A 117,667-nucleotide genomic window follows, 5' to 3' on the forward strand; every position below is an offset into this window, starting at 1 on the left:
TCTGCAGCATCCATCTGTGACATGGATGGTTAGAGAGTGGGTTAGAGAGGGAGGGGGAGGGAGAGGGGCGTCTGGAAGTACAGCCAGAATGACTCATAGGTCAGATTTGCGTGAGTGAGTGAGTGGATGAGAAAGGGTATGTGTGTGTGTGTGTACCTGTGTGTGTGTGTGAACTCACGTCTCTGCGTTTGCACATTATGCAAAGTTGTGCCTCAGTGTTAATTTGTTTCTGAGGGAGAACAGAAAGCATTCAGGTCCCTCCACCCTCCGATCTGTGTTGTCCGTCTGGACAACCATCAACGTGATATTTCTCTTTGATAGAACATCTACTTTGTCCAGCACGTGTACTTTCAGTGTTTTCAGTGTCCGTCTCCATTCACATCAGTCATACTCTTATCACCAATTTACACACAGAGCGAATTAGTATTCACAGTATTGCTCGGGGATGTTTGAATGGGACACGTAGCTATTTAGAGGAGACATTATGAAACAGTCTCTGCTATTACTAACTGCCCTGATTACCCTGAATTACTGCCTGTACTCTGTAGTTTACAAGAGTCCAATAGCAAGGTTTAGGACAGGCGCAAAGATCAAAATAGATTATTGGCTTTGGTGCTTCATGTGCTCCGGTGGGTAATACCAAATTACTCTCTGTTCCCAGTTTTCACATTTTTTTTCTTTTAAAGGTACTGTGTGAAGTAATTTACATTGATTGATTGATTGATTGATTCTTTTTATTTTCGTGTCATGCACAAAAAGTGCCCAGCCTCCATGGGTTTTTAAGACACCAAAATACAGTTTACATGTATCAATTGCTTTGTGTTGCCAATTCCAACTTGTAACTTGTAATGTTAAAAAATGAGACCTTCCCTGATGCTCTCACTTGCCTATAAGGAGCTGTGTGTTTTTTCCTGAGACCAGCATAGTTTTTGATTTGTTTCCAATGGGAATGCTGCATATTTAGATTCTGCTACAAACAGCCACAGTGTGGCAAGGTGCTGAGTGTCTATTCTGCACTGAGCACTGAGCTTTTTGCTCTCTGGTCACTAGCAGCTGAAAATCGTTCAACTTTTGAGTAAAGCACTGCCCTTGACATTGTCACTTTTTTTAGTGAACGAGGTGTGGGACAAACAGGCCACCATAAACTATGTCCTGCGTGTACCCCTTGAACTGGGCTCCATCTAACTTCAGCTCTTGAACTAGTTAAATGATGATATTCATCGAGATGTTTGCTCGTCCACAAAATCTCATGGCCTATGGTTCCATCCCCTCTCTCTTCAGTCTTCTCCTCATCCAGAGCATGGACCAGAGAAAGTAGGCTACTCTACCTTGTGCCAACACTTTTATATTCACTTTTTGGTGATAACACAAACTATCTGGGAAATTAGGTACTTGCGATACATAAATTAACTGTTACTTCCATAGATATTTGGTATCATAACAACCAAAGCATCTCAACTGAAATAATGCTGTGGCTCTAAACCTCTCATGGACTCGTAGCTGAGTTTTTTCAATCACGTCACTAGTTAGTGAATAAAGTGGAGCGTTTAACAGCCAAAGAGACAGATACCAAATGCTAATGCGATTTTCCAATTGGATTTTGGATTTGTGCAGAAAATAAGCTCTGTGGTGAACAAAAGTATATGATACTTACACATTTTGTTCAGCAAAGTAATCTTCACAAATCTTACAACTCTTTTGTAATATTTGAAGTATATGCAATCACCAAAAGTAAAAAGAGAATTCTAGGCTATGAATGAGCTACACCATGGTTGTGTGACTCAGCGTCACCACCATAAAGTGACTAGTGTTCAGCATGATGATGCTATTTGTCCCCAACAACCTGTTTTCTGTAGTCTGTTGGACAGGTCGCTAAAACCCCAAAATGTCAACGTCATAGAAAAGTCAGAGGAACTTTTTGTAGTAAATTTTATTGCAGTCTATCCAGCAGTTCTTTTGGACTAAAGCGGCAGACCAGCCAAAATCAACCAGACGACACTGCTACACAGTGTCTGATTGCTCCAGAGAATTAAGCGATAATTGCCTGAAATGTCTGAGCTCTAATGTATGTCACGACTGGTTGACTGGCTTGTCAGTAAGCTGGGTGTATTTGCAGCTTGACAGACCACACAGGGTTTGCACACATGCAGTAAACACATTCATCCTGAACCAGGCTGCTAATCTGAGAGAGCTGCACAAAAATAGCCACTTGAGACTCTCTTTCAATACGAGAGATCAATATATCCAGATCAATTAACGCAAAGTCTAGATTAAAGTTGGCCAACACAGAGCAAACTATTAAAAGATATAAACAGGCTTTGATTTGAAACTGACACATACTAAGGCAATACGTCATGCTGTTTTATAACCTTGCCATAGTCTGCTAAACCGTCTTCTCTCTTAATGTTTCTCTAATCTCTCTCCTCAGGATATTTGGACCAGTCAGGAAATCATTTAGCTAACAAACCTCTCTTGGCGAACCAACAAATTAGTTCTTTTTTGGTCGTCAGAATCTCTATACACATCCGTTTCCTCTCTCTCGTCTCACATCAGACGGCTGCAGGGCCAGAACACTTGAAATACTCAGCTGATATCTCTCTTCATTAGCTGCTTCATCTTTTCATTTCATGTCTCCCTTACTGCAGACGAAACTGCTGCCAGAGCTCACATACATTTTGGTGGAAGGAATTCATTGTGGAGAGTGTCAAAACAACTGGATTACACACTGAGGTGTGTTGACAGAGGTTCATTGTGAATTCAATTAGCTCCCTGGGCACTAGCGAATGAGAACTGAGACCCTGTACTTTTCGTGTCATGTCATGTTGATGCCCACGCAAAGAGTTCGATTACCAAGAGAGAAAAATGACTGCAATTATCCTGAGTCACTGGAGACAGGGACTGTGAGGGGGAAAAGAGGAGGGTGTGTGTGTGTGTGTGTGTGTGTGTGAGAGAGAGAGTGCATTTTCTATACAAACAAGATCTATCTAACATATGTTTTTACTGTTACTGTGCACAGTCATGATAAACTCAGTTAAAAAGCTACCAGAACACACACACACACACACACACACACACACACACACCTGCTGATCTCATGTATCATCTCTAAGCTCTCTTTTGCCCTCCAATAACAATGAATTCCTCTTTGCTCAGGTGCACAGCTGGTATCCATGGAGACCAAAGATGGTGCTTCCTTGGATGAATACCCGCCCGAGGAGTGGCTAACATGTAGTGTCATTAGATCGGCTGTGAGACTCATGGGAGGCACAGGACAAACACACACACACACACACACGCGCACACACACACACACACACACACACACACACACACACACACACACACACACACACACACACACACCAATTACATTCAGGACTACATGTCTTCACAGTCCTAAAAGTGGCTGCATCAACGTGTTTCATAGGAGAAAACACAGTTGTTTTTCAGTGCTAAAAAACGTTTATGTCCATGATTTATAATTTTACATAAAATCTGACTTACATGTTCTTGCAGTCTCAGGTGCCAGTAACATATATTATCAAACAATCAGGATCAAAACAGGGCATTATATACTGTAAAGCAAAAATAAACAAAACATCAACCCTTTCTGTGCTGACATCGTGGTTATGTCACGATCTTAGCTGGAGGCAAAAACAAATCACCTCAGAGAGTTTGACAATCTTACTGTGTTGTTGGTGACAGAATCAAGTAGTAATGGCTCAAAATTGAGGTTACCAGCTGCCACTGCCAGTCAAAAACTTGAATAAATAAAAACAAAGGCAACTGTGGTGAAACATAAGACAGAAGCAAGGAGATGTGTGCGAGCTACGACAAAATAAACAAAATGAATTAACAAAATGTCAAGAAAGGAAATATTCTCACATATTTTCCCTATTAAACAGAAAAACAACTGATAACCCTCTGAATTTAAGTTTCTCGAGCTCAAATTGCCTCATTAATTCCATGAAACACACTTCACTTACTGTAAACTCAACAGACAGAAACAAAATATAATTCCCCAAAACCGTCTTGGTTAGTCTTTCCACTGTTCACCAACTCTGATTTTGTCAAAATAAATCATTTCACAGAGTTGGATGTGAAAACAGTCGGGCTCTACAGACTGTTTTCTTCTTCTTCTCTGGCTCAGGGTGTGTACTGTGCTGCTGAGTGTGTCATGGAGCAACACCTGTCACTTGACAGACCATTAAATCAGCAAAAGAACAAATCACACCCCCCAAAAAACACACCCAGCAATGGACTCAACCAGTTGCTGATAGCCAATATATTTGTCCAATCGCTCAGTCGTGTGGCTATTGTAGAGAAATTGTACATCCATTGTGTGAGTGTGTATGGGTTGGCCAGTCTGATCTGGTTAATGTGAACTTTTCCCAGTAACACTTGTGGTCCTGGAGAGCTTATACTTTCTTCAGCTGTTGTTACAAAAACAAGCCAACAAAACCGTTAGCTAACATGTGGGAACTGTTTTGCCTCCTTCTAATCTCCAGACACACAAAAAAAGAGTCATAATGTTTACCAATACAGAAGGAGGCTATATATGGTTATCGTAATCGTTATTTTAGTCCTTTCAACACAAATGACAGTTATTAAAAGTATTAAGTTATAAGAATGTTTCATAGGCTACATTTAGAAACTGTTGCAGGATATCATAGTTCTTCTGTGCCCTGTGATTCATAAGATGGCTCTCAGGGCCGTTTTATTGCTTTCACAATACATCCTATCATGCTGACACTTCACTCACATTGTATAGCAGTTCTGCAACATATATTGTCAAGCAGAAGCCTTGACACTTGGCTTTATCAAAAGCAAATGTAAACATCACTGAGGATAGAACCATTTCATAAAAAGTGGCTATTTATGTGGGGATCCATTTCCATTATGTGTATTTGGTTGTCAGGTATGAGTGAGGTGGTGGTAAATGATACAGTAGCACACTTCTAAAAGTTAGAGTGAAACTCAAACTATTCAGTGATTGAGGAGGTGAAGTAGGGCTGCCTGTTCTCATTAAAGGTGGAGAAATACTAAAGTCAGCTGGGGATAAAGTTGGCTGGTTGAAACTGAACATTTAGTTACTACTTAAAACGTTCAGGGAATAAAGCTGGAAGACTTGTTTTGTTGACAGAGGTCACTGTAGTCAGTAAACTCCTCGGGGGCATGGTGGTGAAGGTGGGTTAGATTGTCTTCAAATGCTGAAAATTGTGAGACTACTGCAGTCAACACGTCCATTTGATGTTTGGATTTTTGGTAACAATAGCATGGGATTTTGAGGGTACTCTTTTTTAGATTGGAAAGGCTTATAAGTGCATTTTTGAGGTATACTTGAAAGGTGCAACAGTTGTATGTATGTCCCTGCTACAATCCATTTCTTACCTGTACACTCACAGTATTAAAGTGATTCTCCATCCCAAAGCTTTTGGGGCACCAGACACTTCCATATCATACTTCAAAGGTGGGTTGAAAGGATCATTTCACCCATCAGATTTATTTTTCTGGTGGTATCTAACCATGCTGAAAGTGCCTCTTCTCAGACTTCTTCCACCACCCAAATACAATGAAGGTGAATGGAATCTGATTTGAAGTGCTCACCATAGAAAATGAAATCTGAACAACTAAAAAGTAACATTTCTTTGAAAAACGAAGCTCCTGTTTAATCTGGATAATACCTTCACCTCTGAGGGATCAAATCTTTTCAATGGTTTCAACCATTTCTTCTGAATAAAGTAGCTCCAAAGAGTGTGTCCAGAGAGAGGTAGCTGTGTAAGACGAAAAGAAAGATTTACACTTTAAATGACATAAATGACTGCTTATGTATGCTCACATCTAAGGGGAAAATTTAAGCGTGCATCACATGAATGGACAGTGGAGAAGTGGATTATGCAGCTGTCACCACTGGAGTCCATTTCAACCGCTGTCTAAAGTCTAAACCGACTACAGTCAGCAGTAGATGGCTTGATCGTTTGAAAGAGTCCCTTTATTCTGTATAGTTTTTATACAAAATTGAACATATAGTGCACTATAAAACATACACAGTAAAAACAATTAAAGGCGGGACAGACAGACAGATGGATGAAATGAGTCCTCAAAAATCTGAGTTGGAGCTGTTTCCTATTTCCATCCTAATCTTACCAAAAGGGTTCAGGATTACAAAAATTCTAACACAATATGTTTTATTTGTAAATGAAGAAGTGCACTTGAAGGGTAATGTACAAAGAAGAAAAATCTTTTTGGAGCTCAAACTCAGTCAAAACAACAAACACAAAATTCTAACTATCTATTTAGCATTGATAAATGTTAATAACAATGACGAACCTTGTGTTTTTTTTCAGCATCCGTGACAATAAAAACAAATAAAAATTAATAAAAACTGAGAGGGTTCATTGAGACGTATATATATGATGTCTGCGTTGGGGACTGCTATGATTGATGGAAATCACAGGAAGCTATGATTGATCAAATCTGCAGAAGAGTTGAGGTGACTGGACAAAATTGCAAGGTTGCACAGAATTCACTGAGATTGGTTGAATTCACATTAACTTTTGTGATTATAATATCACAGCTTCCCGGAGGGACTGATTTATGGCCTTTGTTATTTCTCTCCAAGTCTATTGCTTCTTTCTATTTGTTTGTTATTACGTTGGACTGCTTGGCCGTCAGTGTTTTCTTGTGCTCACTGTCTGTGAAATGAACTTTTCCTTTTTTCTTTTTTCCTCCAAAGCATTGCCACAAATTAGAAATCATTAGCTACAAATTAGTAAGACAGTGAAATTGTTAACAATGTGTCCTAGTACTGCACACTACGAGGCAGTAGCCATAGTTGCTGTCACATGCATTCGCATGGAGGCACACTGCTAAGACTGGGCATAGTATAGACTAGGCTAAAGCTAAGTTGGTTGGGGGTTACCCCTTTATTGATATCGATAACTGAAGATGTGACAGGACAATTGATTTCAATTTCAGCACTGATGTATAACAGTTTTGGAAAGCATAGACAAATGATGTGGTCCTGCTGTTGGTGGTGTCAGACCAGAAAATGTTTCTATATTTTGTTCTGTCGACATGGACAAACAATATATTTTGTTCTTTAACTTGGAGGACTTGTTGCCCAGGGAGCAGATTCCCCAAGTGGAGGAATTGTGACTTCTTGCTGACTGCACAGGATAAAGTAATGTAGGAGTTAGATGGGAAAACTGTAGAGAATAAAAGAAGTAAGTACAAAATAAAGCCATTAAGTAGGGTCTTCATTCTGGCCTGCAAAGACTGTAAAGTAGAGACTGAAAGGACAATATCGCAGACATGAGAGGCCAATAAGGGATTTTTCTGCAGGTAAGGCCACTCTTACTATTTACTGTAGTGTCATATCTCTAGTAAAGAAGCAACAAATGGTGAAGCACCTACTGCAATGTCACCACAACTTCCAGAAAAAGTTCCACCGACATTAACATGACCCCCACATACGTTGTCACCAGTGTTCCCTAGTGGCCGCTTAAGAAGAATGAGAGGTCAGCTGTCAGTCGTCATATAAAACAGAACAGTCAAAAAATATAATTACAGCCTCGCAGTTGTATTAGGTATTAAGGTTATCACTATACATGCGTGTTTCCAGAGAATAATTTAGTGAGAAACATGCTGTCTTCACTTAGAGACGAGATGTATTTAGTGAGGTTACTGTAACCTGACCACCAAAATTGAATCAGTGCATGCATAAGTCTAAGTGGATGCTCAGATCAAGTTTGAAGAAATTCCCTCCAAGCAATCCTGAGACATCGCTTTCAAGAGAACAGGATGAACATGAGGTCGCAGTGACACTGACCCTTTGCCTTTGGCCTCCAAAATCTAGTAAGTTCATCTTTCTGTCAGAGGAGTTATTTGCGCAAATTTTGAACAAATTCCCTCAGGGTGTTCTTAAGATATTGTGTTGACAAGAATGGGATGACAGCTGTCGCAGGTGTGGAGCCATAACATTTTTTTTCCCAGGTTTTTTAAAAAATTCTGAATCTCAGAGAATCTTCAGAATACAGTCCTGAATGTGCACAAAAACAGTGATTAGTCCAGTAATATACAAGATTAACTCAAGACATGTTGCAGGTTTGTTGACACACACGATCATGCACACACTCACACACATACACACACACACATCCAGAGGCAATTGCATCATCAGCTGGTGGGGATAATAATAACAACAGCCATGCAGTGCTGCTCAAATGTGCCATTTCAGAGGGCAATTACATGTTCCGTTATTGTAGATTGGAGGACACATTGCTCTTTCTCTGACTCTCTTTTTTTTTTCTCTTTAGTTTAATTAATCTCCACTCTGGAGGAAGGAAGATATGAAGTAAAACTGTGTTTCCATGCAAATTATCGTTTTGTCACATCTGCCTCTAATGATTATTGCTCTGTTTAGTCCCTTTGTCTATAAATACCCTGTGTGGGTGAGTCATCATTTGCTACTCACATTGTACACTGCACCTCTTCCTCTCTCCGTCCTTGCAGAACAGGCACACTCGACGGATCAAAGTAAGGCTGGTAACAAAAAGTTTAATTAAACAAACCCATGTAACAAAGGTTTGATAAGTGTCCATGCTTTCAGGCTCCTTCTCTAATCTCTCCAACCTCCGCTCTCCTCTCAGACAGAGAGTTGTCATGCAGGTTGTTTGTGTTTGCCTCCAAAGCAGGCAGCACTGAGAATAACAGTGCTGCTGGGGCTGATCAATTTCCTGTCCAGACAGATGAGGGCAGCCATTTAGAGAATCTGCTGGAGATCTGTCCAGCAGCATGGATATTGTTGACTGATATAGCAGCCTAAACTGCTGCATGTCTACAAGGGTTCAGCTCACCAATACTAATATGCTTATATCATATTATTATAATACTTTATTAATCCACAATGGTGAAATTTGCAGTAGCTAGGTGACAATTTTGCAGGTGGTTTCTTCAGCTTTCACCTTTCATGTTACAGTGAAAAAACAGTGACGAAGAAGAAGAGGAGGAGGAAGAAGAAAATATAAATTGAAGTAATGAGGCATAATTGGGGGTTTTGTGAATCAACATTTAAACAACTGCAAACACGTCCTTTGTTGTCTTTTCTTCTCCACAGAGGAGGAGCCAGCTGATGTATTTCTGGTTTGATTTAATCTTAGTCGACAGTTCAGCTGAATCCTGCTGTGTGTGGCAGCAGTTCAATAAAAGAGCTGACTTGTACTCTTTCTTCTTAATGTCCAACGTCTCAAGAATTGTACAGCCTTTTCTTCCTCTTGCTGACTCTCTCCACCTTCCTCTGCTTTGTTCGCTCACCCTCATACCTCTGCACTGTCCTTGTTCATTAGTATAAATAACTACTCTGCAGACCCATAAACAGTTTGCCTCCACTCAGCCACCGTACATGCTGTTGTTATGCAGTTAGTCCCCAAACAGCCAGTTGCAGCTCACTGTTGACGGCTGCTACCTGCCTGGTGCTAATTAGGCAGATGATAATGTTACATGATCTCAGTGTTAATGAGAAACAGTTCAGAATACAGACTGGGTTCGGCCTACTGTATCAAATTCATGTTATCCATCAAAGGATGTGATGCTGTGTTTTAGGTTGATGACACATTTGACTAAAAATCAGTTTGAACAGTGTGTACCTAACTAACTTCTTGCATTAAATTTAATATTATAGTCTATAGAAAATATACCAATTGTATATTAATTAGTGCACGTACATATATTTCTTGTATCAAGAGATGACACGTTTCAACTACTCCTTGAGTTGTCAAGGAAAACATAAAAATTGTTACAGTTGACCCCAACCTCCCCTACATTTAACAAAGCACTTCGGTCTCCTCATGTCAGTTCTATTAGTTCAACCACACAGAAAGTTCCCTGTGAAAAACTGATTACATGAACCACTTGATATTTTAATAACTCTTTAAAATCTAATAAAACTCCTTTTTCTTAACTGGGTTGTGTAACACAACTTTAGCTAATACAATACTAATTGCCCATGAAGTAATAATTGTTAAATTATGTGCATTGCTCAGTATGTTGTCACTTTAAGAAGCTTTATTAGATTCTGAACCCATGTAAAATGTAATTTTAGCTTAGAATTATTTAGTCCATATGGCAGTTACTACACAACAGTTGTACTCCAGACTTAAATAGAAATGAGGTGTGATTTAGAAACAGACTGACAGAGCTGTGACAGAGCCTTGCAGAAATATCAGAGGCATTTAATCACTGCACAGGGGAAACATTTACCGATAGTATCAGCCATCAGCATGTCTGGTACATGGTGTGCACCATAGTGAAGTACTCATAAATGTGACTCTCGATGTCATTAAACACACCGCACATTCAGTCACACAAAGTGCAGACAAGAAGAAGGATTAACCGATTTTCTTCACATCAGTTGTGTTTATTGGTGACAGTAACAGAGTGCAGCTTTCATGCAGATAATGATTGAGGCTCTTGCATTAGCGTATGGTTGCCATGGTAACAAGCATACAGGGGGACATCTTTGAATGTGAAATTAACCAGTGTGGTTCAATTTGCCATTCATTAGACAGGTGTGTTTCAACAGGCAGAAAGAAGCGCTGGCGTCTTCTGCAGTTTGCTTTGTTTGCCATTAAAGAGAAAGACTGCAGCGTGCAGCTACATGTCCAGGGAGAAATAAATGGAGATTTTGCCTCTCTGCACTTTGACAGTAAACTATGATAGTGCTCATTAGTTGTGATCCATGCTAAACTGGCAGTAACGAACAACACCTCCCACTGACTTAATGAAGCTTCAAACGCAGCGCTAACAAAGCTGTGACCAAGTATTGTCAGACTCGGGTAAGACTCGGCTTCACGCCACACGTGTGACCATGTCCACACCCTCCAGTGTTTCACATTAGTCAGACTCTTTTATAAAATGGACAGCTCATGCAATGGGTGATGTGATATTTTGAGAGAGACCTGTCTGGTACTAGGCTGTCACAATATTCGATTTGCACTATATGATGATTCACTAAAAGACTTCATGATAAAGCCATTATCACAATATCTATAGAAAATTGCTGTGAGTTAAATTAATCTGTAACTTTGTTAATTGTGCATTTTGTCTCTTTTTCTTTTAGCAAATAAATTAAACTCAAAAGAGTAGCAAGGTTGAGAGAGAGTAACAGGACAACGTAAAGTCAAGTTTATTTATAAAGCACATTTAAAAACAGCCGAGGTTGACTAAAGTGCTGTGCAATAGAATAAGAGAAATATAAGAAATACAACATGGTAAAAACAGCATGAGCAGCAGAGATGACATAAAAATACAAACACAAATAGAAAGCAAACAAAGGCATACAAAAAGTACAATTACACTAAAAGGATAGTGAAAAGGCAACCAGATGAGCTGATAAACAAACAAAACAGGATTTAATAGCATATTGTATATTTAAAACTACAATGAGGAATTTTTAACTGGTTATAAAACCATCTCAATTTAATACTGATGCCTCTACATGATGTGTTTTATGTTCATCACTGACTGGATGACAGAGTTTCAAATAAAACGCCAAATATCAGCCTGGACTCACAGACAACACATGGAACATTTTGGTCTAAATCTGCAGAATCTGACTGATTTTCCATTGAACGAATTTAAATCAACATGAGAATGAAATGTGCCACTTTTCCTTCTGTAGGTCCGTTTATCTTGGCGAATAATTATCTCTTTCATTTATTCAGTATTGGAGGCTCTCTTCTTCCTTCCAGCGGTGGTGATCTCTCCACACCAGCGCCACAGATGCAAATTAGCCTTTGGCTTATGTTTCCATGGTAACACTCATTAGGTAAAAGGTTGACTCTTGACTGCTGTTTGTGTACAGGAAAGCAAGGCTATCCACACTCAGATAGCAACACATTTCATTAGCGGACAGGCAAACATTTGAGCCCATTTGCTTTCTTTTCTGTTTGTGTTGACAGGTGTGAGAGTGCAGTTTTGGATAAGGGACTGTGGATGAAAACTGACAGAATTAGTTAAGTATTAAGTACAATTAAGTTAAGTAGTTTATCCAAAGAAGACGTGGCCAGCAAACAGATCAGTAACAGCTGAACTTCTGTCTCTGAAGGAAAAGGCGAACACGTCTCATTTTGAGCCAAAATCTTATTAATTCAGTCAAGGTTAAGTGTCAGCAGACAGTGACTCCTGCAGGCGGCTGTGGCTGTTTGATAAAGTTATTATGATCTGTTCAGGATAATGACACATTAAACAAACATGATATAATGAGAAGCTTGCTAAGATTAGACTCTAATGGTCTCTGAGATAAAGATCAAAAGGTTGGAGTGGAAACGAGAACTCAGAGAAAGTTTTGCCTCTAATAATAAGCTTATCAGCAGAGCCTTGTATCTCTGAGTACGTTTGCATCACTGAAGCACTTTTGCTTGTGAAGGCCACGTTATTACTTACTGCCAAAGAGGGCTGGAGCTACAGTAAATAGGTAAATAGGCAAATAGTATACAGTAAAGGATTAAGGTGACATACTGATATGTCCAACAGCAGGAGACTGATAGAGCTCAGATAAGGAGTGTTAGCTCATGTGGGTGAGAAAGGAAGGACAGTTAAAAATACAAAACCATTTTCGAACATGAAAAAAATGCAGCTGTTGATCAGATTTCCAAAAAACAAAATGCTGAGAGAATTCAAATCAGGCTGTTTAAAGGAGAAACATATAAAGTTGGAATCACAGACGATATTTTAAATAGGTTGAATCCCTATTTAATACGATCTGTGGTTGAAGCGAGAGTTTTTTTATTCCTGCACCCTCCTCCCTGGACTCAAAACCCAGGCAGGTTTCCTGCAGGCTGCAGGGACACAGAACCTACAGAACTGCAAGATGAGGGCAACATTATATTTGGACAATCACAAGCAAGTATGAGTCCTCCACTGTGAGCTGATCAGCTGTAAATAACTGTCAGTTGTCTATTGATGCAAAGTGAAGCCTGTTATCCTGAAAACAAAAGCCCACTGCTCTGAAAATACACACTCTGGAGTTTAAGTTCAGTGGCTGCTTGTCTCACTGCCTGACTTACTCTATTAACATACTGCTCAATTAACTGTAATAAACATCTGCTCTGTCTAACACATTATTAATTATTTCTTACAACTCATAGACAGAAACTTTCTTGTTTAACTTTAACTGTAATTAACATGGAGCAGGCTGACAAAAACAGTTGTTCCAGCCTCAGCATGTTTCTTTAATCTCTGATGACATATCAAGGCCCTTAAATAGGGATATAAGGCATATTATCCTTCATTTAGCTGTGCTCAAACATAATTAGCGCATCATTAAGCTGTCTTGAGTCTTTCAGGCTGACTGTAGTTTGACTAAGTGAGGTTACTTCTTACATTTTGAAGATTTCCAGATCGTTCCTTAATAATGTCTGTCAGCCCTGGTAAGAGCCTGGGTGATGCAGTCCTGGTACATCGCTGTAATTGCTTTGATGTCATATTATGCTTTTCTCAATCTGCATGACCCAGAAAAGGTCTGCTAATTTATCACGGCCGATGCAGGCTTGCATATCTGCTGAAACCCTTTTGGCTTTCATCACGTGGACTGATTCCTGTAACCCGTTTCATACTAGTTAAAGGTTTGTGGAGAACAATATGGTACAATGGGTTTTTCTAAGTTGATATTTATACCAATTGTTTTTTAACCATACCTGAAAATATTTTAAAGCAATAAACCTACATTTCATGAAATACCTAAGTATGAAATAAATTAAGCTTTAAGTACATTAATTACACTGCAGGCTCATGTACACCCCATACAAAAATAAAAAAAAGTTTCAAGCGATAAATTCTTTATAGAGTGCCAGTCAGAGTCAAAAGTTACCTCAAAGAAGAAGAAGTCAAAAGCTTCTGACAACAACAAATGATGCTCAAAGATGTTGTAATAATGCACCTGTTAAGAAGGACGCAAAAGCAGAGGCAGCGTTGTAGATGGTGGTGGTCATTGCAACACATGCGCAGATACTAATTTTTACTTCATCCTTATCTGTATGCATATCTAATGTTTAGCATGAATGAGTCTTAAGACTCAACCTCAAAAGGATTGAGTTTCAGGAGACAAAAGACAAACTGTCTGTATTAACTGTTTTTGTTGCCTCTAGGGGGCAGTGAAACAAGTAGTAAACACAACATTGACATATTATCACCTTATAAACTTTGTTTTGGTTAATATGTTAGAAAACAGTTGCCCATTCAGACTACATAGAGCAGCATTATGGAGTTGTGTTATTCTTACAGCTCTGTTTTGGTCTTCACCAACTTCCAGGGAGTATAACAGGTCTTTAGCTTGGTGGTGTTTCACCAACTGCTCAGGCTAAATTCTACCTCCATCCTTACCTTTTGTAGGAGCTGGATTTGCGAGATCCATTTCCGTTTGTGTCCACACCAAAAGTGGTGCAATCAGCATCCTAAGAGGGACTACTGGGAGCCACAGCCATGGCGACTCATCTCAAACAAACAATGGCGATTCCTGAAGAGATTAGCATGAATACTGTGATAGCATCGGTTATATTAGAACTGGAGAGAATTTCTCCATTAAAAGAAGGCCAAAGGACAGCACTGAAGGCTTTTCTCGATGGACAAGATGTTTTCCCTCTTCTCCCAGCCGGCTTTGGAATTTGATTTACCAACTGGCTTCGCTGGTTAATCTGATTGGTTGAAGTTAGTCTGTGTTAGATATGCTAGACAGATGGTTCATCCAATCACCTGTCAAGTGTTTTTTTTTTTTTTTTTTGAAAGCATGTGCCTTTTTCCAAACAGTTTGTATGGATGACTTCCTAAATGATTCTATATAACAAACAATCTGGTGTGACTGGTTACTTCCACACTGCATCATGAAAAAATACTTTTAGCTTTATGATTCATTATTTAAGTAAATTAACCTTTTAAAAATGAAGCTAAGGTTCCACCTCTCACTGGCCAATAGGATTTCCCTCCACATTACATGCACATTAGTCATTTGACCCATTGTTCATGTAAACATATAGATTAGTGCAGCTTCAAACTTGACCAGTGTTGTGCCAATACATAAAATTACAGGCATTCAGTGTCTCTCCCAAACGGTTAGCAATGGTAATGTGCAAAGCTAATATGACTCATACTAAATAGACTTTTATGGAGTATGATTCAAAGAAATTCCCACTGACAACCAGTGCAACACATTACAAACTCTCACTTCTGACATCTTAACTTCATGAAAATAAGTTTAATGAGGAGACCAAAGGGAGGGAGGAGGGAGGGGGTAAGATTGGAAACAGGGAGAGAGACGATGGGTTCGAAGTGACTCATTTCCAGACTCATTAATGGTGTGTATGTGCGAAGCCTGGGGCAGGACACAGGCCCCACCATCGAGTCCCACAGGGGGACACTAATGACAAACATCCTGCTTCACGGTGCAGGAGACACTCCATGCATCACATCTGCTTTTTATTCTCACCCTGCTTTCTCTTACTCATTCTTTCTCCTGAGAAAATCTCCCCTGCTTTCTGTCCCACTATCTCTCATACATTCACACACACAGCTGCTGTTGCACCATAAAAGAGGACAAGGCAGCTTGCACATATTTTTCCTGCTCGTCGCTAGAGACACAGCGGTGCACCCCCCCTCAACTTCCTTGTTGATAATAAATGAAAGGTTCTCTGTGTGGTCGTGTATGTTTGTTGTGCATGAATTATTCAGTGGGGTGTTTATGTTTTGTAGGAAGTAAGACTGCAAACGCTTCAACAAGTCTGTATCTGTGTCAAGCCGTCCAGAAGCTTGGAAAACAGAGACTAAGAGATACAGAAATGCTTCTGTCTCCTTTAGTTATTCTTTTTGCGTCATTTATCACGTAGTTGAGCTTACTGTGGGCGCCGAAAATATTATTCAGATTTTTTATATTGGTGGCACGTATATTTTCTTATCTAGGAACCTAAGGGTATTCAGTGCTTATAAAGGTATTCACCCACCTTTGGAAGTTTTCGTTTTTTATGAATTGAAGATTTAAAGTGACTGTTTTATACTGATCAACAGAAAAAATACCCCTTCCAGAATGAATTTATGAATATGGTAGCAATGGAACACAATAGCCATAAGTATGTTTTCATTAGTGTATAATCTCCAGAAAATGAGAATTGTTGTGCTTTTGTTACCCTAGAAAGAGATGTTTATATCTGCAGAGGGTGCGGGTCCATTGATGCCATCATGTTGCACCGCCACGTTTCCACAGGATAAACCAAATACTGAGTCTGAAGAAGGTCTTTTGAGTTTCACAGCCACCTTAGGTTGTCCTACATGTTTGAAAGGGATGAGTGTCCTGTCTGGGCAAAGGCTGTTCTCACACAGGCTCTGGTGAAGACTGAGCAGGCTTGTTTAAATAACATTGTAGAGATCTGTTTTCACTTTGACAAAGGGTATATTTCTGTTAACAGGAAAACATTAAAGTACTCTTCATGTGTGTACTAATATTCTAATTGGCAAATTATCCAAACTTGTCGTGATGTTCTGAGTATCTCTGACAGAGGGTAGGTTAAATAAGGATGACATCTCTCAAAGTAAAAATTACATTAACAACCAATATTATGTGACAGTGGAGCTGATTTCCTGCCAGCTGTTGTGCCTAATGATGATCAGGGTCCTTTCAGTTCATAAATTGGATTCTACAGAGAACCCTTCTATCTAGAACCCACCCTGTGCATTCTCTGAGAATCCCTCTATATTCCAAGGGTGTTATCTGGAACCCTCCAAGGGTGTTCTACCTTTCATATCATTGTACAAGGAACCCTTGATGAAAGAGTTCTTCAATTGTTGTTGAAATCCGTTCTTCCAAAAAGGGTTCTTTGGATGAAAGGGATTCTTACTTAGTCTTATAAAGAACCCTTGATGAACCCTTTATTCAAAAAATTGTCCTTTAGAAGAAAACGGTTCTTGGTAGAACCTTAGCCCTTTAGGAAAACCCTTCTGGGACTAATTATTTCTAAGAACATAACCTTACCGGAACCCTAACCAAGTCATCACACTAAAATGTAATGATTTTTGTAAAGGGGACTTGCATTGCGTCCCTAAAAGGTGAGTCTCCACAATGTGACAGTGGGAATAGATTTCTGTCCCCACAACATATGCAATACACACACACACACACACACACACACACACACACACACACACACACACACACACACACACGCATAATCCAGGCTCCTGCCTTTTGGGCGGTTAGGGGCAATTACACTGTCAATACATATACGTCATAAAATCTATGCGTGTATTCCCTCTGGCCGTCATTGTTGCTTATGCTGGTGTGGTGAGCTGTCATTGCTGTGAGTTGTGGGACTTAGAGCCTGCGGTGCTGCTGATAGCGTGTGTTTGTGTGTGAATGTGCGTGTGTGAGAAAGGGGCAGGGTTTGAGTGATGCAGCAGTGAGAAAATACAAAAGCGCGTCGCCTTAGGAGAACAGAAAACTTAAAGCCACTTCCTGGTGTCTTCCCCTGATTTTATCCCTTCAGACAAGGAAACTCCATTGAAAGAGGAGAGCAAAGCCTCAGTGACTGTCTTAGACATCATTCAGTATGTTATAATCCAGTCTGAAGGGTCTTTAAATGGACTCTGTGATCTCTTAGGTGGTCTTTTTGCACAATCATAACCACCACACCAAATAAATAATACTGATAAATGAAATATATACTATGTTCTTTCTTCGGGCTCATTAATTGCCACCAAAGATTTGAGCATTGTCAGTCTAAAACACAGGAACGGAAGTGTGATAATTGGGACACAGTCTGCTGTTTAACTGAGGTTTAACTGAGGACATGAGCTACACAAGATGAGTTGTGGTGCTTTCTTGGGACTGATTCAGTTATTATCTGCCCTATTCTGCATTATTCTAATGATCTAATGTAGGCTATCTCTAAAAATAACATGATAAGAATAGAGTCACCCTTTCCTTTGCTTCATCTTTCTTTCATCTTCCTTATTTGTTAAATGATAAGACGGCACTACAAGAGTGCCCTCCACTGGTGAAACATCATAGTACAACAAAAAGAAAAGAAAAGAAGGCTTTCATCAATTCATAAGCATTTATTTTTTCTTACACAAACACTACAAAGACTCAGTCTTAAATTAAGCCTCATTACGTGAAAAATACAAACAATATGTACAGTGCATTGCTTTCATCAAGTAAACCTACATCACTGACTGTGTGTGAACAGTGTTGATCACGAAGCTACAACAAACACATTTTAGACAATCTTTCAAGTGGGTTCCAGGTAACGTTTCAATACTCGAGGCCGTGTTGGCAAGAGCACGTCAAGTTCAGTCCAAACAGCCAAAAAGCCAGTCTCTCACACACCCAGCCCCCTGCAGGGTGAGTCATCACTCCAAACCGGTGGGTTGGTTCTCGATGAGGCGTTGGGAGGGGGCTCCAGCAGGGAGGGGTCACCAACACATGATATAATTAAATAACAGTATAACAGTAAATAGTTTTGTATTGCTGCTGGGTGCCAGTTTCATTTTAATATAATGTTTTATTCTTTTTTACAGCTTCATCACTTGCGTGTGCTTTTTAGCTATATTTGCATATTTATATTCATCTATATGTATTTATCAATGATTCCAGCATGTAGCTTTATATAGCTTTAGCCTTGTTATTAACAGTGATTTTGTTTGTTCTTTTATGTGCATATTGACCAGGGTGGGGAGCTGCTGCATACAACTACCCTTGCAGAAACAAATACAACTGACCCTTCCCACTTTGCTCTCAGTTCTAATACCAGTTGAGCAGTTTGGTTCCTCGGCCATCTTTCTCCTTTCCTGTCTGTTGTACTTAGATATGCTGTAAGCCAGATTCCTCTATGCTGAAAATAAAACCAAATTTAGAAAATGGCTACAGTAAGCGACGTTGCTGGGGGACCTATAAAAGTGACATGTATTCACATCTTAAGTTATCTAATGTTAGCAAAACAATAGCTAAATAGCTAGCTAATCTTTATCAGTCATTAGCTAGCTAGTTGGCTAGTGTGAAAAAGTTAGCTATTTTAAAATGTCACCCTGTACGTCTTTTACAGGAAAATGAGAAAGCTGAATGACGAACCAAGCTTGGTCAACTGTTATTGGAGCACAGAGCAAAAAGGGGGCGGGGCTTAGGGAGGTTCAGTTGTATAGAACTGAACTGAATAATTACATGCCAACATATAATATATACACAATACGTTTCACTCTCTCCACCATTATCTTGTCTTTTTAAGATATATCTTAAGTATTTAAACAAAAATAATGTGTGAAGTGTGTGTGGCTTCATGTTACTGCTGCATATGCTAAGGTGTGGCACTGAGTCAAAGTGTGTTCTTACTGTTCTAAACATGGAGGACAGAGATCATGCAAGCATGTTTGAAATCAGTTAAAACACATCAAACACTGTTCTGGACAAATGATCCCTCTAAATCAGAGATTCTCAACCTTTTTGAGCCACAACCCCTCAGAGGGTGGTGTTCAAGAACCCCACCTCTGCCACCCTCTGTCTGCCCAAGACTGTTCTGGAGTCACTACATTCTGAGTAATTTGTTAAGTTTACAACTGTGTTCTCAGGAGATGCTGGTGTATATTTATAATGTGCCTTTGTTGTGCTGGCTTATAGTTTTAACCATTAGTGAGGTATTTCTTGAGGCCAGCTGTATTTTGTGTGGTTTTGAGTGCTTGTCCCTTATGTTGAATGTCTTTGAGGGGGTGACATCATGAAGAGCTGCTTTCTGGTTCTCTTTCCATGCTGTTGTCCACAATCTTATTTTCTTCACCACAACCATCTAGCGACCCCCAGAAGTTATCTCGCGACCCCTGTGGGGGTCCTGACCCCCAGGTTGAGAGCCATTGCTCTAAACGGTCAGATATAGTCTTGTTTGACCTTTTCCAGCCCTTTTATGTTTATCATATCATGAATGATTTAATTTTTATGGCAAATAAATGATTTAAGTGACTCTTTTTGGGAGCCCAGCACACAGTGTATCTAAGTACAGGGTTCATGAAATGAAAGAGTTGACCGAGGCACGCAGCTACGACTGTCATTGGAGCGCAGAGTGAAAAGGGGCGGGGCTTAGGAAGGGTCAATTATTGCTGCTGATGGTTGGACTGTTCGGGCCTCTGTGAGGTCTCTAACAGGTGATGTTTCTCCTCTTTGTGGCTGTCAAACACACAGTTTTTCTGGGCGGAGCTCAGCCTGAGTCATCCCCGCTGTTCTCGGATCCTCCTTTCGTGTTCTCCTCCGGCTCCTCCGCCGTGCCGCTGTCCGACTCCTCCTCTATGGCGAAGCGCACGTCCGCGGAGGAGCACAGGGAGCTGATGCTGCTCTGCTCCGTGCACAGGGCGCACGCCAGCGGAGACGGGACCGCGCCCTCGCACTGGAGGTGTCCAAAGTGGTTGCCGTGGTTACCGCAGAAAGGCAGAGACACCTGCACGGAGCGCAGGCCTGTCACGGCTGGGGGAAAGGTGAGGCTGTGCTTTTTTGGCAGCGCGCCCCACTCCCTCTGCTCCTCCTCGTGCACCAGGCGCGTGAAGATGTTGACCCTTCTCTTCTCCCTCCTCTTGGAGCGGAAGTAGCCCAGCATTATACCACAGAGGAAGACTCCGTAGAAAGACATGACGATTAATATGTACAGGTACGCATTCCCGTCACTTTTGTCCGCCTGGGAGTGCGCGGTGCTCTGTGTGTGCAGGGAGAGGCGTTTGGGTGACGCTGTGGAGTTTTCCAGGTGCTCCATTATTTCAGTGAAGCCAACGCAGAGGACTTTGAAAGTGGACTGCAAAAGATTAAGGAGTAAATCTATAAATATGAGGACATTTTTCACCTTCACACACACTTTACGCACAAGTATAAACTGCCAAAGACTGGAGTTTTTCTGTTCAATACCACTTGTAGCGTCATTATCCACACACGTATGACGTTAAGGTAGGACTGCACAATTAATCGAAAAATTATTAAGATCGCAATATGGCCCAAATGCAATATCCAAATCGCAGAAGCTGAAATATAAAATAAATAATAATGATACCATTTAAGTTATATTTAAGTTCTGTAGTGCTGCAGAGATGCCCTGGTCTACGAATCTTGAGATGCAGATATACAGAGCTCAACGGATGTTAAATCATGATTTTAATGTTTTCTTTCACTGAAAATTAAAATTGTGACGCACAAATGATCATTCCCACTAATCGTGAATCATATTGCAATGCAACATCTGTCTAAGTAACTACAATTTCTTTCTTTTACCATATTGTGCAGTCCTACGTTAAGGACAAAAAATGTTTTCAACCTTTTCACTTGTAACTGAAATTTCTATGGTCTACCTAAGGCAAGGATAATGCAAAAAACAACAACAACAACAACAACAACAACAAAACAGTAGTAATCAGTGCTTTACTTTGCTATGAGATTGTTCAAATGACTTTCAGAGCATATAATGTGTGGTTCATTGCATTCTTTAAATTAAACTTTTAAGTACATTCCTAAGTTTCCATCAGTACACAAATAAACAGCTTCTCAGAAAAATATATTCTTGATTTTATTTTGAAGTTTTATACTTGTTGTTAACTTTAATGACATTTCTATACTTTTTGTGTTGAAGAAAACATTTTCCAGATGTTTAAAAAAGTTACCAAAAGTCTACACAAGTGATTCAGTTTATATGAAACTAAACAAACAATCAATAAACAATGACAAAGTCATAAATTGTCTACTCACCAAACTGAAGAGCTAAGTCTCAACTTTGTTGCTTGTATCTTCTTGCAGCTTTTCTGGAGTTTGGCAGCACTACTAGAAGGATGAAGTTATTTATATAGAGACCCTGGAGTGTCATCATGAGTCACGTGATGAAGACTGATTGTAAGATGAGTCCTTTGTCTATGGAAGCCCTGAAGGGCCATTATGAAAAAAGAAAAAAATGAGTATCTTTTAACATTATCTGTGCCTCCACAGGGATCTCATGAAACCATCCAATGCTCTTGAGTATTTCAAACTTACTAACTTTCTGAAAAATGACTTCATCTTCTCTAGAGTCCAACAGAAAGAGGCCTTGAGGGAATGTGATGGAAAAATACATTTAAGGAGGAACTCCAGCTGTTTAGAAACTGGTGATGAAAAGTGAATAAATCATAGAATCACTAAATCATACTGGACCAGTCTCTCTATTTTCCATCAAGCCTCTCTACTATCCTAGGACACAAACAATAAATACATCTTCTCTCCTCATCTCATCACACAGGATTTTTCCATTTCCTTGCAAATGAAGTTGAAGTCTATGAATAAAATAAGGCAAAACATTCAAGAATGCCACAGTGGAAATGACAGACTCCAATCAAAAACTAATTATTTCTTCCAAAAAATTCACCACAGCACATCGCCAGTGTATGAATAATAGAGAGAGAGTCAGCGGAGACACACCATGAATCCATGAGAGAAATTGTATTTATACTGACAGTTATTCAGATGATTTAAAATAATTCTGAAGGGACATTTTTTAAAATCTCCAGTGGAATTCCTGTCTAAGAAGTACTCAGATCTTTTCATGAGTAAAAGTAACAACATGACAATGTAAAAATATTTAACTACAACTGAAAGTACAAAATTAACAAAATGTACTTAAAGTATCCAATTCCCCTGTAACTGATATACAATTATACATTATATTATGATATTGTTTATAAACAGTCACATTCATACATCAGTATAAATACTGATGTATGAATGTTTTAAAGCAGCAGTATTTGCTCATGGTCAAGAGAGATTAATCCCTTTAAAACAGTTAACCTGTGAAGTCCAGTGGTTCCTAACCCCTGGGCCCCAATAGATTCTACCAATAGATCCCCCTAAATCTTACACACTGGACATTTAATAGGATGGGCAAGAAATACAACCCCAATTCCAAATAGTTGGGATGTTGTGTGAAACATAAATAAAAACATATTACAATGATTTGCAAAAAGTTCTCAACCTACAGTATATACAGTACAAAAAACCTGCCAAACTGTCCAGGGTCTCTGTTGGCTAATTTTGCGTTTCATAATGCATCACACGTTTTCAAAGCAAGACACGCCTGGACTGCTGTCAGGACAATTTACTACCCAAACTATCTCACTATGAGACCACAAACACTGCAGAATGTGTCTTGGCATCATCTTGGTGAAATAAACAGGGGCGTCTCTGAGAAAGATGTCAGCTGGATGGCAACATATGTTGCTCCAAAATCTGTATGTAACTTTTATCATTAATGGGGCCTTCACATATGTGACAGTTAACCAGTTAATCTTTGCTTTTGTTGTAAAATATTGGATCATTTTACCTCTTTGGGCCTCAAACATTTAAGTGACACAATCTGAGAAGTTTAGACAGAGTCATTTTTGGTGACCAAAACATTTATAGTTTAGGCCCATTACATGCTTCTCATCCCTGGTCTTTAACAATGTATTTTATGTGTTTTATAAGCTTATATATTTTTTCAATGTGAAATGGAATCTAAAAAAATCAAAAGTAACTTCAATTGTCAAATAAATGTAGTACTAAAGAACTAATGTACAATGTAGTATAAAAAGGAAATACTCAAGTAAAATAAGTTTTTAGAATAGCACTACAGTAAATAATTGTTGAAACGGTGTAGTAAGTCTCATCAAAAAAGACACTCCTGCAGCTGCGTAGTGCATGCAAGACCAACTTGGTTTTCTGTCGTCCACGTAGGCATCATAAAGCTCATTTAGAAGTCAAAGTTGAAACAGAGACCAAAGCTCATAAGAGCCTTTAAGTATCATATTCACAGTGAGTGGACAACTCTCAAACAGTGCATTCATCATTTCAAGTCAAAAGACTTGAGTTAGATTAAACTGAATAAAGAAAACTTTTACATTTATGTTAATGATAAAATATTTCTTGATTCCACTAAACTTTGTATGTTTTTTTTCTTTTTTTTTTTTTCTTACAGTGCAGTGATTTCTGGGTCATCTTATGGGTGGCGCCTCCTTTCCATTTTCAAAAACGTGATCTCTGAATGACTGATTTAATTTGATAGTCTGACTCAACTCCTCCCTTCTCACCAGACAGTCAGGGATCAGGATCAGTCTGACAACACTAGGAATTTACGCCTCAGTATTGTAATAAATGGTGAGCATTAATGGTTGAATTGGATTAGCTTCCAGTCACTCGTGACTATTATTGAATTAGTGAAGGCTGATTTCACTCAGTTGCTTTGTTTCAGGTATAAATACATCATCATCTGTCTGTCTTTTGGTCACATAGGCATTGATTTCACACCCAATGAGGCTGATCTGCTGAATACAAAAGAATTATGGTGCGTAATACTTTCAATTGAATTAATGAGATGTGCTGATTAGACAATAAACTACTCCTGCATGTAGACCAAACACAATCTTTATTTGCTTCATTTGAGTAATTTTCCAAAGGCAAATTATGTTACAACGCAGGCTCTTGATACAGAGAGGGAAAAGAGCTCCAAAACTGCTTGAGGATAATACAGCTTAATTTAAAATCGAGGCTACACATGTGCCTTCTCTGCTGATATATGCAGACTTCAGGAGAAACATCAAAAAGTAAAAAAAAGTCAGTTGTGGATTAGAAAGGTGTGACTCACTACAAAAGGCAACAAGTGTCACATGATGAGGGATGCTGGAGCCATGTTTGTGTCATATGTGGACAATGACAAGGCTTTAAGCTGGTAATTAGCCATAGCTACTTCTCAAAGTGTGCTAATTTTTCAACCAGTACAACCTCACTAACTGAAAAGGTTTTATTTATGACCCATCTGTAATCAACTGCCTTATTTGGACAGAAATTATACATTTTCATATTGCACTATTATCTATCAAACATGATAATGACTACACAGTCATTACATCCGTAACACAAGCAAGTAAATGTGCATTTTTGTGCACAACATGGTCTGTACAACACATAAAAAAGTATACTCTATCACTGTAGGAAAATACAATAGACTAAACAACAGTGCATCTCTATTTCTTTTGTTTTGAAATAAGACTATTAGGTGCAGTTTTATATGGATAATTATTAGGGCCAGGCATAAGAAAATTTAATCAGAGGAGGAAGTTGGTGGTTGTTTGTTTTAAATATCAGTAATAATAATATAAGAAAATAAGTTTATTTTTCACATTTTGACCTCATTTTCAAAATAAGAAAAAAACTTCTTCTCACCTTTTCGTCTCATGCCCGGTCTTAATAATCTTCCAGAATTTTGGCTTTGATGTTTATAATGTAAAAATTGTTGGACCAGATTTGACCATTTTTACCAACCTGCTTTCATTTGCCCTCAAATAACTTTGTGCTTTTGGTATCAAGATGTGCAGACGGGAGGGACGCCCCACGACTGTGGGCGTCAAAGTCCGACTGTGGGTGGGAGACAAAATAAACCTCAGACAGAACTCAAAACATGTGAACAAGAAACAAGAAACAAAAGTGTTAACCATCTCCTGACCTGCAGGGAGAAGGAATTTAAAAGGAGAGAGACTAAGTTGAAAATGAATTAAAGGAAAACATTTAGAGACATACATGAGTAATTTAGTGTCTCATGGGTGAACACAAAACAATAAACCTGTTAACCCAACCTGAGCTTCTGCTCTGGCACTCAGAAAGAGTTCAACAGACCACATCAGCTAACACAACATCTGTCTCATAACTCACATCTGGAACGATAAAGATCACCGCACAGAGGGTGAAAAGAAGAAAAGGGAAATCTTTTGTGTTTGCCTCAACACTTTGACTTTTAAGCATTTTTTTTTAGCCCATCTTTAGTTACAAACTCAAGTAAAATACCTCCTCTCTTATGTTCATGGGGACGGATAAGGGGGAGCAGTGAGAGGCTACTGGGGGTTTTCAGAGTCAAGTGTTGGTCTGTGCTTTGAGAATGACCAATGCGGTGCCGGTCCTTGTTATTTCCCACCGTACATTCTCTCAATGTCATCCTGGTAATGCGTTTTCAGCTCCTTGCGTTTGAGCTTGAATGCGTCAGTCACCAAGCCAGTCTCAGGAGTCCACGGGTCCGGGCTCAGACGGATCTTGCGAGGGATCTCAAAGCGCTCCAGCTGGGCTACAACAGAAGAAGACAAGACATTAACTTGTAACTCAGCATGGTAAAACCTGTACCGACTTGTGTCTGGAGCTCTGAGCTCTTCTCACCTGTCAGAGTGGCCTCAGTGATGATCTTGAGGACCAGCTCCTCCATGGCCTTGTTGTTGCACAGCTCTTCCCATGCACCTCGGATACCGTGCTGCTCAGCCAGAGCCAGCAACTGCTTCTGATTGGGCACCACAAAGCCAATCACGTATGTTTCATCACTGCAGAGCGGGAGGAGAGGAGATGACAAGAGGGATGTCAAAGTGTAAGAAAAACAGAGAGTAGTTATGAAGTGACACTGGTCTTTGTGTGTATTCTGGCAACTGCACGAACCATCAGTTCTTTGTCAAGTGAGATATTTCCCCATAAAAGGAAATGGAAACAATGCATGCCTGTGCAGCATGTGAACAAATTGCCAGATATCTTTGAAACAGTGTCTATGACACACAACTGTGTAAGCATTTCAGGCTGCAGAAATATGTTCAGATTCTAAATTAGGGTAAAGGTGTAAAGTGCTTTTTATGGTATCATATGGGGCAGGAGGCACTGCCACCCTCAAAATCAATATTCCCACAAGTCCCACATTACCCTGACAGCCACAGGCATTAAAGGGATAGTTCAGATTATTTTAAGTGGGGTTGTAGGAGGTACTTGTCTATAGTTAGTGTATTACTACCTACAATAGATGGCAGTCTGCACACCCCCAGTTTGAAGATGAGCAGAGTAGCAGCATGGAAGCTAAACAGTGTAGTGATGTGGGTCAGTAACAATAAGTAATTTAACCACTTCGAAAAGGTCCATGTAAAAAAATTATACATATATATATATATATATATATATATATATATATATATATATATGTATAGAGAGAGAGAGACCAGTATAATTTTAAAGGTAAACAATATTTGTAATATTTTCACTGCTTTACTTTGCTGTCTGACAGCCCTTTTGGAGAGGAGCCCATTGGTATATATTATTACTCTCTCCAAACCAAACTCAATATGCAAAATAAGTCATTTTACAACTGCCTCAAACTGTTAGTTTGTTTGTGTTAGTGTTTCACTTTCATGTTTTAAGAGGTATAGTTTGGATTCACCAAATTTTCTGACCATGTCCAGATTGCTTAGCTCTCATGCCGATACTCCTCTCTGCTTCTTCAAAGTCGGGGTGTGCCAAAGGGTATCTACGTATCTGGGTAATACACTGACTACCGATAAGTATAGAGCCTCACCCTCAATGATCCAAACTATCACTTCATTTTTGTAATCAACAATATTGATGAGTGCAGTTTTAACAACTGTAACTGCATTTCTATAACTGTATTTGTATAGATCAGAATCGAATCAGTAACAAGCACACACACACCTGTTGGCATAGGCACAGATGTTGTCGATCAGAGGGCAGTTCTTCAACATGGCCTCCACCTTTCCCAGGGAGACGTACTCTCCTGCCTGCAGCTTCACCAAGTCTTTCTTACGATCTGGAAACAAAGCAGAGAAGCTTGTTTGTAACCTCTGTGTTTCCAAAGTGCACATCTATAGACTCCTTTTCTGCTGGTGAACATTGTGACATTTTTTGTGGGTGTTAGCTAACTCCAGCTGGCAGATTTTGTTGCCCGGCTGAGCTGTACACACTCATTCAATGGATGGACCAACTTTCTACAATTTCAGGTTGGATGATTGGACAAATACATCTATCAGTGATTGGCTGAATTCATCAGTGGTTGTTTTTTTGAAGCAATTTGTGTCATTTTATTTTGCTAATCCAATAGTCTGAATGAGTGACAGTAAAAACAGATGAGTGAGAGTAAAACCAGACTATTTTCTCATCTAATGCAATGGATTAAGAATTTGTTTCAACCAGACAAGAGCTGATTGTTGTAACAGGAAAAACTGTCCAAGAGGGTTTTGGTGAGTTTTATTTTGTTTGAATGAAGTGTGTTTTGCTGACTTAAGAAGGCAAAAGCTCATCTTAGTTTGCTGAAAGAGACTTTTCAGAAGGTGGTCTGATGTATTTTTCTGTTTAATAAAAAAATTAAAAATAGATGTGAGAATATATCTTTTCTTGACATTTTGTAAGTTCGTTTTGTTTATTTTGTCACGGCTTGCACTCATCTTCATGCTGTCATCTTATCGTGTTTAACCATAGTTGTCTTCAGGTTGCAATAAAATTTAATTGAGCCATTAGTACTTCTGATGTTGCACCCAAAACCCAGCAGCTTGGTAATGTTGCCTACTACTCTAGGGTGACTCGTGTTCACCTCCAGTTTTTTATTTGTTTTGCTTCTAGCAACACCACAACCTAATCATGACGTCCACAATAAAATGGTCTTTAAGTGTGTATAGGTTTGTATCTCTAAAGAAGAAGGGAAGAAGCTGGGGGAAGGACCCGTTTTCCACTGACATGTGTATATCTGACCAGTGTCATCTAGATAACAGAGAAAATTCAAGGTTTCTGGCTGGCTCAAGTAAACAGGACTGTGGAGTAATTCTGGGAAGTGAAATACAATCTGATTTGTTAAAAGGTCTCCTGCCAGACTGATGGATGGAAGCGGAGCAGAGAGGTTGTCTGGAAAAAATCCAGGAATCTGGGGCACAGTGTTGATCATTTGTGCTTTTGATGTAGCGGCATTAGGACAGATTACCCCAAAAGGCAATCTGCACCTATAAAACCAGCTACACTTGCAGCCACATCTCCCTTCAACGACTCATCCCTCCATCCACCTTTCCTCACCAATTATCTTAAGGCACCCGTCTTCGTGAAACTCTCCAATGTCTCCTGTGCAGAACCATCTCTGGCCGTTCTCATCTACAAAGAAATCTTCCTGGTTTTTCGCCTCGTTCTTGTAGTATCCCATGGTTACGTTGGGCCCGCCGACCAGAATCTCTCCTCTTGGATGTGGGCTGTCAGTGCTACGGTAACCACCTGAAAGCAAAGTTTAAATTCAGCGGATTGCAAATGACACTGGCAATAAAACAAACATTCAATCCTCCCAATTCTGCCACATGCTAATTTTGCATTGATAAAAATGTGACAGCATGTTTACTTTAAATTCTATTTCTGCCCTGTGAGCCAAGTGAGCAATAAACTCAACTTGATAAGTATCAAGATTCAACAGAGAGTAATAAAAATGAGTTATGAATTCTTATGTAAAAGGTTTTGCAGGAAGAGAAAGAAAAGAACTATGCTTTCCTTACAAGGTTATGGACCAGCTACAATGATCTCTCCTGAAAGGCTGATAGTCTCACTGGCCTGAGAACTGATTAATGGTGGATGGATTGATTTACTCAGATAAGTGTTCTTGTGTCTGCATGTGCACGTATAAAAGCCAAGAACGGCTGTGCTTGCAATTAATTTTTTTGTAATCCTATATCTCGAGATCATGAGTTAATTATTTTGTTTTCTTGAGATCACAAAGCTTGGTTTCTTGTGATAAGGTGTTAATCACTTCATCTCCTCGAGATTCCCGTTATCATGCAAAACTTAGCTTTGTTATGTTGAGAAAATGCAATAATGAATCCACTATCATGAGCACAATTAGCTTTGTTACATCGAGATAATGAAATAATTAATGCGATATCACAAAAAAGCGAGTTTTGGTATGTTGAGATAATTAAATAATCAACTTGTGATCTTGAGATAAGGTAAGTTTTAAAAAATTGAATGTACGGCCGTTCTAATGACTCAAGCAACAAGGACTGATGTGTGTATGTGTGTCCCTGTGAAGCCACGTGACATTGTGTATCATTTTATCATGGATTGTGTGTGTGTGTGTGTGTGTGTGTGTGTGTGTGTGTGTGTGTGAGCATGTAATTCCTCTCCCAGTCTCACTCACCCTCCACCCAGTCTTTGAGCTTGATCTCACAGCAAACCAGCGGTCCTCCCACTCTCCCAGTGCTGTAATCCCACACTGGAACAGACAACACACACACACACACACACACACACACACACACACACACACACACACACACACACACACACGCACACACGCACGCACGCACGCACGCACGCACGCACGCACACACACAATGATCAGAAAGCATGCTAGCATCAAGGAACGACATTTATTACCATAGCAACACGACCTCACTTGTTCCCTCTCCATGGAAACCCCATCCCAAAGGAGTGTCCACAAAACAGTGTTTTCCTGACTCAAATGACCACAGAGGAGAGTGACGGGCAGTGGGCCGTTCCGTTGGTTTAGTCTGCCTGGGAAAGACTGGGAGTATTACCATTATTTCACACGTGCTGGCAATTTGAGCCAAGGGATAAGCTACCAAGTTCAAAACAGATTACTGGGACAGTCATCACCACCACAGATATGAGTGGCATGATTTTACGCACATTATAAAGAAATTAGAAAATGATTTCCCGGTTTATGGGAAGCTGCAAGAAATGTCTGCATTCTTTCAAGGAGACGATCACATGTACTTATTTTACAAACCAACATGAGCACATCCTTTAATTTAACAGATTCACAACAGGGTAAAAACTTTATGCTAACCGGGCACTCAGTGTAAGCTGAGTCATTGCTAATGTTGATTTTTCCACCCCACTGCCATCCTTTTCAAAACAAATTACCTACTCCCCTCTCTGTTTACTACAACCCCCACACAATATATCTACTCATTACTTTCCTCTCATCCATTTTCCCATCCCTGCTGCAAAATTCTCTTTCCCTCTTCATGTCCTCCCACTGCTTTCATTTCTGATTGTAGGTTCTGGAAACATTTTCTAAGTTACTTCCCACACTTGCATAATAATGTGGAACTTTTCCAGTTAATGAATCTTCATTTAAAGCAAGTCACTATTTTAATTTTAGTCTAGTTAAAAGCAGTTGTTATTGTTGATTTATTGCTGTCCTTTGTACTGAGTTATTACAGATAAAAGTCTACAGCCATGATAGAGTCTCTGCGACAAGAGCTAAATAAGCCACATTAAGTTTATTTTGGTTTTCCATTATGAAAAATATCTGGCTACTTTTGAGAGTCCAAGAAAGTTGAATCAATACTAAAAGGTAACTTGAAAACACTGCAGACTACTGAATGGTCATGGAAGACAATACATCCCACACAAACCTGACATTTTTGGAAAAAACAGGTTACCATCAACAGTGGCCACAATTTTTTCACTCACAGGAAGCTTGAAAGTCAGGCCATGGTCGATCATTGTGTGTGCATAGTGAGTGACCATCCAATATTTGTTGAGACATTTCACTAAAAACCACAAATATGAATCTCACGGTTGGAGCTAGACAAAACGTTGGGATCATCAGTGGCATTGGGTTCAAAATTTCATGGCAATCCACCAAGAGGTTGTTGAGAAATCTCAGCCTGGACAAAAGCGGTGGGCCAAATGACAAACTGATACTGATGTCTATGTATGCAGCCAAGCTGCTAGTGTGACTAAAAAGGTTATTCTAACACTGATTTTATCAGGTGGAACAGTGGAAATCAGCACTATGTGGTTTTCTTCATGGTTTGTTCAGACAAGTTGAGGCACAGTAACAAAGTTAAGTTTAAGTTTAAGTTTGTAACTGACCAGTTAAAGAGCAGCTTAACACAAATTCCACTGTTTTGAATTCTAAAATGATAACTCCAATCACTTTACACATGGTGCCAGTCTAAATTGCATTTTTTTTCTCTGTTTTCCACATAAAATCCAGTAATTCTGGCCTGTCAAAAAAAACATCTCAGAAAAATGAGTAATGCTGCCTTACGGTCCACTGAGAGCTATGAGCCAACATCATGTTCTCCCTGCTATGAGGACAAATAAAAAGTACTTGGCCATTTCTTCTCCCTTTGTGGTTTGTTGGATGCTCATACATTTTTTTTTTTTTCAATTTCCTTTTCTCTAACCGTACATTACCATGTAACAATCGTTACTACTTACACTCGCTAATGGTTCCAGCACCACAGGTCTCTGTCAGGCCGTATCCCTGACCCACCGGACAGCAGAAGCACACATTCATGAAACGCTGCGTCGCGGCGGACAGCGGCGCTCCACCTGATAACAACACTCGTGTCCGACCTCCCAGCAGAGAGCGAACTTTCTTGAACACCAGCCTGGATGGATAAACAGAGCACAGAGATATATTAACAGTGAAGAATAACATGCTCTTCTCCTGACTGAAGAAATTCTTTATAACCCTTATTAAAATGCCACTGTAATAACTAATGTACACACTTGTCACATAGAGGTGTGCTGTATCCTTTGGCGAGCTGCTCCAGCTTGTAGTTGTATGCCAGGATGAAGAGTGTTCGCTGGACACAGTTCATCTCCTCCACCTTGTTCATCACGTTCTTATAGATACGATCCATGATCTCCTGGAAAAAGGAAGGGGTGCAGAGGAGGAGGTGGGACAGAGAGAAAGAAAGAGAAGTGAGACTAAGTGAATAAGAGAAAACTGGAAAAAAGCAGAGGCAATATGTAAGACTGATGAAGGGAAAGACAAAAAGTAGGAGATAAGATAAAGAAGAGAGAGGACGAGGGACAAATCAGATATTGGAAATGCAGAGAAAGACACAGCCACACAGCCAGACATTATGGCGAGATAAGATAAATGCTTGTCAGTAAATCCTACGTCTGTACTTATCTGTCTGGTGAAAAGATATGAGTTTTGAGAGACAGGAAATGCAACAAAACTCCAAATATGGGGCCCAGCCAGAGCTCTGATACTTTAGAGTGGAGATTCTGCCATGGAACAGATCAAACCTAAGTACTGGATTTAAAGTACAGAGGCACAGTTCACATGATGAGGTCAAAACCAAAAGGCAGATATCTTCTGTTAGCATATTCTTCTTTTTATTGGGATAGTAAAAAAAAAAAAAAAAGCTCAAGGAAGCTGAAGTTTGATCTGTAGTCCCAGCTCGGTCGTACATGGCCCAATCTCAGTGCACAAGATGATTTAAGAGGGCTAGAGAGCTCATAAAGAACAGAACTAGTAAAGAACAGAACAGAACTTTCTCTAAATACAAGTCCATGTAACAAGTCCAAAGGAATAAATTAGTTCAATCTGGAACACATGTGTTTTTAAGTTTGGTTGCATAATAGCGAGGCTCCCTAATGGATTGCTGACAACAAGTGACCTACAAACAAGAGGGTAACCAAAGGAATACACAAGAGTGAATCAGACTAAATGAAAAACAGAAGAGAACTGCAGTAAACTTCTCCCACCTGCAGAAGATAGTGAAGCCTGTGCATGCCAGCAGATCTGAACAGACTGTTCACTCACTCTCTTTGGCCTAATTAGGTGTAGTAAATTGCCATGGTGGAATGTGTGAATGTAGAATTTAGCTTAACTATCCATACGGGAGAAAGTAGCCTGGGAACCAGACGAAGCTCATGTTTCATTTGCTCTGGCAGTTATGACTGGCCACTCTCCTGTGGACACTGATTTCCTCCAGGCCTGAATCTCGTTGGGTTGTCACTCAGTGCTACATCACAAGTTTCACTGTTCTGATTGGTCGTAGGTCTATCTAGTCAGTGTCCCAGTAAAAGAGACAATGAACCAGCATTCACAATAGAAGGACTTCCCTTAAGTGGAAAGCAACAATCATTAATACACCTGAGACTTTTCTGGTATGACATGTCAAAATGTCCACTCTGCAAATAGTTCATTGGTTGATAATGCCCCTGTAAATCGAAAATAAACTGAGGAATTCCAGATGAATTCACATGCCAGACAACATTACAAACAACGTCAAAGAAAAAGAGACTTCAAGTAAAATTCTGTGAAATTGGAAATTGGAAAATGAATACATTAAATTGCACGCAGTGGAAAAATGAAAGCTGCATAAATCAAGAATGTTCTGTAGGCTTGCTGCTGTAGTAGGTGTTACCAGTGTTACACCATATTTAAGCAACACCAATTACATTACTTGGCCACAGTTTAAGGATGTTATCAATACTTTGTTGGACAATAGACGCTTCAGTTATAATCTGAAAGAGTCTGCTTTGCACAGCAACAGCAAGGTCACAGGAACCAGATTTCTTCCAGCAGTCTGAAATCCCTTGGAAGGGCAATTATACAGAGTCCCAGTGTCAGCAAACAGTTGTGGGGTGCACACAGACGTAAAAGTGAGTATTCTGTTGTTCAATACATTAACAACACATTGTTAAACCTCAGGCTAACCTAGTCTTGACACAGAGCTAACATTACAACTGCCATGGACTTAATTACCACTTTTCCATTTGCATGTGCTGCCTTAGCTTAACTCAGTTTGACTCCACGTCAGCCCCCACATGGCAAGGATTTGCATCTTCATTACAACAGCACTACCTGCTTTAAGGTGTGTCTTTTAACTGAAGACAAGCTTAGCTCGAGTCAAGCAGCTGTAAAACTTTGGTGGATAAACACTTCATTTTCTACAAATTCTTTACAATAAAAGTTGCCCATTATTTTGTTATCATTATTTCATTATGAAGCAGAACTGGCGAGACATCACCACAGCCTGCTTGGAGGCAGGTTGGGCTTGCTTTGGTCCCACTCCAGAGTAGGTTCATCTTCATCCACACAGATTGACGTGCTAAAAGTGGTAACAGAAAAGCAAAACAGCACGGCATGGTTTGACTCTGTGCAGCATTAAGTCCCAGTGGAAGAGCCCCAGATGTCAGCTTTACTTTACAACCTGTCTGTGGATATCAGCTACAGTTGTTGGAGTCAGTGTGGGGGGTGTTTGATAGGCCTGGCAACTCAAAACTTAAGCTCTAAAGTTAGAGATACTGGGCCTCCTTGCACATATCTTTTCTTAAAAAGTGTCCAGTGTGATCAATAACACCGGTGTTATCACAATTTTAACTAGTGGGAAAGTTTCCGCACTGTGCCACTCTATGCTGGGAACAGCAACAGCAAAGGAATTTTTGTTATTCGTATCTTGGCTGCAACACTGCTGTATGCCTAACTTGGATACACTTGGTTACATACAGGCTTGTTTTCTGAGTCTCCTACTGCCTAATAGACCAAAGTGGAGAGAACTGAAACCCACAGATCAAGAACACTTCATCATCCAAGTCAGCAGAGTGTCTTCAAAAGTTGGATTCATAGTTAAATGGAGGAAAGGTCACAAACAACAAAAAAAAAAACAACAACAAAAAAACTGCGGGTCCCTGTGTGTGTGTACGTGTGTGTGTGTGAAGCTAAAGCAGTGAGAGAGGAAGTCGACACAGGACTCATGCAGCAGCCCGTTGTCATATCACAGCAAACAAGTTGTATGTGTGTGTGAGTGTGTGTTAGTGTGTGTGTCGTGGGGATAACCACATGGGGCTTTCTCACGTTCTGTTTACAGCTGTGAATGGTTCCAGACACTGGGGCCCTCTGCCCTTTACACTACGACCACTGGGAGATGGGGGTGGGGGTGAGCTCATGGTGTGAGAGAGAGAGGGAGAGAATACAGCGGCAGCGGCATATTGTCTTGAACCATCAGGCGTACAGTCTAGCCAACAAGAGCAATTAAGTTGTAATCTGTTGTCAGGGGTTTAGTCATTTCAAATTTCTTCATAATTAAAGTTTAGTCATATCTACGTATATTTTATTGATCAATATACAATATATCAGGTTACTCATCTTTGGGTTTTAGAAAGAATAAATATCATTATCTTTTAGTAAGAAGTGTGCTTGGCATTATGGAATGGGTGGCAACAAAGACAAAGATTTTGCCATCCTGGGAAAAAACGTTTTGTGAACCTCGATCAACTTCCTCTAAAAGAAATATATAGGGTCAGCTCCAGCAGGGGGAGATTCCACTGCCTGCAAAATGCTTATGAGAAAATGACCCTACTTCTCACTTGATTTATAACCTCAATTATGAGCTTCCTAATGAGTTCATGATCTCAATCTTTAGTTTCAAGTCTTCTTAAAATCAGCATGAAGTTCATTTTGCAAATGATGGTCCCATTTTGAATTCTCCACTATGTTCACCAGCTAGTTGCTAACTTTGTCTTTCTGCCATTTGTTGCTCGGAGGGAAGCAGGGAGTGGGATTTAGAGCTACATGCTGCTGTTGAAAATGCAGTTGATGAGAGTAGTGTGACTGAACCAAATGTTGCAGACCATAAAATCAAAACAATGTGCTAAAATACACTAAAATGTACCAAACAACAGAAGGTAACGGCAGAGCTGAATTATAATTCTCTGTGGCTTTGTTACAAAGAGCACCTCTTCCACATACATGGACTAATTTGCTGTATTATTCATATAACAATAGTAATTAAAGGTCCTTTAATCCACATATTTTTAATATTTTCACATTGATGGTGACCCTATTACATGAAACTGTTGGTTAACATTCTGAGAGCAAACTTTTCAGCTTATACCACATGCCCTATGTTTCAGTTTCCCCACATGGCAAACTCCTTCTAAGACTGTTGAAGCACTTTGGGCAGAACACCCGCTCTGCTCTTTCACTGACAAAATAAATACAGCCATGTTGGGTTTTAACTAAAGCCCATCCTGGCGTCATCACCGCTGAAATGGATTAATCACTCGAATATACTTCAAAGACAGGCACGACTAGCTGACCTCAAATATGCCATTTTAGCCCCTGGGCGTCTAACATTGTTTAGTGATGAAGAACAGCAGTGGCCAGTGGCAGGAGGCAGAGAGAATTTACGTCACAGTCAGTCTAGAGATAGATCTAGTAGATCCAGGCCTGCTGGACTCTGTCACTGCTACTCCACAGCTGGACTATGAACAAAGACAGAGTGAAATCTGACCTGCTGCCTGAAAAGACCAAACAGCATTGAAACATCATTGAAATATACTGTAAAGGTTAAGGCTTCTCAAACACTACACTGTATAATGCATAGTGTTGTGTTGAGTGTCTTGACGTACTGGGACAGCTGCCATCAGAGTGGGCTGCAGGACGCTGGTGTCTCCCTTGCTTCCCTTCTTGATCTTGGTTGACTTGGGTGGGAAAAACAAGAAATATGACAATGGTGAACGCGCATGTCAGATTCGAAGCTTTTCATTCGAACAAAGACTTGGAAACTATCTTCAACATATTTTTTTCTTTGCATTAAGTGCATTAAAAAGAATGCATTAATGCCTCCGTAGGGGAAAACTCATCATGATGACATACATGCTTAAGTGTTCATAACTAACCATTCCTAAGTCCCACCCCTTTTTGCTCTGTGGTCCAATAGGACTTGAGCAAGCTTGGTACATAGCAGAGCCTCAAAGTCAAATTTCATGTCCTGTTTCCTGTACTTAAGTGCTAGGGTTGTCTATGTTCAAAGGAAAAACAACATTTAAGTTGGTTAAAAGCGACATATAGTATATAGTCACATCTTTAGCTAATGTTAGCAAAACACTAGCTAACCAGCTAGCTAATGATTATATAGATTATCTAGCTAGTTAGCTTGTGTTTATATAAAGTTAGATATGACATGTAACTAGCAAATGTAGCTGATGATTGATGTCAATTAGCTGGCTAGTTAGCTAGAGTTTTGCTACAGAGCAAAACACTACCTAACTATCTAGCTAATGATTGATTTAGATCAGCTAGCTAGTTAGCTTTTTTTTCATTAGCTAACACAAGATGTGACCATATGTGGCTTTTACAAGTACAGTTCCAAAAGGGTTGGGACTTGGGAAGGTTAATTGTCTTAACACAAAAGGAACCACAGGACGTTTGACTCGAAATAAGTTACAATGATATGGTTGGAGTCCACTCTGTCCTTTACAGTTATCCAAAATCAAGTCATCATTGTGGTTGGTACACAAAATGAACTTCATAATGAGCCGCTGCTTTGCATCATGGATGTATGTCCTGGGCAATATAACGGTGCATTCCCTTATTGGATTACACAGAATACAAGTTCACAATGCAATGCAAAAACAGTTTCAGTTTTCCTGTACCTGGTCGGCTAGAGTCTGAGGTGAGGAGTAGCCGATCCTACAGCCGTGAGAAACACATACGAGCTCTGCACTGAGCTCCAGTACATGAGCGAGGGGCAGGTAGCCAATGTAGGTGTCCTCCTCACTGTAAACACAAGGATACTCTTATAAACAGTTCTGAAAGTAATCAGTGCCTGCTCATTCAAGCATCTGCTCTAGTTGAGTTCAAAAAGCTGAATAAATGTAATTTATCCATGTAGTATAATCAGTTTAATACAAACTATCATGAAATATCAATCATATGATGGTAATCTGTAGAAGACAAAGGATTAAAGCTTATCTGTGTAAAACACAGGCCATTTTTTCCTTTGCTTAGACCCTAAAAATGATCTACTGGCCACATATTTATCTAAGCACAAGCACTTCTTGAACCTCCAAATTCTGGGGAATCACATGTCAGTGGATGTGTATGCAATTCATGGCACGCACGAGGAGGAGGAGGTTTACACAGTCACATTACTTAATACACAAAGGAAAGCCATCAATTTTACAAGAAGACTGATAAAGATCGTAACATCCGTGAGGCCTTCGACCTCCATCTTTCTCACCATAACTCCCAGCCTTCCAGGTTTTCCCTCCACTCATAATGAACTCCCTCCCTTCTGCATTTCCTCTCACCCCCGTCTCATTCCCCAGAGAGAAGGGTCGGTTTTTGTTTTAATGTAAACACTTGTTATATGATGGTAATAGCTGACTGACTCATATTTGTGCACGTGTTCAGTTGACTCGAAAGCCTTGACCAAAAACTTAGCCCGAAAAAGCATTTGGCATTTTTCCTAAAACACAGAGCTACCACAACCAGTGAAACAGCAGATAAGATGAAGTATATGTCCTCACTGGGCTGCTATAATGTAATTTAACTACTTTTGTCTGCTTCAGATACAGCGAGCTGAGTGGACTTTTCTTTAGGTACACACAAACAGTCATGGTAAAAAAAAAGACAATAATATATAATTCAACTCAAGACAACAGTAATATAAAAAGTACAAAGATATGACTTTTTTCCCTGAACTGAGTCCTGAAAACATCACTTCCTCCCAGAAAGGCAGGTCATCTCCCACGAAGAAAATTCTAACAGTCAGTCAAATGGCTTGAATTTAAATCAAAGGAATAGTTCAAGACTTTGAGACAGATGCTTATTTGTTGTATCACCAAGAGAAAGATGAGAAAATTGATATCACTCTCCTGTCTGTATGCTAAATATGAAGCTGCAGCCAGCAGCTGGTTAGCTTAGCTTAGCATAACGACTAGAAACAGGGTAAAACAGCTGGCCTCGCTCTGCCCACGGATAACAAAATCCACCCATCGGATCACCTGAAGCTTATTTAATAATATGTTACATGTCATTTGTTCAATCCGCACAGAAACTGAAGTGTTAAAATGATAAGCTGTGGACTTGGAGCAGTGACTTTCCTTCATTAGATAGTGTTGTATAGCCAGACCACAGCACTCAGTGCTGGAGAAAGTTCTGGCTCCACACATGATCAGTCTGCTATAGGGGAAAAATGCTCTAGCTGGTTTGTAATTAAAAAAAAAAACAAAAAACAGTCATACTAGCCTATACCAAGGATGCAGCGAAATAGTGCGAAACAGAGTCGGGGGAAACATTTGCTTGTGAGGAGGTGAACCCTGGCATTAAAGTTTGGCTAAATGTTTGCAAAAAAGGGTAACAGCTTCCAGCTTGTTTATGTTGTAGTAGGGATCTTAATGATTAAACATTAAGTGATTAATTAAAAATTGAACCACTCAAAAATATAAAAAACGAAAATGTATGCAATGTGTGCCATCCCTCTGGAGCTCTTTTTATTACTGTGTTCTTTTGAATTGTTTCATTAAATAATATTTCACATAACTAATCTGCTGCTAGAATTATTTAAATAAAACGTAAACTGAATAAAGATGCTTGTTTTGTATTTTCTAAATTATTAATGACTAACTGATTATTGATTGTTAACAAGTATCAGTTAAAGAAAACACACAAAATTTGCAACCCTAATTCATACCATTAATGAGCAGGTGCTAACTTGCTATTTTCAACAGGCAGGATGCCAGCTCAGAGGTTGTGGTCATTTCCCGTAGAGATGGAGACATTGAAAATGCAGATAGAAGATATGATGGTGAAACAGGTGGCCAGTGGCAGGTTATGCCCATAGTCTACCCAGAGTCAGACGAGTTGTCTGTCATGATTAAAAAACTCAAGTAGCTTTAGAGCTAAGTGAACTTTAGTAGTAACTTTTCTGATACTATTCCTTGATGAAAATAAACACATTTCCTGCTAAACCTAAAATATGCTGCATGCATACAGTCTGACTATACATGTATGATGATATGAGTTTGAGTTTGTGTTGTGTTGCGTTGCTTACCACAGGTTAGGTATCCGCTCAGCCATTCCTGTGATGCCAGCGATGATGTTGCTATGGGAGATCATGACACCCTTTGGTATCCCTGTGGATCCGCTGGTGTACATGATGACTGCGATGTCTGAAGGCAGCGGCTGCTTGCGCTCACGTGCCGCTGTAATGTGAACAGAGAAAGCACAAACACGCGTGTTAAGCTGACCACGACAGGACTGATTTACAGTAATGGCTTGTAACATGACACTGTGTTTTGTGTATGTTGTATTTATACATTAACTGACCACACACACATTGACACAGATAAATTGTAACAGCTAAGCAGAAAAATGCCTCTGTGTTTACATATTTTCCACACAGACACATTCTTGGAATAGGAGTAATAGCCTCTGTCTGATCCATTTGTTGCATGTGTGCAGGGTATACTGATTTGATAAAAAGACATGCAGTGGATGTCAAAGGACAAGGAAATATTTAAAAGTGTCTGTAATTCAATTTAGTCTGTGTAAAAGTTGAAACACATGGATGGAAAATAGTCAGCTGTCATATTAAACAAAAACAGAACTAAGATGTCCAAGCGCAGCAGGCCCCAAAACTCAAACAGAGGATGAAGGGAGGCATCAAGGAGAGGAAGGGAGAGTAAAGTACGTTACAGACCTCCCATCTTCCTCTTTCCTCTCACTGGGATACAAGAAATGTAGGAGTGTGTGCTCTGAGACTGGTGTCATGTGAAGTTAACAGTGCTGCCTGTAAACACGACCCTCCCTTATATCCCAGTGCTCCATCCTCCCTTTCTAAACTTACTTCCTTTCCTTCTTTATCTGCACAAGACACCACCAGCTTCTCTCGCTGTGGGTCAGTCAGTTCAAGGGGCCACATTGAAAGGTGAAGAATGGGCGAAGATATTTCCTCATCCATCCAGCGCACTAACTGAATAAGCATCGTATCGACCTTAATCTGACACAGATGTGAGCACTTCCTCATTCACATGACCTAATGGGACTGATACCAATCCGCCCCCGTCCTCTGACCCCGAGAAAAACCCTACCATGACCATCCCATTTAGAGTGGGACTATCTGCTACTAACTTCTGAGAGTTTCAAACTTCTGATAAAACAGATGCACAGTATGAAACACATGGATGAAGCATTGGGTCGGATAAGTCAAGGTTTCAGAGGGCCAATATTTTTGATTTCATGTAGAAGCATCTGTTGAAGGTGCTCTTTTGGTTTAGCTAGTTGGGACTCACATTGGTCATTAAATGGTTTTCCAATGTGCATGTCAAGAAAAAAATCAAACATGGAATGATCTGCTCAATTAAATTAATTATGGATCAACTGATTAAGTGTATGTGAAAGGGGAAACTTGAAATGACAAAATAATAATCACCTCTGTTGATTCCTTAAACGCTAAGAACTTTTTAGTTTATTTTAACTCATTGTTTTGGTTTTAATTCCCAAACTTTAATTGTTTTGGTTCAGTCCCACATGAATCTACTTATTTCTTATATCTAAATGTGTTAAGTTTAAATTATCTTCTTAGAATTTTTAAGTTCAATGACCAGTTTCAACAACAACACGTCAGTCTCAGTCTCAGTTTTTCCCTTGTTAGCTACTGATGTTACCTCGGATGTAGTGACACACAATGGATCGTTTTTTGAAAGGAAAAAGTTACTGTGGTGAGAAAATATGACTCTAAATTCATTAAATTTAGATTCAAAACGGTATTTTCCCCCCTCTTTTTTCCTGTTATGATTTTTTTAATTTCTTTTTTTTTTAACTAATATTTTTGGTCAGACAGACAGCTCTATATATCTGTACTTATATACAAGCTTACCATTCTCAGGCCTGGCTCCCAGCTTCTGAACGGCAGCCATGTTGTGGACACTGATGCCACGTGGATAGCCGGGCCATGAGGTCGGTGTGTTGTCCACTATAATGATGTGCTGTAGTCGTGGAACTTCAATTAGGATTGCCTGACACAGACACAGAAACAGACACACACAAAAGCACAAATATGACAAGCGTACACGTGTTGTGTATACATTAGCACATGATGAAAACCAGGTTTCTTCTTAGACAAATAACATGCACATCATCTTCATCAATATTTGGGCTGAGAGGGGATGTGTGAGAGTGAGCAGAGGAACTGTGTTTATGCCACCTCGATAAAAGGCGAGATAAATTGCCAGTGCACCACTAGTCTTTGTCCATAAAGTTCCTTCACATCCAGCACGTGCCAGTCTCCTTGTTTTTATGTCTCTATGGTGACACACTCCACTTTTCAGATTCTCTCTGTTGTATAACCATGGCCAGGAGGTTATGGATTGTTTAAGTATTATTGTTTGACTTGTTTACACAAAAGACATTTCTGTGTCAGGAATCACTGACAGACTTTGGAACAGTGATATAAACCATCGTAAACTTAACTTAGTTAAGTTTGTCAAGCTTTGAAGACTGAGATGAAGACAAATGTCCCCTGAAACATAACCTTTTGTTTACATCTGTGATTTATATTAAACTGGACTTTTTGAAATGAACAGAAATCTTCTATTTCAATCTTCCTTCAAGCTAAATTTGAAAAATTTCCCATTGAAGGCTCTGTGGAGAGGACATCTCTTAAACTTCTCTCTCCACAGGTTCATTTTCATTACATTATTAGGCTTTTTGGGACACGAACCTGTTGCTGGTGTTGGTCTGTACAGCCTGCTGAGAAACGTGATATTGGGCTACACAAATATAACTGCCATTCATCATTGCTTGATACCATTGGTCTTATTTGTCTCTTACCACAAAACTACTGAATTACTGAATTAACCCTGCGCCATTGCACATAAGCCAAAATTTTGCAACCAGATGTCTCTTAATATCATGTTTTCAGTATACATTTGTGTGTTGACATGTATTCTAACCTTGAGTCTGGTCTCCAGGAGCTCTCTGCTAGTGATGATGTGGCTGACCTGAGTCTCATTCAAAGCGTGAGCAATGGCTGGACCTCCCAGTGTGGAGTAAAGGGTGACCACTGCAACACACAACCATAAAAACACTATTATTAAAAATCACTGTACAAGTATATTTACATACCAGTCAGGTAACACAGTTCATGATTTCTAGACATGATGTAATGGGCCTGGATAACTATCATGTAGAGAAAGTACACATTTATAAATTAACTCAAAGAATGACTGACCAAGTTGAAAACACTTTCTGATATAGCCTTGGTCCCTTTGGTAGTGGATGAGTATAATGACACTGATTTACACACAGTAAAACAAACCAACCAATGAGGCAGTGAGAGACCAGAAACTCCCATATTCAACAAGGCAAAATTGCTATTTTTGCTAAAGGAGTCAAGTAGCTTTGAGGAGAGTGATATTTGCCTTTTATAATGGTGGCTTCCAACTGGAAAAGGCTGTCTTACAGCATGATAAAGTGGTGATAAAATATTATAAATATGGTGTACTCTTAAACTGAAACTTTCAGGTGGATGAACACATTTTGCTGCTGAGCCTGTCCACAGCAGTACATTGCTTAGCTTCCATGTGGTGACTCCTCTGCTTCTGGTTGACCAGTGTCAGCCAGTATTTTATACAGGTTATACACTGACTATGGATAAGTATCCCATACAACCCTACTCCAAATAATATAAACTGTCCCTTTAAAAACTGTATTTTTACAGTAAACCAACATTGACTAACAGACACTGGTCCTTTTCCAACAAAATATTTTCCTGGGAAACCACTAGTTACTGGTTATAAGTCACATTTCTTGGAATAAACAGACAACTTACTGTTTTTTTCCTTGATCTGCCTCACTGCTCACATGACTCCACATTGGCATGCCCTTTACCAAAATGCTGCAGTTTTATCTCTGCCAAATTCAATGGAAGCGTCACTAAACTACGTCTAAAGATTTGAAAGCTTGGAGATACAGCTGAAAAAGTGATCGGGTGAGAATGAAATTGTAGAAAAAACGTAACACAGTTTAATTCTGAAGCCTCTCTCAGCCATATGAGAATCTGTTTTTCTTGAGACTGTTTCACTGAGTTTATCTGTTGACTGTATTTATGGTATGTTTTTGAAGCTGTACTTTGTGGTAGAAACTTTTTGTACTAGACTGCACTATAATGAACAGGGGTTGCTTTTTTCATTTACTCACATTGGTGCAGTAGATGATTCATGGATAAACACATCAACAGAAATAGACGACTAAATATCTTAATATCTACACTAAATGATCTATTCAGACATGTCCGAGTGTGATGCGGGTGTATGGTCATTATATAGACAGTGAAGCACATGTTAAGATGGACAATGTACGTGCACTCTGTCATCACCGCTCAGTCCTTCTGATGTGGCCCCTCCTGCTCTGACGACATCATCAGCCACCTCAAGAGGCCTCAGCACAGCCTCAGAGCCAATGGGACACAAGCTCTCAGTGCCTGATAAGCTCTTTTGGGGATATAAACACTATTGGTATGTGAGAGTGTGTGTGTTATGACTAAGTGCATGTCTGATCGAGCGCTGGTATGTGTGCTCGCATACAAGCATCCGCATGGGAGCATCAGAACTTGGAGCTATGAGGATTGGAGTTTGACGAGCCAGTGTGTTCCACTTGTGATGTGGTGGATATGATACAGTTTGATTACACAGCACTGTGTTTCGTTGAGAAGACCTTAGCTCACTTAAAGGGACAATTCACCCCAAAGTCAAAAGTACACATTTTCCCCCCTGCCTGTAGCGCTTTTTATCCATCTAGATTGTTTTGGTGTGAGTTGCTGGATGTTGGAGATGTAGAGATGTCTGCCTTCTCTCAGATATAAGGGAACTAGATGGAAATTGATAACTCATGATTATCCACAGACCTTGTTGTGAGCAGTTTCGTGTGGGAACTATTTGCTTTCTACCGATCTACAACCCTCTCACTGTGCAGAAGGAAGCGTGCGTCTGTGCATGGACGAGAGGTCACAGCTCAGCCGAGGAGGACGGCATTAATGCTACATCCCACACTGCCACGAGCACGAGCCTCTCACCCAGGAGTAGATGCTTCCTTCAGTACAAAGAAAATAGCTCACAGCTTTCTGCCTTCTGGCTCACAGCTGAGCCAAACTGGAGTAGTGAACGTTTATATTGCATTATTACATGGCTTTATTAAATGCTTGCTTCTGAATGGCCTATTGCAGTACTCTGTGGTCTGTTATTTCTTTATAGCAGCAACTTAATATTGCAATAAATGTGGTATTGTGGACTTTTTAATTGTGGTATTATCTTACCTTGAATGTTTGTGGCATTTTTAGTCTTTTTCACAAAAAATAAATAATTCAAATAACTCTGGCTTCAGGTCAGCCCTTGCTTCAAAAAAAAATTGACAGAGGAAGAGAAAAGGGGTGAGAGTGAAAGTGAAGGTGAGAGAGGTGACAGAAGGAAACAACAGAGAGAGAGAGAGAGGCAGAAAAAGACAGAGGAATACAGTCTCTAACCCCGCGTCCCTACACTGACACACGCACAGGGGTTTATGGGACAGGGCTTAGTGACATCACATTCCTGCGTCATGGAGCTCCAATACTTCCTGCTCTGCTACTGTGTGTGTTTGAGGAAGTGTGGATGAGGGCCATGACACCTCCAGCCGTGAGATCTAAACACTCGAGTGGGCCCCAGCCTGACACACACGCACACACACACACACACAATCACACACAACTCACTACAAGTTATTTTAATGCAGAAAATTTAACAAACGTCCAGGATTCACTCGGTAGCAGCAGACAGAATTTGAGAGATATTCAGCCTTATTTCAGACTTCCTCAACTCCATAGAGTAACATGCAAACTTGTGTGGGGAATATATATTAAGCGACAACTAACCACTGTGAAAAAATCTGAAAATAATATTTTATTTCTTTGGTTTGATGCTTTGTTCTCGATAATGGCACTCACTCTCCCGATTCACTCTCTTTGTCTTCTTGTTCATTGATCCGGGGAGCAGGAGCCAAATTTGAATGGCGCATAGACAAAAAAAAATCCTCCATTTTCCACCTTTAAGACATAAAAAGCAGTTATGAGGTGTTTACATGACAGCATTATGTAGAGAATGTATGTTGCATAACTGCTGCTTGTTACATCTGGTTTATTTAACTCACACATATGACAAGTGCAGAGAACTCAAATGATGAGCACACTGGCCTTTTAGCAAAGAGCCAATATACAGTAAATAATAAAAACTACAATGCGCACACACACACACACACACACACACACACACACACACACACACCAAGTGTTTGAGTTCAGTGGGGGCCTTTGGCTGACTCCTTGATGCCTCTGTCAACATCAGATGTTCATGTAGACTCTCTCACCCCTCTTCTGACGCCATCACCCCTCACTTCTCTCCCTCTCTTTCCTCCCCTCTGCCTCTTCCTCCATCGCTCTTTCCAACCTTTAACTCCTCTCCACCCCCTCCCGCACTATGTGTTATCCACTGCCCCAGGCTTTTTGGTGTCCCGCTGTTTGTGTTCGCAAGAGACAAAGATGCTTCTTAAAAAGACGCTCCACTGGCATGTACTTGCAGTGTGTTTTCAAAGTGTGACAGTTTAATGGACCATAAAGCAAAGCATGCAGAGAAACGAAGGGTCCTTCAAGGACAATGAAAAAGATTTAATGAACTTAAGTTACTGCTGTGGATGCTCATAGTAAAGAAAGTAGTCTTTGGTACAGAACATATGAAAGAGTAAATCAGTGGCACTTTAAAGAAATCATACAGGGATTTAATGGAGCAGGGGGAAAGTTTCTGATTGGTGTTTATTTATTCAAGTTAATTAAAAACACTTCAGGTTATAAATATGAGTTCTTCTAAGCTGAAGTCTTCTGACTTGAAATGATGAGTAGAATGTATTTAGATGTAAAGATTCCAATCAACTCACTAAATTTATTTAATAAAGAAACATGATCAGCATCTTAGCAGACTCCCCAGCATGCACTGTTTGAGAGTTAAAACTCTCCTGAGACCCAAATATACGTTGAAAACTTACTGTTCGTCTCTTACACACCTTAATATAAGTCATGGTTGCAAACTATGATGGTTAGTATTGAATCAGTAATTAATATTTAATAAATTATGATAAATGTTAAATGTTATAAATGTTTGTCAGTGCAACTAAAGAGTTGTTGGTTCAACTTAATGTCTGAAGTTTATTTAACATGTTTTCTCAAGTACAAATTAATTTATATCAAGTTCATCTGACTATTTGTTTTGAATCATTACAAAAAAAAAAATCAACTTCTGGTTTACAGTACTAACTTATCCTTCAATGTTAACATCATGAACATAGGCACTTTTACTTGATGTGAAAAAAGTATTTTATTCAGATGAACATGTTGCAGATCTTATTTTATCTATTTGAAATACTTAAGGTGTTTTTAATGCCACAATTCTTAGAATGTTCCTTGTGAAAATCAGCCTTGTGCTTATGTTACATAATTAATCTGGATCTGTTCCTGTAGAAACCACAGACTTTTTTGGGCTGGCAGGTTTGTTACACGAGAAAAATGACAGCTACTGTAAGGATCATTTTCTAGTGGAAAAGAAGACTTTTTGTTAGACAACCAGTGTATTTATAAGTGGTGACGGTGTGCATGTTTAAAGTAAAAATGCACTGTTGTCAGTATTTGAGTGTGTTTCCATTGCAAGAAAATGAAAAGGATGGAGTAAAAAACGAGTGAAGGACAATAATTGGGCCACTTATATAACAGCAAAGCAGAGGGGACAATTTGACCTTCTTCTGTCTCAGCTGGGCCCAGGCTGTCCACTAACATGTGCACACACACACACACACACACACACACACACACACACACACACACACACACACACACACACACACACATTCGCACACACACACATTCGCACAAACAGAAATGGCTAAAATGAGCCTGATTCACACACATTTGGAGGATGCTTAGTGGAAAAGATCAAACTGAACAGAACAGTGAACGGTGAGAGTCACAGTACAGTACAAACCTCCACAGTGTTTTGTCAGTGGCGGAAAAAAAGTCTGGCTGCACATATCATCATTCTGCTATGGGGGAAAAAAGTATCTGCTTTCTTTAAACCAATCACAGTCGTCTAAGCCCAGGATGCAGTGTTTGTTTGGAACTTGCTCTGGTGGAACATTTGCACGTGGGGATTCAAGTCCTGACATTAAAATGCTAAATCCCCCACAAAAGAAAAGCTAACAGCTGCTAGCATGTTTATGTTTGAACCGTTAGTGACCCAGGTTAAGGTAACTTGCCATTTTCAGCATATGGGTTGACAGAGATTTTGAAAACAGTAACATGCAGACAGTGGAAGGGGAGAAGATTACTGCCTGAAATGTCCAGCCAATGTCAAGTATATAAAGTATATGTATAATAACTGTGGTAAAGTATAGTTTTATTTCTTTGCCGTTGAAATTAATAATCATGGAAAAAAATGCCCATTACAGGAATAGAGTAAGAATATAATGATACCATACTTAAAGTATTACAGGTGTTTCTATGTTCGCTTAAGCAGGTGTGCCAACAAGGTTTAGTGTTTTCAAGACTCTAACTCTTTTTAAGAAAGTGGCAAATGTGTGAAACTAAATATAGATGGTGGGAAAGAAAATGTTCTTGGGGCACCCTGACAGTTCAGATGGTACAGTAGAGCATGCACCCCATGCTGTGAGACTGAGTCCTCTGCAGTAGTGCTGGGTTCAATTCCAGCCTGTGGCACTTTGTTACATGTTGTCCGTCCACTCTCTGTCCCCCTTCCTGTACTATCTTCAGCTGTCCTATCCAATAAAGGCATAAAAGGCCCCAGAAAATGTAAAAAGGAAAGGAAATGGCCTTACAAGTATAAAACTAGAGCTGCAACTATTAGTTGAATAAGTGATTGTCAGAAAACCATTTACTATTTTGCTAATCTACATTTTAAAGTAATAAATGCTTCAACTAAATATATGTATATGTATATGTGTCATAAACAGATGAAAACAAGAACAACAGAGCAGGGGAGTATGACAAACCAGCAGAGATATAACAGACCAAGACAGTATGTAAGACACTGATGCTTCTAACTGGCATGTACCCAAGTATGATCCACTTTTACTGCAGTCTTTGCAATAAAGATTAGGAACTTAACAGTATGTAGGATTTAGTGGCATGTAACAGATCTTGCATATTACAAAAGACTTCCTCTGACTCTCCCGTTCCAAGCGTGTAGAAGAAGCTATACTTTCCAAGATGGTGCCCAAGACAGCTGCCTCGTGAGTTTGTGTATAGAGAAGAGGATTTATAATCTGACTGATATCTCTTTTAGGAGTTGCAATCGGCTTGATAACTTGAGAGTCTTGTGTTTATGATACACCAATACCCTGTATGTGCAGACTCCTAGATGACAGCAGATTTTAGACATCAAATTTGTGATATGAGATCTTAAGTAACAAAAATTTTGGGGGGGTCAATTTGAGATTTAGTACATTTTTTTTATTATTATTTTAATGACAATTATAACCTGTGATAATGCCGTAAAGTAAAAAAAAAAAACTATAAACTATGGTGACCACAAAATGTATAAGGCCATGTCTTCCAAATTCTGCCAATGGATTCCAGTAAATCTTACACTCTGGTGGATCTGTAAGCCCATTTGACGATGCGTTACCATCATTTGTCCACCCGCCTCTATGTATTCCTGTGTGTCCATACTCACAGACATGTTGGACTTACACTGGAAGTTGTACATGAAGCAGGCCTGTGCAGCAATGATCCACTCTGCTCGTGTCTCACAGAAGATGGCGATGTTGTTTTTTGGCCGCTGATCCAGTGATGCCAAACCACTGCCTAGTTGTGACGCTGCTGTGAGGACTTCCTCATAGGACAGCCAGTAGTACTCACCCAGAACAACCTGCAGGGGGAGAGAGGGGAGTGAAAAATATAGTGACACGTTGTTAGTGATGACACAGGAAAAAAGACAGGATGAAGGTTAAGAGTGTGCAATGTTCCAAATCATCATAATTAAAATCCCAGTTCCCACTGCTCATGATTTGAGGATTCCTCCTTTTATTGTGTCTTTGTGGACACATTTTACCACAGGAACACAGTACTGAGAGTTGTATCCCACAGTCACATGTTGGGCCTGTTTCATATTAAGGAGTCACGGAAAGTGAGCAACGGTTCACCATTTCCAAACAGAACTACTTCCTCTTTTGCTGTCATTCTCATAGTTGTCATCATCGACAGGAGCAGAAGATAAACAGACTTCTGGACAGACTCCTCAACACTCAAACGCTGATGAGTAAATACAGGAGCTTCCTGCATGTGTTCGTGAGGTTATACTGGCTCCTATTGGTAAGTAAATGGTAGTGCAAACAGAAAGGAACATATTACTCTATCTATGACTATACAGTACTGTTTTCTATTTCTTGGAAACAAAAGATAAACAGCTAAACATGTTCTCTTGCAGCAATAAATGTTTCAACAGTGGGGTTTAAATGGATTAGAAGGATCAAGATGTTGGGATTAGTGGGGTATTTCAGAGGTGTTGCTGCACGTCAAAGTTTGCTCATTCCTGACTGTGCATGTGCTGTGCATACGTCTGCAAAGTTTTTTAAAGCAAAAGCTTCTTTTATCTTACCCCTGATAAATACCCCCATATAATAATAAAATAAACCTAAAATTAATAGACTAAACTAAAACTAAACATTTTTAAACAATAAAAACTGAGCTAAAACGAGCAAACTGACTAATTAAAAATAAATGGAACTGAAAACAAACATTTAAAACAAAATAAAAATGAAAACTAATGAAAAACACAGAAATGTAATAACTATGTTTTCTGACAGCAAATCTAAAATATCCAAGAGCAAAAAACTGTTGCACACTTGTAGGTCGACAGGTGTGAAGGAGAAGACCATGGATCCACAATAAAAAGCAATAACAACAATGTTATTAAATCTTTGACTGAAAGTGTCCTTTATAGTTTTGATTCTTGAAAACCACAAACATATTCTGACTTGTTTTCACTTAATATATAATTCCATATTTCAAAGTTTAATGTCCTTGGTAATAAGCTACAAAGTAAAAAAAAAAAAAAAAAAAAATAGAGAAAAAACATTGAATGAGAAGATGTGTCCAAACTTTTAATTGGTACCCTGTATGTTGTCTTAAATGTGCCTATATAAAACTTTTTTAACAGAACATAATGCAGATGAGTATTTGTTAGCTTTACAGACATCATTTTATGCATATTTGATCCTTTTTCTGAATACAGGTTTATATATTTTGCTGTATTTGTATTTTTTCTTTAATTCATTTATAGTTATTTACAATTGTTAAAAATACCAGTGATAGTTTACTGTTTCAGTGCCCTGAATATTTTTGGACAATTAAGTTTATTGTTAACCACTTCAAAAGAATCATTGCAAAAGTGTGTTTATACTATAGAGAATAGTGACTGATATATCAATATCAGAATTTTTTTACTTCCTAATATTGGTATTGGCATCGTCCCAAAAAGTCCAGTCTCTGTTCTGCCAAAGTTACATGTCAATGGTGCAACCAAACAGCATCCTTAATAGCCGGATGAAGACTGTCATGTTGAAATGTTGGTAAAATATTGTTTTTGTGGCTTGTGGAGTGTGCGACAATCTCCTCCCACAACCTGCCAGGGCATATTCATTATGTGCTTTCATGGTGATTTTCATTTAATGTATTTAAGTGAAACTAATGAACATTTCATTCAGGAATTTTCTTATTGTTATTAATAAAGTGTCTATTCACATACAAATCACAATTGTTTTATTGCCCAGGCCTAGTTTCTAGACAGGATTTCACTTCAAATAAACTCTGGGTATACTTTTTAACAAATACCAATCCCTCTCGCTCCTCTTAACATTTGTAAGGTCAATGGAATTTAGGCCTGTTAGAGGAACAACAAGCTGTCAGCTGAAATTTAAACACTGAAAAAGCTACAAGAGGTTTGTCTAGACAGAGGGCGAGAAAAATGTCACAGAGAAACCTTTGACTATTGTGATATTGCAATTCTAAGAAGAGTTTGCAGCCTTGCACTCTACTTAAAATGAGGAATGCTGACTATTTATACAATCCCATGCTGGTTTGAAGGAAGGATAAAAACATTACAAGATTTGCCATAATGCAATAGATTCTTAGATGTTATATATTGCATTACAGATCCCCAAGCAGATACACATTAAAGGATAAGTCTAGGAATGTTCTATATTCTTCTTATTATCAGAAATCCCATGAAAGAAAAATATTAAAAATGAATTGATTGTAGTAACAAGTCTGTTAAGCCAAAGTCTGATCCAAAGCCTCATTATTCTGTGCCATAGAGCTCTATTGTTGTCCAAACTATTTAAAACACATCAACAAGCCACACTGTTGCACTGGGTGACATATTTCTTAATTGCAACATGGACACTGAGTCAATCCCGTATACCCCATCCTATACCTGTAAATACTCACGAGCGCAGTAAATCTGTGGCTTAAATTAGTCCCCGACTAATCCACTTTTTACTCTGGTTTGAGTTCATCCTGCTAAAAACTACAGTGCCAAACTGTTTAGGAATTATTAAGCATTTTAAAAAAATAAACCATAGCTAAAAAAGCTGTGAAAATGTATGTCTTGAGTAGGAACAGATGGACTTGGGGATGAGAGCCACAGCTGATACAGTTTCTAACCATATGGTAGGGCCTTATATGGTGGTAATTTAATATAATCTATGCTGTATTCACTGCATTTCGAGATAGTTTGGGGGAGAATTAAACCCATAATGAGAATAATCATTCTCATACTGGACATTCTAATTAGCAGAAAAGCAAGTGAATGGAAAAATAATTAAATTAAAGCGTTCCTTACTGCTGGGGATTTCTTATACTTACTCAAGGGTCCAACATGACAGAAACACTGCCATAATCCAGTTGAACCAAAATGTCTGTTTCCTTTCTTTTTCTCATCTAAGCCCATCCTGCTCCCCCATACAATTTCTAACCTTCAACCTAACCTTGAGTCCATCACGAGTTGTTCGTATGAAATTTTGTTTTATCTTGTAAGTCAAAGTGCTTTTCTTTGTTAATAAAATACAGCTGGCCAGCCATGACTTAGACGTGTGTAAAAAAATTAGCATGAACACTCTTTGACAGTGACTGTTTGAGTTATTTATGCACAACTGCAAAACAAAAAAGACACAGCTGTTAACAGCTGTTAGCAGTCCTTTTGTAAAATAAAATAAAAATAATAGAAAACCCATGTAACATTACAGTACATACTGTCTGGTACAATATTGAGACCAGTGTTGGGCAGTAACGCTTTACTCTTTACTTATTACTGTAATATTACTGCGATATTGTAATATGTGATATATTGTAACTCTCTGCTAATAAGTATCTGTTCTAAAATGTCAATGGCATTTCTTTAAAGGCCCTTTTCACCTCCTGTACTCTGTGCTGCATGCTCGCTGCTTCCATACCACACTTTCTGCATCTCTCTTTACCTTTTTGAACACCTTTCCATTGCTCTGTCGCTCGTCCTCCTCACTGATCACCTCCCTCGTACCCAGACAGTCTCTGTGTGGGAACCTTGTGGCTGCGTACTCAAACATCTTATCCAGGGTGTCCACTCCAGGGTGCAGCGATGTCACCAACCTCTTGATGGCGCTCACTGCCCGGTAGGGTCCCTCGGGATGTCCCAGCACCGAGCGGGCCTTCGCTCTCTTGGCCCGCTCCTCCTCTGAGCCGTAAAAGCCCCCATCAGGTGCGGAGACCCAGCTGAGGATGTAGGAGGGCAGGAAGGTGATGAAGGTGTAGATCCATACCATGAGGTGGAAGAGGAGCAGCAGCATGGGGTTCAGGTCCTCCTTCAGCTTCATCTTGGTGAAGCTGTGAAGATGCTGGAGAGCAGTGAGGGGAAAATGTGGAGGTAGATGACTTGGAGAAAAAGGTGCTACCCCTGCTGCTGCAGTCAGTCACTCTCCTCCTCTGTCACTTTCTTTTTTTTAGAGGGTTTCACTTGTGCTGCCAGAAAATAAAATGCCCACGGGTCCACTTCAGACTGCCTGGAAAATAAACAACATTAACCTAGGATTAAAGCAACTACTGACATTCAACTCCTTTTTGGTAAAACTAGTTTAAATATATTATTATGTCTACGTGACCCTTTCCAGTGCCAGGGTTTTGGAAAATCAACTTATTCAGAAACCGAAACAAAACCATGAGTCACGTGTAATCTAGCGCTCACAAAATACAGAAGAGAAATTCTGTTAGTAGCAAACCACAGTGTAAAAAACAGACCAGTTCTGTGTTTCAAATGTCGTTCTCCTTGCTGCAGCCTCTATATCCAGTGAACTCACTAAGAACACAGCATGAATGCAGCACAAGCGACTACGGGGTCATACACCATTATTGTCAAAGAGATTAAGACAAAAAGTGAAAGGAAAAGAAAGGAAGAGCCAGGAAAAGATGAGGCAAGACAAACAGAGAGGTTTGAAAAGAGAAGAAAACTGAACAGTGAAAAAATCAAACGGGAAAAGACCTTTCGGATCAGACGTAAATGACAGAGTGTGAGAGGTCTGTACACTCCATTTGCTTCTGAAGAACCATATCTGGAAGAAAGGTTTTGTCAGGATTAAAATTCTTGAAATTCTTGAAGAACTCTTTTGGATTCTTTGTCCCTGAAAATACAAGAATAGAACCCCATGGGTGGCCTCAGAAGGGTTCTCAGAAGAACCACACAAATGGGTTCTAGATGAAACCCTTGGAATATAAAAGGGTTCTTGGTAGAACCCCTAGGTGGGATTTTGTTAGCAACTATAGACGATGGACAGATTCTGGATAGAACCACCAGAGAAGGTTCTGGCCTGGGTGGAACAATTACACCAAAGAAGGATTCTCCTTTAGCCTCTCATAAGGGGGTTTCTAGGTAAAACCCTCACAGATAGTTATAGGTTGAAAGGATTCAGAGTGGAACCTTTAAGGAGGGTTTTACCAGAAACTAAAAAGGGTTATTGTATGGGAAAAGGCTGGAGAGCACTTTATGGTTCTAGTTAGCCCTTTAATTTCTATGTGTGTAAGGGGTCTCTGAATGTGTGTGTGTGTGTGTGTGTGTGTGTGTGTGTGTTACAGGGGAGCTGAGAGAGGAACACATAAGTAAACAAAAAGAACAAGCAGAAGCACAAGTTGTGTGTGTACTGCCGATCAGTAAATAATCCACTAGCCAGGCTGTACCCATTAAACTTGATGATGTAACATTTAGAGAGAGTGGAGTGTTTTTTGCTCAGAAGGGCTGCGACACACATCTGCATAACTGGGTTTGGGTCCTTGAATATATTTTCCAAGATTCATCCAGGCGCACCTCCTTCTTAAAGGCGATGAGAGCTGACTTCCTGATTGGTCTATTGCACGTTTGGACAAAAACACACCCATGAATTAATCAAGGCACTTGTGCACAGCTGATAGGAGTATTCCGCTGTGCACTGTGGGCACAAGGGGTGGGACAGGGCAGGATACTACTGGACAGGACAGCAAAGGTGGATTTGGACACACCTTGAATAAATTAAATCCATTGTGCCTTGCACTTTGAACTTGTGCTTTAGATCAGCATGAGATAAGGCCAAGAAATTCCAATGAACAAGCCATAGGTGATGGCAGAGTTTGGGAGCTGTCCAGAGTGATGAACAAAGATCAGTCTCATCACCATTTCCTGTTAGCACCAGTTCACTGTCCTTGAAAGGGATACTTTGGATTTTTGAAGTGATGTTGTATGAGTTACTTACTGACAACCAGTGTATTAGCTACAGTAGATGTCAGTTGACATGCCCCAAGTTTAGGGGGAAAATAATACTCCACCAGTTATTTCCTGAGTTAAAACTTTTTATAAGCTGAGCTCTCATTACCAGTGATGTGACTGGTTGAGAGAATATTTAATAATCACTCACATATTTGAAAACTTTTCATGCTCTTTGTTCACAATATCAATAATCTGGTACCAGCTGCACTTTCTTGCTCTCACAATTGCAGCAGTGCCCACATACAACCCACAGTGCTGTCTGCTTCTCATCACTCATCTAATTTGCTGTATCCATTGTCATTTATAGCCTTGTTATATCGACCTTTAAACAAAAATTTAATGCCCTCATTGCTGAGCTAAATTTTTTCCTGGTGGTATTGAAAGCTGTATCAAATAACAATTGTCTTTACAAAAAAATATGTCCCCTATCAAAATGGTATGAACATGCATGCACACACAAAGACTCTGAAGGCTACAGACAGTCTATTCTAGCAGCAGTAATTCATTATTCATATGTGGTACATGCTCATCTTGCTCCCCTGAAGCACCATCATTTTTCCCCTCCCAAAACTGACACGCATTGACTGTACCTGTTTGTCTCCCAAATACACTCATCCCTCAAGTGTCCCTTTGAGACTCATAAATAAATCAAAGATTTTACCAACAGTGCTCTCCCAGACTACCATCTGTTCCCAGTGGGGATTCTCCACAGTGCTGTTGTTCTGCTTGGTGTCTTGTTACCCGGCCTGGATGCCTTGCTTCATCACAGGACGCTACAGCTTACCAAAACTGCACCCTGGTGGAACAGATGCTTAACCCCCATCACCTGCTATCATCCTCTGCTTGCTTGTTGCTTGCGCTGTCTCTTGCAATTCTTTTTTTTTTTTTTTTTTTTTTTTTTGCAGCAAGTCAAGGTCGATGAAATAGAGGCCACAGAAGAGCAGTATGGTAAACTTGGATAAACAAACTGTCAGACGAGGAAAAGAAGTAACAGTGCACAGTGCAGCTGGCAGACTTCAACTTCTTCCACTGCTGTTCTGTGTAGATGATGAACAGAAGTTTTAGGACTGCCATAAAAATACTGGGCTGTAAGAGCAGATTTAAATCCACCCACCGTCTTAATTTCCATAAAAACACACCTGACATACTTTAAGCAACAGAGTAGGGCTTGACAGTTTTGGCAAACATATGAATGGAAATTAGTTTGACTGATATTGCAATGATATTGTTATGATTTGCCATATTAGAGGGAATGATCATATTTACATCATTCTTCTCATTTCCAATTAAAAACATTTAAATGATTATGGTGTGACTTTTGCTGGGATTTATATCAAACAAAGTCTGTAGAATACGATGTGTAAGCCAGGGCATCTCTGCAGCATGACAATATTTAATTTAAAATGGTATTTAAACACACGTCAACTTTAAAAAATATTGCAGCTCCTCTGAATTAAAAACAGTCATGTTGTGATTTTGATAAAAGTTTGATTAATTGTTCAGCCATACCACAGAGTGAAAACGCTTCTTAATTAACGTCTCTGTTTTATCAACTCATTCATTATTTAAGCCAGAAATTTGACCCAAACGTGGCTCTGTTGTGTCACAGAGCCATATTTCAGGTCCACCCAAAAAAACTCTGAGCTCAGAAATTGTAACCAAGTGTTTAACGGTCTAACTCCACGATTCAGTGCTACATAGTTCTTAGTCTTTTCATGGTCTTCAGCTACTGTCTTCTAACATGTAGAATGTGTTTAGAAGAAAAACTCATTCATACAAATTAGACTCTGTCCCACTTTTCCAACTATTCATACTCCTTCAGCTGCATCTTCATACAAATTCAAGCCAACAGTTCAGTTTAGCATCAGCTTTCAGGTTTTCAACAAACCCTAAAATACATTTTTCATATATTATTGATCTTCTTCAAAGTTTTAAGCCAGCAATGCAGTTCAGCATTAGCTTGTCAACATCGAGCACTGGTAATTTCCTCAGAAATAGCCTTCACTAGTTTTCTTATGTCAGCTGCCAAAGCTTTGCATTTTTCTTTAGACTCTATATGCTTATCATTTCAGGATATTTCTGCAGATGTATTCAGTAAACAGAATTTGGACCAACAGTATTGAGTAATAATTAGTATAAACTGTAAGTCAGTTACAGCAACGGCTCTTTTGCACCTCTCCAGTGGCTCCCTGTGGCTTTGACAAAAGGTTACGTGGGAATAATGTTTGTTTGGGAGTAATGTTTTTACATTTTAATTTTAATTTATCATTGCTGTAGGCCTAAAGTAACTCTTCCATTCTACAACTGTGAAAATGTGTAGCCTGGTCAAAATCAAAGCAGCAGAGGCCGAAATAGCCTGATTTGTTTTCTCTCTAGTGTGCTGTGGTTAACAGAGACCTATATTGCAACTTCATAACGTCTTTTGTTAGACACTCCCTTATTGGCACACTCACTCTTCCTGTGAAACTCCACTCGCAGTTTATAACACAAGCACTCAGTTTCAAATGTGAAGCATCAAAATCAATCCAAGATTTTTCCATTCTCTAGAAAAATCCCTTCAGAGTCACAGAGGACATTATAAAAGTGTTCTCACAGTGATTCTTTGTTAACCAATCAACTAATCATTTTACCACTGCACAATGATTACATGACATAACAGCGGGGAGTGCTACCGTGTGCAGTGCCAGGTACCACTAGTGAGATTGCACATAAGGTGATGCAGTCAGAGAGGGGAAGAGGCTGTACCATGTGGGCATTGCAAGGGATGTCAGCTAAACTTTGCATTAAAGGCATTAACGCAAACAACCTGATTAACAAGCCAAACTCCTCTCTGTCTCTGTAAAAGGTCAAGACCTTAATTTGCCCTTTAGCAATATACAAACAAGCTTGAGTCTAATCTCTTACCTTTAATAGCGAGAATCTGTTGCAATATGTAGAATAGTAGTGGCTCAATGGGTGGCTTTATGCAACAAGCAGGCGCTTTGCAGGCAGCCTCCACTCACTGGATTAATTGAGTAATATTGTGACATGGTCTGCGTAGCGGTGGGGTGAGCAGGCATGTGTGTGTGTCTGTGTGAGTATGAGGGAATCATTGCTTCCTGAAGAGATTGTGTGAATGGGCTCTTTTGTGCCCCGACGTCATCGTGCTTTCACCCACTCAGCTAAGCAGGCAGGCTGAAGTCTTGCAGAAAGTTCAACATGGCCATTGTGGTGGTGAGACGAAGACGCACAAACACACGACTCAGACCCCAAGGGTCAGACTGCGCGTGTGTGTGTGTGTGAAAGAGAAAGAGTTGATGTATGTGGTGTGTTTTTGCATGTGCGTGGGAATGTGGAGGTGTATTTGAAATAGTGACATAATCAAAAGCTTGCAAAATGACAGAAGAGTTTTAAGTGTGATTTCATTGAGAGTGAAAGCACAAAACACAACTGGTTGGTTGGATTATATGGATCAGAGTGCAGGTTTTCTCTGCTTTTGTGTGCACATGGTGACATTTACTCCTGGCAAACATGCCAGTCACTGATGAAATAGTATGAAACTTTTATATGATGTTAATGACCAAAATTATCACAGTCAGTATTATCAATATTATCGTATTATTAAAATGTAGAGCTGGGTATCAGCTTCAGTACTTTTATGGCAACAATTTAATTGCTTCAATACTATCTGAAAAATGCTCTATTATTTGATACCAAATTTCAGTACATTAGAGGTAAATCTCCAAGTTGTGGTTTAATTCTTTTATGTTGTAAAATTGCATTGAATGGAAAAATGCAAAGGTGCTGAAAAACAAAACTAAAGATTTGAAACAGACAATTTAAATTTAAGTTTTTAAGTTATTTAAGTTACCATACTGTGACAAATAGTTTTTTATTGTTATTTTATGAAACTGTATATGACTTTGTATGAAACTGTGTAAAAACTAAAGATTTGTACTGTAATGTGTAGCCTAATTTTCATTTTGTCAAAAGGAGTTTTATACAAATTGGTATTGAAAAAAGCATGGTTCAGGAACCAGCACTGAATTCAAGGTATCATTACTGGTACAGGTATCTAAAATGTTCAACTATATCCTGCCCTATTAAAATGTGCTGAACATGTTTGAAGATAACTGATATACACACTGAAATTATTTCACCTAGTTTTAAATTGAAAAAATCAATTTGTTCTTAAAGACTTAATAAATAAATGAATAAAAATCTGAAATGGCATCATGTCCTTTGTGATATCAATGCTGTCATTAACGCAAAACAAACCCAGATTGCATGCTGCATCTGAGAGACTGTTGCAGGCTTTGGTGAGTTTTTAAATGCACAGATTTAATGATGCAATAATTAAAATTTGAAATGGTAATACTAATTGTTCAGAATTTTACTCCACTTTAATACGAAACTAGTATCACCTGTATCATCTCTACTAGTCACCAGCCTATTGCTTTGTCTACAGTGTAAGCTCTCTTAAAACCATAATAATGCAGATATGTATCCTCCTAACTTGCACTTCTGAGAAACGTGGCTTCCAGCGAGATAGAGTGTGCGTCTGTGTGTTTTCTAATCACATCGGACCACCCCTGCAAAACAATCACATCTCTGTCTGTAGGTGCAGAAGCATTCTGAGGGACCTACATCATTTGATAACTGTTACCACAGGCCAGTCCATTTCAGCTGTGTAAATATAGATTTTACAAGTAGAAACCCACTTGATGTTGTAAAAGTTAAGAGTGAGGATTGCTATGAGGTGACGAAGATTTTCACTTTCAGCCTCTGATTAAAACAAATGCTGTTATAAAATATGTCCTAGTCTGCATGTCTGTTTTTCATAACTATATAATTGTGTCTACCAAAAGAAACATAAAAAGCATGTGGATATTTATAATAAAAAAAAGTTCACTTCCATTAAAAAAAATGCCCATTACAACTAGAATCTGAGCCAGTGCTGCCTTATTAAATTAAAGCTTGATAGTGACAATAAATAACTTAAGCTGGAAATACACTTGCTTTTAACTACACGAACGCAAACGCATGGTTAAACAGCAAGTATATCTCCAGCCTTACAGAATATGTGGGATTTAAACGTCAGTGTAATTAGTGGTCTGAGCAATGAGCCAGACATTCAAACTGCAACATCCAAGCGCACTACCAAGTGTCAGGCACACCACAATGGCAGGTAACTTCCGGTTTACAGTTTCAAAATAAAAGGTTTCAACCACATTTTGGACTGCTGCAAATGCAATTTAACCAGTATTTATGGCAAAACTATATTGGCAATGTGAAGTAATTAGCAAATTTCTTCAAAAATACATTAAGCATGGGCGTACATAAGGTAGTGCACACAAAATTATAATTTTAAGCACAATGTCATTTCAACAGCACATATATATTCATACTCATAGCTGTCAGGTGAGAGTAAAAATAGTATGAATTACTTCTCTTACTCATCTTAGTCTCATTTTGAAGGACAGCTCCTATTTACACTTCGGCTGATAACATTTAGCAAGCAAGTAATTATTTAAAGCATGAATTAATAGTTTCGTGTTTTAATTTTTTGAAGAATAATATTTGTTTCTTTCAGAAATGTATGGGAGTCCATTTCCACCAATATGATGAAAAAGTTATCCTGCAAGTCATTCTAATAAGAAACAGAAATAATAGTAGCCTATCCTAAAAATAATGACTTATCTCAAAATAATGAGTTACTCTCAACAGTCAGTTAATCTTTAGAAAAAATAATGAGTATACTAAGTCATTATTTTGATAACGTTTTTTATTATAAATTATATTAATACAATTTCTCGTTATTTAGAGATATTAACTCTTTATTCCTGAGATGCTAGCTCGTTATATTGTGATACCAAGTCATTAGTTGCATTATGTTGAGAAAGTTTCTCATTATTTTGAGAAATAAAGTCATTTGTAGCGGAAATACACTTCCATTGAAATGTCTCTGTCTGTCTTGGGCGACTTGACGCGGCTGCACCATCCCGCACATCTGGGTGCAAACGCGCATCACAAAACGGCACCTAAACGCCAAAGAAACTCACCTGTGAATGTCAGTTTGTCCGGGCTGCAGCAGCGGAGAGCCGACTGTCAACCTGACTGAGTGTCTGAGATGATTTCATCCACCGGCTCCAGTCTAAATGTTCATATTGCACTGTGCAATCCGAGCCCGGAAGTGAGACACGCGTCGTGTTGTTGTGGAGGATGGATGGAGGGTTGGGAGGGGGAGGAGGGGGGAGGCATTCCCTGTCTTATGATTGGACTTGTCGAGGTGGCGCGTGCTAGGGGCCGGGCCAGATGGAAAGAGGGCTCGAGGTGACTGCATGGGTTACTGGGTGTCAAAAGTCCTCACACACACACAACTGCACACTGCACACTGCAGGTCCAGAGTCATTTCCATTATGTTTTAAGTTAAATGACTGTACTGTAGTCCAAATAGCAAGTGGGTGACAGACAATCTGTTAAATCCTATCCTAGAAATCCTATACAACCTATGGTGGAAGTGAGTTGTCTCCTCCCGCTGACTCCTCCCCACATGCAGGGTGCAAAGTGAAACACTGCAGGAGCACAGGATGAGCAACGTTGATTAGTGTTGTGATAAAAAAAAAAAAAATACAACATGCTGTTTATTACTGTAAAAACAATTACAGTACCGTGGTATTGTGATTAGATTTACAGTAATCATACTGTGAAATGCATTTACAGCAACTTACCAGCTAATTGCTGCCAGTAAGTTACTGAAACTTTTACAGCCACACACCATGATGCATTATGATAACTGGGGGTTTAAAGCAAAGGGAATACAGTTTATCTGATGTAAAAAAAATGTATGTTCTGAATTGTCTTCTGTTATATCTGTCATGCATGATGAATATTGACTTTTCTGTCAAAAACTGTTAGTTTTTATGTTAACTGCTGTATTGTTCCAGCCCTAAGAAAATATGGAGCTGTGAAATGGTGCCACTGGCAGTGTGATGACTCATTCTGTCTGCAGTGACATGCAGAGGCAGTGTGTTATATCATGGAAACATAAAAATGGTATTTTCACCAGCAGACTTTTTACTAGGGAAAATGAAATGGTGAGGCTTGCTGCCCACTGTCTCCACTTTCTCATCAGGATTTTAATAATAATGCCTCACACAAAGGGTTCTGCAGTTTGTACCAACCCTTTTTTGTTCTGTGCAGAACTTATTTAAAGGTTTCACTTGAAATCCTTTTAGAGAGTCATACCTAGAACCCAACATAAAGAGTTAAAATTAGAACCATCTCTGAAAGGTTTCACCCAGAGCAATCCCCCCCCCCCCCTTTTTTTTTTTTTTTTTTTTCTTACCATCATGGACCTGGACCAATTTCAGGTCCAAGAACCTAACTTTGAACAATTCTTCACATTTCCACCAAAAATGAACCGGATTGGAACCTGAAAATTTGGTTCCAAGTGCAGCCAAACATTGTAGTTTATAGCAGTTGGGAACAAAAGTGGACATTTCATATTCAACAGATTGTTGTACATTGTGCAAAGCCCTCTGTTGATGACCACCTTGATTACAATGGTTCCACTCAAAACTGGTGGCTCACTAGATAGCACCAAGGTTCCAGGGATTTTCAATGGAACTGGTTCAAGAACCAGAGCTTGTTTGGTGGAAAAGGGACCTGATAGATCTTTTCCACCAAAGTATAACTGACCCGTTGTGGTCCAAGCACCTAATTTTGAAGCTTTATGAGCATTTTCACTAAAAATGAATTAGTTTGGAACCTGAAAGTTGGTGCCCAGCTGGAACTGAAACATAGCAGGTTTTCCTCAGAAACCAAAGGGGTCATCTCATATTCTAGGATGTTGTGCATTGTGCAATGCCCTCTGTTGATGAGCATCCTTGATTACAAAGGTTCTACTCAAAAGTGGTGGAAACATGGGCTGGTTCATGAAATAGTGCCAAAGTGGACCTGGTTTGAGAACCAGAGCTAATTGAAAACCTTTCTGCCTTCTAAAGGTGCTATAAAGAACCCATCCAGGAGGCTCTACCAAGAACCTTTATATTCCAAGGGTTTTATTTGGAGCTCATCTCTGTCAAGAAACATTATTTTCATTACAGTCTATCTCCTCAGAGCATTAGGGGAAATACTGCTAATAATATGCTAATATACTAAAAATGTTCCTTTACCATTTACCAAAAAAACGTGATAGTCCTGACATCTCTGTCATTTCTGTCATCTGTTCTCATCTTTGATTGTTGCCATTCATGACGGCTTCTTATTTTGAATAACTCCTTTGAAATTGTCTACATCATTATTTCAAGCACATTATTAGCACATTATATGCCCATCTCAGAGGTCTGTCCACTGACCATGGTCGCTAACACAGCTCACAGGTTACTACCACTAGGAGGTGTCCCACTCCGCGTGCCACAGCGAGGTTGTTGGACTGAACTGGTTTTCATACAGGCATCGCTTTAGACAGCTACGGCCGGCTGAGGGGTCCTTTTGAACTGGGCTGAGGAGGATTAGCAGCAAACATGCCGACTGTCGGAGTGAAAAGGGATCTTCTCTTTAAAGCTTTGGGAAGAACATACAGTAAGTCATATTTACTACACATTTAAGTAATGGGTAAATTATCTGCTTGATTATGAAACGTCTTTTTGGTTGTAAAAGACAGAAGAAGGCAGAGTAATGCTTGAACCCATTAGCCTGATGGTTAGCAACGAAGCAGCTGCTCACGAACGGCAAACTTTACCTCGTTATCTGGCTTTTCCAAAACTATGATGAATGAGGAAAAATAATATTTTAAATGAAATTTCTGCCAAGTACAAACCGTATTATCGGCTTATTTCTGCTGTTGTTTATTGCCATAAAAACTGCTCTGAGTTAGTGAACTGACATCTCTGTATTGGATGTCAACGTGATTGCATCATTTCCCTTAACTCCTGTCATTTAAATCTGAGCAGTCTGCTGCTCAGGAGCAGCAATGTGAAGATACTATCCAATGGGTACTCAATAGTATGTAAAGGTATTTTTAATAATGACTGTTTGCCTCTTGTTTTAGCTGATGAGGAATTTGACGAGCTGTGCTTTGAATTTGGCCTGGAGCTGGATGAAATTGTGAGTAAACTACCTTAAAGGAGATCAAACCACAGTGTGTTCAGTGTGCCGTTTTTCCTGATGACAATAGACCTTTGATATTGTGTACACTTGACTTCGGGTTCTCCGGCTTCCTCCCACAGTCCAAAGACATGCATGCTAGGTTAATAGGTTACTCTAAATTGCCCGTAGGTGTGAATGTGAGTGTGAGTGTGAGTGGTTGTGTGTCTCTATGTGTCAGCCCTGCGATGAACTGGCGACTTGTCCAGGGTGAACCCCGCCTCTCGCCCAATGTCAGCTGGGATAGGCTCCAGCAGCCCGCGACCCTTACGGAATAAGCGGTTACAGAAAATGAATGAATGAATAAATGCATGCTATTCATCAGATTTATCATTTAATATGTACATTTTTAAGTCATCATTTTTATTTTCTGAGTTTTTGGTATTGTTAAATTCCTAATTGTACACAATGTCATGACAGTTGACAAGTCAAAATGTCCAATGTAAGAAAGGTCTGCTTATTCATTTGTGTCTAAAACATCCACTGAACTATGACATGTAATGGTGAATTTAGCTCTGACCCCATTACAGACCTCAGAAAAGGAGCTAATCAGCAAAGAGCAGGGTGACACCAAGGCATCAGGAGCATCTGATGTCATTCTGTACAAGATCGATGTACCTGCCAACCGCTATGACCTGCTGTGTCTGGAAGGGCTGGTCCGTGGACTGCAGGTCTTTAAGAACAAGTAAGTGACCCGATGGTGTAATTCAGTAAGTTTCCAAAGTAAGGAATCTGGATATGTATAGGAGTAAAATGTAAGACTGTGATTTGATGGCATCAAAACATTTTTGTGAATGAAAGCATGCTTAAAGTAAGGTGCTTCCCCATTGTGGGTGTAGGCATACAGAACTGCTTTACTGCTGGTACAGAGATTCTGTTTGTGTTGCAGGTTGGAGGCACCTCGCTACAGACGTGTTAGCCCGACCAGCGGGGAGCCTCAGAAGCTGATTATTACGAAGGAGGTGGGTGGTAACATTTATCATTTTTAATGGCAAACAAATAGTGTGTTTCTTTAAGCTATCAGTAGCTTGGCTTACTAAATTGAATAAATATGTTTATTCCCATGGAAACCACATAGTTCCTTACAAATACTCTTGTTCTGTGTAGACGGCAGCAGTGCGACCCTTTGCTGTGGCAGCAGTGTTGAGGAATATCACCTTCACACAGGAGCGCTATGACAGCTTCATCGAGCTTCAGGAGAAACTCCACCAAAACATCTGCAGGTCAGACCAGCTGTTACACTAAGAACCTACCTTCTGTCACCTTCTGCTGAGTGATTTCATGCAAAAGTAACTGCGGGAAATGTGTTTACTATCACTTGTGTAATGCCTTGGCTTTACCTGTTTATTTAGTCTTCGTAGTAACCTTGTTGTGTACACCTTCCTTGTACAACCTGTACAAGGTGCAATTTGAAGTTGTCTCCTCCACTTAGACAAAAAACATTCTTCAAACAGGCAACACACAGATGCAACCACGCCCTTTTGATGTTTTTTGGCCACATGTTTTGTGAAGTAGTTTTACTGGAACTTGACTGACAAGGTAGTTGAAAATCCCAGCAGTACGGCAGTTTCTGAGGTGGTGCAGCCACTGCATCTGGCACTTGTGTTACAGAGCAGGTCTACCTAATTAGTCTCGTCAGCAGTATGGACTTTGAGATATATCGATTCTGAATATTTGAAATGCTTTCAATAATCAGTTACACTTGGAGGAGATCTGATGGATCCATATTAGTGACTGACAAAGCTGGAGCTTGTCTGCAGCTAATCTCACATACTAATGGACCAGTCAGCCTAAAAATGTATGTGCACCTTTATGAGTGTATGCTCAAGGTTTTTGGAAAACCTTGAAAAACCTTGAAAAACCTATATATAACCTACACTGACTGCTGACTCCACACCTCTCCTAAGCGGCCGGTAGGGGCTGCAAGTCATCTACAACTGCTAGGCTAAAATAAGGCTTACCTACTAGCAGTGTTGGGAGTAATGAGTTACAGGTAATTAAAATACAAAGTAATTGTAATCTATTATAGTTACTGAGAAGTTATAGTTACCAATTAAAATGTTGGTGATTTCAAAGGGTTTACAAAGAGAGAGATCTGCACTCTACTGAGTGCACTCTCCTAGTTTTTCAAAGCCTGATTAACAGGAATAAACAGATTCTAAAAGAATTAGGTTTAGGTTATAGTTTTGTTAAATCTATGTTTTCATAAAAATCTAAAATATTATACCCTCAATGTTGTGTCAGTTTTCCCCTTGGTATCAAAAATGGTACCAAATATCAATTAATCAGGGCTGATCAGTTGTTTGTTTTGTAAAATGCCAGAAAATAGGAAAAAATGTTCATCACAACTTTCATGTGACAAAATTACTCAATGAGCTGTTGGAAAAAAAAAATCATTTTAATGTTATTGAGTGGTTAACTGTGTTTTGTGTGCAGGAAGAGGAGCCTGGTGGCCATTGGGACCCATGACCTGGACACCATCTCTGGTCCCTTCACATTCACAGCTAAGCCTCCTGAAGACATCTGCTTCAGACCCCTCAACCAGACCAAAGAGTACACCGCCACCCAGCTCATGAGCCTCTACAAAGTGAGCAGCTGATTGGCTGGATGTTAGTCAGGAGAGCAGACTGTCTGTCTGTGCAGTGCTAACCTGATGGTGTTCTTTTGACCCGTACAGACAGACAGCCACCTGAGGCATTACCTGCACATTATTGAAGACAAACCTGTGTACCCCGTCATCTACGACAGCAATGGTATTGTCCTATCCATGCCTCCCATCATCAATGGTGAGTGTGTCCTCCTTCTTCATGTGTCTGCGTGTGTGTGACCAACAGGGCTGAAGCTACTGTCTGCAGCTAATCCCACATACTACTGAACCCATCAGCCCAATAGCTTTTGTGTACATTTATGACTGTATACTGAATTCACAGTTGCCCGTGTCGTGGCTCCAAATTGACATCTATAGACAAGTTTTGTTTCATCTTAGGTCTAAGATCAGCAAATGGGAAATACAGACCTCATTACAAAGTCAAATGTAACAAGCTTCATTCTGAATTGATTTTCATGAAATTTGGTTTGTTATAAATGTGGGAAACTGAACATGATACTAATTGCATGTTGGAATTAAATTTAAATTTACCTGGTGTGCTCTAACCAGCTCAGTGTTCACATTAACCTTCTGAATAGCCATGACTTCCACTGGGACATGCAGGCTCTGACTGGTGAATATGCAGCATCAAGTGTAAATTATCTAGAATTTCAGCTCTTGTGAGTTTATCCAGAGATGTAGATTTCTGTATCTATATTACTGAAAGGTTGCCTAGTTGTTTGTAGTTATCTAAATACATGACAAAATGTTGAAAATAAATGTTTAAAATGAGAAGTTTGAACTTATCATCCCACTTATTGTTACCTTATTTGGTTACAATACCATTTCACTGTTCAATGCATTTCAAAGAAGACTGAGACTATACTATCCAAAAACTCTTCATTTAAGTTTTTGTCACACTTCCAGATAAGAAAACATACCCTACACTATACTATACTTCTAAAAAAAAAACTTAACACATCTCCACTGGTTGCAGTGGTGGTGTTGTAATAGGTCCTGTAGTAGTAGTGAAATATCAGAGAACTGACATGCAGCACACAAAATTACTCACTCTCTGGCTTTTTTAAACCACTTTTTTAAGGAAACATTCATAAATCATACCCTTAACTTGTAGAACAAAAATGAAAAATTTACTTTACTCAAGATAATAGAATAGTTTCTGTCTTATGATAATATTTCTTTTTTCCCAGGGGACCATTCAAAAATCACTTTAAAGACAAAGAACGTCTTCATTGAGTGCACGGCCACAGACCTGACCAAGGTACAACTGACAGGAGGGAGACAGAGAAATCTCATTATATGTTGTTCAGTTAATGTTATCAGGGAAAAAAGGATGTAAACTTGACCTTGTTCTCTCCAGGCAAAGATCGTATTGGACATGATGGTGACCATGTTCAGCGAGTATTGCTCACAGCCTTTCACGTAAGTCAAATTACCTGTCCCAAATACTATATTTTCATCTCTTAGAGGACAGACAGTAACTGGGATTTCAGTCTGCTCTGCTCTCCGTAGTTTGAAAACTTTATGCTTTTTCACTTCTAGCCATGCCCTAATAATGTTAATAATAATACATTATACTTATATGGTGCTTTTCAGGACACTCAAAGATGCTTTACAAAAAAAAGCGTCTGTTTTCCATCAGCTGTCAGATGCATCGGCTGGATCTCATTTAAAGCCTTTTTACTTCATCTTCCAGATTAAAAGATTTGCTTATTTGCTTAGAAACTTCCTGTTTTCTTTATCTTGCCAAACACAGCCCTGCTTTGACATGGCTGATTATGGTGTGACCACAACCATCTCCTGGGGTATTATCTGCCATGAGTGTCTATATATCCAAGTGTTTTGAGGGTTTTTTTCCTTTTCAAACAGCATGAAATATTGCCAACGGTAAATAATTATTACTTGTCAAACACTAAACTATTCTTCTAGCTCTTTGATTTCATTTATGGAGGTTGTGTGTCACGTGCTATGTTTGATATACTGATTCAGTTTCTTCATATTAAGTGGTAGAAGTATTCCTAATTGTAATTATAAGATAATATTGAACTTAATTAATTCCAAAGGAAATTCTTATGCCAGAAGTTGCTCAAGAATTTCAGTAACAGAAGAATAAAAACATTGGTAATAAATATCAAAATAAAGATTAAATGCAAAAAAATAGTGCCTTATGGAATAAAAATACACGTAGTAAACTAAAATAAAGTAAAAAATGAGCTAAAATAGACAAAGATAAAATAATATTGAAAAAAGTGACCAGGGTGTAAGACTATTACAGTGAGGCTGATATGTTTTTCTGTCTCTTGCTCTTTCAGAGTAGAGGAGGCTGAGGTGGTGTGCCCAGATGGCAAGACCTGCATGTACCCAGTACTGTATTCACCTCAATCCAATTATTCTGTGTTCCTTGTTTTTTGTAAATGTGACATGAGCTTCTTCTACTGACTCGTAATTCTCGGCTGTTGTTTCCTGGTTGGTACATTAGGAGCTGGCTTACAGGAAGGAGAAGTTGTCCAGCGAGTTTATCAACCGAAAAGTTGGCATCAAGTAAGTCATTTGGACCATGTCTGTGTATTGAAGCAACATTATGTAAGAATTAGTGTTTTTTGTGATTTTGCAACCCCAGTCTCAGAGTACAGGTCACTTATACAGCACTGTCATAAATGTGGACAGCTGTAAACTTGCATTTGTTATGTTTAAATGACTTAAGATCAAAAACACAGTGTTGCTAACGCAGCCAGACTTCGAGCAAGTTGGACAACACAAGGCAAAGAATGCCAGCTAATATTACTTTGAAATACAGCGTGGTGTTTGTCTGCCTGTTTGTGGCCTCTTGCTCACTCATTTTATAATTTTCTCTTTGTTCTCTTCACGTCTGTCGTGATTTTTATTGACGCTGTTGACGCATATAACACGGTTATATTGTCTACTTGCCCAGCAGCTGTTAGATATGTTGTTCACACCTAACAGGAAACTCAAATAGGTGAATGCCACAGATTGTTTTAAAAGATTTCCATATACTTGACAATAAATATGTTTGTATTTGGGTCTTGCATGAGGCCCATTGTTAAATTGTACCTAATTAACTTCTAATGTCATTGATTTTGCACTTGTTACACGGTCATACTTTTTTTCCTCTTCTCCTTTTCCACTTTATTTAAATTTTCTTTGTTGCAGATTTAGTTTATGTAATTTGGCAGTCTCCAAGTAAATCTTGACTTCTAAACAAAAGTCAGACAACACAGTGGCTGATTTGTCTTGTAGCCAGCTGCTTGGTGTCGGAGGTATCCTCAGAAACCACATTGTTTGTTTTGTTTTCTTCTCACAGTGAGTCAACTGAGAAAATCGCCCAGCTGCTGACGAGGATGTGCCTGCTCTCACAGGCTACAGGTGTTGGTGATGAGATCGAGGTTGAGATCCCGCCCACACGATCGGATGTCATCCACGCCTGTGACATCATGGAGGATGCCGCCATCGCTTATGGATTCAACAACATTACCCGCACAACACCACGCACCTACACCGTAGCCAACCAGGTGCCTGGGTTTTCCTCTGCATGTTTTATATTTGTGGAACCAAATATCATCGTATCCCATCAAATATGGTGTGTGTTCTCATGTATTTCCTCCACACATTCACAGTTCCCTCTGAATAAACTGACCGAGCTATTGAGACAAGACCTGGCAGCTGCTGGATTCACAGAGGCCCTCAACTTTGCCCTGGTAAGACAAAGACACAAAGACACATCATTGTAAACCCCTTTTCTTAAAGTAATATCTGGCAGTATTTGATGTGGGGTTGTGTGAGGTACCTATCAATAGTCAGTGTGCCCTGTGGTCAGGGTCTGCAACAAAAGTGCAACGAAACTCGCATGTTCTGTGAGATAAAATAATTTGTTTCATTTATGGAGTCTGGTTGGTTTGGAGAGAGCGATATTTGGCTTAGACAGCAGCGGTTTCCTGTTAGAAAAGGCTGTCTACTGATTTTGTTTTTTCATAGCGAATGTTTTTTTAAGTGGCTAATTTACTTTTTATTCCCGACCCCGTCCACAGCAGTACGTTTCTTAGCTTCTGTGCTGGTACTTTTCTGCACTTCTCAAACGGGGGCATATCAACCACCGTCTGCTGTCGGTAATACACTGACTATCAATAAGTAACTTGTACAGTCCCACATCTGTTACAATCACTTGTGGCCAGGCAGTACATCGTCTCGATTTGTCCCACCTCTCTTCCTCTAGTGCTCTCAAGAAGATATAGCAGACAAGCTTGGAAAGAAGATCTCTGAGACCAGGGCGGCTCATATCGCCAACCCCAAGACAGCTGAGTTCCAGGTAAAGAAGAGTGTAACAGGGATTTCGTTAATCAACCAATCTGTCAAAACTGTACAGTGCTTCAATACGTTAGATGTGAAGCAGTGCAGTTACTCCTGGATGATTGTCTGAAACAAGAAAATAGCTTTTTTTTTAAATTTAAAGTAAGCAATCACCATTACAGGGAAGTTAACTTCAAATGAAAATGTCATTCTATCCATCCACAATTAGGAAAAAGAAAATATATAGCCAGGTAACATGGTCGGGAAGCTTTTGTGAGTCTGCCAATCTCATTTCTACTTCAGTCCTATTTCACTTGACATTAGTGTCAGTTTATTGACCAGTTTCTTTTTGGTGAGAACAAAGGTTCACATTGTTTTAAAAGGCTTTTATCTGAATTTGTTCTCAGACAAGAGAAAAGATGGTAATCTAAGGGCCTGTGCTGTCCCTTTTCCTCTAAAATGTATTCAATGTATTCTGCACATCAAAAAGCTTACTGTACTAGGATTTGTTAAGCAGGTAAGGAACTGACTTCTCAGAGAAGTTTAAATCTTTGTAACTGATGCCTCTCAGTCTGCAGATCTGTTTGTTTCAATTTCTGTATGTTTTTTTATCCAGCACCCATCCAAGTGGATTTCGGGGTGTCTTAATAAATGTTTTTTAAGTGAGGATGAAGAACACATTCACCTTTGTGTATTTAACGGTCAGATTAGCCACACTTTGGTGAAGATGCATTAGAACAAACATTCATGCTGGAATGTTTTGAATCAGCAAACAACTGAGTGTTGTGATGGTTACACCACATGAGTCAAGTTGTACTGTTATTTTTCCAGAAGAGGGCACTCTTCTCCTCTGAGAGATTGCAGTGATGTACCCAGCTTCACCACTCTTTGTCACCACCAGGTGGCGCGCACCACCTTGCTGCCGGGCCTGCTGAAAACCATCGCTGCCAACAGGAAGATGCCCCTTCCACTTAAACTGTTTGAGATATCTGACGTGGTGCTGAAGGATGAGACCAAAGGTAGGCGTCTGCATGTGTGAAGTGATGGAGAGAATCACTTAGTCTTACGTAAAACATACACAGTGTACCTAACACACCACGAGAACCTGTTCACTCACTGATATGTGTGGCATAGGTGCTGGTAATATTTGCCAAGATTTCTTGCAATGATTAAATTTATGCTGAACAATCTGAACAAACATTTATTATAATCAATTTAAGAGGGAGGGAGAACAAATGTAGCCAGTATAGGAAAAATTAAGCAAAAAAGCACCAACTTCTGTATCAGAAGACGAGTTAAACTGGCAGATATACTTTTACTAAAAAGATCAGATAATCCTTAATTAGTCACACACCAGGAAAACTTGCAGTGTTACAGCAGCAAAAAGAGGTAGAAAAATAGAGAGAAGCATCACTAACAAGGAATAAATAATGAATAAATAAACAAGCAATATAAACTAGTAAATATAATAACAGTACCAATATAAACAAAAAGAAATCTGAGAAAGTTGCAATATAGATAAGGTGAAATTTAAGAGAATTAGTAACCATAAACAAGAAGAAATCTAAAAAATAGTAACAATATAAACAAGAGGAAATATAAAGAACAATATAAATAAGAGGAAATGTAAAAATATTATCAATGCAAACAAGAAGAAATATAAAAAACATATACAATATAAACAAGAGGAAATATAAATAGTAGTAACAATACAAATATGTAAGAATATTTTTTTTTAAAAAGTAAGAGGACATATTAAAAATAGGAACAATATTAAGAAGAAATACGATGAAATAGAAACAATATAAACAAGAAATGGACTCAGTAGTTGATTTTATACCAGTTGCATATTAAATATTGTAACAATAAATATTGATATTACACAGTAAACCCAATATTGATGTCATATCTATGGGTAAATTAATGGTACAGCGCTGTTCTCCTTGTCTCTAACACTCCCTCCCTCTCATCCCATCAACCAGATGTTGGCGCGAAGAACAGCCGGCGTTTCTGTGCCGTCTACTACAACAAGAGTCCGGGCTTCGAGGTGATCCACGGCCTGCTGGACCGAACCATGCAACTGCTAGAGATGAAGCCGACCCGCGGGGACGGTTACCACATCCAGGCTGCAGATGGTAAGAAGCCTTGAAGTGGAAACCAACATTCAGGTCTATAGGAACATACAGAGGAGCCGGCTTTGATAGTAAATAACTTAAGACTGGATTTATACTGGGAGGAGAAAATCCCACTGAGAGATTTTAACCCTCACAGTAGATTGATGACAGAGTATGTGTATTTACTTTCCAAGCTGGTGAATAAATAAATCTGGGTCATGTGAGGTTAAAAGGCAGGTTTTGTTGAGATTATGCAAATCCGGTCTATGACTAGCAGAGACTGCATTGTTGTTTGTTACCAGGATGTCATGTACCCTGTTTTATTGATATAACACCGTTCGCATGGTGGTGACACACACAGTGTGGCTTCAGCTTGAAATTAACTTGCAACCATGGTAACTATGGTAGATCTATGGTATGGAATTTGGTGTACAAGAGAAAAGATCTAATATTGATCTAGGTGGCAGAGAACAAGTCCAGTAATAATAATCAGATACTTTGTTTACTTTGTTTTTCTGAAACAGGGTGGTTAATGCAGCTGTAAACCGCTCGTTTTTGTCTGTGACTTGTGCTTTTGCTGTATTATAACCAGAGCTAGAGTGATCAGTCCGACGATATTAACTTATTGCAGATACATCAGTATTTATTTATTTGTTAGCTGTTAAGTTTGGAGAAGTTTGTTTTACTATGTCACCATTTGATAGTCTAGACTTTTTCATGTCAAGGTCCCCCACAATAGATGCACATTAGACCACACAACTCAAGTTGAGAGGAGTTTGTCTTAAGGAAACTCCTCAAAGCATTTTTTTATTTGAGATTTGAAGATAATAAAGTCTTCATTGTCAATCAGTGATGAAACAGGTTCACTATAAATTACAATAAATCTAAACAGCCAATCTTATTTCTTTCTTGTTGTTGGGGCGTCAAATAATGTGATAAAAGTTAAAAATATTCTTTCCTTTTTCTGTTTTGAAATTAATTTGTTGGCCGTTTATCCCTTTTATACGTTTATCTCTTAGAACTTAGAATTTGAGTAAATTGTATCTTGTCGTACAATGGAGAAGTTTGAAGAATTTTATTCACTAAACCATTGGTTACACTAGCTTTAAATCAAAATTTTCTCAGGCTTTTACAGCTTTATAAAGTACACAAATAGACACAGTTGTAGCTCCCTAGTCGTCTTTAGGCAGAATAGTAAAAATAAAAATATGTGGTGTGAGCGCTCATCCTCCCCCTCTTCTGCGGTTCCATCTGATGCTGTCTGGTACTGTCTCTGTTTCTCTGTGCAATAGACATAAGCTAACACTAACTAATGTTGCTTATAGTCAAAACCACTGATACTAAAATCAATAAAAGTGACACAGATGCCACTGAAATAGTAAAAATGATACCTCACACTGTGCATATCTTACAGGTTTTGGAGCCAACACAACAATACTACAACAAAATGCCATAAAAGTACTTAAAGACATAGTTTGGATTATTTGAAGTAGTGCTATATGAGGTACTTATCAATAGTGAGTGTGTTACCTACAGTAGATGGTGGTTGATACGGCCCCAGTTTAGAGGAACAGAGAGGAGCACCAGCATGGAAGCTAAGAACATACAGTTGTGGACAGGGTCAGCAGTGAAATGTATTTTGGCCACTTAGAAAAAAAGGCCCGCCTAAAACAAAAAAAAATCTATATCAGGTTAGTGTATGCTTTTCTGATGAGAAAGTGCTGTCATGCAAGCCAAATATCGCTCTCCTTCGCTCAAATAGACTTCATTTGCAAAATCTATCATTTTTCCCTGCAGAGCATGGGAATTTACTGGTTTCCAGCTGCCTCACTCTATTAGTTTGTTTGTGTTATTGTTTCAAACCGGTGGCTGCTGCAGAGGACCAATAGTCTCAGTACACGGGGCGCACACTCTACCAACTGAGCTCCAGAGGCACCTCTCTGCAAAGTAAAATGACTGTTTTTCCCAACTTTATCTCAATCTCGAGTTGCTGGTCTACTGGTGCCTTGATCTGTTACTTTGTTTGTGTTATTGTGTGACTTCTGTGTTTTAAAAGGTTAGTTTGGATTCACAGAAGTCACATTAACATTAACAAACTAACCAGTTGAGGCAGCAATCGACAAGAAACCATAGAGGTAAAATTTTTGCCAGTGAGGTCTGGTTAAATGGGAAAGAGTGTTTTTTGACACACACAGCAGTTTCCCTTTGGAAAAGGCTGTCTGACGGCAAGGTAGAGCTGTGAAAATGTTATATAATATATTAAATATAGGGGACCTTTTTTAGGTGCCTGTAGTGGTTTTGTTGCAGACTCTGTCCACAGCAGCACATTGTTTAGCTTCCATCTTGGTACTCGTTTCTGCTTCTCCAAACTGGGGGTGTGTCAACCACCATCTACTGTAGTTAATACACAGATTATTGACAAGCACTTCATACAGCCCCACTTCAGATGACCCAAACTATGGTTTAAATGAGAAAGACAGCACTCTCTAGAGTCAAATAGCACTTTGTGTTACACATTAAAAACAATGTTTTTTCCATTACAAGTAATGCTGTCACTGCAGCTTTTAAAGTTCCAGCTGGTTGTTATAGTTGTGCAACATCACTTTAAGTTTTAAGAGGTTTAAGTCCAGACAGGAGAAAATCGGGCAAGTAGACAAATAGAAAACTTTAACAAGTTGTGGTAGGACTTGTTTGACAGCTGTACACAATGATTTTATTTGATAGGTTTCAACCCATTTGGAATAGAAACTGCTTTTTTTTTTTTTTTTTTCTTTAAAGGACAATAACAAGCTAACAGATGTCATTTTTAGGTCACAAGCTCTGACTTAAATCTCTGGCCTGCTGTGGGAAACTTGCTCTTTATCCCCCACGAACCATAGTTCACTCTCTTCCATTTACTTTGTCTTCTGTACGACCTTCAAAATCACTAGTTACGTCACCTTATCCTGATATATCGGGGTAACTCTGTTCAGTCGATGAGAGAAACCAAACACCATTGATGTACAGTCATTTTGCTCAATAAAAATCAAAGGTGTCACATCAGCACTCGTGGTTCATGGTTTGCAGGCCAAGAACTCATTTCAGACAACTTCACCGTGTCTCTAATGATGAAATGCATCTGAGTAAGAGTGCAAGTTTTCAAAGGTTTTCTCTCTTAAGTCATCATGCATGAGATGGACCCGGTCAGTCATGTTGCATCAGTACTTCAAGCCTTTAACATTTTTGAAGAGCTTCACTCTGAAGGGCTGTTCTGCACATTAGTAGCAAGCAAGCAAAACTGTATTTATGTGGCACATTTAAGTCCAGGTGGACGCACAATGTGCTGCACAGAGAGTGAGCCACAAAAAATGTGGCCTCAAGAACTATGTGGACAGTGGAAAATAAAAACAGAAGCATAAAAAATGCTGAACTAAATTAAGACCAGCAACTGATCAGTTAAATATGAGCATTAAAACTATTTAAAGGGAAGAAAAACTAAAATATAAGAAAATAAAATAAAGTAATTAAAACCAACAGTTAACTAATAAAAGTATTAAAGCATGTGAGGTAAAGAAATAAGAATGTAAATAACATAAAATAAAAGTTAAGACCAGTGGACTAGACTACTAATAAAAAGGCTTTTTCAGAAGACAATAGAGTTTTGGCAAACCAAACATGATTGAGGTAGCATGTTCCAACAGCTTGGAGCATAAAAGCTAAATACAGATTCATGAATTTGTAGAGACCCAGTGAATAAGCAGGTGGCCTCTTTCAGACGTCCTGAGAGGTCTAACTGGCTCATAACTCAGAAGCATGTCCGAGATATATTGAAATGGCAGATCATGTAAAATGAGCAATAACATTTTAAAATCAATTCTAAAATTTGACAGTGCAGTGACCTCAGCACAGGTATTATATGGTCAAATTCTTTAAAACTTTTTCTATTTTAAACTCCAGTAGCTGCGCTCTGGAGTAGTTGCAGTCAGTGAAGGTGCTTTCTAGCCAACTGGAAATAAAAACATTGGTGACTTTTTTCAGCGTCATTGTGGGGTTTTGGATCTACTGATTGACTGATAAAATATGGTTTTAACTATACTGTTTAAGATGAGGGCAAGATTTCTGACCTGTGCTGCCTTTGAGAGACCGTTAAGACACTTAAAAAGAGATGTCTGTTAGCATTTGTCCCGATAAACACGGTTTCTGTTTTTTCATTTTTAAACTGTAAAAGATTACTCAACATCCAGTCATTAATATCCTTGATATGTCCACATAGTGTATCAATAGGACTCAGACTCATTGGGAGACAGGATAATACAAAATATATTTGTGTTGTTTTTTTTTTATATATTTTATGGTAATACACATTGTGCTTCCTGATAAGTTGCCCCAGGGGCAGCAATAACAAATAAACAATAATGGGCCCAAGACTGACCCCTAGGGAATACCATGAGATAAAATTTCTTGTGGAGCTAAAATTGCCAAGACAAACACTAAAATCACATCCTCTGAGATACGATAAAAAACAATCCAGTGCCAAACTGGATAGGTCAGCCTTCCTCTTGAGTCTCTTCATTAAAATATCACGATTGGTAGTGTCAAATGCCACATTTAGATCCAATAGTATCAAAACAGAGACTTGACCATTGTCACTATTTGTTCCTCGGCCATTTATAACTTTGAGCAATGCTCTTTCTGCACAGTGATTTGGGCGACAGACAGATTAATAGAAAAAACAATCCTGTCAACTGGAGGGGGCAAGTTCTTTTTTTTTATAGTTTCACAGCAGAGTTATATTAACCAGTGGTGACAAGTGACTGGCACAATAAAACTTGCATCAAAGTTGTGTTAAAACTGCAGATAGAAGTATGACTCAGCTGGGTTTCATCTCTTTGATGCATCTGATCCGTTCCTGTGAGAGTAGCAATCAGAAAGGTTCAACTTAAGCGTCTGGAGCACTGCGCTGGCTAATCTATATGCATTTTGGCCTCCATTGTCCCAGAGAGACTCTCATTCATCATAGCGAGTCCCCTTTTTCCATACTTTCTCTCTCACACTCCAGCCTCTCTCCCCTTGGCTTGCATGTTCCAAGGTCATACTGCAGGATATCCACTCTGCCTCCTCTGGTCCATTGTGACTGCAAATCAATGGGCTCAAGTATCAGTGAATAAGAGCAGCAAGGAGAGGCGAAGGCAGACATGGGAGCGGAAGAAGGGATGAGATGAGACTAGAGAGGTGGTGGTGGGGGTGACAGGAGAGCGACAGAGCGACGGCTTGAGGCGTAAGCAAGAAAGGCTATGAGAGCGTGTAAAGTCTGCAGTGTGGGAGAGTGCATGGGAGTCACGTCACCCACTGCAGTGCTGAGCAGCAAGACAGACTAACACATACACACCCACCCACGGGCGCTTAGACTGTCCATCTGACAGGCACACACACACTTAAAAGGAAGCTGAAATGGACATGCTCTCAAACTCCACACTAATGCACAACACACTGGACACACACTCCCACTCAGTCTATCTACTCTGTTTTTTTCCACACTTCATGCACCATTAGCCTAATCACTCCCCGTCACATATGTCAGCATGTCCTTAACCCCATTACAAGGTCGTGAACGCAGTCTTAAGAGCTCACCTGACACAGACGCACACACCCTCAGGATGTGTCCATCAGCAGGCTGAAACAGCACTACAGATAACTCACCGTCACTGCCAGCACAGGGAGACTGAGTGGCTGAGGGAATACATGTCAGCTAAGCTTCCTCCACTCAGCGGGGAAACAGGGATGAAATAACGAGTCAGGGGATCAGAAGTGGAGGAAGAAACCACTTAAGAGACAGATGCCTGTGTTTCACTTAACAACTGTGTCCAATGCAAAGTTTTGGCCCATACATCCTTTGTTAGGAAAGAGACCACGTTCACGTGACTCTTTCTTTTTGGTCAGTAATTGACCGTAAGTGTTTGGCCTACATGTGTTTTTAACGACAAGTACTTGTCAAAGGTAAAATGTGTGTCCAAATATCATTTTATATTAAATTTTGTAGTGCTGATGGTTTGGCCTACACATCATACTCTACAGACTTTAAAAACAGCTGCTTAATCTGTTATGCTGTTACTTATAAAACTTTTTTGATTCAGATCCCTGCAAAAATCTCACCATAATCCTATTGTTTTTCAATGAAAATTAGAATAGTGATATAAAAAAAATGAATGCCTTCTAATTTTGCAAATTATTTTACAATTGCAATATTAGTCAAAATAATTAAAATTAGATATTTATTTAAAAGGGTTCAGCCCTATTATTGATATTCTGTTAAGTTTATTTAAATGCAGTAATGGTTATTAGCCATTTGGAGGCAGCAGTAACAAGATATGAACACCTTAAGGTGGTACGGCAGTCCTGTTAGCAAATACTTTATTTACTCATCCAGCAGTCACAGAGAAACGGTATCATTTTTCTGTTCACCTGAAGTCCAATATGTAGCTCTGTTTTTGGTCTCCACCACATCCTGATGGCAATATTTGGCTGTTTAGCTTCTAATTGCTCACCTATATTCTGCTCAAGAAAAAGTCAGATGATTTGGTAGGTTTTAAATAAACCCCTATATAGGATGCGTTGGTCATGTGAGGAGGAGCCAAATCTGAATCCTTCAACACTACAAACTTAATTGCCCATCTAAAGAGCCATCGTCCCAGTCAATACAATGAATGTGTGAAGAGCAAAAAGAAACAGCCACCAGCAAAAAAATAAACTCTTGCAGCAGTAGTTTTCCTATTGTGTGAATGTGTACATTTTCTGCTAGATCTATCAGTGGGACATCATGATAAGACTTGGCATAATCATGTTAATGTTCATTTTAACTAGAGAGACTTGATGTTCTCTGCAGAAAGGTGGAAAAAATATCGCCATATATTGGAACCAGCAATTGACCAAAATGAGTTGAAATGATCAAGATTACAGATCCACTTTTAAAGTCAAAGTATTTAGAGGCAGATTAACACATCGTTGGTTTTAGCTAATTGGCTGTGGTCTTTTCCACTTTGCGTCAGTTCATTTCATGCAATATTCTATATTTGTTACTGTCAACAAATACCAGATAAAGTGTGATGTGAACTGATGAGTGACTGACAGGAGGGTGGGGTGTTAGCACCCATGGCATAGGTAACTTGAACATCTGTGAAGGCCCCATTAATCCTGAAGGGCACATACAGGTTTTGGAGCAACATATGCTGTTGTTCAGATAATGTCTTTCGCGGACGTCCCTGATTATCTCAGCAAGACAATGCCTAGACGCATTCTACGTGCATTACAATGGCGTGGCTTTGTAGTAAAAGAGTTAGGTCTAGACTGCAGGCAGGTCAGTGTAGTACCCTGTCTGTTATTGGAAATGTGTGGTGCATTATGAAGCAAAAATACGACAACAGAGACCCTGGAGTGTTAAGCAACTAAAGTTGTAAATCAAGCAGGAATAAGAATGAATTCCATTTCCAAAGCTTCAAAATTAATGTCCTCAGATCCCAAACGCTTTCTGAGGGTTGTTTAAAGAAAAGATGATTTAACCCAGTGCTCAAACATGCCCTAACCCTACTTTTTTGGAACAAAAAACAAGTTGATCAGGTTGAACATTAAATATTTTGTCTTTGTACTGTATTCAATTGAATATAGTTGGAAAAATAAATTCAAATCGTTGCTTTTAGTTTTTATTTGTTTTACACAGCGTCACAGCTTTTTTGCAATCAGGCTCGTACATTGGTTCATACAATGTTATCATAACCATTAGAGATGATGGCCAAAGTTATAAAAACAATAGCTGAAATTAACACCTTTCAGCATTTTTGCCCTTTAATGTATTCTTTTCAGCAGGGAAACCCCTCAAAAGCTACAGAAAAGACCCTAAATATTGAAACCAATACTTATCATTCTTGGAAGTCACTGAAACTAATTGGCAGCTTCTTAATCCACGTTCAGGCATTCGTTTCATTACAGGTTTTTGTTGCTCCGGTAAGAATCTGTGTGACCTCTGTGTCTAAAATAGTGCTAAATTCATATGGCAAAATGATGGCAATATCTTCTCAGTTATATTGGTTATATGATGCAACCGTCTAACTCTTCCTTTCCACTGAAAGCTCTGCTGAAAGTTGGAGGAGAGTGGGTGGAAAGTGGTCCGGCTCAAGTGTAGGATTTTCATTGACTGATTGGTTATTTAAGATGTACCAGAGCTATTTATATAGTTGCCATGGCATCCCGCTCATGGTACAAGTAGATGACGTGTGAACCGACGCAAGCACATTCCACCGACTTAATACACCAAACAGACACAGAACAGGCAAAATGTTAAAGTGTCCCTGCTTCAGTTACCTTCTCTCTCTCTCTCTCTCTCTCTCTCTCTCTCTCTCTCTCTCTCTCTCTCTCTCTCTCTCTCTCTCTCTCTCCTCTCTCTCTCTTTCTCTCTGTCTCTGTCTGTCTCTGTCTCTCTCTCTGTCTCTGTCTCCCTCTCTCTCACACACGTTTTAAAGTACAGTCCATGTGTTTTGTAAGCCTTCATACATAGTGATGAGTGAACATCTAAGCAGTGGGCTCTGGAACCCATTAGCAAGGCAGCGTGGGAAGAAGCGGTGCACTATGGGAGAATGCCATGTCTCTGTGTGTGGGGATGTTGTCAAGGCAACCCCTGTATCTTGTTAAATCTCTGACAAGTCCGTCTTTCTGTCTGTCTGCACATCAGAACAAAATGAGCAGACGCCTCTCAGTGTGTTCATCTCACTGTAGATGGAGGTTTTTTTTATTCCCTCTGGACTGAAGTGACCTTTTACTCCTGACACCGACTTACAAACTGGAGCATCAGATTTTAATCAGAAGGAGAAATGTGTGTGTGTGATAAAGTGCCCGAGCCAGAAAATGTAATTATGGTCAAATGGCCTGGGGAGGAAGTCGTTTTAGAGTAATGACCTGTGACATTTTCACATAAACGCTGTTCATTTTGCTGCTTTGTCAATGATGGCTCTTAAACCATTCTGATCCAGCTTATTCCCTGTCCAAAGCTTTTGTTTTTTCACTTCTGAAAGGGCTTTCCTTGGAAAAAAAAATATCTGGTGCACAGGAAGCATTGCCTTTTAGGTTTGTTTGGAATAAATTGATGAAGAGCTGTTCGTTGTTAACCAATGTGGGTGAACAAATAATTGTCAAGAGAAAATCAAGGAACAGGGAAGGCAGCACAGTACCGCCCACACTATGATTGACTCACAATCTCTGTGAAATGATGTGTAAAAACCACTTCAGCTAAATGTTTGACACCAAAGACGTCATTAATATCTGAACAAAAAGGAATTCTCCTGGAAGTGAGTGTAAATACATCTCAAATCAACATGTTGCAACTATATAGTGGTAGAGACATGATCCAAGAACCACCCAGAGCCAACAGATGGCGTGTTAGATAGTAACACACTGGTCAAAAATAGTTTGCCGCGATAAAAACAGATTGCAAACAAGTGGAGGTGATGATTGTTGTTTTAAGCAACTGGAAACCCGCAAAAGAGCCTTCAAATAATGTATTGTAGGATCTTATGTACATATCGCTAAGCATCCAAAAGGTGTTAGAAATAAGTTTAAATCCAAACTCGAAACATATTGTCATATAAGTTTTTGTACACTTTCCCGATATCGGGGTTAAAATGCTCATGCTTGGACATTTATCAGGAAAATTATGCAGTTAATTCCATGAACCAATCCTAAAAATATCTGCTTGAGTTGTCTCTGCCTCTGTTTCCGAGCCAACTCATCACTTGGGAACTGCAGCTGTGAGATAACTCCAGACCTCTTTGACTGTTTTTGTCTGGGCTGTCAACTGACATTTGACATGACATTTTTTTAGGTGGATAAAATCAGTTTTTCTGTTGCCCCATCTCCAGCAGGCAACAGCAGTACATTGCTTAGCTTCCATGTTGGTACTGCTGAGGGGGAACTAGGCTTTTGAAGAGTTACAAACATTCATTTTCACTCAGATTTTGTGCATGCTTAATGAGACACTCAACTTTGACATCATATCTGCATTTTTACTATTTCTAGCCAAATGTCCAGAGGCTTTAAAAAGAAAGCTACAAAAGTAGTAGTCAGTGCCAGGTGTTGGTGTTATCCACTAAAACTGGGTTGTACCAACAGAGATTAGTTCTAATTTAAAAAATTTAAAGTGGGTAAATTTAGATTTTAGATTAAGGAGAGCTCTGTTGCACATTTAAAAACTAATCTCAGTTCAGTTAAGCACAGTTTAGTGATGTAAATCATTTTTTTGCCCATCCCAAACCAAAAAGACAGCTATTTTAAAAGTTAAATCCCCTCAAGTGTAAGTTGAAAGTTCATTCTGGATCGCACTTGCACCAAAACTTTACTCCCCAATTTAAAGTTTACCTAGGTTTAGTGTAAACACTAACTTTAAAATGAAATTGGTTTAAAAGTTTTGTGCAAGTGATAAAGCGATAGTTCACCCAAAAATGAAATTTCACTCATTATCTACTCACCCCTGTGCTGATGTGAGGATGAGTGAAGATCTCCAGTTCACAAAACACTCCTGGAGCTTCAGTGGAAGACAGCGTTGCAGCCAAATCCAGTACAATTGAAGTGAACAGTGACCAGCTGCAACATTAAAATTTGAGCCTCTCAGACCTGATCTGGGTACACAGGCTCTCACCCAAGTGGCGCAGCTGCAGCAACGAAATGATGTCCCTCTTCTATGTCAAAGTTCTTGGACATTTTCTTCTTTGTTGAAAGTTTGGCATAACAAGTCACTATTTCTGAGCAGATCTCTCTCTCTGTTGTCTGAGTTGCTTCCAGGTAGCATGTAAACACAGGTGTGAAGGTATCGCAAGATCTCGTATATCTTGTGTCGCACCACTTGGGCGAGAGCTTGTGTACCCGGATCAGGTTTGAGAGGCTACAGTTGACATTTGGGCTAAAAACATGGTGAAAATGGCGTCTTTTTGGGTCAAAGAGACATTTGTGTTTTTGTTTTTTTACATTTTAAAACTGGTCACCATTCAATTGTGCTGGATTTGGCTGCAACGCTGTTTTCCACTGAAGCTCCAGGAGTGTTTTGTGAACTGGAGATCTTCACTCGTCCTCACATCAGCACAGGGGTGAGTAGATATTCAGTGAAATTCATTTTTGGGTGAACTCGCTTTAAACCATGATTTAATCCTTGATGGTGTAACTCAGCCTGAACTATATAAACTGAAAATCCACCAGGAACTCTTTTAAATTAAAATAATGATTTATGTCATATTCATCCATATTCCTCTGTTTTCTTGTTTCCTTCTATTAGATTCCACCTTTTTCCCTGGTCGCTGTGCAGAGATCTTCGTCCGTGGAAAGAGTGTCGGGCGACTTGGCGTCCTCCACCCAGATGTCATCAGCCGCTTTGAGCTGACCATGCCCTGCTCGGCCCTGGAGATGGACATCGAGCCTTTCCTGTGATTTCACTCTCCTAAACCTAAACCCCTGCTCAGAAATGCATAATTTATATTTTCAGATCAAAATAGAAAGAAATTAGACTCATTAGGAAAATATGAGGGTTTAAATTTGTTAAAAAGATAACTGGTGTTTGGCTTGTGTGGTTGAAGCGTGCTGCAGATTTCGATCCATTTAGCTTGTGCATGAGAAAACCAAAGGACCAAACTGCAGCATTGTTATGTGGAGCCATTGTGTTTTATATATCAGTAACAAGGCTGTTTTTACTAAAGTCAGAAGAATTAAAAATTAACAAGACTCCATTGTGTTTGTGATGTGAATGGTGTGCATCTGTGTGTGGGCTTGTACATGCATGCCTGTTCTTAATTTAGGTTACTTGTGCCTTGGGGTTGGTGCATGGCAATTAAACTCAGTGACTCATTACCTGTTGCTTTGTTGCCTTGGTTCTTCCAGTGGACACACTGCTGAAACCACCCTCACACACGACGTCCCCACGCAGGAAGTAGTCAAGCACAAGTTCCCCATGCAAAACGGATCCTCACAGGCCCCATCCTCCCACCCAACTTCCACAAAAACTGTGTTTGGTGACATGAACACGCCAGCTGGCCTTAAAGCCCTCAATGATTTTTTGGCAGACAAAAGCTACATGGAGGGCTTTGTGGTGTCTCAGGCGGACATGGCGATGTTCGATGCCATCCCTTCTGCTCCTTCACAGACTTTCTGCCACCTCAAGCGCTGGTATAACCACATCAAGTCCTTCCAGAGCGACAGAGCTACGCTACCGCCAGCTAAAAGTCAGTTTGTCCTCCCGGCTGCTCCCTCTGCTGCAACAAACAACGCCAGCGATGACGATGAAGACGTCGACCTATTCGGCTCAGATGACGAGGACGAAGAGGCAGCCAGAATCAAGGAGCAGCGCCTTGCCGAGTACGCTGCCAGGAAGTCCAAGAAGCCAGCCATCATCGCCAAGTCCTCCATCCTGCTTGACGTAAAGCCCTGGGACGACGAGACAGACATGAGCAAACTGGAGGAGTGCGTCCGCAGTGTCAGCATGGATGGGCTGCTGTGGGGGCAGTCCAAGCTGGTGCCGGTGGGCTACGGCATCAAGAAGCTCCAGATAGGATGCGTGGTGGAGGATGATAAAGTGGGCACCGACCTGCTGGAGGAAGCCATCACCGCCTTCGAGGAATATGTTCAGTCTGTGGACGTGGCAGCCTTCAATAAGATCTGAATCACACTATAAAACAGAATAAATTCACTGAATGGTACCATCGGAGGTTTTCTGGTCTTGTAAGATAGATGAAACAATGTTCAACCGCTATTCCAACGTCCACATAAAAAAAGAACAGAAGCTCAGGTCCTTCATTAGAAAAAAAGTTTATCCTTTGATACAAGTACAGAAAATTCTTGCCTTCAAACATCAAATAAAGCCATTCTAACTTTTGACTTTTGAGTGCTTTGAATCTTTTTTTGTAGTTTTTAGCATCAGGTAATAAGTACACAGCCTCCCTCTGTATCTGGTAATGTTTTCCTGTCAATTCAAAGGGAAACTGTTGCAGCCAGTAGCCTCCCATATGAAAGTGAGCTGTGCAGATAACAAGCAGTCTTGCAAATTCAGTCTGACAGGTGCCCCGGCATTCCTTCAAACTCTACTGTAGCAAAAAGGGAGATTAACTATTTCATTACCGCTCAGTCAGTCATGAAGATACAGTAACCAGGCCCATATGGTGCAGCAGATGGCCTGTTCTAACCTGCCATGTGATATGACTCGAGAGGACAAAGACAGGTGCCATTGGAATGAAGTTGCCAAGTTTCAGTTGAACTGGTTTTAATAGGGTTTTCCCGACTGGTATGAGCTTGTCTGGCCCAAGGTGGGGTTCACTCCCATTGGGAGGAAAGCTTTTGGCTTGTGTAGCTTCTGAAATACACAACGCTGCAATAAGACAGTGCTACAGCTGTGACTACACAATCCAAACAACGATCAAACTGAGAATTAAATCATACTTTATTGTAATGTGAGCTAAATATTTTATTTGCTTTCAGCCCTGTTACAAGTACACTCCTGTCAATCATTCCCCGCTGAAGTAATTAACATGTAAAAAAAGGTCATTTGATACACTTAAAGAAATAAATATGAGGTACAGTTTTGTTACGCTCAGATCATTATACATCAGTCTTTAAGACGCTCTCAGTGTCAACGTCATGATTATGTCATGGTGTTAGCTGGAGGCAAAACAGAGGAACATACTGGAGGTATGGAGGAATCACCTCAGAGTAGTAGGCCACACGATCAAGAGAAAATGTCACCTTGCTGTGTTGTTGGTGCCAGAATCAAAGTAGTAATGGCTCAAAATTGAAGTTTTATCTCATACTGGCTGCTACTGGCAGTCAAAAAAAAAAGATTAAATTAATATGAAGATCGGTTACAGATTCTGAACCACAGTGTCCTTGGCACAGGTGACAAATGTCTCTTCAGCAGATGAGATTGTTATTAAGCTCTAAGAACTAAAAACACATTCTTTAGATATTTTTAATCCCAAATCCTCCCACAGTAGCAGCTGGACTCTCCATCATCTGGTTTAAAACAGGTCGAATAACATTAACAATCAATTATTGATAATAATTAGTGCAATAAACAAGTGAAAACACATCAATAACAAAAAAACAAACAGGACATCTTTAATATCAACAGCAGGATTAGAGCCTACAAAATTGATTTTGATCACTATTTTCACAGATTCATATGTTATTCATATGCTATTTTACTAAAATTTTCAGGACAAACAGGACAGGATTTGGAACAATTGCTTGTAATTTGGTGCTATCCTGACTTTTTTGTCTGGTCACCTTAGTCTTGGTCAGCCTTTTCACTAACAATCACCGACTCTGGCTTAAATCCATAATTCACTGGGTTAGATGTTAAAATAATGAGGTTCTACAGGCTGTTTTCCTCTCACTTATCTTCTGGTCCAAGCGTGTGTGTACTGTGCTGCTGGATGCAACATAGTACATTGCCTGACACTCGTGCAGACCATTAAATTAGCAAGATAAAATGACAAACATCATCCAAAAAACAACCAATGATTGTACAGGTTGCGGTCCTGGAGAGTGAGTGACCATACATTTTAAGAGAAGCTTGCTTTTTCTTCAGCCAGTGTCAAGAAACAAGCCAACAAAACTTGCTAACTAGTTTTAGCTAACATGTTGAGGGAATTATTTTGCCACATAAGCGCCGCCCACAAAAAAAACATAATGTTAACCAACAGAAAAGGGGTCCACAGGTCATAGTAGCCCCAACAGAACAAAGACTCTATTGACCAATATGGAATTGACAAGTCCAACAGCTGTGTATGTGGCAAACTTAGAAGGCACTTCTATCTCTCTCCTCCTCCTGGCACTGTTGTCACTTTTTGGCACTCTGTACCAAGAATACAACACCTGCAGGCTCAAGGTCTTCACTACCTGACGAGTTCCCACTAATGCCACAACTCCCACAAGGAAGCGGGCAGCACTAAATGCCAGCGCATTTGCCGTGAGTGCAGGTAGGGGTACAGGTAATACCCCCTGGGGTTCAAAAGTCTGCCCCAGCTGCTCATTCACCCAGTATCCCACAGAGCACCCGGCCCCTACTCCTAGAATTGTGGTCGTATCCCCCCGTGTGGTGCTGTAATGGTCCAGCTCCGGGTACGTGTAGCTGAGGAAGAGGGGCAGTGACAACGCCACGATGGGGGAGATGCGGCTCGTGAGCTGGAAATGGTCGAAGGTTTCCCAATATGGGTAGGTCAAGAACATGAGGATGGCAGAGATTAAAGCGCCGCAGATCACATCCTGGAAGCAGAATGATGATTTATTTTTTAATCAGAAAGATTTGAAGTAGAAATTTATAATGTACTAAATCAGAAAATGTTATCACAGATTAAGGAAACATGCTATGTTGAAATGCCGCCAGCTTCTTCCATTCGTGTGAAGAATTCAGAAATTAGTACCAAATAATGTTATGTATGTGCCAAATGAGGTAGGGTATGTTTATGAAAGAAACTGCGTGTAAAATGATTAAATTTAGCAATATGTTAATGAAGTCTTGCAGGTGGTCACTGAACTCCAACTCCAGAGTGTGTATTTTTGAGGCGGTGGGCTTTTCTTGTTGGGATAACGGCCTTAGTTTCACTCCAATATTTTGAGTTTGGACTGCAGTACCCAGTTTTGAACGCTAGGTTGTTACACATGTAAGCAATAGTTCAAAAAACACTTTCCTGCTAAGAGTTAGATGAAAACACCGATACAACCCATGTCTGTACAGTAAGACTTCCACCAGCAGCCCGTTAGCTTAGCTTAGATAAAGTGTAAGATAAACACCTAGCCTTGCTCTGTTGGAAGAAAACAAAAAACAACTAGCAGTATCTCTACAGCTCACAAATAAATACGTTTGTTTCATCTGTAAAGGAAAAAAAATCATCAGGTTGTGATTTTTACAGGCTTTATGTGCCAAACTATTCCATGACCAGGTGCAGTAACCCGCAGTAAAACCACAACCTGTTCTTATTACTATTTCTTTTTTTCACAGATTTATCCTTTAGCTTTAGGTGCTGGTAGGTGGATTTTGTTACAGACAGAGACAGGCTAACTGTCTACCCCTGTTTCCAGCATTAATGCTGAGCTAAGCTAACCAGCTCCTAGCTTTAGCCTTATGTTTACAGGACAGAAATGAAATTATTGGTTTTCTTCTCAGTATTGGCCATGAGAAGCAGTAATTGACTTTTTTTTTGTTTTGCTCGGTGTTCCAATAGTTGAGCAAATTTGGTATCTCGGTCAACTTTTTCTTTGCCTGTGAAAGCAACCTATAGGGTCACATCTTAAGCTAGCTAATGTCAGCAAAACAGCAGCTAACTATCTAGTTTATGTAAGCAAAATGCTAGCTTACTAGCTAACTAATGATTGATGTAGATTAGCAACCTAGTTAGCTAGTATTAGCTAACTTCAGATGTGAACATATGTTGCTTTTACAAGTCCTCCAGCAAAATCTTCAAAATGTGTTTTTATTTTCAACACAGGTGAGCCGAGCACATTGCTAAGTCATTGCTAATAAAAGGGGCAGGATATAGGAAGGGTAATTATTGGTTATCATGTCTGCTAAAAAAAAAAATCTTTTCATGCAACCCTACAAGATATTTCTCAAAATGTCGAACAATTATTTTTTGTTTATTTATTTCAGTAAGGAGGATGCTCTAACTGTGATGAATGTGTACTTAAAAATAACCAATTTAATCAATTTAATGACTATTATGGTATCAAGATTTCTAAATGAAAGTAACCTAAAGGGCCTGCTGCATTAAAAGTCTTGGAGCAAAGCCTCAGCCAGACAGTTTAAACAGACACAGATATGAATTATGGATTCTGAGTTGAGCTTGAATGTTTTATGCTGTATTGTGTGTGTGTGTGTGTGTGTGTGTGTGTGTGTGTGTGTGTGTGTGTGGAGGCACTATCTTACCAAAACCGAGTGCATGCCAGTGTAGAGGCGGCTCAGACACACCAAGGATGACAACGTTACCGCAACCAGCAGTCCCACCTCAAACTGGAACTGAGACACAAACACACACTTAAATCACTAACCATCACAGACTGATCTGTACATACTGTACCTAAAACACAATGAAAAACACCACTCCCTGATTAGGGTGATAAAAGATGAAATCTGTGAAAGTAGAATGTTGTGTATCACGTGCACCTAACATTCCCAACATTCCCAACATTCCTCTGTGAAAACATAAGAATGGATGGCATTTGGTAGTGTTTTTTTTTTTTTTTTTTTACAATCTTAATTCCAAAAAAGTTGGAACATTGTGGAAAATGTAATAAAAACAGAATGCAATGATTTGCAATACTTTTAGATTTACAAGGACAAGCTCACCTGAAATGGACTGACACAAAGTGGAAAATTGTGCTTCTGGACTCCTGACTGTTGAGCAACTGAAGCAGTATATCAGGGAAAAATGGGAAAGAATTTTGTTTTCAAAACTTAAACAATTAGTACTTTTTTGGAAAATGTTGCAGGCATCAAATTGAGTATAAGAATAAATTAATAAATATCTTAAATATCTATTTATCTTGTCAAAGCACTGCATTCTGTTTTTATTTACATTTTACACAGCACCCAAAGTTATTAGGAATTTAGTTGTAGTTTTTTTTTCTTCCTCCTCTTTTTCCTGTTAGTTTGTGATCAAATCATCCATTCGTCTATCATCCTCATGGCGACGTGTAACTCCTCTCTGTGCCACTTATCCATTCTACCAGGTTGACAAACTGCCCGTCATTAAGTCACTGCTCCTTTATTCCTCTACTGTCTCTCCATCCTCCCTTCCCGCCCTCCTGTACCTATGACGGCAGGTTTTGTTCCCCCCTCCATTTCAATAACAGTGAGAAGAGAGGCCTTGTGTATTCATTCACCTCCTCCACCCTCCCCTCCTGTGCCCCCTCCTCTCCTCTCTGCCTTTTTTCCTGTGTCTTTTCCTGTCCTTTGCAGCTGGAAGCCTATTCACTGGTAGTTCATGAAGAGAGGGGTTTTTTGAATGGCCACAAAGGATGCTGGGGGACAGGAGGGGGTCACTCTGTGATTGACTGTTGTGACCTCTGACCTGCTCCGGGAACTGGGTGAGTTGCCCCGAGGCCTTGTGGCCATTCAGGAACTTCTGCAACAGCCTTCTACTCATCTGGAGCAATGCGTGCTCTTTTCTTTCAGGGGAATCCTGGAGGAATGTCAGGCCACAGTTCAGTGCTCTACTGTACAGGGGGCGTCCCAGGGTTGTTGAGATGATTTCTCTGACCTTGAGGACACCACTGCAAGAAACTGACAGCCAAGAGTTCAAATGACCTGGCCACAAATCAGGCAGCTGCAAAGGCCGTAAACGGCTAACTGAAGGATTTAGCAGTTCTTCATTAAAACAGTGCTTGATTAAGACAGCCTATGATTGAGCCACTGAGTGTTTTATTGACTTGGCAGTAGAGTGGGAGAGATAAAGAGGGGAAGAGTCAGGAGGAGGAGGAGGAGGAGGGAGATGGAGACATGGACTGACAGTCATTGACTCAGTCGAGTCCATCAGAAGACCAAACAGCAGCTCGACGGGTGTGGCTGATGGTGACTGATGGTGACTGCTGGCCCCACCCCTCCCTGCCCATTGTCCAACGGCTCAGTCAGGACTCGGTGATGGACAGCGGGGCCACTCCCTTCATCCCACTCAGCCACCAGTGAGATAGCTGCCATCCACAGGCTCCCAGTGCCTCAAATTGTAATGCATTTAATGGTTTGATTTGAGTGAAGCTGCTCATTTGGATCAACTAATTTAACTGGTGCCTCGCTAATCTTAAAGGGAATCCATCAAATTCAGAGGCGATGTAACAGCACTGCTAATGAGATACTTAGGGCCACAATTACAGTTCAATACCCGCTTAGCCTTCCGTGCTCTACTGAGGTACCAAAGTACATCATTTGCAGTCAGTAATGGCTGTAACCATTGACCATCACAGTTTCAGTAATAACAATTACTGATCAGGGCTACTATCAAGAGCCTTTATCATTTCAAGTGTTAATTTAAAAAGAAAAGTAGTTTTTACATCTTTATTTAATTAATACTTGTAATGCTGAAGACACTTGCAAATTGGAACAATAATGGCACTTTGTCTCCGTTATACCTAACAGCAGAGATGCCTCAACGGTCATAGGAGAGATAGTATATTTAGATTTTGAATGCAAGAGAAAATACAACAACCTATGCAAAATAGAAGCATGGAATTTTTTTTTCCAACTTTTGCAAGAGTTTGTGGAGCAAAACAAGACTAAAGCTGCACTTCCCACTGCACAATATAAAAAGATCTGTGAAGGTATTCTTGAAATATCACGTTCACAAGAATTGAACAGACATGAGGTTGAAGTGACCTCATGGACTTCATCCTCTGTGCTCAATAAATGTCTGTACAAAATTTAATGGAGAGCCATCCAATAGATATTTCAGTCTGGACCAAAGTGATGGATCGAGCAAAGGACCGACAGTGCCATTAATAAAGCCACAATGTTAGCATGGCCAATAATCTAACCTCAAAGATCTACTTATTAGCTTTTCTGGCCATATCTCAGTGCCTTCTTCAGTGCCCTGTCTTTGTTCAGGATTGTTTTTTTGTCATTGGATGTGACTGGTGTCCTTGATCATTTTTACCATCCACTGACTCCTCTTTGATGACTTTGACTGCTTTCCAGTCGATGCTGTGACCTGACCTGGACCTTAGCCAGCACCATTTGCTGATGAAGACTGTCAGATGCAGTTGAAAGCTTCTCACAGAGCATAATCATTTTAATGCACATGTCACAATTATTATGAGGTATTATACTGGTGAGTAAGTACTGCATCTCACGATTTCCATGAGTGCTTTGAGCTGGTTTATTGAATTTAATCAGGGCTATCAGCGATGCTCACCTGTATCCTGGAGGGAGCGCTTAATAAAAGTGTGAAGGAGATAGAGGTGGCCGCCATGGCGTGGGTGGAGGGCAGCCCGTACTCGGCATCAACACGCGTCTCCAGCTTGACTACAGGGGGTGAGTGAGGGCGAGGCAGCTTCAGCAAATCTTTCATCACCTGGCCGATGTACATCACCACCTGAGAGAGGAAAGAGAAGAAAGGGACATGTGTCTCTTAGAAACAGGAACCGACTGAATATGTTTTTTATCAAAATCAGATCACATACAAGGAATTTGCTATGGTATATTGGTGCATGTCAAAAAGTATGATAGAAAATTGCCAATAACATGAAAAACAAAAAATATTTAAAAAAAACAAACAAACATGGAAATGACTGCACTCAGTAGAGTGCAGATCTCTACCAGGCAACAGGTTGTGAAGCACCTACTGCAATGCCACTACAACCACCAGATGCAACAAGCAGAGATTTGCAAAGTTTTTTAATGTATCTCAGTTTTCTTTAAGATGCACAGAATAGTATAATGGAATTGTAACTGAGCATCCTGGGTTCACTAAACTATGTAAACTTAATAAGGAAACAACAAATTGGATGGCCGGGTAAAACTTGTCAATTTATACGTTATTTATGTAGGACATTTTGTTATTAATGCAGAAGATTGCAAGCAACCAGGTGACTTTACAGCCATTTAATAGATATAGAAATCTACGGCAATTTGTGGTGTGTGGCACAATGGTTAGCATTCTTCTTCTCCCAGCCTTTCTATGTGGAGTTTATTTTTTTCCCATGCCTGTGTGGATTTTGTTCACGAGCCCAAAATGTCACAATGAATTTGACCTAAACAGTCAATAAAATGACCAAGATGAATGTATGCAATTTTGGTCACACGTGATTCTAAATGAAGGATAAAATGTAGATAAAAAAATAAATAAATAGATTTTTCAAAAAATGTGAACCACCACAACCACAAGAGGTCCTGGAGCATGCAGTCATGAATATGCACTAAAAATATAATGCTGATGGGAGCAGTAATATGCAAGATTAGCTATGGACAGACAGCCCTGTGGGTCACTCACACATGCACACATACAACACGTTGCATCGCGTGAGCCCCCACCCCCCCCAAGCTTATGCCTATTGGTCAGGGAATTCGTAATTAAATTACTTACCATTATTATATTATGATGCGATATAAAAAATTAAAAAAATTACAATACATGTCAGATCTGCCATTTCTAGGAAAACTTCCTCTTAACCATCCATCAAGTTCAGTATCCATTATAAAACCCCTTTATAACAGGCCTATTCAAAAACCTTTTTTAAAAGGCCAAGGTTTGAAAAAAGTGCCAAATGGACTGGACGTTTACATTTCCTATGTCTGATCTGTAAAGTCAGGAATTTATATGAGTAAAACAGCTTGTTTTCTCCACTTTATTAGTTTTCACTTTTGGGAAAGTTCAGGAAAAAACAAAGCACCTTTGTAATCCTAGACTAGAAGTAGCTTGTTGTTTTACTAAACACAATGTCCCATTTAATATCCTTTTCATTTAGTTTGACTCTCATAAATATCTTCAGCTTTAACAGCCTGAGTTAAAACTTTTTAAAATAATAAGTGTCTCTGTGCTTAACAACATACAAAACCAATGAATGGACTAATTAGCCGACTAATAAAATGATGATCTTCTAATAAACAATACACACTCAAACACAGAATGTTAGCAGGGTATTTAAATAAATTCACAATGATACACTATTTTTCATATTTATAAATAATGCACACTGTCTTGCTTTCTGCTGATATATTTATTAAATAGACTTTTTGGGTCTGCAATACCTGATGAAGGTTGGTCAGAGGTCTATCTTTCATAAATACACCAGCAGAAAATGAGACAGTGAACAAGTTTCACTCATTGTCTTTGAGTTGATGCACCTCTGATGCATCTGTCACACATTCAGGTGTGCAGAGATTTTTTTCAATATTTATAAATCATCAAAGAGCTGGCCTAGATTACTGTATCTCTCTGTTGCAACAATGAACTTTAAAGAATGCAGAAAATTTAAAAAGTATTGTTGGATTCATATAATATAGATACAGTATATGAGCTATACCTGACAGGAAGACGTCTGCAGCATCCTTATAATGAGATATTGGTGAGGACTTCAGAAGAACGCTGCAGTGTGCTGGCCACACAAGCAAAAATTAGAGATGGAGGAAGATAATAATAAAATAATGAGTAGAGGAAGTAAAATCCTGATTAGGCTAGGCTCTAGAACTAACCACACTCTCACATAAATATTTAATCACATTTCCACTCGACAAAAAAAGAAAAAGGATGAAAAAGAGTGGAGTATAAAGTGCAGATGCTGCAGTGGTATGGTAACAAAATCTATTGTAAGAAACTGAGAATTTAAGAAGGCAGGCTTTGCTGACATAGCGTCTTCAGCATGCGGGGTCAGACGGAGGGCTCTTGACACAATGACACACTCAGTGCTAGGTGTGTGTGTGTGTGTGGTGTATAGGTATGAGTGTGTGTCCTGCCCAATGTGCTGCCTATTCTCTTTCATGAGATCCCCAGCGGCCCTCGGAGGGGCAGCCTGCTGCAGCTCCAGGTTTATTTAAAGCTCTGCCTTGTATATTTAATGAATGGCTGTCTTAGTGAGGAGCAGGGAGGCAGTGCACTGAGAGCAAGCAGGACACTAATGTGTGTGTTTAAGGCAGAGAATAGAGAGGTTGTTATTACCATTTCTACTGACACTGTAATCAGGAAATTCTTGTTACCATGGCAAATGAGATATAAAAGTACATCTACTGACCCGCTGTTAGTGCAGCAACTTGTAGATGCACAGAGACACACAGAAGGATGATAAAATGGCCAAAAATATGTGGACACCAGAACATTACACTCTCCGATTCCACAGACATTACGCTTATCAGATCAGGAGCACAGCCTTTGATTGGTCAACAGACTTAACCGACGGCATCACAGGATTGCCACTGCACAGAAGACATTCAGGGTTAAATCATAATGGATTTATTTTACCATGTCTTCAAAACAGAGAGACCATTCAAGGCTGGATTACAAAGGTTCTGAAAGGGATACGATCTCACAGGAGCAAACATTGTAGGCTCAAAGGTAACTTACTGTTAGCCTTTTCTGCTCAGCTTACTTCAGGGCTAAACCCCTTCACTTCTCCAGCAGCTGGGAAATAACAATTCTTGGTCTTAAGAAGCTGCCGCACACCCTGTAACCTATATTGTACATTAACTGCCAGACTGATAGCTTAGTGCTCACCTTTTACAAACCTTTTCATCTGCTCTGCTAGTAGCGCAATAACTCTCAGCCTGCCACTTGCTCTCCTTGCACACAACCAATTTGCACTTCCCTATTCCTTAAAGGAGCTATTTTTATAACAGCATGCTTTGATTTACTACTCGGGCATTGTGATGTTTCACTGTGGACAATGTCATATTGCAATTCAGTAGACATCACCCTATCTTAATAAGAATTAATAGGCTCTTATAACTTCCAAAAATTTTCCTGAAGAATGGAGGCACAGCTGGGATAAGACTGTGTATGCCATGTTCCAGTTCATGCCAAAGGAGTTGGATGAGGCTGAGGTTAAGGCTCAGTCCTCCCACTTCCACATTTCTCTAGGTACCTGACCTGTGAACACTGTCAGGTTGAAATATAAAGAGGGTCTTCCCCAAACTGTTGACACAAAGTTAGTAGCACACTGTTGTCTATAATGCCATCATATGCTGTGGCATAAAGATTTACATTAAGGTAATAGTTTTTTTGGGAAATGCACTCAGGCATTTTCTTGCCAAGAGTTAAATGAAAAGATTTTTGGGACTCTTAAATCTTAATTGCATTTAGTATAGAGCTGGAGCCAGCCCAGGTTTTAGCATAAAGACTGGGGGTAGGGGAAAATATCTAGCCAGTCTCTGTCCAAAGATAAAAAAATACACCTAACAGCATATCCAAAGCTCATTAGTACATTGGATCTTGTTTGTTTAATCTGTGCACAAACAGAAATGTCGCCAGATGTAGCAAGCCGGTAGCCACACTAATGGCTCTGAGGCGAGTTTGGCAAAGCAGTGCTTTGACCTATATGCTAATGTAAACATGCTAGCAGGCTCACAATGACAATGCTACCATTCTAATGTGTAGCAGGTATGTCATGTTCATCATCTTAGTGTAGTCCATTAACATGGTAACATTTGCTAATTAAAACTTAAAGTACAGCAGAGGTGGATGGGATTGTCATTTCTTTTTCAGGTATTTGTTCATAATCCAGCACACTGGACAGTTTTCAAACTATGATCTGATGGTGGCATTGCTAGACAGGTCAATTTCTTTTACTACTCTTTGCAGAACAGTTTATCTATCCTCACAGTTCTTTTGTGCAGCATCTCCATTGTTAGCCTGGCAATCTCACAAGGCTGCAGTAATGCCTGGCCAAGAAATAGTTACAGTAAGTCACACTGCTATAAAACCACCAACTGGCATTTTAATATTTTGGTTTGTGACCAGATTAAAGAAACAAGCTACCATGTGTGGTAATTAGTAAACTTTAGAAGTACTGGTAGGCATACTTTTTGAACTTTGGATAGAGTAAGGTTAGGAGTCGCCCCCTGCCTTCACCATGCCAAGGTAAGCTAAAACTGCACAATTTTAGAAATGTTAGTTTTTAATTTCAGATTCTACTGTACAAGTCATACTGTGCCATCTGACTGTCAAGTCACTATATGTGTAAAATAAATAATAGAAAATAAAATAAACATATAAAATTAGTTTGAAAGCTCCAAAGCAGGTGCAAGTTCAAAAATCAGGTCTGAAACAAGCTAAAATTGAACAGTGTACGACCAACTGAACGGCTTCCAGTCTCTAGCTCCATGGTCTCTAACTTGCAACTAAGGTGCTTAAACAACAGTAGAACAAAACTTCACCACTGGACATTGTAAGATAGAGACAAGAGAGTAACAAAAATGGGCATAAATGAACATTTCAACATAAGGTCTTGTTCTTAGATAATTCTTTTTTTTCCATTTCTCTCCTCTTTCTCTGGTCATGTCTGAACATAACGTTTATTATTTCATTATTTGCAAATACATACACCGTACTCACACACATGCATCCAGACAGAAGACCTAGTACTATTAAGTGGACAATAAACAGAGGCCAGACAATGGTAAACCCATTTAACACGTGTGACCCCATCCATTCAGCATGACTGTGTATTCATTAAACATACTGCACACACAACATGCAATGTGTTCCCCACTCGGCCCTCACACAATGAATGTGCCTACCAGCTCTAGTGCTTGCATGATGCGATACCCTCGCCCCACCCCCCGCACTCACCATCATCACAAACATTCAACTAGCTTCTCTAAAATGCCAGAGCCTTGTTGGTCTTCGTACGAGTCACATCAAAGGACTGACCCAGGCAGGGACAGTCTGGTCACATTAAGAGAAGAGTTAAGACAGGTCAAGACACACAAACAGACATACAGTTGTGCGAGAGTGTGTGTTTTCTCATGAATAAGTGTATTGATGGAAGCCAGTGCAGCTTTGGACTTTGATCTGTCAACATGTGGATCACAGTGAGTGTGTGTGTGTGTGTTTGTAGACACACAAAAGAGGAGCTATTGCACAGGTCAACATTTGTAAGAAGAAAACTCATAAAACGCTTGCTTCAACTTAATAAATAGGAGATTCAGTTACAAGTTCATATTTTAGTTATGCGCCAGAGCCGAGTGTACTGGAAATTAAAGTTATAATACAATATAATAGAATTACTGGTAATAATAAATTATACTGTTGGGTTACATACCCAGTGATATAATAATGATCTGTGTACACAAAACAGTAACCTTGAGTTTTTAAACAGAAAAGCCATTAGAAGTTTAACTGGCTGTAGAACTCATCAACAGCACATAATAGAGGTTGATTTGTAAAACGGGTATTTTGGGAGTCATTCTGCTACCAACTCTCTTAAACCAAGAAGTATTTTCTTGGTTTAATAAGAGCTCCAAGCCAATATGAGCCAATATGCCAAATCCCCACAGTATGATTCCTGCAATTTACTGAGATAGTCTACTAATGCAGCAGAATTTCTTCAGAGTCCAGTTTTAAAGTGGTGCTCAGGCTTTACAGGCCTGCTAATTGATTTACAATCCTCTCGTGTTCCTTTATACACTTTTATATTTTAGAATATTGCTTTTCCAGAGATTTGTTCAGTTTTTGTTTTTCTGAGGGGGCCTTCACTTATCCATTAATACAAAAAGATCATTTAATTATAGCAAATGTTTGTTATGAACAATGAGACTAAATGTGTAGTCATGTGTTGCTGTAATAATCAGACAAATTTGTTCCCGACTGGGAAAACTCACATGAACGCTCCCGTAAATTAGAACAACAACTCAAAAACTGGAAATTTTGGTCTTATGACCGGCAGGGACCAGATTTGAAGAGTTAAAATTAGAACCTTTACATATCACACACACAGCATGATTTTATCTACTGACTGTCACACAAACTGATCATCGTCACACCCAACTGGTGTTCAAAATTAGGTCATCACTTGTAATGTGCCTGCCTTTAGTCTCCTTTCACTAGTACAACACTTTATTAATCTCTGTCTAAATGTTTGTTAATCATTTTTCTGATAATCATCTTTGTAAATTTTTATTTTTATTAGTCTTTTTATTCACAGAACGCTTTCTGATGTCCAGCCTTCATCACTGATGGCCGATCCAGGAAGAGCAAAGGCCGTATCACGGAAAAAGTTTTGTCTCCTTGGAATAAAGTGAGTTCTTGTCATTACACTGTAAAAATAAAATTTGTTTTTACGTGGCCAGGCTGCCTTAAAATTTTAAGTTGGCTGACTTTAAAAAGACAAGTTGAGGTAATTTGGTGAGTCAAAACAGATAAACTTTTCTAGTCAAATAACCTTGATACTAATCCAGTTGTATTTGAGAAAACGTTATCAATAAGCTTAAGATATTAAATTGAACCAACAACTTTCTTTGCGGTTTTCATTCTTGTGAAAACAAGCGACCATGACTTATCTTAAAAGGTTATTAGAGACACAAAGCAATTTTCATCAAATGTGTTTTCCTCAAACAATAAAAAAGAATGGTCTCAGGAGAGTTCTATATATCCAGCAATCCACACTGAGAAGTCTGCTAATATACTTTGTTTCTTTAGACATGTAATTTAGTCAGCTGACTGAACTCTGTACAGAGCATTCATTCAACTCATCATTTCAAGTTGAAAGACTTTAAAGAGTTAGAGGAACTCATGTTCAAAAGTTCTGAGAATAAGTTTTATTAACTTGAATGAATAAAACTTGCATATTTACAATAAGTTAATGAGAAAAGATTCACATATTCTACTAAAGTCCTGTGTCATTTCTTTTGACAAATGAAATGATGAAAGATCATGTCTCATCACTATAATGAAAACTTTATATGCAGTTTCTTTCTAAACATTCTCCAGTTATCCACATCATAGTGTATGTCCTCTGTGTCATTATGTTAAAGTAAAACCAGAGATTATTGGTATTCCAAACAGCACAGTAGCTGTATGATTTGCATAACACTATGCTACAATAATACCATACAACACGGCAATGTAATTCATGACCATATGGTTAATGACAGTTATTGTTTTCTAAGTCAACCAAAGTCACACTGCAAGTAAAGGCAACACATAGTAGTGAAGGACACAAAGGTACATGTGTGTATGGTGTGTGTGTGTGTGTGTGTGTGTGTGTGTGTGTGTGTGTGTGTCATTCGTGGGCCTGTAATTTGTTTCCTCATGCATACAAGTCTTAATTTGCATGGGTGCACTTCAAACGTCGGCGTGAGTTGCCAGTTTTTTATGTGTGAAAGAGAGGAGAGAGAGTGCACAGCCCTCTGTGAACCTTGGATAACTCCGGCAGCACAATGGCAGGGTGCTGTTAAAAGTTAGAAGTGCAGGGTGAAGCGCCCCGAGGGCTGACAGACCAAATGGTCAGTCCAGAGAGAGAAAGCTCAGAGCACTGATGAGGCCAATAAAACACTCTGCTAGTGGACCAGGGGGAGGAGGACACAGACTAAAGCTGGTAATGTCTAACTAGAGGGAGGGCAATGAGCGTGTTTAGTGCAAGCATGTGTGTGTGTGTGTGTTGGTGTTTGTATGTGTTTGAGAGGAGTTCACACAGGGGCCTGCATGGTGCAGCCAGGATGCCAGAAGAATGGTATCTCTTTCCCCTAGGGGGCCAAACAAGGGGTTCAGACACAGGGCACTCACCAAGCGCTTGGGGCAGGGACACAAAGGGCACAAAAACACACTGTCAAACACACACAGTGCAGAAGTGAGGGGGTATGGCTGTCTGTGTCAGTAGAAGTGTCAAATACACTCTTTTTGGTATCACATGTGACATGTTTTCAGGGTCACAATGTGCTGGATTCTGTCAGAATAAACATCTAATGGGGAGATCCTTGCAGTCTTTTTCCCACTGATGTGTCCTCATGTGTGGCCTCTCACCATGTCAGGGGGCCCTGGTCAGGCTGGCCCCAGTGGCCTCCTGGCCCTGGGGATATATGGACATGGTGGTGTCAGAGACAGGTCAGTGGAGAGGGGGAGAGGGATGAAAGGAGGTTGAAAGGTGAAGAGAGGGAGATGAAGAGCAGAGAGAAGAGAGGTGGCATTGTGGAACGGACGGACATCAGATTAAAGACTTGTGTCTGCTGAGGTGGTCTGACTGACACATTCTCTGTCTCGCTGTGACTTACAGTCCACATGTTGACCAGGCGTCGGCACAGGAATGGGTCCAGGCTCCAGTGTATGCAGGGCAGGCAGGTGATGTAGAAGATTTCATGCCCCAGGCCTGCTGAGAGCAGGAAGAGGAAGTGCAACAGCCAGTTCCTCACCTCATACTGAGGCCTGCTGCAGCCCTGCATGCAATAAATACAAATAAAGACAAAATATGATGGGATCAGGTGACTACTGGAACAGTATCAGATCAGATTAGAGCTACCAGGCAACATTGGAGTCACACCATAATGTATGTACCTGACACCTTTTTTTTTGCAGCTTTTTTTTTACATTTCATCCTTTATACCAGCCAGCAAGTCAAAACTCCATTGGATTTATTTTATTCAACTGATTAAAAGTAGAGTTCGGATGATTTGAAGTGAGGTTATATGAGATAATTATCCAAAGTCAGTGTATTACCTACAGAAGACTGCTTGATATGCCACAAGTTGCTATGTACTAACTATGCAGTGTACTGCTGTGGACAGGGTTAGCAGCATGACAGATTTTAACCACTTAAAAATGCCCATCTAAACTGTACACTATGTTTAGAATATCTTCACTGCTTTACCTTACTAACAGACAGTCAAATATCAACAACTGTTCTGCAGGGTAAAATTACTGATTTTGCAAAAGGAGTCTAATTGAGAGGCAGACAGAGCAATATTTGCCTGACATAATGGTGGTTTCTGATCAGAAAATACTGTCTGATGACAAGGTAAGGTGGTGAAAATATTGTACATAAACCATATAATTAAACTGATGTATATTTTTTAAGTGGCTAAAATACTATTTTTCTGCTGTCCCTGTCTACAACAGTACAATGTGTAGCTTCCACACTGGTACTTTTCTCTCTTTCTCCAAACTGGGGACATGTCGTCCACCATCTACTGTAGGTAATACACTAACTATTGATAAATCCCTCATACAACCCCACTTGAAATCATCAAAACTATCCCTTTAAAAAAGGCACTGGACAAATACCAAGCACAATGTAGTAATGCATTTTCATTAAGTTATGGGACAACAGACAAATTGAAAAAAAAAAGTGGTCAGAAATTGATGCAGAGACTTTTTGTCTCCAGAATGCATCAACATCAGTACAACTGGTTGGCATCTTTCTTTAGATCCACCATGCATCCTAAATGCCGTCTTCTTCCAAACCCCTCATCTTCAGTTCGTAACACAGACTATGTTATAAATCTGTGCCTATGTCCAAGCCCAAGACAAGCGAACCCTGATGAACATGACATCATCAGGATACTTTTTCAGGCTTGAGAAAGTTCTTACAAAACCACAGAAGACAATATATGGTCAAACTGAGAGTTGTACTCCTGACGACTAAACTGGCCATCATGTTTGCCACAGAAAAAAGAGACAGGGGAGAATGTAAACATCAGACACAGCCTGTCTTTGTGCAGATGAAGATCTGGTGGTTGACAAGAGACACCCAGACAAACGAGAAAAGCCAGTCACTGTTTGTTTGCTTTACTATCCTAACATTTCTGAACAGCCTAAATTTAAAAGTTAGTTTAAATAAGTTATTCAGCCTCGTAAACCTATTGTATGTTCATCTTTTATGCTTCAAGAATCCAAAGGCAGTGCTCGAATATAATACAAACCAGAGCTCTAATAACAAAACATGTATTCATTTAAATTAGTCTAGTTTCGCCACCACAATGAATGTTTTGGGACTACTGTTAAGTAAAACTGGCTTTTAATGATCAATGCGCTTAATTATTGAGAAGTAAACGACTTACACCATCAGTATGTCCGTTCTCCTTATAGTTCGAATTCTTATCCTGGTGTTCCCATCTCCCCCTCAGCTGCCCACGTGGTTTGTCTGCGTGGACCGGGGCTGCGGTCCTGTGATGCGCGGCATCGACGAGGAATAGTCCGCACCGTCTTTGGAACCGGGCCACCAGCTGTGGGTCGTGCAGGTAAGCCAGGAGCTCCAGCATGTCAGCTGAATGAGACGTTAGTGTAGAAGCAGCTGATGTGGTGTCTGTGAGCGGGAGCGGTAAAGGAAGGTCAGGTGAGACACAGCTGCGTACAGGTGCGGCGGCTGTGAGCCACAGGTGTGCGCAGTGGGGCGGGGTTATAGGAGGGGGCTGAACGGCAGCGCAGGAGCAGCTTGTTTGTCCGACCTTTATTCTGGGATGGGTCACAACATCATTTATTGCATGTCCGCGATAGCAGGGTGTTTGCTGAGCTTCTTTACATTACAGAGAAGAGTCAGTGATGATAAAGTGACTATAAAGTAAGCCGGCAGCTTAATGGTCCAATACCAAACTGATATGGGGATCAGTTTTACTGTGAAACATTGCATTATACAGAAATATTATCAACTGATAGCACAGAGCAAAATAGCGTGCAGCCTGTCACTGCTCAGGAGTTTTGCAGTAAATGGTCATTACTTGGAACATGTTGAGCTCAAGTCTTATTTTTCCACAGCTATTTTCACATACTACTGGCTTAAAGACTTGATCGCCACGTTTCACAATTTTTCCAAACACTTTGAAAAACCTGTATCACATCTAAATATTCCTTTCAGCCCCCCCCAAAATAAAACTGCATGTGTTTGATAAAATAAGAAAGTCTATTATGATATTGGTTCTCCCTCATCATCATCATCATCATCATCATCATCATCATCATCGTCACCATGGTAATAAATCTTAACATCTCAAAACAGCAGTATTTAGGTCTTCCCTAGCTACCTAGAGTGATTTAAATGTATTCTACTTTATGTAAATGGTATGAATGGAACTTTCACTGAGAATTTGTATCTTCAGCTTGAAAAAAAATCTTGTATTGATTTGGAAAATAGTTCACCATATGATCAACTTCAGATTTAACTCCGACAGTACATTTCACGTGAAATGATTTAGTTGTTTAAAATAGTTATTCTGTGTAGCTGAGTCAAGAGTACAATTAAAGTAAGTAAAGATATTAAGTAAAGTAAAATATCAAGGGTAACATTTTATATTTTTTATATTACAATTTTGTTTTGTTTTACATTCGAAAACTGGTCACCATTCGCTTGTTTGAGAGATTTTGCAACACTGTTTTCCTATGAAACTCCAGCAGTGTTTTGCTAAACACAACAAAATAAACCTGACCCTCAATTGGCATGGGAATGAGTAGATAATGACTGAATTTTCATTTTTAGGTGAACTATCCCTTTAAGTGAGTTTTCTAAGCTTAGAAAAGGGGGTTTGGACAACATAAAATTGCTTTTTACAGTGTAGGTAGGCTACAACTACGAGCTTCTAAATACAGCAACATGCTGAGATGCCTGCAGCTTCCACTCAAAATGATTCTGACATGATTTATTGAACATACACACGCAGAACTTCCTTATCAAATCTTCTCTTTAATATTGATTAATGATACATTCAGCTGCCATACTCTTCCGTTCAGTCCCTTAGACAATGAGCAGACAAGACAAGTTTTCCTGCACATCGTGTGACTTTAGCAGCTCTTTGTTACAGGAAACAGTGAATTGACGCCCCCAGTTGACCAAATTAGCGCATCCTGTGGTCTGGCATGCTCTACGTAATTGGGATCGAGCATGGCTGTCATTGCTGCTGCGCACCCAGAGCACTGACAACAACAACAACAGACACACACACACACACACACACACACACAGTCTCTCTTTAACGGGACTTTAAGACGACACACCGCCTCCCCCTCTCTCTCTCTTCGCTCTGTGGGATGCTCGGACTCTCTCTGGATGGATGAGCCCTCCACCATTACATCATCTATTCCCACACAGCCCCACACCGAATGAGCGCTTTTTGACATTTCTCCGGGATCCCGGTGGTTTGGACGGAGCGGCAGACGCTGTGTGAGTGTGTGTCTGAGGATTATTACAACACATCAACAATGTCTGCTCTGCGGGGATGATGGCGTTTCAATGAACAGGGAGGAGAGGAGGGGGAGAGGAGGAGAGACGTGCACCGTCATCAGCATCTGTCCGCCAGCTCCCTTTGTGTTCACCGGAGAATGTGAATGGCGAAAGATGACATGGCAGAGGTAGATCTGGCATCAAACGGAGCGGAACCCCCCGGCGAGGCCTCCTCGGCGTTTCCTTACGAGGAGTACGAGTGTAAAATCTGCTACAATTATTTCGACCTTGACCGCCGGGCTCCGAAGATCCTCGAGTGCCTGCACACGTTCTGCGAGGAGTGTCTGAACACGCTTCACCTCCGGGAGGAGCGGCCATGGCGCATCAGCTGCCCCGTCTGTCGCCACCGCACTCCGGTGCCGGATTATCGGATACAAAACCTGCCCAACAACACCAAGGTGACGGAGGATTTCCCGCTCTACATCGACTCGGACCCCCTGCCTCAGGACGCTTTGCCGCCGTACCCTCCCCCGCTGCACCCGGCTCTCGTCGCCCTCCGCCGGGAGGAGGCGTCGGGGACGTCCAGCGCCAGCCAGGCGACCCCGTCCACCACCGTGTCCACGGCCACGACCCTCTCCCAGGACTCGGTGCGCTACGACAGCTGTCAGAGCTGCAAGAGGGTGGCGCTGACCACCGGCTGCGTGTGCGTGATCTTCTCCTTTCTGTCCATGCTGGTGCTGCTGTTCATGGGCCTGATCTTTGTGCACAGTCACAGCATTCCTCCCTCGCCCGCGGGACCCATCTGCTTGTCGGTAGCCAGCATCCTGGCCATGTTCTCGGTGGTCGTCACATGGCTCATCTGCTGGCTCAAATACAGACCGGATCATGAAACAGGCCGCTCATCCGCCACCAGTAACTCCCGGAGAAACGCCTGATGTGTCAGGCTGCTGCCTCTGACTGCTGATGGAGATATTGTAGACTACAGTGGCTGTGTGATTCTGTACATAATAACTGATCCTCCTGCTCCCTTTACTTTTTCTAGGAACCAATCTTGTCCAAAATGGCCTTTTATCAGTACAGCAAACACCTAAAGGCCTTCATGTTGTTTGGAGCAATAGGCCAACATGATCCTTGATAATCATTTCCTTAAGTTATTATGCACTTGAATTTACAGCAGGCCCAGCTGACTGGGTGTCTTGATGAGTGAACTTGTCCAAGACTTAGACCGCTGGGGCCTCATTTATAAAAATCTTTTTAGATCTGCACTTGAACTTAGTCTTAAGATAATTTCCAACAGTCTGCTTAAGGTTGATTCATTAAAGATACTGAGCGTAAAAACCTTGCTTAGGCATGTTCTAGGAAGAAAATTTGTTTCTTAAGCACCTGTGATCTATAAATCTCAAATAGGATGAGAAATATGTGATATGTTTACTATACTAAATCATAAATCAGATGTATGCTGCTTTGGATAAAAGCATCTGCTAAAGTAAAGACTGTAAGATTATGAGATTGTAAGATAAATTGACCAAGATATGTCATTAGAGATTCACAAAACACACTAAGTTGAAATGCAGGCTTCTCTGAAAACGACATTACAGCCGGCTGTTCTCCTTTGACATTTCCATTCTGGGCTGGAACGTCTGTTTACTTTACCCATTTGACATTTATTAGAGTTAAAAGTAATACCAAATGTTCACTGAATGAAGAAGTGTCTGTTTATGAGTCGTTAGAAATGGTTTATAAATTTTTAGAAGGAGTCGATGTTTAGAACGGTTAAATTGAGCGATATGTTAATGGAGTCTGGTAGGCAGTAAGACAGGTAGTCACTGAACTACAACTCCAGAGTGTGTATTTTCAGAGCAGTGGGCTTTTGTTTTCTTGATAACGGGCTTAACATTACATTTACAGACAACTGACAGTTATAAACAGCTGATCAACTTACAGTGTAGGACTCATCGTCATTTGTTATTGTCAAAGTAGAATGTTGTGCTCGTCTTGTGCTCCTGCGGTGTCCCTGCAGCCTGCCTGAGCTTCCTCAAGTCTGGGGAGGAGGGGCCGGGGATAAACAACTTTCTTCAACCATAGATCGTATCTTAAATAGGAATTTAACCTATTTGATATAGCATCAATGGCTCTTTCTTACTATTTGCACTCCAGTACTCAGTTTTGAGCACTAGGGTCTTACATATTGCTCCTTTAGCATAAAATTGACTGCCTTAGAATCAGTGATTTCCCCTTATATCATGCATTACAAATGAGGGTTTAGTCAGTATAACCATGGACCAAAAGAGAAAAGCAAACATTTTGGGGGCAAAGAACCCAGCACACAACCAGTAGGAAAATCACTTACGTCAAGTCCAGAATTTGCTTAGGGATAAGGTAACTTCCATGTCAAAGTAAGGTTTTATAAATAACTACTTGTACATGGTTTTCTACTTAAGTAACACTTGGGATCAAATTGATCATAAGTCCGTTTTATAATTGAGGCCCCTGGTGTTGGTCTGAGCTGTGGTGGGTTTGATGACTGAATGTGAAGTGCTTATTTCCAGGATTTGATACCCTCCCAACACTATCCTGATAAATAATATGCATATCCCACTATGCCACTCACTGTATGATAACTGTCCATGATGAGTCACTCTTATATCTCAACAAAGCACTATTGTATTGTACAGATATTTGGCAATGTTCACTTCTGGGGTTTCAGGTGATGGATTTAGGTTTTTACGGAGGCCTGTATGTTTATGTGAGAAGCCTCTAAAAAGTCATTCCCTTACAAAGAAGTCGTTCCACAAGCCAAACTGTAAATAGTCCACAGAGACGCGGTGATGGGTACTGGATAAGTGTGACCTTCCTAATCCTCGTACTTTAACTTATCCTCCAGGATGGCACTGTTTCCTTTATCACAATGAAAACTGCACCTCCTCCAAGAGACAGCTTGTGATTTTGACCCCGCATTTGGCTACTTTTGTGCATGTTAGGCTACTGAAAGGTCAAGGCTTTTTGTTTAAACATTTTTTAAAACAGAAGAGACATTGTGTCTCCTGACTCGTGTGCCTCACCTTGTTGCTGAATGAAGCAAAACTTCACTGTAATCATGATCAAACATCATGCATGGGCCTCCTCCTGCCACAGACAGCGTCCAGCTGGGGTGTCGGCAGGGATTTCCTCTTTCTGTCACATCATTCACACATTGCAAGTTGAAAACAGGGTTTCCAACATGAAGCTTCCTCCCACACTGGCACCCTTTTTATACCAGTGGAAAATGTGGGTCTTTGAGGAAAGGTCAGAATAGATAACAGTGGCTATATAAAGTATGTGTTAAACAGGTATAATCCAGACTAAAGTGCACCCTCAGCTGCTTTCATCTTCAAGTTCACTCTACCTTCCAAGCCACATGTCAGAATCTTAAGTGTCTGTTTCTTGGACAGGCTTATAAAAGGATATATTTTGTGACACTTTGGTTCCTCTGAGATTGTCAGGAGTCATAATTACCTCTGGAAACTTCACGAGCCCCATGAGCTGTTTGGCTGAGATTAGAAATAGACGAAGCCGAGCAGGTTTGTGTTATTTCAGTGCCTGCGCTAACACAAAGCAAATATTCAACTTTCTTAAACTAATACATACAGAATAGGATCAGGGCCACATGTGAAACATTTACTTCATTTATGGCCACATGTTAAAAAAAATATGAATTCTGGGTTTAAAATAAGAATTCTGGTGCCACATGTGAAAAATGTATTTGAGTTCTGAGTTTAGAGTCAGAATTCTGGCTTTTTTTTTTTCTTCTCTGTGACTTTAAACTGAGAATTCTGACTTTAAAGTCCAAATTCTACCTTTATTTGCCGAATTCCAACTCAAAGCTCAAAATCTGATGTTATTTTTTGGAATTCTGTCTTGTTTCCTAGAATTTTGACTTAAAATTTCCCCCTCAGAACTCCATCTTTATTCTCAGAATTATGACTTTAAACTCAGAAGTCAATTAGATTTTTCACATGTGGCCCTAATCCTGTTCTGTAGAAACTTGATATAATCCGGTTTATATTGGTTATTTTCCTCAGAGATACACTGCAGATCATATGAACTGAACATAATGAACTGTTTTTAGTGAAATCAGATTCTGACAACAGATAATCACAAAGGCTAGCTTCTTTTTCTGAATATTACTGTGAACTGTTGGTAAATTATGTGTATGTTATTGTTGCTACAATCTATACAACTATTTATTTATAATTCTTGAATATGGCGAAAAGTGATACCTTATTTGTGGTGCAGTGTAAGACCCTCATATTGACAAATGTGTGATGGTTCATGAAGAAGCATGTGTATTTGCACTCTTGTGTCTTGTTCTGGCTCCCTGACCTTCCTGTCAGCATTTAGTACAGAATTCGGAGATGATTCGGATGCCAAAGTGGTTTAATCAAAGCACTTGTTGCCCTTGTCCCTACCTCACTCCATGGGGAAAAAGCAAAAAAAGCAGAAAGCAGTCCAATATGATTCTTACTGTAACCCCCCCCCCATCTGATTCCCATGCTTGCTGCAATCATCCCGCTCAACCTTTCCCCAAATGTCAAATGATGCACTTTCACCCTCTTATTTGACACAAGTAACGGGGTCTACCTTTGACAAATGTAGGCATATTGTATTTATTTCAGAGGACCTAGAAAATGTTGTTGGTTTTTATGAGAATCTGTGGTTGTTGTTAAAGTACCAAACGTATTTGCACAGAGAAATGTTCCTTATGTGCTGTTTTACATACATAAACACATTTCAGTAATAAAGGAAACATGAATACCTATTGCATTCATTCTTTGTCTCAATAGAGCTGTATTTTATCAAGCTCAGTCTTACATAATGACTAGACGCATCCTGCTGCGCCCCCCCCCCCCCCCCCCCACCAAATATGAAATATGGATATATGGAATAACCAGTCATCAAATACTTCCAAAAGCAAAAATAAACCGTTTCTTCAGTTATTATTCGGTGTTAAACCAACTCCAAAGAACAGTGGACAGTGGATTGTCACTGAATTCCTCTGGCTCTCTGTTGGTCTACATTTCATCCAGCAATAGTGAACACAACAGCTGTGCTGAAGTTTTTGGTTGTTCTGTAACAGCCTAATTTCTTAATTTTTCCCAGTTGCTCCCCTCAGATATTTGTCTGAAGAGTGCCCTTCCCCGCTGTGCAGCAAATGTGCCCCCTACTGGAAGACTGTGGATCCTACAAGTCATAAAAAGTGAAGACCTACCGTTCTGTGACCACGTTCATTTCTCATGTAGGTCTAGTTGTGTAAACTTTTGGTGGCCAAAGCTTGATTAAAAGTAAATACATTTTTCAATATCACAGACTGAGATTTCTCCTGTGTTTACCTGATCATACAAGGCTCCCTTTTAGTTGATATGAACTCAGCCATTCAGCAACCAGATTTCCCCTCATACACAAACAGAATAGATAAAATTCAGTGTGTTGACCAATCACCATCTAATTACAGGTTACTATTTAGGACATACTGTACATACTTTTCATCATGTATTAACCAAAAGCTCCATGCCCAATTAGTTTTAGCTGCCACACTGTCTGTTGCCTTACATAACATGGGCTACCTCCCTCCTTTCTTTCATGTTCTCAGCAGCACCATGTAAACAAGTTTCAGTTAACAGATTGGTTGAATCAGTGCAGCAGAACGACACTAAAGTCTATTGTGTCGCAGCATAGCTGTATTCTTCAATCAGCTCCAGTTACACTGATTACTGGAAAATAGTTTGAGGCAAATGTGTGTTTATAAATTAGCCATGACTGCAAACAAAGTCAGGCGATATGTTTTTGTAAGGATGCTGGGCTAATGAATTCTGATGCCCCTCATTGTACATTTAGCACCATTTATCTGTCTGTGATCTTTTTAACTCCTCCAAATATAGCTTTTTCATAGCAGCCATTCTGACATTCAGTGGGGTAAACACTGGTGTTACAAATGATACTAAACGTTTAGACTCCCCACAGCATAAATTATAATAACTTTGGTGTTCCTCAGACTTTCCCTTTAGCGCCACAATTAGGTCAAATTTGATTTTTTTTTTTTTCCATTATACTACTTGTCACAAAAATACCTGCAAAACTAAACTGAGATTCCCATCAGACTCAGCTTTAGCTGTAACTTTTGGTTGGGGATAATTAGTAAATGTTAGCATGCTAACACATTGCACTAAAATGGTAAACAGTAATTAAAGACCTTTTTCACGGCAACCATTTTTACATAAAATAGCGTAAACAGGTGTCACCCATGATACTGATTAAGGTATCATTCAGAGTGCTGCTATACATATTGGCTCAGTACTAAAAAGGCTCTGCTACACTGAAATAGAAAGGGAACTTTTAAGTATCATTGTTGTATTTACCCTCCTATTTCGTTTTAATATGGCTGTCATGGAAATGCTTTATTACATGCAGGGCTCTCCCGCTGTATAGCGTGACGTCGTCAGTACTGTGCAGTACAGTACAGAAAATGAACTGGCCCATCTTACAACTCGTAGCATTGTCTAATCTGTGTTCAAAGAGTTAACCTGGCAATCAACGGTGACAAACGCCACTTGTTCCGTTTTATGCAAGACATAAAAACTATTATAGGTCTACAGTGAAACACTCAGCAAAACTCTGAAACATTTAAAATGCGTCAGGAGACAGTAAGTCATAGTTCAGGCTGTAAAATAGATACATTTTGTACTTTAAAAAGTATGAACGATATTAATACCTTTAAATGGTGGTGGGATGCTACTAAATAGACTACTTAAGTAGGCTACATGTTTTGAAGTAACTGACTTTTTCCTCAAATGCATTTTTTTTGCTACTTTATAAAGGCTATTACACTCTATTTCTCACACAGGGAAATACTGTACTTTTTACTTTTTAATTACATTCATTTCGACACTACAGTTACTACTTTTTCCATCAAGATTTTATAGCCTACATAAAACAAATGATCGTTTTTAAAATGTGTATTTTTATTAAGTTAACGGTCCTGTTTATAAATAAATTATTAAAATGAGCTCTATCTAAATGTATGAATATGTAATATATTCCAATTATGTATAAAGTATATGTCAATAAAAAATAAACAAAGTATTTGAATTTGGACAGTTTACTTATGAATAGTTTTATTTTTAATATTTAAAGTACATGTTTCTCCCAATTCTTTAAGCACAGTAGTGCACCTTTACTTTTTGAACGCAGGAGTATTTTTTCATTGTGGCACAGTTAATTTTACTCTAGAAAAATTTATCAATACTTTTCCACGCCTGAATATAAATTATATTAACGTATAGGAATGTTAGATTTTACCATAGAAGATTTAAAAAATGGGAAACATAATAACATCATTGTATACTCATTGGTTTATTAATATAAAATTGATTTTTAAAAAAATACACAGAGACACACTGTCTTAATATTAATTATTATACAATTATGCCATTGACACAGACACATTTTAGAGCCTCTGTCTTTATATGAATTATTACCTTAATAGGCTGCAATGGAAACTAATTGATTTGAAAATATGTGTTTGTGAATACCCTCCACACAGAGCATGTGATGCAACTAATTTATTTCTCATCAAGCCAGATTTCTGACTTTGAATTTCATCCCCCGGTAATGGATTGGACACGGAGATTCAGTGTCGCTTTTAAAGAAAGGGCCGAGGTATGCATCATGACTTTCTCTGTTTTCCATTTGCTCCCTCTGTTTTTTTTTTCTTGGCTGTAATATCCAATTTCAGTAAGATCAGTGACACTCCCAAATCGTCACGTTTGTCAGCATCAAGACTGATGATTCCTCCCTTTGAGGAATAAGTCGAAAAACACAAACAAATTTAAACTGTTAACCAACAGCTTAATAGTTCACCCTCACATTAATTCTATTAATCAAACTGCTAAAAATATTTACAAGGTCCACGTGTTAACAGTGGTCTATTCATTTGTTTGCCTAGAGCATGCAAAAGCACATAATAGACTCATTGGGTGATAATTTGGCCTGGATTTGGGCTCAGAATTATCAACTACACTATAATCAAGCCATTCTTCAAAACTTAGCCTATCTGGTTTATCACAAATGTCAAATCGGTCAAAAACAAACTCACATTTCCCCTCTCTTTGAGGCCATGTTATGACAACTTGCAGGATTCACTCATTTCTAAGTATGATAATAATCCGCCTGAAGACAATGACATCCTCCTTAGCAGGTGAAAGACCCCCCGTTAGCCCCGCTTATTTTAAACTCAGCGTCCACCCATTGTCCCCGCGCGTTTCTGACAGCAAAGTCAACATTTGAAGTGCGTTTTTTCCCAAAGCCACTAAAAGAGGCGAATGTTAATTGAAACCTACTTAGCCTGTGGGATGTCTCTTCCCTGCGTAAATTAAGGTGAATGACAGGGACTCCGGTGGGCCCCCCCGTCGGGCCCCGTTATTGCTCCGTAGCCCATAGGTGAGTGGGTTAAGACATGAAAGGGCTGATCAGGTGCTGGGGGTGCTTTTCGGCTTTAGTTTTGCATGAGTCACACGAAGGTTTTCAGGGTTTTCCTCCGCTCGCAGGCGCTGGAAGACACAGGCAGAAAACATATTTACAACTGCTCTTTCATCTGCGGAATATTTTTTCATGCAGTGCCTGGTTCTCATAGATGTGATCACAAATAGATAATAACCATTTGTTTTATTGCCTTGGTTACCGGACACTTAAAAAACATACAGGAATTTAGTGGAATCAACTAATCTTCCCTCATTAAGTTAAGGCAAATATACAAGTTTTAGTCATTCAAGTTAATTAAAGTTGACATTTCTAGCATTTATTTTCAGAACACTTCAGAACTCATAAACGTGAATTCTTCTAACTTGAAGTCTCTTGACTCAAAATGATGAGATAAATAAATGTACTGTACAGAGTTAAATCAGATCATTAATTTTAGTTTCTGGAGAAATATGACCAGTATATTATTAGGCTTACAACTCTCCTGAGAGAGTTACAACTTGATATCTTTGCAGAAAAATATATTTTGAAAACTTGCTGTGTATCTCTAATATACTGTAAGATGGTTGCTTGTGTTCAAAATAATGAAAACACTGCAAATCACGATGAAGGTTACTGACTTAGAATTTATTAAGTTGCAGTTGAACCAAAAATAACTCCGGGAGATTCAAATTTAGAAAATGTAAAAGAAAGTCAAATTCGTTTGTAATGTTCATTGGTGTGACTGAAGAATTGTTGGTTCAACTTAATATCTTACCTCAGCTTGTCATTTCAAATTCAGACAACTTGAAATTTTAATGTAGCCAAGACACTAACTTTATGAAGTGAAAAGAATTTTTTTTTTAATAGTGAAATTGTTTTATTCTCTTGGATAACGTTCACCTTGATTGCCTATATATATGAGTTAAAACCCCACCTGATCTAAGTGCAAGGTTGCCCCAGCTGCTGCTCTGCCATGCGACCAAACATGAATTCAATTAAATTAATGGACAGAATTTGAATTAATCAAAAATCATTTGAAATTTCTCTTCTTCTGTTTCAAAGGATCAACTTTGACGCAAAAATGGTGCTGACGGAGTTGCCTTTCTTCACATGATGGACAGTGAAGTGAAACAAGCTTTTGTCTGGTTTCAAAGCTCAGGAGCGGAACCTTTGCTTCAGTGATTGATTAGGGACTAAAGGATGCTTTAACCTACAATACTCAGCGCCTGAAAAGAAAAGTCAGAGGGTCCAAAGCTGAACTCTATTCTATTTTTTAAGAGGGGGCAATATTGATTATTAGACATTTGGGGATGAAAATACACCCACTTCTCTTCAATGGCGCAGAGCTAGACTGGCTTTACGGCCGCCCTGGCGTCGTATCCTGCTGTGGCGCACGTCCCCCTTCAGACTGTTCTCGGCTGGCTAGTGCTCAGTCTGAAAACCACAATAAATTCCTTGAGGTGCACACACTTTAGCACCATTTGTGTCATATATGAGGCCATGGGGTGGAAACAAATTAGGGGTCGTGTGCGATAGCATGCACTGAACAATTTGGGATATTATGCACAGACTGGTGATAAAATTAGCAACAGAGGAATCTCTGATGTTTAACCTCTTTGTCTTATCAGTATGCGTAAAGAGCTGCAAAGCTAGGGTTTTCCTTATTATTGCTGTATATATGGCCAGAGTACAGGTTTTATAATTAAGCTACACTAGTTGAAGCAAAAATCAGTAGAAACAGTTACCGAAAAGAAAGTAATGTCATGAACATTGGGCTGCATGAAAATGTATACAGGCAATAACCTGCTCTATATGGTTGATAAGCTTATCAAACATGTAGAGCTTTAGAGTCGAATTTGCTCGAGAGAAGGTGACGTGGAAGTTTCGGTGTCAAATCATGGAGTAAAATAAATAAAGTAAAATATAATGTAATAAAATAATCTTAATGCAATATTGCTAACAACAACCCATCAATCGTGTAGTATTTAGTAGGCCAGTCACACTATATTATAATATTTTGTAATTAAAATAGTATATATAATTTGCATTAGTCTAAATTATCCGTTTTTGTTGTGACTGACTGAAACTCTAGTTTTTCCACATTTTTAAAGTGCCGATGTTGTATTGGAGTGTTTCCTAATGTTTTGTATATCTCATTTACATCTATATAGGCCTTATATGTCACAAGCAAAAGTTATAGACACGTGTCTGTTGTCTTTTGCATTATATTGCAGTACAATGCTG

General features: G+C 39.6%; 5 protein-coding genes across 5 annotated transcripts; 2 read left to right on the forward strand and 3 right to left on the reverse strand.

The window, feature by feature from the left end:
- Positions 1-19,600: 19,600 nt before the first annotated feature.
- kcne4 (potassium voltage-gated channel, Isk-related family, member 4) lies at positions 19,601-22,117 on the reverse strand. The gene is made up of 2 exons (XM_084717024.1): positions 21,752-22,117; positions 19,601-20,810 (listed from the first exon to the last, which is right to left on the reverse strand). Exon 2 carries the CDS (start codon positions 20,769-20,771, stop codon positions 20,226-20,228), a length of 546 nt encoding a protein of 181 aa, XP_084573150.1. The 5' UTR covers positions 20,772-20,810; positions 21,752-22,117; the 3' UTR covers positions 19,601-20,225.
- Positions 22,118-25,143: 3,026 nt separating this feature from the next.
- Positions 25,144-62,391, reverse strand: acsl3a (acyl-CoA synthetase long chain family member 3a). Its single transcript, XM_084717023.1, has 15 exons — positions 62,251-62,391; positions 53,919-54,303; positions 50,134-50,311; positions 43,307-43,416; positions 42,232-42,370; positions 40,405-40,555; positions 38,003-38,126; positions 36,977-37,048; positions 32,333-32,472; positions 32,039-32,211; positions 29,979-30,053; positions 28,877-29,068; positions 27,509-27,623; positions 26,207-26,364; positions 25,144-26,117 (listed from the first exon to the last, which is right to left on the reverse strand). Exons 2-15 carry the CDS (start codon positions 54,291-54,293, stop codon positions 25,960-25,962), a joined length of 2,160 nt encoding a protein of 719 aa, XP_084573149.1. The 5' UTR covers positions 54,294-54,303; positions 62,251-62,391; the 3' UTR covers positions 25,144-25,959.
- A 2,245-nt stretch (positions 62,392-64,636) lies between these two features.
- Positions 64,637-87,247, forward strand: farsb (phenylalanyl-tRNA synthetase subunit beta). The gene is made up of 18 exons (XM_084717025.1): positions 64,637-64,774; positions 65,244-65,299; positions 65,869-66,023; positions 66,228-66,300; positions 66,446-66,561; positions 67,775-67,925; positions 68,016-68,124; positions 69,137-69,207; positions 69,307-69,368; positions 70,259-70,310; positions 70,426-70,487; positions 71,269-71,476; positions 71,582-71,662; positions 72,178-72,270; positions 73,153-73,270; positions 74,234-74,386; positions 85,656-85,803; positions 86,255-87,247. Exons 1-18 carry the CDS (start codon positions 64,717-64,719, stop codon positions 87,030-87,032), a joined length of 2,544 nt encoding a protein of 847 aa, XP_084573151.1. The 5' UTR covers positions 64,637-64,716; the 3' UTR covers positions 87,033-87,247.
- A 1,070-nt stretch (positions 87,248-88,317) lies between these two features.
- Positions 88,318-105,074, reverse strand: sgpp2 (sphingosine-1-phosphate phosphatase 2). The gene is made up of 5 exons (XM_084717026.1): positions 104,835-105,074; positions 103,053-103,214; positions 94,267-94,446; positions 91,290-91,379; positions 88,318-89,629 (listed from the first exon to the last, which is right to left on the reverse strand). Exons 1-5 carry the CDS (start codon positions 105,033-105,035, stop codon positions 89,084-89,086), a joined length of 1,179 nt encoding a protein of 392 aa, XP_084573152.1. The 5' UTR covers positions 105,036-105,074; the 3' UTR covers positions 88,318-89,083.
- Positions 105,075-106,203: 1,129 nt separating this feature from the next.
- rnf228 (ring finger protein 228) lies at positions 106,204-108,837 on the forward strand. The gene has a single exon (XM_084716354.1). It carries the CDS (start codon positions 107,092-107,094, stop codon positions 107,860-107,862), a length of 771 nt encoding a protein of 256 aa, XP_084572480.1. The 5' UTR covers positions 106,204-107,091; the 3' UTR covers positions 107,863-108,837.
- Positions 108,838-117,667: the final 8,830 nt, after the last annotated feature.

Source organism: Lutjanus erythropterus, chromosome 4, assembly GCF_056507025.1.
Source record: "Lutjanus erythropterus isolate fLutEry1 chromosome 4, fLutEry1.hap2, whole genome shotgun sequence".
In the NCBI taxonomy this organism is placed as follows: Eukaryota; Metazoa; Chordata; class Actinopteri; order Lutjaniformes; family Lutjanidae; genus Lutjanus; species Lutjanus erythropterus.

Excerpts from the sequence above, each read along its gene's own strand:
- kcne4 (XM_084717024.1), bottom strand. The coding sequence starts at position 20,771 with ATGGAGCACCTGGAAAACTCCACAGCGTCACCCAAACGCCTCTCCCTG.
- sgpp2 (XM_084717026.1), bottom strand. The coding sequence starts at position 105,035 with ATGCTGGAGCTCCTGGCTTACCTGCACGACCCACAGCTGGTGGCCCGG. Across the intron at positions 103,215-104,834 it reads AGAACGGACATACTGATGGT|GGCTGCAGCAGGCCTCAGTA; the intron begins GTAAGTCGTTTA and ends TATTGCATGCAG. Across the intron at positions 91,380-94,266 it reads GCGCTCCCTCCAGGATACAG|TTCCAGTTTGAGGTGGGACT; the intron begins GTGAGCATCGCT and ends TTTGTGTCTCAG.
- acsl3a (XM_084717023.1), bottom strand. The coding sequence starts at position 54,293 with ATGAAGCTGAAGGAGGACCTGAACCCCATGCTGCTGCTCCTCTTCCAC. Across the intron at positions 42,371-43,306 it reads TCCTGGAGACCAGACTCAAG|GCAATCCTAATTGAAGTTCC; the intron begins GTTAGAATACAT and ends TGTCTGTGTCAG. Across the intron at positions 32,212-32,332 it reads AGCACACCTCTATGTGACAA|GCTGGTGTTCAAGAAAGTTC; the intron begins GTGTGTACATTA and ends TTATCCATCCAG.
- rnf228 (XM_084716354.1), top strand. The coding sequence starts at position 107,092 with ATGGCGAAAGATGACATGGCAGAGGTAGATCTGGCATCAAACGGAGCG.
- farsb (XM_084717025.1), top strand. The coding sequence starts at position 64,717 with ATGCCGACTGTCGGAGTGAAAAGGGATCTTCTCTTTAAAGCTTTGGGA. Across the intron at positions 64,775-65,243 it reads AGCTTTGGGAAGAACATACA|CTGATGAGGAATTTGACGAG; the intron begins GTAAGTCATATT and ends CTCTTGTTTTAG. Across the intron at positions 71,663-72,177 it reads AGGCCCTCAACTTTGCCCTG|TGCTCTCAAGAAGATATAGC; the intron begins GTAAGACAAAGA and ends CTCTTCCTCTAG.